This window comes from Centroberyx gerrardi, chromosome 7 (assembly GCF_048128805.1).
Source record: "Centroberyx gerrardi isolate f3 chromosome 7, fCenGer3.hap1.cur.20231027, whole genome shotgun sequence".
Lineage (NCBI taxonomy): Eukaryota > Metazoa > Chordata > Actinopteri > Beryciformes > Berycidae > Centroberyx > Centroberyx gerrardi.
In genome coordinates, this window is record NC_136003.1 from 33,127,857 (window position 1) to 33,272,035 (window position 144,179).

A 144,179-nucleotide genomic window follows, 5' to 3' on the forward strand; every position below is an offset into this window, starting at 1 on the left:
AATGGGGCTTTATTGGCATGGGAAACATACGTTTACATTGCCAAAGCAAAAGTAACATTGCAACATTGCAATCAAATATATAAATAGGAGAAGGTAAAATTAACTTAAAAATACAAACAGAAAAATTGTGCGTTTGCTGTTAAAAAAAAATATTATTGGGACCCACTCAATTTCCCTGGGACCCACTCAAATTACCACCTGTGGGTCCCGGGGACTCACTACATTGAAAACCTATTTACATCACTGCCTGTTTTACCAATTGAGTAAGCACAATAATTTTGACAAATGCTCTTAGCAGTAACAGTAAAACTAAATTTCGTAGTTCACTATTTCTTATCAAAAATACTGCTTGACAAATCACTTGATCATCTCTAGCAACATGAGAAGTAAATGATTAAGAATGCCACATTAGAAGAAATTCCCGTTTTTTCTATTTTAGTAACATGGTGAATATTACTATGAAACTTACACTTTAAGCATCAAATACGTTTCCTTTTAGATACTTGATATTCACAAACCACAGTAAAATGCTAGAATGGGCTTTACATGGAAATAACTTCCTTGCTAACACACAACAAACCTAGCAAAATGGAACTGAGAAGCTAGCTTACCGAGGCACGTGAAGTGCAACTAATTAAGATGAAACCGGCACTTCTGGCGGTCTCGTGGCTTCTGCAGGGAAACCGTTTCACTATCATCTGATAACTGCTCGACTTCAATAACCGTTTTGCCTTAGTTCTTACTGTTTGTCAACTTTTGTGAAGCTGAACGTTGTTACACGGAGCAACTACTTCTAGCTCAACATGGCGACTCGAAGGAACTGTAGCTATGTCCCATTTCCGGGGCCGGCTGGACCTGCGCCAACTGCCCAAAATGGGACGGTCTACAGAGGATTCCCTTCTACGTCACAGCGAGTTCCCGCCCCTACGCTCCAGACGATAACCAGCAGTAAATACCGGTTGCTCGCTACGCTACAGAAGCACGGAAAAATGGAGTTGAGCGATCTCACGATTGTTTTGGTTACTTATTTAATTTACCTCACAGTGGAGGAAATGGAGAGACTGGCCGAGAACCGCCAGGCTCGCCGTCGCGTGGTTTACCTGAGGATGAGCTCTGCAGGAGACCGTGGTCAGGTAAGGAGGCTCGATAAATCAAGTGTTATTTAAAGCTTTATGCATAACAGCTAACTTTTAGCTAGCTGCTGTGTGGCAGTTTCCACTAAACCTAGGCAACAATGTAATGTTACACTAGAAAATGTTTTAGTTTAGTTCTAGTCATGGTTTAGTAACATTCAAGTAATAATTGTAGTCATTAATCAAATACAGTAGTAGGCCTAATAGCACAGTAGCCCAAATACTGGTTGTCGCAATCAGAAAATCACTGAGGTAGTCTTTTATATCTGTCACCACATCAAATATGTGTCTATACATATACTGTATATTTGATTTGATGACACAGACATAAAAGATGAATTTAATATTGTGTATATACATACATACATCCTCCAGTGACCTCATGATCCCCTTTTAAATCACTAAGCTTCCTGAAAACACTATCTCAGAGTGTGATGTATGATTATCTCCACCCATCACAATCCCAGTCACAATGAGGTCTAGGTGTCCAACAGGGGAATCAGGGTGGGGATGCACAGCTATGTCTTATCTAAATTAGCAGAACTCAGTTGTTATTCCTACTTTGCCCTGTACACCAATGATTTACTTACAAAGCCTTGTAGTAATTGTATTCTACCAATTGAGTAGTAACTGTATTTTGCCAATTGGGACAGACATCCCTGCCCTGATTCCCCTGTTTAACACCTAGACCTCATTTTGACTACAATATGATTGGTGGAGATAATCATATCACTTTCTGAGATGCAGTATTTTAAGGAAGCTTGGTAATTTAGGGAGGGTCATGAGGTCACTGTTTGTTTGTTTGTGTATTTGAAGGACTATAAAGCTGAACAGCAGCACAATATATGGCATATTCTTACATGGCAGTTGAGGTTGTATTTTGTATAGCACTAAGTGTCTCCTCTTATTCTTGTCCCTTTCAGAAACATCTTGGAGACATGGCAGCCGTCGATTGCAGCATGCCAGCCCTGCAGACCCATCTCACTCCTTGGACGATGCGGTGGACAGCCCAGAGGCATCCCAAACTCTTCTGGAGACCACCCCAAATGATGTCCCGCTGACAGAGGGAGAAACACCAGGGTAACTGTTGTGGCAGCCCATCCATGTCGCCGCTGACGGTTATTAGTCAAGCAGCACCAGCAGGCTCCCTGCTCAGCTGACCACTGAAAAATTTTGTGTTGTTCGTTTTTTGAAACATTTCTAAAATCAGTTCTTTCCAGGCCATTTTGTTGCCAGTTTGTTAATTGTTCAGCGTTTTTATTACACATTTTTATTAGTTCACTGTTCCTATTTACCAATCTATACACATGGCCTTAGTTCAGCGTTCATTATTCCTATTTACCAATCTATACATATGGCCTTAGTTTGATGTTCACTGTGCCTTTTGACATTCCAATTTGCATCAATTGCATGCTGTGCTGTGTAAATAAAATAAACAATTTAAATAAAATATTTATTTAACAACAGAATTCATACTTTTTTGTTCATTGTTTTTCAATTAATTTTTCCCAAATTGAAAACAAGCGATCTGCTCTCGCCCTACTCTCCTCTGCACGCTTTTCCTCCGCCTCCCTCTGGAACTTCATATCCTCCCTAATGAGTTCCAGCAACTCGTCGTCTGCCCTCCTAGCTCGCTTTGGTGGCCCTGGCTCAGATGCTCCTGCCTCAGATGTCCCTGCCTCTCCTTCCTCCTCCTGCTCCTCCACTGCTGCACTTGGCCCTGGTTTGTCCTCTTGGATAGAGGCAACGGCCTAGTAGTAGAGTTGTGAAAAAAGTGTCTCTGAAAGGATGGCGGACAATACAATGTGGTGGTTGGACTCAGCACCTTCAAAAGAATCTACAGACACAAGACTTCTCAGTCTACGACACACGGTTCAGAAGTTATTGGCCAAAACGTAAAATTGCTTGTTATAGAGCCATCATCTGGCCAATAAGTGTGGGCTATCGTGCCTGAGTAGTGGGGGGCCATAAGACCCCACCTGCCAAATATGGTTGCTTCTGAGCTGCAGATACTTTTAGGGGAGAAAAAGAAAGAAAGAAAGAATTCCAGCAAAAACAATAGGGTTCCAGCATACATGCTTGGACCCCTAATTAAGCAATATCACACGAGAGGGAGTGCTGTTGTAATCCCTCTCATGAGATTATCTTCTATGACCGAATCACAGCCGTGCTGATATACATGTAGCCTGGCGAAATTAAACCAGCGCAGAACACAAAAATCTCTTCAGGATTCTTAATTCTGAACCAATGATTGATTCTGCAAATTAGTAGTTAAAATTGGAAACAAGGGTGATTCAGTTCTGCTTTTTAAAATAAAATCAGTCTCCAAAAAGATTGAAAACAAAAGACAAAATCTTCAATGCACAGTCATTGTATATAAAACACAACCTAAGGCGCTTGAGAGGACTCCTCAACCTAAACTAATATAGTCTTCACACCGCCTTATACACTAAATGCACTGTAACTGCACTAAGTGCACTATGAATGGTTCATAAGTACAGTAAATAACTAACATCCTGCAGTTAAACATACATTGCATAAGAAATTACAATCAGGAGTACATAAATAACTGTAGTGGTTCTTTCCTGAGAAAATGAGTGATTGTGCACACTCTCAAGCACTGCCTCTTTCAAACACGCTGGTAAAAGGAGTGCAGTCAAGGACGAGACAGAGAGACAGACAGCAAGTCAATTCAGGTTTAATTAAACAGGAACACATGTATGGGTCTGCACAGAGGAAGACAGTTTGCAATGGTTCTGCCTTCCATAGTAGTTATTCTGATGAATGCTAACTACCTCAGAACATAATGATGACACAGGTGAACAGTTTGAAGTTTGTACGGCCTGTTGTTCACTAAATCAGAATGCAGATATGAATGAGTAGCTGACTGACTCATCTGCTGACATGATTATGACCGATCAGTACAGCATGTCTGTACAGTGGTGAAAGTAGTAAAAATAGCTGACAAAAGTGTGTGACCTATTCATGTGAGACAATAGTGACACAAATTAATACTAAACAAGATGAATGTTCAGTCCCTTCAGTGCCTCCTGCATATATGTAAAGAGTTGTGGGATGCATCGTATCTGGTGGCTGGTTGGCTGGATTTAAATTAAAGCCCTTAATGTTCCCCTCTCTCTCTCTCTCTCTCTCTCTCTCTCTCTCTCTCTCTCTCTCTCTCTCTCTCTCTCTCTCTCTCTCTCTCTCTCTCTCTCTCTCTCTCTCTCTCTCTCTCTCTCTCTCTCAGTGGATGTCAGTGATGTTCGAGAGACTTCAGAGAACAGAGAAGCTTCATCCATTCAACCACAGTCTGCTCCTCTTCCTCACCTTCCCACCGACAGCAGTCAGACTGAAGGTAAACCTATTCTCTGGCTTGCCCTTACTGCCATGTTGGTTGTCTTGTCACTGCCCATTTTGTGTAGCTCTTAAAATGATTAAGAATTTATTTAATCCTCTTCTTTTACTTGCTTGGAAAAGTGAATCAGTAATTCTCTCCTCTTCCTTTAACAACTGTTGTCAAGATACCCTTGAGTGAAACTCTTAAGCCCCAACTGCTCCAGTGGAGCTGCTCTGTGGCCACCACAAGAGGACTGTGGTTGTCCCAGGTGTAAATGTGTGATTGCGAAACTGGGGCGCATCAAAGAGCATGTGTGCTCATTAAAACCTTTCCCTGGAAAACAGAGTTATAAATGTTGTGAATGAAACACCCCACAGTTAAATACCTGCTACACTTGCAATTAAATATCTGAATCTGAATACTATAATCCACAGCCTGCTCTGCCCATTATTGCAACCTGCTTGCTCCACTAAGGCTGCACATCCACAGGGAGCCTCTATTCGCAACTACCTTTTTCCCATGGCACAGCCGAGGGCATCATGCGGCAAATTCAGGTCAGTCAGTCAGTCAGTCAGTCAGTCAGTCAGTCAGTCAGTCAGTCAGTCAGGTAATGCTTAGTGAGATGTCGCCTACCTTAACGGTAGGTCAGGTTATTACCTGTGGTATGTGACGGTGGTGGAATAGATCATTTAACCGATAAACGTTTTCAACCCAATGTGAGTGATAAAACAATGTGTGAATTTAGTGAATTTAACTTGTTTCTATGAAGTAGCACCATTATGAGCGAAGCTAGGCTACTGTATTTCTGCCTCTCCCACCATGTTGACATTACAAAACAGCCCAATGGACAGAAATCTATTTGTCAATAATTTTGTCCGTTTTCCAATGGATCAGTGTGGCCGCAGCTAGTGGAATTCAACACACGCGCCGTGGGCCTGAACAGAATCTGTACTTGTTTGTTATTGCAAGGGAAAGGATGTAATGATGTTGACAGTGAAAACATGTTTGTGATTCTCAGAGCACCTACTTTTAGCAAAAACTGCACTGAATTTCAAATGGGTTTTCATTTATCTCACAAGCATCTGTTTAGTGCCAGCTAGAAAAGATGGGTCTACTGGACACACAACCTAATACTAGTTGCTTTTACAGATTCTACTGATTTGCTGGTGCAAACACCAAAGCCTCCACGACTCATCATATGGTACCAACACACACTCCAGTCGAACCTCCAGGACAGGTTTATGTGTGCACAAGAAGGATGGTCAGAGAGGAAGGATAAGAAACCTCTGGATGGTATCTACACAAAGCTCTACATTACAGACGGAGGTGACATACACATCAACAGGCAGCATGAGGTCAGGCAGATTGAGATGGCATCAAGAAATCCAGCGGACACAGAGGAATCAATCAAACCCAGCGACATCTTCAAACACCCTTCTGGAAAATACACATCCATAAGAACGGTACTGACCAATGGGATTGCAGGAATTGGCAAAACGTTCCTTGTGCACAAGTTCATCCTGGACTGGACTAAAGAGAGAGCCAATCAAGATGTTCATCTCATATTCCCCTTTACCTTCCGCCAGCTGAATTCACTGAAGGGAGAAAGGTTTCGTTTTGCAGAACTAATTCACAAATGTATCTGGGAAACCAAAGACATCAAGGAGGAGGCTCTTAATGAAATCTTCACAGAACTACAGAAGTCAGGAAACAAAAACTATGACAAGAGTAATTTCAAACTTCTGTTTGTGTTGGACGGACTGGATGAGAGCCGCCTTCAACTAGACTTCACTGCCAATGAAAAGTGCTCTATTGATGTGACAGAGTCAACCAGAGTAGAAGTACTGCTGACAAACCTCATCAAGGGGAAACTGCTTCCCTCTGCTCGCCTCTGGATAACCACACGACCTGCAGCAGCCAATCAGATCCCTGGAGACTTTGTTGACATGGTGACAGAGGTGAGAGGCTTCACTGACCCACAGAAGGAGGAGTACTTCAGGAAGAGATTCAGAGATGAGGAGCAGGCCAGAAGAATCATCTCCCACATCAAGACTTCACGAAGCCTCCACATCATGTGCCACATCCCAGTCTTCTGCTGGGTCACTGCTACAGTTCTGGAGGATCTGTTGAAAACCAGTGAGAGAGGAGAAGACCTGCCCAAGACCCTGACTGAGATGTACACAGAATTCCTGGTGTTTCAGATCGATCAGACGAAAAAGAAGTATGGCACAGAAAACAGCATTCAGTACATTCAGTCACTTGCAAAACTGGCTTTTCACCAGCTGGAGAAAGGCAATCTGATCTTCTATGAGAAGGACCTAAAAAAGAGTGGCATTAACTTCACTGAAGCCTCAGTGTACTCAGGAGTGTTCACACAGATCTTTAAAGAAGAGCGTGGGCGAAAGAAGGACAAGGACAAGAACAAGATGTTCAGCTTTGTCCATCTGAGCATTCAGGAGTTTCTGGCTGCTGTTCATGTGGTCCTGTCACTCATCAACAGCAACAAGAATGTAATGCCCAAGCCACAAGTGACTTTCCATGGTCTGTGGATGCTTTTCAGCAAAACATCTGCAAGAGAGGTCTACAGGATTGCTATTGACAAGGCCTTACAAAGTCCAAATGGACACCTGGACTTGTTCTTACGCTTCCTCCTGGGCCTTTCACTGCAGACCAATCAGGATCTCCTAGAAGACCTGCTGAAACAGACAGGAAGTACCTCACAGATCAATCAGGAAACAGTCCAGTACATCAAGGAGAAGATCAGGGAGAATCCTTCTCCAGAGAGAAGCATCAATCTGTTCCACTGTCTGAATGAGCTGAATGACCGTTCTCTAGTGGAGGAGATCCAACAGTACCTGAGTTCAGGAACTCTCTCCACAGAGAAACTCTCCCCTGCTCAGTGGTCGGCTCTGGTCTTCATCTTACTGTCATCAGAAGAGAAGCTGGACGTGTTTGACCTGAAGAAATACTCTGCTTCACAGAAGTGTCTTCTGTGGCTGCTGCCAGTGCTCGAAACCTCCAACATTGCTCTGTAGGTGCATTGATAACTGTATATTAACTATATTAATATGTTTTTACCGAGGAGAAAATAGAAACATTTTCAAAGTTGTTGTTCCTCTTCATCACTAATTCTTCTTCAGGCTGAGTGGCTGTAAGCTGTCAGAGGGAAGCTGTGAAGCTCTGGCCTCAGTTCTCAGCTCCCAGTCCTCTAGTCTGAGAGAGCTGGACCTGAGTAACAACGACCTGCAGGATTCAGGAGTGAAGCTGCTCTCTGCTGGACTGGAGAGTCCACACTGTAGACTGGACACTCTCAGGTCAGAACTGTTCCGGTCTGGTCTCAAACTAAACGGCAGACTGCGCTCACAAGCTTTCAGTTGAAATCTTCAGGTTAGATAGTGAAAGCTAAACTTACAGTTAACAATAATGTTCCTACCCGTTTCTTTGATCAGTTCAAAGTAATGAGAATAAAGTTCTGCAGTTTATTATTGTGTTCATTCTGAAAGCGAGTCACAACCTACAAGCTTCCACCGCACCGCAGCCTGCTGCACGTCTGCTTGTAATAACATATGTAACATATAATACCTTATTTTAAAAAAAAATTTGCACTAACTAAACATTTAACCATTTGAAAGAAAAATAAAAGTAGCGAAATGTAACTTTGAGAAAGTAACTAATAACTGATTACATAAATTGGAAAACTAACATGTTAAGTTACTCTGTAACTGTAACTTACCCCCAACATTGGTCCCAGGGCATTAATCAGGTAATAAAATTAAATCCATAGATTGTAGCTACAACATATTTGGTGAGTCAAGAAATGACCAAAAAGTTAAAATAGGTTATATCACTAGTATAATGTGTTAGCTGGATAAGAAATGAATGACATTAAAATATAAGGGACAAACATTTTCATATCTCTGTATCTCCATTGATGACATATATTAAAGTCATGTTTTTACAGGGGAGAAAATAGACACATTTTTAAAGTTGTTGTTTGTCTTCATCACTTATTCTTCAGGCTGAGTGTCTGTCAGCTGTCAGAGAGAAGCTGTGAAGCTCTGGCCTCAGTTCTCAGCTCCCAGTCCTCTAGTCTGAGAGAGCTGGACCTGAGTAACAACGACCTGCAGGATTCAGGAGTGAAGCTGCTCTCTGCTGGACTGGAGAGTCCACACTGTAGACTGGAGACTCTCAGGTCAGGATTCCTCAACCTGGTCAACACATGGCCATTTAAATCCTGCTTTACTTAAGTCCAGTTGTGTTAATTGGACTTTCACACTATTTTAAGATAAGATAAGATAGCACTTATCTCCTATGAATTGCATTCTGGTTTCAATCAGTATATTTAATTATTTCCCCTCCTTGCTGTTGTTGAGACCTAAAATACCAAAAAGGCTTTCTAAGATTCTGCAGCAGACTGGTCCAAGAACTGCCAAACTGACCAAATGAAAGCACAAAGCAGATCATTGGAGCAAAAGTTTACAATGGTGACTGCTGCAGTTTTTACTAAAAGTAGCCAAAAGTAATCCTCAGTAATAAACAATGAATAAACTATACTAACTGTGTGTGTGTGTGTGTGTGTGTGTGCAGGCTGTCAGGCTGTCTGCTCACAGAGGAAGGCTGTGCTTCTCTGGCCTCAGCTCTGAGCTCCAACCCCTCCCATCTGAGAGAGCTGGACCTGAGCTACAATCATCCAGGAGCCTCAGGAATGAAGCTGCTCTCTGCTGGACTGGAGGATCCACACTGGAGACTGGACTCTCTCAGGTCTGGAGAGGCAACGTCTGCTAGAAGGCTGAGAGTCACACACATTTTCTCTGTCACACTGAATCATTCATAGGGAAGGTTATTAAATGTCCATATTTCCATCGTCAAAGAGAATCTGCTGGTCTGACTTTGTTTATTCCCCCAGTGTGGACCATGGTGGAGTGCAGAGGTTGAAACCAGGTCTGAGGAAGTGTAAGTGTGTATTTAGTTTGATTCATGAAAACAAAACAGCTCACATTCAACTATCCTACTACAAAATGAGGAAAACTCTGTCTGTCTGTCTGCATCCATTTTGCTCCTCAATGGGTTGGCCAATCAATCTGAAACTGCACATGGGCATTGAGCATTGGCATAGGCAGGGAGTGACGAAGCTGATTTTTCCATTTTCCCAAATTTACGCTGTCAGTCAGTGCTTAGTAACACCTCCTTTGGCAGAAATCTCAGCCTCCAAATGGCTAACAGTCTTTCTATTCTTGCTTTAGGAATTGTTTCCCACCGTTCCTTGCAGAAAACTTCAAGTTCAAATATGTTCATGCACTGATAGAAGGGGGGAGCTCGTTCCACCATTGTAATGTCAGGGATGAGAAAAGTCGTGACTGGGACGAGCGACTTCTGAGGCCGCGTAGCGATGGAGGGGCGAGGGTGGAGGAGCGGAGAGAGCGAGCAGGAGTTTGGAACCTGACCAGTGATTATAGATAGGGAGGGCCAGTTCGATGTAGGCGAGTACCAGTGTCTAAATTTGATGCGAGCAGAGATGGAAAGCCAGTGAAGTGACCGGAAGAGGGGAGTGATGTGAGAAATTTTGTTGGTTGAACACCAGACGGGCTGCAGCATTCTGAATGCGCTGTAAAGGTCTGATGGCAGAGGGTCGCCCAGCCAAAAGAGCGTTGCAGTTGTCTAGGCGGGAGATGACAAGACCCTGGACCAGGAGTTTTGCCGCTTCCCTCGTAAGTAACGCATATTGCGGATGTTGTAGAGGGAAAACCTACAGGAGCGGGTCGTCGTGGCAATGTAGGCAGAGAAGGACAGCTGGTTGTCCAGGATCACCCCGAGGTTCTTGGCAGTCTGAGAGGGCAACACAGAGGTGTTCTCAATGGTGATGGAAGTCTATCTTGTCAAGACTGAGCTTGAGGTGGTGCACAGACATCCGAGCACTAATGTCTTTAAGAAATGCAGAGATTGGCTCATCAACTTGTGTTTCTGGGGGGGGGGAGGTAGAGCTGAGTGTCATCAGCATAGCAGTGATAGGAGACGCAATGAGAGGAGATCACATGGCCAAAGGATTTAGTGTACAGAGAGAACAGCAGGGGCCCCAGGACTGAGCCTTGAGGGACACCAGTGTTAGGAGTACAAGGTCTAGACAGACATCCTCTCCATGAGACCTGGTATGAGCGGTTAGCTAAGTAGGATGTGAATCAGGAGTGTGCAGATCCTGTAATGCCAAGTTCAGAGAGGCTAGAGAGAAGGATTTGGTGGTCAACTGTATCAAAAGCAGCAGACAAGTCCACAGAGGAGAGGAATGACTGGATCCAGGGGGTCGTTCTGAGAGAGATAGAGAGTTGATTGGAAACTGCTTGCTCAAGGGTTTTGGTTAGGAGAGAAGAGATACAGGTCTGTAGTTATGGATATCAGCAGGGTTTTCAGCATACTGGATCCACCCCCATGCTTAACGGTTGGCAAGGTGTTCTTTTCTTCAAATGCTTCTCCTTTTTTTCTCCAAACGTACCTTTGGTGATTGTGGCCAACAAATTACATTTTTGTTTCATCAGTCCACAGCCCTTTGTTCCAAAAAGCCTCTAGCATATCTAAGTGTTGTGTTGTATACTGAAGATGTTGTCTTTAGTGATGAGATCGCAGGTAAGGTTTCCTGCTGATGACTCTTCCATGCAGCTCATGTATGTGCAAGTAACAATGCACAGTGGACCGGTGCACCACTACTCCAGTGCCTGCTAAACCTTCCTGCAGGTTCTTTGCAGTGATATGGGGGTTTTACTTTGCATACCTGACCATTCTACAAGCAGTTCTATCAGAGATTTCTCTTGGTCTTCTTGACTTCAACAGTTCCCCTTAACTTACATTTCTTAATGACGTTTCAGACAGTGGAAATTGCAAGCTGGTAGCGTTTAGATATATTTGTAGCCTTCCCCTGTTTTGTAAGAGTCAATTATGTTTATTTTCAGATCCTCAGTCAGCTGCTTAGAGGACTTCATGGTTGTTGATTCTAAGTACAAGAGGTTAGAAGGGTCAGAGAATTTATTAAGCTCTGGAACTGTCTTCACCTGGCTTGAATTAAGGCCTAACGAGTCAATTACCATAGGTTCTGAGAGTAGACCTTGAAAAAAACCACTAATGGATCAAATAGAAGGGTGCCTAAACCTTTGCACATGCCACATTTAGGCCCACTGTTTTATTTTTTTCAATCTGTTTTTGCATACCACTGTATATATGTGTATGTATGTGTGTAGGGATGGGGACTTGAGTTTGCGACTCGCACTCGAGTTACACTTAGGTGAGGTGTGAGCATCTAGGTATAACAATAATAATAATAATAATAATAATTTATTTACTTTTCACCTATTTGTGTTATTATTAGTCTCTTTTGATTATATTTTCCTAATTGTTACACCTTATTTAAGCCCCATTAGAGGTTGGTTGCCTTTTCCTGTAATTTGAATCAATAACTAAATAAATAATTGTTTACAAAAATGAAACTGTTAATTTAACAGTCAAGTTGGTAGTAAATCAATAAATAACAAACACAGCAGGTCTATCAGATAATAATCTGCTGCTGTATTGTGTCTTCTTCTCTCCATCAGATGCCTGTGAACTCACACTGGACCCAAACACAGCAAACAGAAACCTCTTCCTGTCTGAAGACAACAGAAAGGTGACAGAGGTGACAGACGAGAAGCAGCCATATCCTGATCACCCAGAGAGATTTGAAGACTGTTATCAAGTGCTGTGTAGAAACGGTCTGACTGGTCGCTGTTACTGGGAGGTCGAGTGGAAAGGATGGGTTTATATAGGAGTGACTTACAGAGGAATCAGAAGGAGAGGAGAGGGAGATGACTGCTGGCTTGGAAGGAATGAAAAGTCCTGGAGTCTGGACTGCACTCGTTTGTCTGCCTGGCACAATAACAGAGAAACAGCCATGCCTTCCTCTCTCTCCTCTGGCTCTGGCAGAGTCGCAGTGTATCTGGACTGGTCTGCTGGCTCTCTGTCCTTCTACAGAGTTTCCTCTGACTCACTGATCCACATCCACACCTTCCACTCCACATTCACTGAACCCCTCTATCCTGCATTTAGGTTCGGGTTTAAGTTTGACTCCTCAGTGTCTCTGTGTCAGATAGAGGAGGGAGAGTCGCCTCCTGTGTAGAGAAACACTCACACTGCTGACCAAAGACAGCAGCTGAAATGATAGTTGACTCTGTAGAGGATCACACACACACACAAACAGAAGCACACACTTGTATCTTAATGTGAGAATATTAACATTTGTATTTTCATATAGATAATGAGTCATTTCACTGTAAAAAAAAAAAAATACATGAATCACTGTCAACAAACTGTATTCTATAAGCAGGGAAACTGAACAGGGTTTTAACACGACAAATTATTAGCGAAATTTGTTAAATCCGAGGTCGTAGTGATTGGTGATATGAATTGGGACTGGCTAAAAGATCAATGTGAGGCATTTAACTTAACACAGTTAATTGAGTCTCCAACTAGACCAAACCCTAAAATCCCAGAAATTCACTACCACTGGGATCTTCCCTAACAACGCGAGCGATCATTATGTTATGGCTTGTGTTAGGGACACCGAGATTCCTAAACCCCTTTCACGCTTCGTGATGATTGTGGTGATTTCAGTGAAGGATGTGAATGGGTGATTGGAAAGTGGAGGGGAGACGGGTTCCGAATCAGAGACGGTGGAGGCGGAGGCCAGTTGGCTGTGGATTGTGTCAATTTTAGTTTGAAGGAATGATAGAAATTAGTCACATTTACTGATGGTGAAGGAGTCGTTAATGATGTGACAAACGCCTTGGACAGTAAACAGCACTGTGCTTGTCTCCTTGTTGACCTGTCCAAGGCTTTTGACACCGTTGACCATCAGACTCTCCTCAATAGACTGTACGATGTTGGGCTGAGTTCCAGTGTGGTTGGCTGGTTTAAACAATATCTTTCTAACAGGAAGCAGTATGTCTCCGTCGATGGTCTGAAATCTCGGGCCAGGATCGGGCTCGATCCTGGCTCCCATCCTCTTCAGTATTTACATAAACAATGTTGATGAGGCATTGCGGACACAAAAGCTAATTTTTATGCAGATGACAATGATGTTCTTTATTCTATTGCCCCCTCTTTAGACAGCGCTCTATCTAAACTCCGGTCTGCTTTTAACACCCTGCAGGAAAATTTTATTCAACTCCGACTTGTGCTGAATTCTGACAAAACCAAACTTATAAAATCTTCCCGCACTAAATTTAAATGTTCTGCAAACTTAACATGTTACAAGCTCCAAGTACCTGGGAGTCTGGCTGGATAAGGATCTTAATTTCAAAGAGGACATCAGCAAATTGACAGAAAATCTCAAAGTTTTTCAATACGCCAGGCAAAGACTAGTTTCCTCTACCTTCATACCAGTTTTAGATTACTGTGATATTATTTATATGCAGCCCCACTCTCCGCACTTAAGACTCTTGATTCCCTCGACCACTCAGCTTTACGCTGCATCGCTAACCTCGGACCATTAACTCATCACTGTGTCCTGTATCAGAAATTACACTGGAACTCACTAGCCACCAGACGAGTGATAAACTGGTACATTTTTATTTATAAAGCCATTATCTGTAATCTGCCCTCTTATTTGACCACACTCCAATTTGCCAGCAAAGCCTACAGTCTAATATTACAGTCCTGCATTCTTCTTAAAGTTCCCAGAATCAGAACTGTTTTGGTGAAAAGGCATTTGATTATTTTCCCCCCTGGTCCTGGAACAATCTCCAGTCAAAGCTCCAGCTCCACCCTTTTATTCCCCTAAATCAGTTCAAACAAATGATCCACAGTCTTATGCAAGATGTGTACTATCTAAATTGTGACTTTTTTTTTATTGTACATATTTTAGTATTTTTCTTTTTCTGTACTGTTTTTGTATGTTTTATTGTGTAACCCCTGCTGCCATTTCTTGGCCAGGTCTCTCTTGAGAGAGATTTTGAATCTCAATGGGACTTCCTGGTAAAATAAAGGCTAAATAAAAAAATAAAAAAAATATAATAAAAGCAGCATCATGACAAACATACAACAATGTAAGAAAGCACGTCTTCACACATGGACCGTGCAGAGCAGCACTCAAAGTTTATCTGGATTTGACTTTGATTGTCCAACAATGATGGACGAGCGTCTCATAACCCCGGTTATAGGATTTCCTGAATTATATGAACGAAGAGATGTGTATGGGCTTTATTTATCTAGTTTAATTGTGGACGGAAACAATTTCTGTAAACTTTTAATATTTTGGTATGGGTATTCAACAATAAATGTTATGTTTTGTATATGACTATTATCATGCAAAGTTAATTTATATTGAATATTTATTTAAATTCATCACTACTTTTACTGCCATTTTGACAACATCTGGTTTAGTTTACGTACCTATAACACAACAGTAGGATAAATCCAATGCATGCAACGCTCGGAGCGCAAAGCAATGCAAACCCAACGCAGTAACAGCAGTAATGGACTCTCCCATTTTGAATGAATGGATTTCCGGTGGAGGGCTACGGATTCGTTGCAATGTCACACGCAAACACAAACATATGGACACTACTGTCAATTTTCTCCCCAAAAATGTTGTTGCAGTGGAATTGTGTTGATAGAAGAGATCGTTCTAAATATTATTCAAGCTGAACATGCCGATACAGATTTAATTCAGCTTGTTGAGCCATGATGAGGCTGTAAAGACTTAGACTTTACTTCATTGCCAAATCAACTAGACAGTTCCTTGGAATTTGCTACAGTGTGCTTCATGAAAACATACATCTATAACACAATATCACACAACAAAACAACAACTTAACAAGCCAGCAAACAACAATAACAAACATCAGCAGAACAAGACAGACTAAAAGGTAATGGATAATAAGTAAGAGAGCAAACATTCTATACAAATACAATTTAAAAAGCAATTTAAAATTACAAGTTAAAATCCAGTACAATTCAGTAGCAGAGAGATGAGAGCTTAGCCAAAGTGCTTTAAGTCATTCAGAATACGGACAACAGTTGCATAGGTGCTATTTCTGAACCTAGAGGTGCGGGTCTGAAGTGAGGAGTTCAGACCGAGGGTTTGCTGGGTGAAAAGTGTCCGTCAGGATTTTCAGACCAACCCTCTGCATGCAGGTCGCATGTCTTTCTGAGAGAGAGGGCAGCTTAGTTCCAGTGATTCTCTCCAACTGCTTTTCCTCCTTAGCTGTGATACTGCTGAACCAGACAGTTGATCCTCCCTCGACACCCCAAACCTCCTGAGTTGCCTCAGAAAGAATAGTTTGTTTTTTATAATGGAGGCGGTGTTATCCTCCCACTTCAGAGAGGAGGAGATGGTGGTGCCAAGAAATTTAAAGCAGCACACTTGCTCTACTTCCTGGCCGTTGATGACAAGTGGAGGAAGCTCCCTCCTACCCCTCCTGAAGTCCACGACCATCTCTTTACTTTTTGTGATGTTCAGCTGTAGGTTGTTGACTTGACACCAGTTGACCATAAGGGAGACTTCATTACGGCAGGCAGTTTCATCATTAGAGGAAATGAGGCCCACCACTGTTGTGTCATCTGCAAACTTAAACATCCTAACAGAGTCATGATGAGAGATGCAGTCCAGTGTGTAGTGAGTAAAGGAGAGGGGACAACACACACCCTTGTGGTGCGCCCGTACTAATGCTTAAAGATTTTTTAATATCTATTATTGATTTTAACCACCTGAGATCTGTTCTGAAGGAAATCTAGTACCCAGAGGGCTAAAGATTGTGAAACTCAAACAATCTAGAAGGCAGAATACAGTTGAAAGCAGAGCTGTGATCAACAAACAGAAAACGGGCCTGAGTAGCAGGAGCCTCAAGGTGCTGTAAGATGTGATGTAAACAACACAGCATCAACAGACCTACAAGCTCTATATGCAAACTGGTAGGAGTCCAATACAACATCAGACAGATGGTTACATCTACGTGTTTCTACACTACAGCACCACCTGGTGGAGCCGGGCTGCACCTGCCCCTAATGCAGAATATTGACTGGCGATGGTGCTGTGTGTGTGTGTGTGTGTGTGTGTGTGTGTGTGTGTGTGTCCTGACATTGATTGACAGGAGTATGTTCATTATCTTCCAGCCTATTTTTGGGCTGTAAAAGGTTTCTGCAGTAAAATCAACCTGTATTTTGAGTGAGGATAGGTGGAGAAAGATAAAAACAAGGTAAAATGGGATTTAAAGTGGTGTGATCATATGAACATTATATGAAAATCATTTAAAACATCAGAAAACCTTTCTCCAGGATGGCTGCTCCTGGCGCTCTGTAGCTGTCGTTTAATCAAATGCTGCCCCCTGCTGGTTAACGGGGAACACACACATCACATTTCTACTGGGACAGTGTAGCAGGGAGGGCTAGAAGAAATAACTTTGGTGGAACATTATCAGCATTTAGTTCACAAACCTCTGTGCAACTTCACGAATGTTCAACAACACAATTGCACACTCTGACGACCCGTAGTGAGCACAAGTCACTTTCAGTTTGAACACATGCTGCGTTTCATTAGTCATTTAACAAGCTCTCCTTCACTTCCCCTCGGCACTTGGTAATACGTAGCACCATACGTAAGAGCAGGGGGGCAGGGTCCGAGGGGGGGCAGAATATATGAAATGGAACGCACTTGCCCTTGAAGGATAAGGCCGGTGTTTTTTAATGCATTTCTTACCGTCAACAAATCCTATGAAAATAACAAAATCAGCAATGAATTTGTTTTGCTGACAAGTCTCGTCCATGTAGCGGTGCCCAGTAAAGCCTCATGTCCCAGCAGCCATAGAACTGCATTGTATTAATAAAACTATTAAAAACACGTCAAAGGCCAGCCGACTTTTTCCTCAAACAACTTAATAAGCCGGCTGTAAACACTTTGCGATCTCAGGAAAGTAGTTCCGCAGCACAGAAAATAGTCCCCGGAGTAATGAAGAATTTGTTCCCATTTGAATTTGATTTGGTAATAACTACAACAGTCTGACTTTTCATGGTAACAGTTAGCGATTTTTAAAATGTAAACTATGTCTTTGTGAGCTGTATTTAAAGGTTTTTAGCTTACAATTGGAGCCAATGACTTCCAGGTTGACGGCTAAAAACGGAACGTGGGAAGTCAGAAAGTAACGGGAGGAGAGCAAACGCATTGTTTTTGTTATTTTCATAGGATTTGTTGACGGTAAGAAATGCATTAAAAAACACCGGCCTTATCCTTATGGCGTAATAATTAATAATAAGAATAAATAATAAAAATTGCACAGAACAATGAGTAATAAAATATTGCAGATGAGTTCATTTCATAAATATGTTTAAATCCTCTAAATATTGTTTGTTTACTTACATTTATATTTCTCACCTGTTCGTGCACTGGAATTGACGGACGATCACAATGCATCCTGGGAAATATGCGCTTGTGAAGTCTACATCGTTGTTGACTCGCTCCCTCGGCCCTCGAAGGGTCGATCTCAGAAAGTTCACTGGAGTTTTCAGAGTGATGTAACGGCACTTAAGATGGAGGAGGGGATTCCCCCGAGGGGAAGTGCAGAGGGGAAGTCGACGAGGGCCGGTTGAAACGACGCACCGCTAGTCTATAAATCATATTCTTTTAACCTGCCAGATGTCTGATAGGCAGAGTCAGGACAGAGCATGAATCTGCAGTCTCAGATAAAACATTTAAAAATCAACACTACAGACAATCTTTCTTTTAACTGTATTTAATGGCCTACAATCTAGGAAAACAAACAAAACAATTGTGATAGTTGATAGTTAAAGTGTAGGTTTCTTTTGTATTATTTGGTGAAAATTTCATAACACCCTGTCTATTTTTATTTCTGCTGAAGACAGTTGGAGTAAAAGTTTATAATTCTGTTATAACTGATCTGGGTATATCCAATCACCAATTTTTTTAAATTTTTTTTTTAGATATCCAATCACCAATTTTGGTTCATTTTAAACCAGTTTGCCAGCGGGGCGGTGTTTGGAACTGTTTGGGCCAATCGCAATGCTTAAAATGGGAAAACTCCACCCAGCCAGGTAGCTGCGTCACTTTAAACAAACACACAATCAAATGACAGGCGCAGACAGTTTGTGAGCTGCGGAGCGGCCAAGCTGAGGAAGAGAAACAGGAAACCAGACATCCGGTGTTATTTTCAACCCAATGTGAGTGATAAAACAATGTGTTCAAGTGGATTTAACTTGCAGACAGACAGATTTGTCATTGTCAATTTTATAATTTATAATAAATAATTGTATTTATTTGTAACTGAAATGAGTGACTAACATTAGTTTAAAGTTTGCTTGCATGTTAGTATGGCAAGGAGATTGCAGGAATATAGATAGGTTTACATCTCTACTCTTACTTAATATCACAAGAAGAATCTTTTTGAAGAGAAGTGCTGATTTATCTCTCATCACCTTTTACTTTGTTTATGATGCCATACTCCAAGAAATGAAGTGCTATACAAGTAGGCTATCATTTCAAATAAACGTATTTTTGCCATGGCAACGTGAATCTTTAATTTAGTAATAACTTAATCTTTGAAACACAATGTATAGTAGTAATCGTTACTGTCTCCTTTAGGTAACTGCCTTGCAACAATACACTGTGATTTGGCTTTAAGAAACAGAGTCAGTTAATTAGAATCAGTTCCTGAAAAGACATGATGCGACTGCAGGACACAGAGGCAGGTTAGACAGGGAAACAGGCTGCTGAATAGTAAAGTACAGGAACTAGAAATGACTCGAAACGTAGTGCGCTGACGGGTCTCTATGATCCGGCAGAGACTGGATGGTGAAGCAGGGCTTATGAAGACAGCTGATTAGGATGCAGAGCAGCTGTGGAGACCGGGAGCCTGACTCCAGCACACCTGAATACACTCACACACACACACACACACACACACACACACACACACACACACACACACACACACACACACACACACACTCACACACACAGGGGAAAACACTGGGAGACAGGTTAGACTGGGGCTGAAGCTGAGGTGGAGGGAGGCACCGTAACACATGTAGCTGTTTTAATTGAAAAATTTAAGATAAAGAAATAAAGTTACAGTTCGTATATTGTTACTGTCTCTTTAAGATGCTCCCTTGCCTGGCGCGTTTGTTGACTTTTAGACAGATGCGGTAATTTTGTGAAGGTTAGATTAATGTCTATATAATGTCTATATAATCTATATAATACTTCCATGCCAAAGGCTTTGATTAAACACTCGGGACAGGAGGAGAACCTGTGCTAGCGGAAACCTGGCTTTTAATTCCTGAAAATAAAAAAAATGACAAATACTGAGTTGGTTTTTTTTTGGATAAAAAATAATAGGAAGTGTGAGTGCGTGAGAGGAGCAAAATGTCTGAGTCTCATGCTCAGGTCGTGAGGGTTGGCAGCCCTGTATGTTATCTTTGAGTTTATATGAATATAGTAATTTAAAAAGTCTCCTAGACAGCCATCAGTCCTAGCGTTGCTCTATTCTAACAGCCAGATGGAGGCAGGGGGATCAGCCTCAGATGAGGGGAGACTGGCCAGCAGAGCTCAGGTGATTCGATGTTGTAGAAAGATAATAAGCTAAACTAATTGTTTTATACCATATAAGTCATGGTCATCTCCTAACTGGCACCCTTGTAAACAATATCATTCATAAGTAAGTCTCAATGTGGTGCATTAATTTAGAACAGTGATAAGGACTATATCAGAGCCATGTGGTTATCTGAATCAGAATCAAGTATTCATCCAGGCAATGTGCTTTTGAAAGCTTTAATAAATATTAATATCGATGCCTTTCGAGAGCTTTTGAGAGCTGACTGTTGTTGTCATGTTCCCTGTAGCAGGAGGAAGTTGTGCCAGTTTTGAGGAAGTGGCAGAAAACATTGTTGATACAAGGAAGAGTCACATTCAAACAGGGAAGTGCCAGTAAAATATGAAACAAGTGAATTACAGGAAGGACAGCAAGTGATCCAGTGAGACAGCAGAGAGTAGCACAGAGGCAGAAGCTGAGCCCACCTCACTGAAGCCACACTCTTGGCTTGACCCTGAACTCCTTGTACATGATTGATTCTGCTTCACATCACAAATGCATCATCTTTGACACTGTTTTTCAGTCAACTGCTGTACATCAGAAGCATATAGTACACTCTTGCATCTTTAATGACCATTCTGTGTCACATTTTCTTCTATTTTCTCTAATTTAGCCAAGTACTCTCCACACTTCCTAAATATTAATGACTCTGTAAATTGGTTTAATGATCTCTGTTCTTCAGCTGTTGATGCTACTGCTCCATATAAAACCAGAACAACTCAAGCTGTTAATCCACTATCCTTGCATTAATGACAGCAACTGATGCCAAAGAAGAGAATATAGAAAAACCAAAAAAAGAAAAATCAAAGATGCGAGATCCACCTATTTCTCTGGCTTAATCAGCAATAACAAACACAAGCGGAACGGCATAGAAGCCACTTTTCTATGTGAAGCACTTTGTAACATTGTGTTTTAAAAAGTGCTATATAAATAAAGCTTTACTTACTTACTTACATACATACACCAACCAAACCCCAAATCCATAGCGGTGCAGAGACTGTCAGTCAGGACACTCACTACCCATAGCTTCACTAGAGCCATTATTGTGATAATTGAATACATTCAGCTGTTAGTGGGAAGCGTGATGGAAATCTTCCATGAAATCACCATAATTAAAGCAGGAACACAATGATCCAATCAGTATTGGGGCAAGCATGGGGTTGTACATAAATGGTGATGTAGAAGAGTAAGTCATGCATACAGGGTCACAATAAACCTGCACCAACACTATATATAACACTACATGCATCAGTGTATGCGCTGCGTGCATCTAGGGGTTTTATGCAATGTGCAGTAAAAACATGCATGAGAAACAAAGGTGAAGTTGGGAAAAGGTGTCAATTGGGAAACCTTTGCAATTTAGCTCAAGAATTTTTCTGAAGAACATTTGGATATACATTTCATGAAGATAAGTTTTAAACTTTTCACTTTTTCTTAAAAAAAATAATTCAAACATAATACAGAGGTATGTTGTAAGATCTTTAGTTGAAGTTAACCATATATCACTGTATAGTGATGTATGCAGTGTTCCTGAGAAAATCTATCTTTGGGGGGAATAAGTTCAACAGTCAAATTATCACAATACTATATACTATATAAAAAGTTACCACAGTATTTGTCATATGGCCTAATTTGTTTTTGAGGGTGAATAATGATAAAAACACCATCAGAAAATGAAGGCAGTAAAATTCAGTGAATCCCTAATAAGATCTTCAGAACTAGAGGTGCCACAAGTAATGCCAAATAATGTAAAAATAGTGAGCAAAAAAACTTCTGAGGAAATACTCCCCGTCCCCTCCGACCTTAAATGTCCCAACCACTAGTAAAATGAAATAGACGACTGCTTTCTTATTCCACTTTGCCAGAAAAAAGAACTTTGTGAAACTTTTAAACTACAAATCCCAAATTAATGTCTTTTTAATGGCTTATTTACAGCTACTGTATATAACAACAAGAACATGTGATGATCAGATCATGTGGCTCATTCCAGTTATTTCCAGCACGGTGCTGGAAACAGTTACAGCTAGGCAATAAATTAAAAAGATAATAACCAGTTCACAGAAATAAAGGGACATGGAAAGAGAAAAAAGGGAATCACCCTGTGATTTGACCTTGCTGAACAAATGCATACACATACAAGTAATATGTGTTTGTAACGAAGGAATAGATATGATTAGGCAATAGAACAAATATTACCAATTTCATTACTTGTGTGGCCTGGCTGATAAAGTAATGTTACAAGACCCACATGTCAAAAACATTGATATTAGTGAGATGTGATGAGATGAAATCTTTCATCATCCCAGTGGAGAAATTGCATAATTGTTCTGCGAGTTGTAAATATCCTCTGATTTTACCATATTTTACCAGGGAGCAACAATGCCGACGGTTAAAGAGCTGCTCTTGGAAACACTGGAGGATTTGGGAGATGAAGAGCTCAAGATCTTCCAGTGGTTCCTGCAGCAGGATGACATCCTGGAAGGTTTCCCAGCCATCAAAAAGAGCAAAGTGGAGAAGACAGACAGGCAGGACACAGTGGATCAGATGGTGCAGACCTACAACCAACACTCTCTGGAGGTGACCAAGAGGGTTTTGAGGAAGATCAACAGGAATGATCTAGAGCAGAGTTTGACAAACAGCAGCTCAGGACCCGAAGGTAAGTTGTGGGACGACAAAAAATATAAACGTGTGAAAAACATAACTGACAGAATACACTTTGTACCAACAATTCATATAAGAGTGTGAATATGTATGAAGAGAGTCAAGCTGCCTTTTGAGTGTTTGTGTTTATTGTAAGTGTTAATGCAGATGTCAGGAAAATAGAAAAACAGGCATGTTGACACAGAACTCTTGATTAGATTTCAAGAAATCTAGCTGATATAACAATATAACCTCACAGATTTTTAGATTTTCAACTTTGATATCAGATCAACTTTGGTTGATTTTAGCATGTTAGCTGACATATTGTTTACTATTAGCATGGTTTCCCTGACTGATAGAAAGTATATCAGCTGGGGTACAAAGTGGCTGTTATTGAGATCAACAGTAAATTAAAAAAACTAGTGAGTTATTGGGAACTAGTAATTAGGAACTACAAGCCTAAGTGTAGGTACAGCCTAATGTCGGTGACTTTACCTGTACTGATGTTGACCTTGGGAAGTTTTCATCCTTTGAGTATCTCGCCCTTAACCTGAAGGCTGAAGAGGCAGTGCTCATTTTAACGCTATGCAGGCCGCCCGGACACCTATCTATATTTCTTCCAGAATTCTCAGAAGTAGCCTCACTTATTACAAGATATGACAGAATAATCTTAAACGGAGACTTCAATATTCATATTAATAACAAAACTAACTCCAAAGCTATGGAGTTCCTGAACCTACTGGATAGCCTAGACCTGACACAACATGTAAGCTAGAAAGATGGCACTCAGTAGAGTGCATACCTCCGCCAACACCAGCATTTATGAAGATATGTAATTTCCACATCGGATAGTTGACCAAATTAAACTTTTGTTAGTTCGTAGTATTACAGGGGTTAAGCATTGATACTATTTCTGTACTTAGCAGCCGAAAGAAAATGGAGGAAAGCTAGACTTGAAGTACACCTTAGCATTTACAAGGATTCCATAGTCTCTTATAACAATGCTGTATGGAGGACTAATTTCTCAAAGATTATTGCAGAGAACAGTAACAACTCTAGAATATTGTTTTCTATTAACCTACTGCTAAATGATTTTCTCAGCCAAGCCTCAGGTAATAAGATGACGAAGACAGCATTCTTGCATCTCAGAAGTATTGCCAGAGTACGGTCATTCCTAACCCAACAAGATGCTGAAAAACCATGCCTATCCATGCCTTTATATCAAGCAGACTAGATTATTGCAATGCCCTTTTTACTGGGCTTCCTAAAAAGTCAATTGACTACAGCTAATCCAGAACTCTGCTGCTAGGCTCTAAAACAAAGAAGAGATAGCTCATCACTGTAGTTACACTACACTGGCTCCCTGTGGCTTTTAGGATCAATTTTAAAGTCCTTTTTACTCGTTTACAAAGCCCTTAACAGCTTAGACCCGGCCTATATTGCAGATTCTTTACTACCTTACGTCTCTGCACGAGCCCTCAGGTCAAATGTTGGCTTGTTGACCTCTCACGATTGCAGTTGTATAAAGAATGGGGATGCAGCTTTCTTCAGTTATGCCCCCAAATTGTGGAACACTCTACCAACAGTTTTCAAACAGGTGAGTTCAGTGAGCACACAAACGCCAGCTCAATACCTATCTTTTTAACTTAGCTTTTTCATTGCCATTTAACCTTTACAGTGTTTCTTTATTGTTTGTTTGTCATTTTATAAGTTGATCATTTTATAATTGCTGTTGTTTGTGTTTGTGGCTACGGTTTAGACAAAAGTACGTACTGAAAGGCTCTGTACAACATCACCACGCACTGTGACGATACTCTGAGCTCAACTCAAGGAAGAACTCACAATGTTGATGGTTGGTGGACATATTTACAGAGGTGTCGTTCCTGTAAATATAACCCATTAGGGTACATAGCGTTCCCATGTTCCAAGAGAGCGATTGACAAGCTGTATTGGCATAGAGGGTCATTCCTATTCTGGACTATTTTTGATTTTGCTTGAAATATAAATTTTGCTTGTAATTGTTTGAATCCATTTACTGTTTTTAATACATTTATTGTTTTAATCAATCTATTTTATGTAAAAAAATTTGAGTTGCATTCTATGCATGAATCGTGCTATAAAGGTTTTGTATCATCATTATTATTATCATTATCGTTTGTATCATCTTAAAATCATGCAGGGTAAGTTTTGGACTTTGAAATACATTACTGTGATTCTGGTCCCGTTTATCGAGTGCTGTAGAGGCAGAGAAAAGGGTTTGGAGCTCCATCAGACCCTCAAGGCCTCAGGTGGCAGTCAACCCAGGACCAGGACCAGCAGACCTCAGTCAAGGACGAGACAGATAGACAGACAGCAGGTCAATTTAGGTTTAATTAAACAGGAACACATGTATGGGTCTGCACAGAGGAAGACAGTTTGCAATGGTTCTGCCTTCCATAGTAGTTGTTCTTACGAATGCTAACTACCTAAGAATAGCAGGATGACACGGGTGAACAATTTTAAGTTTGTACAGCCTGTTTACTAAATCAGAATGCAGGTATGACTATGAGCAGCTGATTGACTCATCTGCTGACATGAGAGAGTAGTAAGATGTTGTTGCTCTCTGGATAAAATCACATATTACCGAACACTACAGTGTGTTTGTACAGTGGTGAAAGTAGTAAAAGTAACTGACGACAGTGTGTCACCTATTCATGTGAGAGACACATTGTATGTTCAGTCCCTTCAGTGCCTTCAGCATATATGGACTATATATGGACTATTGGCATATTAAGACTTGTGGGATGCATAGTAGCTGTTGGTTGGTTGGCTTGTGTTAAAGTCAAGTCCTTGTAACGTTCCTTCTCTCTCTCTCTCTCTCTCTCTCTCTCTCTCTCTCTCTCTCTCTCTCTCTCCCTCTCTCAGTGGATGTCAGTGATGTCGGGGAGACTTCAGAGAACAGAGGAGCTTCCTCCAGTCAACCACAGGCTGCCCCTCTTCCTCACCTTCCCACCGACCGCAGTCAGACTGAAGGTAAAGCTATTCTCTGGCTCGTCCTGGCTGCCATGTTGGTTGCCTTGTCACTGCCCATTTAGTGTGGCTGTTAAATTGATTAAGGATTTGGTTAATCCTCTTCTTTTACTTGATGTCACAGCTCCTGGAAGCGCCGATTTATTTGAATAAAAGATTCAGAATTGGGCTTGTGACTTGAGAGTTGCCAGTTCAAATCCCTGTACTGGCTGGAAAATCTTGCATGGGAAAGTGAATCAGTAATGCTCTCCTCTTCCTTTAACAACTGTTGTCAAGATACCCTTGAGCAAGGCACTGAACCCCCAACTGCTCCAGTGGAGCTGCTCAGTGGCCACCAGTAGAAGACTGTGGTTGTACTGGGCAGCTCTGGGCAGCTCTGTGTAAATGTGTGATTGTGAAGCTTGGGTGCATCAAAGAGCATGTGTGCTCATCAAAACCTTTCCCTGGAAAAGAGTCATAAATGTTGTGAATGTAAGTAACCCACAGTTAAATAACCTGCTACACTTGCAATGAAATATCTGAATAATAGAATATTATCCACAGCCTGCTCTGCCTGATATTGCAACTGGCCTGCTCCACTAAGGCTGCACATCCACAGGGAGCCTCTTTTCACAAGTAAAGGATGTAATGATGGTGACAGTGAAAACATGTTTGTTATTCTCAGAGCACCTACTTTTAGCAAAAAATGCACTAGCATCTGTTTGGTGTTGCTAGCTAGAAAAGAAGTGTTTGCTGGACACTTTTCTGCTTTTAGTTGTTTTTTACAGATTTTACTTTGTTCTACACAGATTTGATGGTGCAATCACCAAAGCCTCCACGACTCATCATATGGTACCAACAAAAGCTCCAATCTAACATCCAGGACAGGTTTATGTGTGCACAAGAAGGATGGTTAGAGATGAAAGATAAGAAACCTCTGGATAATATCTACACAGAGCTCTACATCACAGATGGAGGTGACATACACATCAACATGCAGCATGAGGTCAGGCAGATTGAGATGGCATCAAGAAAGCCAGCGGAAACAGAGAAACCAATCAAACCCTGCGACATCTTCAAACCTTCTGGAAAATACACATCCATAAGAACAGTACTGACCAATGGGATTGCAGGAATCGGCAAAACGTTCCTTGTGCACAAGCTCATCCTGGACTGGACTGAAGGAAGAGCCAATCAAGATGTTCATCTCATATTCCCCTTCACCTTCCGCCAGCTGAATTTACTGAAGGGAGAAAGGTTTCGTTTTGCAGAACTAATTCACAGATGTATCTGGGAAACCAAAGACATCAAGGAGGAGGCTCTTAATGAAATCTTCACAAGATTACAGACATCAGGAAACAAAAACTATGACAAGAGTAATTTCAAACTCCTGTTTGTGTTGGACGGACTGGATGAGAGCCGCCTTCAACTAGACTTCACTGCCAATGAAAAGTGCTCTATTGATGTGACAGAGTCAACCAGAGTAGAAGTACTGCTGACAAACCTCATCGAGGGGAAACTGCTTCCCTCTGCTCGCCTCTGGATAACCACACGACCTGCAGCAGCCAATCAGATCCCTGGAGACTTTGTTGACATGGTGACAGAGGTGAGAGGTTTCACTGACCCACAGAAGGAAGAGTACTTCAGGAAGAGATTCAGAGATGAGGAGCAGGCCAGCAGAATCATCTCCCACATCAAAACTTCACGAAGCCTCCACATCATGTGCCACATCCCAGTCTTCTGCTGGGTCACTGCTACAGTTCTGGAGGATCTGTTGGAAACCAGTGAGAGAGAAAACCTTCCCAAGACCCTGACTGAGATGTACACAGAATTCCTGGTGTTTCAGATCGATCAGACGAAAAAGAAGTATGGCACAGAAAACAGCATTCAGTACATTCAGTCACTTGCAAAACTGGCTTTTCACCAGCTGGAGAAAGGCAACCTGATCTTCTATGAGAAGGACCTAAAAAAGAGTGGCATTAACTTCACTGAAGCCTCAGTGTACTCAGGAGTGTTCACAGAGATCTTTAAAGAGGAGCGTGGGCGGAAGAAGGACAAGGACAAGAACAAGATGTTCAGCTTTGTCCATCTGAGCATTCAGGAGTTTCTGGCTGCTGTTCATGTGGTCCTGTCACTCATCAACAGCAACAAGAATGTAATGCCCATGCCACGACTGACTTTCCGAAATCTGTGGATGTTTTTCACTAAAACATCTACAACGAAGGTCCACAGGATTGCAACTGACAAGGCCTTACAGAGTCCAAATGGACACCTGGACTTGTTCCTCCGCTTCCTCCTGGGCCTTTCACTGCAGACCAATCAGGATCTCATACAAGACCTGTTGAAACAGACAGGAAGTACTTCACAGATCAATCAGAAAACAGTCCAGTACATCAAGAAGAAGATCATGGAGAATCCCTCTCCAGAGAGAAGCATCAATCTGTTCCACTGTCTGAATGAACTGAATGACCGTTCTCTAGTGGAGGAGATCCAACAGTACCTGAGATCAGGAACTCTCTCCACAGTCAAACTCTCCCCTGCTCAGTGGTCGGCTCTGGTCTTCATCTTACTGTCATCAGAAGAGAAACTGGACGTGTTTGACCTGAAGAAATACTCTGCTTCAGAGGAGGCTCTTCTGAGGCTGCTGCCAGTCGCTGAAGCCGCCATTAAATCTTTGTAGGTGCATCGATAACTGGATATATTAACCATATCAAATGTGTTTTTTTTACAGAAGAGAAAATAGAAACATTTTCAAAGTTGTTATTCCTGTTCATCACTAATCCTTCTTCAGGCTGAGTGGCTGTCAGCTGTCAGAGAGAAGCTGTGAAGCTCTGGCCTCAGTTCTCAGCTCCCAGTCCTCTAGTCTGAGAGAGCTGGACCTGAGTAACAACGACCTGCAAGATTCAGGAGTAAAGCTGCTCTCTGCTGGATTGGGGAGTCCACACTGTAGACTGGAAACTCTCAGGTCAGCTCACTTTATTTATTGATGGTTTTTACAACAATTTGTCTTAACAATCCACTTTCATATTGTTTTTTATGTCTTTGTTATGCATTTTTCTCTGGAAATGCGAAGTCAAGCTTTAATTAATGTATTTGTAAGGCGGGCACACTAATACTGTTATTCATACTTATTGATTTTGTCACTGTATCCTCTACAGTTTTTACACTACATAGACATGTAGTGTAGCATATCTTGCCTTAGGTGGGCAAAGGTGTGCTATCTAGGTTTGAGTAGTAGTTATGATTATGGGTCATACTATAGTATTTAGCATTGATTAGGATTATCAATCATCAATTTCTTACGTAAACAGATCAGTTGGGCCACCACCCAGTTAGCCTGTTAAACTATTACTTGAAATCAAGTTGATTTCAAATAATCTCAAATGATAGCATTTCTGAAGATATTCCTAAGGTACTTGGGTTATTGTTGAGCTTGAGACATGTCTACACAGAAGAGCCAAAGGAGTAATTCACACATTTATTGATTACACAAAAGACAAACAAACAACAGAACAACTCAATAAATTGATAAAATGGCCAAGTGTGGAGAGCCATGGACGGTGGCAAACAAGTAGGATTGTCGGATTGTAGGATTGACTGGGGGTCAATCCTATATGATGGTTCAACTATTCCCATGTCCTTCATTTTCTCCAGTTGAGCATTCATTTTGGGGGCACGTTGTGCTGGGATGCAGTAGCTGGGGACTGATTAGATCTGGCTCTTTCAGCATTATGTAGTGCTGTGCTAGGTGTGTTCTGCTGGGAACCACTGAAAACAGCCCCTCAGGAATACAGGACTCAATGTCCTCTTGGTGTGCTGCTGTCAGGTAGGACATGTCCACCCTGGCACCAGTCTCTTGTGTCGTGGGGCAATACTGGTCCCTGCCACTTTGCAAAGAGACTGCTCTCTACTGTGGGGAGGAGAAGTAACACCTGCTGTCCTGGGGTCTTTTGATACCTATACATACAACTTTTTCTTAGTGGTTTGTGCAGCCTTCATGTTACGCTGCACCTCCTCCTTCTCTATCCCGTTCCTCATTTTCAGCACATAGGACAAGACACTGATCTTCTGCTCAGGTTGCTCACTTTCCCATGCCTCCGTCAGCATATCCAGTGGACCCCTCACCTGTCTTCTGTAGAGCAACTCAAAAGGTGAGAAGCCAGTAGAGGCCTGTGACACTTCACGGTAGGCAAACAGCAGGTATGGGACCCACTCATCCCAGTCCGCCCCTGTGATAGAGACAAACTTGTGCAGCATGGACTTCAAGGTTTGGCTGAACCTTACCTCACATCCATGGCAATTTGACAGAATGGAACATCAATTATGGGCATGGACATGAAGGGAACTCTGTTAGATTTCTTGTCAGGGGCTGTGAGCTGACACTGAGGGCATGTCGTGCAAAATTGTACCGACTCTGCACAGATGTTGGGCCAATAAAACCTGTTGCCCACCATCTGCATGACTTAGTCTGACCTAAGTGACCTGCCCATGGACTAGAATGTTCCAACTCTAAGACCTTTGACTTGAGAGGACAAGGGACCACTAGCTGGTCTCCCTTCTCCCTGTGGCGATATAGTATCCCCCTCCTCAGCTTGAACCTCTGCCCTGTTGCATCCCCATTGGCATATTCTTCTATGTCTGTGTACAGGGAGCAAGGGTGACATCCTCATGCTGTAATTGCCTGATGTTACTTGGGATTTTGAACTCATTGCTTGGCTCTTGGGTGGGGTTAGGGACTGCCGCTTGAACTGGGTTCCCTCAAAACTTCTCTCTCCTCCTCGTGATTCTTGTTTTCTCACTTTATCATGTGGAACAGAGAAAGGTAGCTCGTCCCATGTGCTATATCTTGATGATCCTGCACCTTAGACTGAGCCTGAGTGACAACCATAGAACATGCTTTCTTGGGTGCTAGCAGCTAGAGAAGACCTGGGATATATTTTCCTAGCACTATGTGATAAGGTAGGTTCTTCACAAACCCAACATTAAGAAGGTACTACTCCTTCCGCCCTCAATCTTGAGGTACATATCTGTTGTAGGGTACGGTTTTTCATCACAGTGAACACACATAGTACTGACTGTGCAGTCTGGCATTACTGCACATGCTGGGACCAAATGGGGTTTGACAAGGGTCTGGTTACGCCCTGTTTCTATTATAGCCTGAACCCTCTTGCCCCTAATTCCCACCCACTCTCCCCCATCTGCATTGCAACTTCACATATCTGGGACACCTTAAGTTGTCTGAGGTGACACTTTGGCTTTATATGCCCTGACTGGCCACAGTGGTAACACACTACAGTGTCCTTGCTTGGCTCATGTGATACAGTAGATGTAACTGGGTAATTAGGTTGACTGAATGGCTGACCACCAGTCCAACCCTCAGTCTTACCAGGAGCAGAAGCACCAACTTCTCTCTCGCGTCCAAGCTTGTAATTCTTCATGCCACGGCATGCAGCAATGAAGCTTCCTTGGTAGTGCTGGGGTTGTGTTCACGAATCCAAAATCTCCATTGACCATCCTCAGGAACTGTTGAAGCACCAAGATCTCCCTGAATTCTTCCTTTGAGCGGGTTTTGAGACAGACCCACTTTTCATACAGTTCCTTGAATCTAGTATACAGTTCTTTTGGGGACTCTCCTTGTAGAACCGTTGTGGCTCTAAACCTCTGTCTGTACGTTTCAGAATCAATCTTGTACTTTTCAAGCAGATTTGACCTTATCATAGTCACTAGTGTCCTCAATGTCCATATCAATGTAGGCTGCATGTGCTTTGCCCATAGGGGGACCAAGTACAGTGCCCACTTTACTTTAGGGCAATAGGTCAAAGTAGTAATACGATCAAATGTTCTCATGCTGAAAGCTGTGCCTGGTGCATCCCTGGTGGACCTGAAGTCATCACTATTGAAGAAGGGGCCACCCCCAGCGCATAGAGCTGTGGCTGCTGGTCTTGGATGGCTTGTTCGAACATGCTCTCTGGCCGTAAACAGTAGTCTCTATAGTCACTGGATCCCACCACTGCCACCAAATGTCACAGAGTACCTGGGTCCACCGCCACTGCTGCGGATCCACCACCTCTGCTGCAATATTAAATAGATTTTTATAGTGGAGAAAATGGAAATATTTTTAAAGATCTGTTTTTCTTTATCACTAATTCTTCTTCAGGCTGAGTGTCTGTAAGCTGTCAGAGAGAAGCTGTGAAGCTCTGGCCTCAGTTCTCAGCTCCCAGTCCTCTAGTCTGAGAGAGCTGGACCTGAGTAACAACGACCTGCAGGATTCAGGAGTGAAGCTGCTCTCTGCTGGACTGGGGAGTCCACACTGTAGACTGGAGACTCTCAGGTCATCTCATTTTATTTGATGATGGTTTTTGCAACAATATGTCATTACAATCCACTGATTGTTTTTATATGTCTGTGTTCTGCTTATATGTCTGTGTTCTGCTTAATCTCTGTTGTGGCCATGGAAATTCAAGCTTTAAACAATACCATTTTTGAATGGTATACATTACTATGTTGTATTTTGATTCTATCCATTTAGTGTAAGGGTGGGAACTAAGAAGTGGTTCTGTTAAGGAACAGGTTCCAGAGTTTCCAGAATCGACTGGATCAAAATACAATTGCCTTATTACCATAGCTCCTGCATCACATCGCTAGCTTGTCTGGAAAGCTAAGCAGGTCTGGCTGTGGTTAGTCCTTGGATGGCAGACCACCTGGTGTTGGAGGACTAGTAGGAGGTGCTCTTCCCTCTGGTCTCATGAATAATATCCCCAATGCCCCAGGACAGAGACATCGACTCTGTCCTGTGAGTGAGCACTGTCCTTCGGATGAGACGTTAAACCGAGGTCCTGACTCTGTGGTCGATAAAGATCCCATCGGCACTCATCGCAAGAGTAGGGGTGTAACCCCGGTGCCCTGGCAAAATTCCCAAAACAGGCCTTCCTTCCATCATGGCCACCTAATCATCCCTCGTTACCTAATTGGCTCTTTCAGTCCTCTCCTCTCCACTGAGATAGCTGATGTGTGGTGAGCCTTCGGGTGCAAACTGGCTGCCGTGCATCACCCAGGTGGTGGATGAGTTGAGTCCCCCCCCCCCCCCCCCCCCCCCGATATGTGAAGCGCTTTGAGTACTTAGAAAAGCGCTATATAAATGTAATCAATTATTATTGTGTTATTGATTACCATTTTTCTCCTGCTTTTTAGAAATAAAACTAAGTGCAATTTTAGTTTACTGTTGAATTATCTGTACGTTGCCTCACTGTCCATTCCTCATTTGTCTGTTGTGTGTGTGACTGTGTGTTGTAGTGAGGCTCAGACAGCAGTGTTCAGTTCAGTTTCCTTGTAGATGAAGCTCATAGCAACATAGTAAGCAAACGTTAGAGAAATGGAAAGTGTGGCTTCACTTCCATAAAGAGTCTAGTTTGTCCTCTTTGTTGCTCTGCTGCTATAAGGAAACTGATTCCATGCTGTGGAGAACTGGACTGAACACTCTGCTCCCGTTCTGCAGAGTCACTCATACACACAGTTCAGTTGTGTGGTGTGTGCGTGTGTTCAATTGTTTGATGTGTGTACAGGTTTGGAGTTAAGCTTATTGATAGTAAAACTAATAAAATATTTAAAGTTCACAAATTCTTCTTCAGGCTGAGTGTCTGTCAGCTGTCAGAGAGAAGCTGTGAAGCTCTGGCCTCAGTTCTCAGCTCCCAGTCCTCTAGTCTGAGAGAGCTGGACCTGAGTAACAACGACCTGCAGGATTCAGGACTGAAGCTGCTCTCTGCTAGACTGGGGAGTCCACACTGTAGACTGGAAACTCTCAGGTCAGGATTCCTCAACCTGGTCAACACATGGCCATTTAAATCCTGCTTTACTTACAGAGTAACATCAGTGAATAGATTCCTAACCTGTGGAGGATTTTCTCTGCTCTTATGATTCTGGTAACAACCTTTCACTCTACTTTCTGTCCCCTATGAACTGTTTTCTGCTTTCCATCAGGATATTTCATTATTTCCCTCCTTTCTGTCTCTGTTGTTGAGACCTAAAATACCAAAAAGGATTTCTAAGTGATCCAAGATTTCAAAGATTTCAAACTGATCCAAGAACTGCCAAACTGACCAAATGAAAGCACAAAGCAGATCATTGGAGCAACAGTTTGGAATGATGACCAGTGCAGTTTTTACTAAAATTCACATTATCATATCTAACATCATAGCAGATAGTGACTATCTAACAGTTTACACTGGGAGCTTAGCTCACTTTGTGTGTGTGTGTGTGTGTGTGTGTGTGTGTGTGTGTGTGTGTGTGTGTGTGTGTGTGTGTGTGTGCAGGCTGTCAGGCTGTCTGCTCACAGAGGAAGGCTGTGCTTCTCTGGCCTCAGCTCTGAGCTCCAACCCCTCCCATCTGAGAGAGCTGGACCTGAGCTACAATCATCCAGGAGCCTCAGGAGTGAAGCTGCTCTCTGCTGGACTGGAGGATCCACACTGGAGACTGGACTCTCTCAGGTCTGGAGAGGCAACGTCTGCTAGAAGGCTGAGAGTCACACACATTTTCCCTGTCACACTGAGAAGATGAGGAATATTGATTAATGTTTAATGGAGGATATGAGTGGAAATTCTTCATATTGAAGGTTATTAAATGTCCATGTTTCCATCATCAAAGAGAATCTGCTGGTCTGACTTTGTTTATTCCCCCAGTGTGGACCATGGTGGAGTGCAGAGGTTGAAACCAGGTCTGAGGAAATGTAAGTGTGTATTTAGTTTGATTCATGAAAACAAAGCAACACATAATCAACTATTTAGATAGAAAAGTCCCGTTATATAGCAATATGTGACATCCATTCATTTAAATCCTACTGTGGATGAAGACGATGGCTGACATCATGTGTTATAATGAAACTGTTGAATAAGTTGTGAAATATTTATCTATTTATTCATGTGTATATATGTAGCTATGTATCTATTTTATCATTATTGTCATTATTATGTGTTTATTTTTAACCTATTTTTGTTATCATTAATCCCTTTTCATATTTTCCTAATTGCTATACCTTATCTTGCCTTTTCTTGTAATTTAAATCAAGAAATAAACATATAATTGTTCACAAAAAAACTGTTAAATAATTAATGGCCAACTTGTTAATAAATCAACAAATAATAAACACAACAGGTCTATTAGATAATAATCTGTTCCTGTATTGAGTCTTGTTCTCTCCATCAGATGCCTGTGAACTCACTCTGGACCCAAACACAGCAAACAGAAACCTCTTCCTGTCTGAAGACAACAGAAAGGTGACAGTAAGAGAGCAGCAGCCATATCCTGATCACCCAGAGAGATTTGACCTCTGTTATCAGCTGCTGTGTAGAAATGGTCTGACTGGTCGCTGTTACTGGGAGGTCGAGAGGAAAGGAGAGGTTCATATAGGAGTGACTTACAGAGGAATCAACAGGAGAGGAGAGGGTGATGACTGCAGGCTTGGATGGAATGAAAAGTCCTGGAGTCTGGTCTGCTCTCGTTATCGTTACTCTGTCTGTCACAATAACAGAGTAACAGATTCCCTCCTCTTCTCCTCTGACTCTAACAGAGTAGCAGTGTATCTGGACTGGTCTGCTGGCTCTCTGTCCTTCTACAGAGTTTCCTCTGACTCACTGATCCACATCCACACCTTCCACTCCACATTCACTGAACCCCTCTATCCTGGGTTTGGGGTTGGGTTTGGGTTCATGTTTGGTTCCTCAGTGTCTCTGTGTCAGATAGAGGAGTAGAGTCGCATCCTGTGTAGAGAAACTCTCACACTGCTGACCAAAGACAGCTGCTGAAATTATAGTTCACTCTGTATGAGAATACAGATGAATGAGGTACTAAACCAGACAAAATCAAGTTAGTTGCTCATCTGAGAATCTGTTGTTTATGATTGGCAAGTTAAAATATTTGGTATTTTATTAATCTCACCATTCCAATCTAAATATTTGTATGTTTTCTACTATTGTTTCCCATAATTGAAGGTTGATGAATTCATTAATATTTTTTTTATCTACTTCTCAAATGAGTTTTGATATAAGTGAACAGAAGGAGAAGAGGAGCGCTGCTTGGGTGTCTCTGGTACCTTCCACCGGTGCTCTTTGGTGACGAGGATCGGAGTCTTCAATAGTAAAAAAGGTCCAAGGCAGTCAAGTGGACTTGGTCATTTTCAGAGTCTTTATTAAGTTGGACTAAAACATTGCAGTGGCTGGTGACCTACGTGTTCTATTTAGTGTTAATATAAACATTTTGTTTTATACTTTAATGTAGCTATTAATATCCTAAAATAAACCAATATATTACTCTGTTGTTTTCATGTTGTGAGTCATGACTTCTCGTAATAAAAAAAACCAAAACATAATCTATGTCTTCGCTGATTTACTGAACGAAATTGGTTGAACCAAAATGTCAGAGACACTCAACTTCACATATTTATGCTAAGCATGTAGAATTTTTAAGAAAAAAAAACAAAAACATCTATAGATTTTTAATTTAGGGGCGGGAACATGATGGTCTTTAAAATGTATTCTCTCTTTTTAGAAGAACAATCAGTAATATGGACTCTTTTGTAACATCTAATGGCAGCCATAGGAACTACAACAACATCGGCTATAGTGTTTTCTATAGTGTTTTCTATAGTGTTGTACGCAATGTATCTACAAAGCTGATTTCTTACTTGTATCTCATTGCTGCTTAAGCTAAAGGAGGTTATTGTTTGTGAAGACAGTCTTGATTGATGCTTAAACAACCGCTACGATGCCTCTTAAAAACATCCATTTTGACTGATAACCATGGGGGGAGTGGGGAAACAATGTTTGTTTTTACCTGCACAGTGTATTCTGGAAATTAGCTCATATCTCCCTCATAAATATCCCTCATAAATGTAAGGAAATCTGCTTATATATCTCCATATCCCCATTAGAAAATTCTATTGTTCTGAATATTACCATGGAAACAGACCTTACACTGACAGTAAAAACAGCTATTGTATTCATGTTTCTAAAAATCAGGATATACTTTCATCCTGGCTATTCTAAAAGGAATATGACATTTACAATAGGCCAACTCTTTAATGAAATAATACATAATAATAGGCCTACTGGAATATTAATGGCATGTAAACACACTCGGTCAGACAGTTGTCTACATATTAATTTCACTAAAACCTTCATCACGGTGCTTCTGCTGCTAAATGGAAGGACAAACAAACCACTAGTTCAAGGTCAAAGTTCAATTTTGTTTATATATACAGTATAGCCCTTTATCACAAGCATGTCTCAAAGGACTTTACAGAGAATGAGCCAAACTAGACATAACAGCTTACCTATTCAATACCCGGCACCACAAGCCTTAGACCCTCAGTGCATACAAGGAAAAACTCCCATGAAAAAACCTTGTTAGGACATAAATGGAAGAAACCTTGGGCAGGCCGAGGCACAGAGGGATTCCCGACTAGGACGGCTGAGCGTACAATACATGCCAGGAACACAATGACAAGAACATGGGCAATGACAATGACAAGAGAAAAACAGAGAGACAGATGAGGCAGAACAGGCAACGTTCGGCTGAGAAATTGGCCCACTAATGTCCACAGAAGCAAGGGCAGAAGTCGCGGTTCACAGCCAGGTAGAAACCGCAGCAGAGACGACGACTGATGACCGTAAGAGCTAGAGCAGCAGGTAGAAACACTCCCCCGGGGTCTGAGGAGGAGGAAAGCCAAACAGGCAGACACACACACCGCTGGCCGAGCACAACACATAATTAGATATGTTCAGCCGATAAACACTCATAGTGACCATACAGTAACCAGGAGGCAGCCCTGTGCTGGGTTCCCAACGGCAGATTCCTATTATAATAAGCTAGGGTAGGAGGAGAGACTGTGTCGAAGCTAGACACAGGTAGGTCGTATGATTGCGAGAAGAAATTTGAGTTTAGATTTGAAGATTTCTACAGATCGTAAGAGGTAGCTGATTCCAGACATAGGGAGCTTGGTAAGAGAACGCTCTACTGCCTGCTGATTTTGATTCTAGAGACAGTAAGGCTTGAATTGGGAGCCAATGAAGGGAGGGCAGGATGGGAGTAATGTAATAAAATTTCTAGTTCTGGTTAATATTCTGGTGGCAAGTTGAAGGTTTTTAAAATTGTGGTTAGGCCAGAAAATAAGACGTTAGAATAATCTAGTCTTGAAGAAACAAAAGCATGGATTAAGTTTTCGGCATCAGCTATATTTAGCAGGGGACAATTTTTTGAGATGTTACGAAGGTGGAAAAATGCTATTTTTGCGATATTCTTAATGTGAGAGTCGAATGAGACAGCTGGGTCGAATGTAACGCCAAGATTTTTAACTGGGGAACTCTGGATAATTAAGCAAACCCCAAAATTTAAAGTGATGTCCTCAACAAGAGGTCGTTGTGTTTTTGGGCCAACAACTAGCATCTCAGTTTTGTTGGCATTTAGTCGCAGGAAGTTACATGTCTTCCATTTTTTGACAGCGAACAGGAATAAATCTACAGTAGGTTTAGGTTAGGGTTAGAGTAGGTTCAATGAGTAGATAAATTTGGGTACTGTACGCGTAACAGATAAATTTAATTTTGCCAAGAGGTAGCATATAAATAGAGAAAGGCAAAGGTCCTAGCACAGAGCCTTGTGGTACACCAAAGTTAACTTTAGAGCGTTCTGCGACAATGTTGTATGAAACACAATGCGTTCTTTCAGATAAGTAGGAATTAAGCCAAGAAAGCGCGGGGCCGCAGATGCCAACATAGTTCGCTAGGCGGTTTAGAAGTATATTGTGATCGACTGTATCGAATGCCGCGCTCAAATCAAGTAAGATAAGAACAGAGGAAGAGTCGTAATCTGAGGCGAGGAGTGAATCATTTACCACCTGAGTGACAGCGGTCTCAGTGCTATGGAGGGACCTGAAGCCAGATTGAGACGGTTCAAAAAGATTATTGCAGCAGAGGTAGTCAGTTAATTGGACAGATACTATTCTTTCCAAGACTTTAAAGAGAAAGGGAAGACTAGAAATTGGTCTATAATTATTAAGAACATCAGGATCTAGGTTAGGTTTTTTAAGCAGAGGTTTAATCACGGCTGCTTTGAAGGCCCCTGAGTACAGGGTACAGAGCACAGGGGAGGGTTTTCGGCTAATTTTTGTTAATTTTTGCTCCCGTGTTGAATAGGAATTTAACATTATCTTTGTTAGTATTAATTACCTCAGAGAAATAGGAGGCCCTAGCAGCGGAGAGCTGCTAGGGCTGCTAGCCGAAAGACCTCAAGTTTGGATGAGCGCCATTTGCGTTCTGGCTTTCTACATGCCTGTTTTTGTGCATGAGTACACTCAGTAAACCAAGCCGTTCTTTAGATGGCAAGTCTTTGTGATTAGAGGCGCGACAGAGTCCAACGAATCAAGTAAAATGGATTAAAATCATCTGTGAAATAATCAAGGGAACCGATTTGTTCTGGGAGTGAGGCAAGAGTATTAGGCAAAAGATCTGCGAGTTTAGTGATTGTGGGAGCATCAATATGGCAAGTGCCAGGTGTTGGTATCAACCATATTTAGTTTAGTGTGCTGACGGGGCAGTTCAATTTGGAATTTAATGAGGTAGTGGTCTGATAATGCTGGTGGATACACCAAAACTGCCAAATCAGAAACGTTAATACCACGAGAGAGGACGAGAAAGCCTTACTAAGTGGATCAGTTGTTTTATTTAGATGGATATTGAAGTCACCAGTAATTAAAATGTTGTCTGTACGACTAACAAGATATGAGAGGAAATTGTAAAATTCTTCTAAGAAATACGAATAGGGCCCGGGACGGCGATAGATGATAATTAGGTATAAGGGCATTGACAGGATACCACTGTGATTATGGTTACAGCTAGCTGGTGGAGAAGGGCACATAATGAGCACCTCACAAGATGCGAGTTTAATGTTAGGATTTTGTGTAACGTTTGGACTAGAGTTGAAGATTAGACCGACACCTCCACCTTTCTTAGATGTCCAAGCAACAACAACACTGGTAACGTTAGGGAGAGATGCTTCATTTAGAGGAAGAATTTAACCAGGTTTCACATAACCCCATCATATCAATACTATGTTCTTTAATCAAGTTGTAGATCAGCAATGCTTTGTTTGAAAGCGATCTAATGTTAATGAACCTGAGCTGTACGTGCTCAGTGTCACTAACAGTATTGGGACGGCCAGTAACAGTGCGAGTAGGTTCAATAAGATTCAATAAGAATGAATAAGATTATTTTGAGTATGTTAAATTAAGTTAAGTTAAGTTTATTTTATTTGACATGGACATCACAGTAGCATAAGAATTGTAACATACATTTATGCACAAGGACCAGATGCACTGTGTTTAGTGTTTGTAGCGAAACGCTAATTTACAACACCTGTCCACAGGAGGCTTTTTTTTTTTTTTTAAAGTTAAAATAGAAAAAAGAAAAGAAAAAAAAAGATAAGAAACGGAAGAAAAAAAAAAAAAGGACATAAAATACACCCACAAATACATACACAAAAATACATACACAAATACACAAAATACAAAATACAGGTGTGTCTACAGGAGTATTAGGTGTGAGAACAATGTTGTTTCTCTTTTAGCCATGATTTAATACCTCTGTTAAAAACATTAAGATTGTGTTGCATTTTCAACTAGGCAATGGCGGCGAGGGATGGATACAGTCTCAATCTGATATGCTAAGCTACCTGAGCTAACAGACTCCAAACCCTCACTAAGTGTATGCCCAGCAGACTCTCTAACAGCCTGTGACCCAGCATGCTTTAAGGATGTGTGTCATGCCTGTCTCAAGCAGCCGTCAATGCCCCCTAGACCACTATTTTTGTTTTGTGGTTATAATAAGCTTGTATTTAAAACAAACTATTTAGCTGTGTAGATTTATTCATTTGTATTAACATTATCAAAGTTTATTTCATGGCAGCATTCTGTGAAACACGTGGCAAGCATTTTGTGGACAAAACAAAGTTTTCAGTGGCTTCAATGCAGATTTCAACCAGCAGATGGCGCACAGGTGCTGTGGAGAGCTTGGCACACCCTGGAAGTGTTTGACACATTTTACACTGTTTTGCATGCTAAAGTTATTGCCTAAGTGGTATATGTATTATTAGCACTAAAGTCATTGAATACTTAACTAAACCTGAACTTGAAGGTAAAGTTTTGGAACCATGAAACTTTCTCCAGCATGCAACAAAACAACGCTCTCACATACGGTTGCATAACCTACCATTCATAAAAGTGATTAATTGTTTTATAGGGAATAGCAATTTCAGTGTTTTTTAAAGTAGATCTATATAGAAAAATGATTGCAAAAGCTTCCACAGGAATGTAATTAACAGTTAATTCATGATGAATTTGAGTTATGTGGATGAAATTCTCCCTCTAGTGGACACACAGTAAAACCACACCTCCTGATCTGTGATTTCTTTCCTGATCTGTGAACACAGACTTGGTTTCTGGCCAAAGGTCTGATGTCATGCTGACGTTTTGTACAGTTTGATAGTGAAGTTATGAGGATGTGACAGCAGCCTCAGATCAAAAGAACACAGACACCAGGACTGAAGTCTGTCAGTGTTTCCTCTACAGATGAAGGCAGAAAGTCTGTTTGACTTGATCTGGATGTGAGTTCACCAGGTAAGGATCCTACCAGGAAACATTAGATATGTTTGACGAATAAACTGTGTGGAATTGTATTGTGACTGTATTGTATATTTTCATATGATGTATATGAAGTCTTACAAAATGTGTATTTGATGCTTGGAGATCTGAATATGTATTACTTAATTGTGGAATTGATTGAGTTGACTTTTCACCAGGTTTTTTCTTCATTGACTTCCATAGTAAAGTTAGAGAGGAGAAAGCACACTAAAGGTCTTGCGTTTTCACATGTAATGCTGAAGAAGGAAAATTTATTTTTTTTCCAGGCAGAATGAAATCATTGTTTGTGAGTTAACATCAAAGTCATGAAGACATTTATTTTCTTTCACTTTCAACATGTTTTAATGAGGCCAGAGTGGCTGGAGTCCACTGTAGATTATGTGGTTAAATTACACCATTTGATAGACGCATAATAAAACCATATCTAACAATACTTGTTTTCTGGCCAAAGATTAGACTGGTTAAAGTTTTACCAATGTTTCTACAGTTTGATAGTGAAGTTATGAGGATGTGACAGCAGCCTCAGATCAGATGGAGACAGACGCCAGGACTGGTGAAATAGAATAAGCAGCATCCGTCAGTGTTTCCAGGTAAGGTTACTACCTAATAATTATTTCTTTGACTCAAATATTATCCATAAGTGACACTGATATCCCTCCTTAAAATCCTCTTAAGATGTACTGAAGGGTCCTTATATGAAACTTCTTAGCAAGATGGGTAAAATTAGAGCATATATGGAAAAATCTATTTAAAGTAATATAATAACCTATAACCTGAAGATGAAGCATGAATAAAATATGTGAGACATTGTAGCCCAAGCGAGTAATAGGATTACTTCATTATTAGTAGTTTTACAAACTACATATTACATAATGCATATCAATTTCCAGATTTTCTATTCCATTTTGATAGAAAAGAGTACTTTTGAACCACAAATCCCAAATAAATGTATTTTGAAAAAAAATTGTACGACAATACAATGTGCAACATGTCAAGGGGAATGAAAACATTTTATAGCCACTGCATAAAGCAACATGTGATGAAAAATAATAACAAAATAAAATAAATCAGGGAGGCCCATAGGAAATGTTCAGTTATAGGATTAATTCATTTTAATTTTAGTGCATTATCATCTATAATGTCTACACTTCTCCTTCTTGCTCTTCTTTCTTTTTTGACTGAGAGGAAAAGTGAATGTGAATGTTGAAATAGACAAGATAAAAACATGGACTTTCAGGTGTTTTTATTGTTTATTCCAGTTATGAGTAGCAGGAGGCTGGAAAGAGTGACAGTCAAATGAAAAAAAGAAAAATACATTCACCAGTTCACAGAAATAAAGGAAATGAAAACAGGGAACCACCCTGCACTGACCCCGCTGAAGACATGCAATATTACCAGTTACATTACCAAGTCCTCAGTGGGATTTTGGCTTATGTGGTCCTGGTTGATTGCCTAACAGACAGACTTGTAGTTCTGTCAGCAACAATATAACTACAACTCCCAGAAAAGACACAAAATAACTTTGGCTTTACTTCATTTCAAAATCAGAATCCTGAACTGTACATCAAAAGTATTATATTAGTTTTATCAGTCAGCAGGCTGAATGGTTCAAGTCCCTGTGTTGACGAGTGTCTTCCCTGCTGAAGTGTCCTTGAGCAAGACACTGAATCCCTCAGTAATGTCATGTAATTTGGTTTCACACAGAAAACAATGTGTTATGATTTTTGTTAGGATTTGTTGTGGATGAGGTTTTTGTGTGGAGTGAGGGCGCCCTCTTGTGAGATTTACTGGCTAAAGCATGATGCAGTTTGGCTGGTTTACTACATCTGGCTGGCTTACTACAAGAGAATGTTGCTAAACTTTTAAAACACAAAAAATCACAAATGATTGTATTTTTAACTAATTTTGTACCCCAAGACAATGTGAAAAAATTGCATTATTGTTCTCTGAGTTGAAGATTTTTGTCTGATTTTACCAGGGAGCAATGATGACGATGCCTGTAGAGCTGCTTTTGGGAACTTTGGAGCATTTGGGAGATGAAGAGTTTAAGAAGTTCAAGTGGTTCCTGCAGCAGGCTGACATGCTGGAAGGCTTCCCAGCCATCCCAAAGAGCCGGCTGGAGAATGCAGACAGGCAGGACACAGTGGATCAGATGGTGCAGACCTACAACCAACACTCTCTGGAGGTGACCAAGAAGGTTTTGCAGAAGATCAACAGGAATGATCTAGTGCAGAGTTTATCAAACACCAGCTCAGGACCCGAAGGTGAGTCATGGGAAGATTATACCTTTTAGGTATTGCAGATAGGCCTAGTAAGGATTTGGTATGCTAATATCCATTGTCTGTTTACACTGAATAGGCATATCCTCCAAATATTGCAACATATTTAGGCACTTAACCTTCAGGCCATGTAAACACAATCAGGTGCTGCAACACACCCAGGACAGCGCCACATTTAAACATAATCACCAATATGTGCACTGACTCTTTATAAGCTCGTGAAGAGGGCATGTATTATATATCGAGAGCACGATATCACTATTTCGAGGGCACGTTATGGCAATTTGTGCGCACGAAAAAATAAAATGAGAGCTTGAATTGCATATCGTGCGCACGTTACAGTAAATCGTGGCCACGACATAAATAATTTTTCTCCCGATGGGCACTCCCGGGCTCCGTAGCATCCAGACAGTAGATGCATTAAGAGAGACAGGCTGGCTTTTAAGTGTTTGTGTTTATATTAAGTTTTATGTTACACAAATGTCAGAAAAAAGACAGACATGTTTTCTCAACACTCATACAACTTTGTGATTTTAATATACTTTATTGATTTCCCAAGTGCTAAATTCTTACTTTGCCCTGTAGTTGGGGTGCAGGGTCAGCCAGCTAGTGCCGCACCCCTGGAGCAGGTAGGGGTTAAGTTTCTTGCTCAAGGACACCTCAGTAGGTCTGGCCACACGGGGGCCAACTGGACACCAAATATTACACAAACTCAGACAATTTTTACCAGACAAATTAATGTCTTAGCCACCACAGTACCTTTCAGAATAGGATGGATTGGTTGACCTGATAAAGAACACTGTAGTTTACTAGCCGCAGCTAAGATTAATCAGTATTTCATTGCGGTTAGGAGATGTAACCAAGAAGGGGTCAAACAGCAGGACCATGGCGGACATTTTAGGTTGTAAAAAAAATGTATGGGACGCGTGGATTTAAATTTGAGGGATCAAGTGTCACTGTGGTTGAAATTGGTTTAGATTTAGAGAATTGTGATTCTGGTCCCATTTATCGAGTGCTGTAGAGGCAGAGAAAAGGGTTTGGAGCTCCATCAGACCCTCAAGGCCTCAGGTGGCAGTCAACCCAGGACCAGGACCAGCAGACCTCAGTCAAGGACGAGACAGAGAGACAGACAGCAGGTCAATTTAGGTTTAATTAAACAGGAACACATGTATGGGTCTGCACAGAGGAAGACAGTTTGCAATGGTTCTGCCTTCCATAGTAGTTGTTCTTACGAATGCTAACTACCTAAGAATAGCAGGATGACACGGGTGAACAATTTTAAGTTTGTACAGCCTGTTTACTAAATCAGAATGCAGGTATGACTATGAGCAGCTGATTGACTCATCTGCTGACATGAGAGAGTAGTAAGATGTTGTTGCTCTCTGGATAAAATCACATATTACCGAACCATACAGTGTGTTTGTACAGTGGTGAAAGTAGTAAAAGTAACTGACGACAGTGTGTCACCTATTCATGTGAGAGACACATTGTATGTTCAGTCCCTTCAGTGCCTTCAGCATATATGGACTATATATGGACTATTGGCATATTAAGACTTGTGGGATGCATAGTAGCTGTTGGTTGGTTGGCTTGTGTTAAAGTCAAGTCCTTGTAACGTTCCTTTCTCTCTCTCTCTCTCTCTCTCTCTCTCTCTCTCTCTCTGTCTCAGTCTCAGTGGATGTCAGTGATGTCGGGGAGACTTCAGAGAACAGAGGAGCTTCCGCCAGTCAACCACAGGCTGCCCCTCTTCCTCACCTTCCCACCGACCGCAGTCAGACTGAAGGTAAAGCTATTCTCTGGCTCGTCCTGGCTGCCATGTTGGTTGCCTTGTCACTGCCCATTTAGTGTGGCTGTTAAATTGATTAAGGATTTGATTAATCCTCTTCTTTTACTTGATGTCACAGCTCCTGGAAGCGCCGATTTATTTGAATAAAAGATTCAGAATTGGGCTTGTGACTTGAGAGTTGCCAGTTCAAATCCCTGTACTGGCTGGAAAATCTTGCATGGGAAAGTGAATCAGTAATGTTCTCCTCTTCCTTTAACAACTGTTGTCAAGATACCCTTGAGCAAGGCACTGAACCCCCAACTGCTCCAGTGGAGCTGCTCAGTGGCCACCAGTAGAAGACTGTGGTTGTACTGGGCAGCTCTGGGCAGCTCTGTGTAAATGTGTGATTGTGAAGCTTGGGTGCATCAAAGAGCATGTGTGCTCATCAAAACCTTTCCCTGGAAAAGAGTCATAAATGTTGTGAATGTAAGCAACCCACAGTTAAATAACCTGCTACACTTGCAATGAAATATCTGAATAATAGAATATTATCCACAGCCTGCTCTGCCTGATATTGCAACTTGCCTGCTCCACTAAGGCTGCACATCCACAGGGAGCCTCTTTTCACAAGTAAAGGATGTAATGATGGTGACAGTGAAAACATGTTTGTTATTCTCAGAGCACCTACTTTTAGCAAAAAATGCACTAGCATCTGTTTGGTGTTGCTAGCTAGAAAAGAAGTGTCTGCTGGACACTTTTCTGCTTTTAGTTGTTTTTTACAGATTTTACTTTGTTCTACACAGATTTGATGGTGCAATCACCAAAGCCTCCACGACTCATCATATGGTACCAACAAAAGCTCCAATCTAACATCCAGGATAGATTTATGTGTGCACAAGAAGGATGGTTAGAGATGAAGGATAAGAAACCTCTGGATGATATCTACACAGAGCTCTACATCACAGATGGAGGTGACATACACATCAACATGCAGCATGAGGTCAGGCAGATTGAGATGGCATCAAGAAAGCCAGCGGAAACAGAGAAACCAATCAAACCCTGCGACATCTTCAAACCTTCTGGAAAATACACATCCATAAGAACAGTACTGACCAATGGGATTGCAGGAATCGGCAAAACGTTCCTTGTGCACAAGCTCATCCTGGACTGGACTGAAGGAAGAGCCAATCAAGATGTTCATCTCATATTCCCCTTCACCTTCCGCCAGCTGAATTTACTGAAGGGAGAAAGGTTTCGTTTTGCAGAACTAATTCACAGATGTATCTGGGAAACCAAAGACATCAAGGAGGAGGCTCTTAATGAAATCTTCACAAGATTACAGACATCAGGAAACAAAAACTATGACAAGAGTAATTTCAAACTCCTGTTTGTGTTGGACGGACTGGATGAGAGCCGCCTTCAACTAGACTTCACTGCCAATGAAAAGTGCTCTATTGATGTGACAGAGTCAACCAGAGTAGAAGTACTGCTGACAAACCTCATCGAGGGGAAACTGCTTCCCTCTGCTCGCCTCTGGATAACCACACGACCTGCAGCAGCCAATCAGATCCCTGGAGAGTTTGTTGACATGGTGACAGAGGTGAGAGGTTTCACTGACCCACAGAAGGAGGAGTACTTCAGGAAGAGATTCAGAGATGAGGAGCTGGCCAGAAGAATCATCTCCCACATCAAGACTTCACGAAGCCTCCACATCATGTGCCACATCCCAGTCTTCTGCTGGGTCACTGCTACAGTTCTGGAGGATCTGTTGGAAACCAGTGAGAGAGAAAACCTTCCCAAGACCCTGACTGAGATGTACACAGAATTCCTGGTGTTTCAGATCGATCAGACGAAAAAGAAGTATGGCACAGAAAACAGCATTCAGTACATTCAGTCACTTGCAAAACTGGCTTTTCAACAGCTGGAGAAAGGCAACCTGATCTTCTATGAGAAGGACCTAAAAAAGAGTGGCATTAACTTCACTGAAGCCTCAGTGTACTCAGGAGTGTTCACAGAGATCTTTAAAGAGGAACGTGGGCGGAAGAAGGAAAAGGACAAGAACAAGATGTTCAGCTTTGTCCATCTGAGCATTCAGGAGTTTCTGGCTGCTGTTCATGTGGTCCTGTCACTCATCAACAGCAACAAGAATGTAATGCCCATGCCACGACTGACTTTCCGAAATCTGTGGATGTTTTTCACTAAAACATCTACAACAAAGGTCCACAGGATTGCAACTGACAAGGCCTTACAGAGTCCAAATGGACACCTGGACTTGTTCCTCCGCTTCCTCCTGGGCCTTTCACTGCAGACCAATCAGGATCTCATACAAGACCTGTTGAAACAGACAGGAAGTACTTCACAGATCAATCAGAAAACAGTCCAGTACATCAAGAAGAAGATCAGGGAGAATCCCTCTCCAGAGAGAAGCATCAATCTGTTCCACTGTCTGAATGAACTGAATGACCGTTCTCTAGTGGAGGAGATCCAACAGTACCTGAGTTCAGGAAGTCTCTCCACAGTCAAACTCTCCCCTGCTCAGTGGTCGGCTCTGGTCTTCATCTTACTGTCATCAGAAGAGAAACTGGACGTGTTTGACCTGAAGAAATACTCTGCTTCAGAGGAGGGTCTTCTGAGGCTGCTGCCAGTTGCTGAAGCCGCCATTAAATCTTTGTAGGTGCATCGATAACTGGATATATTAACCATATCAAATGTGTTTTTTTTACAGAAGAGAAAATAGAAACATTTTCAAAGTTGTTATTTGTCTTCATCACTAATTCTCCTTCAGGCTGAGTGGCTGTCAGCTGTCAGAGAGAAGCTGTGAAGCTCTGGCCTCAGTTCTCAGCTCCCAGTCCTCTAGTCTGAGAGAGCTGGACCTGAGTAACAACGACCTGCAGGATTCAGGACTGAAGCTGCTCTCTGCTGGATTGGGGAGTCCACACTGTAGACTGGAAACTCTCAGGTCAGCTCACTTTATTTATTGATGGTTTTTACAACAATTTGTCTTAGCAATCCACTTTCATATTGTTTTTTATGTCTTTGTTATGCATTTTTCTCTGGAAATGCGAAGTCAAGCTTTAATTAATGTATTTGTAAGGCGGGCACACTAATACTGTTATTCATACTTATTGATTTTGTCACTGTATCCTCTACAGTTTTTACACTACATAGACATGTAGTGTAGCATATCTTGCCTTAGGTGGGCAAAGGTGTGCTATCTAGGTTTGAGTAGTAGTTATGATTATGGGTCATACTATAGTATTTAGCATTGATTAGGATTTCTGAAGATATTCCTAAGGTACTTGGGTTATTGTTGAGCTTGAGACATGTCTACACAGAAGAGCCAAAGGAGTAATTCACACATTTATTGATTACACAAAAGACAAACAAACAACAGAACAACTCAATAAATTGATAAAATGGCCAAGTGTGGAGAGCCATGGACGGTGGCAAACAAGTAGGATTGTCGGATTGTAGAATTGACTGGGGGTCAATCCTATATGATGGTTCAACTATTCCCATGTCCTTCATTTTCTCCAGTTGAGCATTCATTTTGGGGGCACGTTGTGCTGGGATGCAGTAGCTGGGGACTGATTAGATCTGGCTCTTTCAGCATTATGTAGTGCTGTGCTAGGTGTGTTCTGCTGGGAACCACTGAAAACAGCCCCTCAGGAATACAGGACTCAGTGTCCTCTTGGTGTGCTGCTGTCAGGTAGGACATGTCCACCCTGGCACCAGTCTCTTGTGTCGTGGGGCAATACTGGTCCCTGCCACTTTGCAAAGAGACTGCTCTCTACTGTGGGGAGGAGAAGTAACACCTGCTGTCCTGGGGTCTTTTGATACCTATACATACAACTTTTTCTTAGTGGTCTGTGCAGCCTTCATGTTACGCTGCACCTCCTCCTTCTCTATCCCGTTCCTCATTTTCAGCACATAGGACAAGACATTCATCTTCTGCTCAGGTTGCTCACTTTCCCATGCCTCCGTCAGCATATCCAGTGGACCCCTCACCTGTCTTCTGTAGAGCAACTCAAAAGGTGAGAAGCCAGTAGAGGCCTGTGACACTTCACGGTAGGCAAACAGCAGGTATGGGACCCACTCATCCCAGTCCGCCCCTGTGATAGAGACAAACTTGTGCAGCATGGACTTCAAGGTTTGGCTGAACCTTACCTCACATCCATGGCAATTTGACAGAATGGAACATCAATTATGGGCATGGACACGAAGGGAACTCTGTTAGATTTCTTGTCAGGGGCTGTGAGCTGACACTGAGGGCATGTCGTGCAAAATTGTACCGACTCTGCACAGATGTTGGGCCAATAAAACCTGTTGCCCACCATCTGCATGACTTAGTCTGGCCTAAGTGACCTGCCCATGGACTAGAATGTTCCAACTCTAAGACCTTTGACTTGAGAGGACAAGGGACCACTAGCTGGTCTCCCTTCTCCCTGTGGCGATATAGTATCCCCCTCCTCAGCTTGAACCTCTGCCCTGTTGCATCCCCATTGGCATATTCTTCTATGTCTGTGTACAGGGGAGCAAGGGTGACATCCTCATGCTGTAATTGCCTGATGTTACTTGGGATTTTGAACTCATTGCTTGGCTCTTGGGTGGGGTTAGGGAGTGCCGCTTGAACTGGGTTCCCTCAAAACTTCTCTCTCCTCCTCGTGATTCTTGTTTTCTCACTTTATCATGTGGAACAGAGAAAGGTAGCTCGTCCCATGTGCTATATCTTGATGATCCTGCACCTTAGACTGAGCCCGAGTGACAACCATAGAACATGCTTTCTTTCTTGCTTTCTTTCTTTCTCAATCTTGAGGTACATATCTGTTGTAGGGTACGGTTTTTCATCACAGTGAACACACATAGTACTGACTGTGCAGTCTGGCATTACTGCACATGCTGGGACCAAATGGGGTTTGACAAGGGTCTGGTTACGCCCTGTTTCTATTATAGCCTGAACCCTCTTGCCCCTAATTCCCACCCACTCTCCCCCATCTGCATTGCAACTTCACATATCTGGGACACCTTAAGTTGTCTGAGGTGACACTTTGGCTTTATATGCCCTGACTGGCCATAGTGGTAACACACTACAGTGTCCTTGCTTGGCTCATGTGATACAGTAGATGTAACTGGGTAATTAGGTTGACTGAATGGCTGACCACCAGTCCAACCCTCAGTCTTACCAGGAGCAGAAGCACCAACTTCTCTCTCGCGTCCAAGCTTGTAATTCTTCATGCCACGGCATGCAGCAATGAAGCTTCCTTGGTAGTGCTGGGGTTGTGTTCACGAATCCAAAATCTCCATTGACCATCCTCAGGAACTGTTGAAGCACCAAGATCTCCCTGAATTCTTCCTTTGAGTGGGTTTTGAGACAGACCCACTTTTCATACAGTTCCTTGAATCTAGTATACAGTTCTTTTGGGGACTCTCCTTGTAGAACCGTTGTGGCTCTAAACCTCTGTCTGTACGTTTCAGAATCAATCTTGTACTTTTCAAGCAGATTTGACCTTATCATAGTCACTAGTGTCCTCAATGTCCATATCAATGTAGGCTGCATGTGCTTTGCCCATAGGGGGACCAAGTACAGTGCCCACTTTACTTTAGGGCAATAGGTCAAAGTAGTAATACGATCAAATGTTCTCATGCTGAAAGTTGTGCCTGGCGCATCCCTGGTGGACCTGAAGTCATCACTATTGAAGAAGGGGCCACCCCCAGCACATAGAGCTGTGGCTGCTGGTCTTGGATGGCTTGTTCGAACATGCTCTCTGGTCGTAAACAGTAGTCTCTATAGTCACTGGATCCCACCACTGCCACCAAATGTCACAGAGTACCTGGGTCCACCGCCACTGCTGCGGATCCACCACCTCTGCTGCAATATTAAATAGATTTTTATAGTGGAGAAAATGGAAATATTTTTAAAGATCTGTTTTTCTTTATCACTAATTCTTCTTCAGGCTGAGTGTCTGTAAGCTGTCAGAGAGAAGCTGTGAAGCTCTGGCCTCAGTTCTCAGCTCCCAGTCCTCTAGTCTGAGAGAGCTGGACCTGAGTAACAACGACCTGCAGGATTCAGGACTGAAGCTGCTCTCTGCTGGACTGGGGAGTCCACACTGTAGACTGGAGACTCTCAGGTCATCTCACTTTATTTGATGATGGTTTTTGCAACAATATGTCATTACAATCCACTGGTTGTTTTTATATGTCTGTGTTCTGCTTATATGTCTGTGTTCTGCTTAATCTCTGTTGTGGCCATGGAAATTCAAGCTTTAAACAATACCATTTTTGAATGGTATACATTACTATGTTGTATTTTGATTCTATCCATTTAGTGTAAGGGTGGGAACTAAGAAGTGGTTCTGTTAAGGAACAGGTTCCAGAGTTTCCAGAATCGACTGGATCAAAATACAATTGCCTTATTAATTTGTCAAGCCAGCACCATAGCTCCTGCATCACATCGCTAGCTTGTCTGGAAAGCTAAGCAGGTCTGGCTGTGGTTAGTCCTTGGATGGCAGACCACCTGGTGTTGGAGGACTAGTAGGAGGTGCTCTTCCCTCTGGTCTCATGAATAATATCCCCAATGCCCCAGGACAGAGACATCGACTCTGTCCTGTGAGTGAGCACTGTCCTTCGGATGAGACGTTAAACCGAGGTCCTGACTCTGTGGTCGATAAAGATCCCATCGGCACTCATCGCAAGAGTAGGGGTGTAACCCCGGTGCCCTGGCAAAATTCCCAAAAAACAGGCCTTCCTTCCATCATGGCCACCTAATCATCCCTCGTTACCTAATTGGCTCTTTCAGTCCTCTCCTCTCCACTGAGATAGCTGATGTGTGGTGAGCGTTCGGGTGCAAACTGGCTGCCGTGCATCACCCAGGTGGTGGATGAGTTGAGTCCCCCCCCCCCCCGATATGTGAAGCGCTTTGAGTACTTAGAAAAGCGCTATATAAATGTAATCAATTATTATTGTGTTATTGATTACCATTTTTCTCCTGCTTTTTAGAAATAAAACTAAGTGCAGTTTTAGTTTACTGTTGAATTATCTGTACGTTGCCTCACTGTCCATTCCTCATTTGTCTGTTGTGTGTGTGACTGTGTGTTGTAGTGAGGCTCAGACAGCAGTGTTCAGTTCAGTTTCCTTGTAGATGAAGCTCATAGCAACATAGTAAGCAAGCGTTAGAGAAATGGAAAGTGTGGCTTCACTTCCATAAAGAGTCTAGTTTGTCCTCTTTGTTGAAACTGATTCCATGCTGTGGAGAACTGGACTGAACACTCTGCTCCCGTTCTGCAGAGTCACTCATACACACAGTTCAGTTGTGTGGTGTGTGCGTGTGTTCAATTGTTTGATGTGTGTACAGGTTTGGAGTTAAGCTTATTGATAGTAAAACTAATAAAATATTTAAAGTTCACTAATTCTTCTTCAGGCTAAGTGTCTGTCAGCTGTCAGAGAGAAGCTGTGAAGCTCTGGCCTCAGTTCTCAGCTCCCAGTCCTCTAGTCTGAGAGAGCTGGACCTGAGTAACAACGACCTGCAGGATTCAGGACTGAAGCTGCTCTCTGCTGGACTGGAGAGTCCACACTGTAGACTGGAGACTCTCAGGTCAGGATTCCTCAACCTGGTCAACACATGACCATTTAAATCCTGCTTTACTTACAGAGTAACATCAGTGAATAGATTCCTAACCTGTGGAGGATTTTCTCTGCTCTTATGATTGTGGTAACAACCTTTCACTCTACTTTCTGTCCCCTATGAACTGTTTTCTGCTTTCCATCAGGATATTTCATTATTTCCCTCCTTGCTGTCTCTGTTGTTGAGACCTTAAATACCAAAAAGGATTTCTAAGTGATCCAAGATTTCAAAGATTTCAAACTGATCCAAGAACTGCCAAACTGACCAAATGAAAGCACAAAGCAGATCATTGGAGCAACAGTTTGGAATGATGACCAGTGCAGTTTTTACTAAAATTATATCACATTATCATATCTAACATCATAGCAGATAGTGATTATCTAACAGTTTACACTGGGAGCTTAGCTCACTTTGTGTGTGTGTGTGTGTGTGTGTGTGTGTGTGTGTGTGTGTGTGTGTGTGTGTGCAGGCTGTCAGGCTGTCTGCTCACAGAGGAAGGCTGTGCTTCTCTGGCCTCAGCTCTGAGCTCCAACCCCTCCCATCTGAGAGAGCTGGACCTGAGCTACAATCATCCAGGAGCCTCAGGAGTGAAGCTGCTCTCTGCTGGACTGGAGGATCCACACTGGAGACTGGACTCTCTCAGGTCTGGAGAGGCAACGTCTGCTCGAAGGCTGAGAGTCACACACATTTTCTCTGTCACACTGAGAAGATGAGGAGTATTGATTAATGTCTAACAGCAGTTATGACTGATGCTGTATGGAAACTCATTCATATTGAAGGTTATTAAATGTCCATGTTTCCATCATCAAAGAGAATCTGCTGGTCTGACTTTGTTTATTCCCCCAGTGTGGACCATGGTGGAGAGCAGAGGTTGAAACCAGGTCTGAGGAAATGTAAGTGTGTATTTAGTTTGATTCATGAAAACAAAGCAACACATAATCAACTAAGGAAACCCCATTTACACAGCAGTATGTGACATTTATTTAAATCTTACTGTGAATGAAGATGATGGTTGACATCATGTGTTATAAAGAAACTGTTAAGAATTCACAGTCAAGCTGTTAATAAACCATCAATAAATATAGAGCAGGTCTATTATATCAGAATCTGCTGCTGTATTGAGTCTTGTTCTCTCATCAGATGCCTGTGAACTCACTCTGGACCCAAACACAGCACACAGAAACCTCTTCCTGTCTGAAGACAACAGAAAGGTGACAGCAGTGAGAGAGGAGCAGCCACATCCTGATCACCCAGAGAGATTTGACTACTGGAAACAGCTGCTGTGTAGAAATGGTCTGACTGGTCGCTGTTACTGGGAGGTCGAGAGGAAAGGAGGGGTTCATATAGGAGTGACTTACAGAGGAATCAGAAGGAGAGGAGAGGGTGATGACTGCTGGATGGGAGGGAATGAAAAGTCCTGGAGTCTGGACTGCACTCGTTATAGTTACTCTGTCTGGCACAATAACAGAAGAACAGACATACCTTCCCTCTCCTCCTCTGGCTCTAACAGAGTAGCAGTGTATCTGGACTGGCCTGCTGGCTCTCTGTCCTTCTACAGAGTTTCCTCTGACTCACTGATCCACATCCACACCTTCCACTCCACATTCACTGAACCACTCTACCCTGGGTTTAGGTTTAGGGTTGGCTCCACAGTGTCTCTGTGTCAGATTTAAGAGATTCACACTGTACAGGATCTCTCTCTCTCTCACACACACACACACACACACACACACACACACACACAAAACATGAAATATGTACAAGAACATGGACATTTTGTTTGGAAAAGGAAATGAAGTAATATTTAACCAGGCAAGCTATTGTTGTTCATATGACAGTTTGTTGTTGATGATGGACAGGTTAAAATATCTTTCCCTCTGACCATTTTTTTTATTTGGGGGTGGGGCGTTGTGTCTGCACCATTATATATACCATTATAGTGAGTTTGTGTATGTAGGGCTGCCACCAGGACAACTTCAAAGTTAGTGTGTAAGAACAAAGCTCAAAGGTAATATTCCCTTAAATTATAGAAAATTACATATCCCCAATATACAATTATTTGCAGCAAACCAATTTCTGTATGGACTGGTATAACAACAAAGGGAAGCCACAGCTACCCTCTCAGTTGGCCAAACACAAGAAGTAGGTTGTTATTGTTATTATTAATATTATTATTAATACAGTGTATTAACTTATAGAGGGGCAGCACAGATCTTTTCCCGGTTTAGTGATTGATTTGTGAGCAAGCAAACATAGGACAAGTTACCTTTAGTCTCACACACATTTATTTCTACCATTACTAAATCTACAACTACAACTAAACAGCCACTATGCAGGAAACAAAACACAAAAGGGAAACACAACACAATCTATACGGGAGGACTAGAGAAAATGTGGATAAAAACAGCATGTAGCCTTTTGTTATTGCATTGTAAGGTGCATCTTGGTCTTTTTACGTTTTGGGGCAATCTCGGCACGGTGGAAAATGCAGGGGTGCATCGTGTGAAATAAATTGGTAAATATTGCAACACCTCACTGTTAGAAGAGGAAGTACAGAGACAGCAGTTATCCGGTTCTGAAACACCATAAGCAGTGCTATGTAGCCATTGAAACACTGGAATTGGTGTTTGGGGGGAGCTCGAGTTGAAACACTAATATCAGTGTTTGGGAGCAATTTAAACACAATATTTTGGTTTTGAAACACAAAACATGGTAAACCTATACTAAAGTGAGGGTTTCGGAGCTATACCCAGTTTTAAGTGTTTCAATACACATGTATGAATCTGCAGACACACAAAGAGTGTTTTGAAAGTTTGAAAGTCAGTTTATACGAGAACTTCTTCAAATAGCACCATTTTATTTTACATAAGATAGGTTTAACCACTGATCCAAATATTTTATGTTTCAATTACCAATGAAATTTCCAGTCTGGATTTTTTTGGCCATATAAATTTGGGAAATTTTCGCTTACATTCTTGAAGAGTTTAATTTGTAGATGGAGAACAAGGCCTTCTAACCCATTGTGTATCACATGGGCCTGTTTTACTGTATTGTTTTCAAATATTACTAATGTCAACAAAACTGTTATAGACATAAAATACAGCAAATGCAATTAAAAACATGCACTTGCCTGCCAAATCAATGTGTCAATAGCTGTCAGTCAATTAAAGAGGGAGAAGTATACACCCATTCCTATTTTTTCATTTTTGGCGCTGGGGCTACCAATTTGTGGATTTAAGTTGGTATTGAGGTATCTATTGTACATTTAACTATAGATAACTCAACCATTGTAAATAGTTTCCTTTTTCAACTAAGGATTTACTGTTTGTTGCTGGTCTGTGTGCCTAGTGGCCAATCATGTTTTATTTTTAACTGTTGAATGAAAGCAGTTGTATAGCTTTTCTGTTGTCTTTCAGAGTATCACCAATGGACATTGCAGCTCTGACACTCATTTGTCTTCTTTTAAGAGTACGTTTTTGTAATTTTTGCCTTTATTGGACAGATCAAAGTAGAGAGAGACAGGAAAGACTGTGAGGACATGCAACAAAGGTACTGGACCAGATTCAAACCCAGGACATCGCATTTACACGGCACACTTTAGACCACTGAGCCACCAGGACACGCCTCATTCGTCTTCTTTGTCTGTGTGAATAGAGAGCCTAAGCTCCTCCCCTTCCGCTGTCCCCCATGGGACCTTATTTCGGAAAAAATATGTACTGTAGTCAACAGCGAGAGACAAATAATTGTTTGATCCCGTTTGAATTGTGCCATGAATTACACATATGATGTTTTGTCAATTTAAAAGATAATTTTGCAAGTCAAGAAAGTCGCAGAAAAATCCTGGTGGGACTGGTTATGGCAAGGTTCCGGTCCTCAACATCCCCATGGTCATACCCAGCTTCACCACCCTGCAGGAGGGCGTTCTCAGCCAGGGGAAAGCCAAGTGGAGTTCCAGGAACTGCTGCTGGGTGCTACACTGACCCAGGCCTACTATCCGTTTACCAGGTGTGTGCACTGCGCAGTAGCCTTGACCACTCTGTTGCACTCTGTTTCACATAGTTCCTACACAAGCATGGAAAGTAATTTGAACAATTTTCAGGTCCAGAGAATACTTTACACCTCTAAGTCTTACCGGGAATCTACACAGGCAGCGTTTTTGATGTGTTTTTATAATGCGCATGAGACGCGTGTGTAGGGTTCTAGACTAACTTTTCCACTAGTGGCACTGGCATGACCAACTTTCTCAGTAGGTGGCACCACTACAAGATTTGGTCGCACTTTTTTTTTTTTTTTGCTGCGCAGTAGCCTATTCAGGACCTTAATTGCATGCTATTTCTTTCTTTTATGTTCTTTATTTTCTGCAACGAGCAGTGGCTGACATTATAAGTGAACTAATTTAGAAAAATAAATATACTGATAGATAAATAATATAGGGGAGTTCCTCTTTCCATGTTGAACTGGATGACCATTTCATTCTCCTCCATTGAGCGATTATTTTCATGTAAGTACTGAAAAGCAGTCGGTAGGGGCTCAGTGTTTTGGGTCACACATCTGTCACTACAGGTTTTGTATTTGTGACGTCATGCTGCTTCAAATTTTTGGTTAGAGTTGCCTACAATGGACTGTTGCTATCTATATAGCTGGTCCCTGTAGGATGACATTTGAATGGGAGTCCCGCGGTTCAGGGCCATGGTTTGCGTTGCATACGCGTTCATTTAGACATATGGACGGGATAGGAGTCATTTATTTCATTTTAACCGGGATCGGGACAAGGCAAGAGCCAGAATTAGTCACAGGATAGGAACAAGACAGGAGAATGACTCAACGAGTTGGGAGGGGACGAGACAGACCAGCCTGCTCTCTTTACATCATCCGCACCCTTCAGTGGCTCCGCGTCTCTGCCTCATCATTCTCTTCTCTCCTTATTTTGCTTTTTAAAATAATCAGCTGTAGACAGCTTAGTTTTGGCACTTGATTGCTTGAATAAGTTAAGTAGGCAATAGTCTTCACAACGAAGGAGTTGTTTCAGCTCTGATCCGCGCGTTCTGTTCTGAGGATAACTTTCGCGGAACGTTATCATAGGCTGTAGTTAGACATGCCTGGCATGCTCAACTAATAGAAAGATAAGCAATACCAGTGCAATATGTCAAAATATAATCTTAAAATAAAATAGATTACATAACTGCATCTTTGTTTTAATGAATCATTCGATTTCCCTGCCACTCGCACTAGTGCCACCAAGTCAAATATGAACTTGCACTTCCCAAAAAAAAGGTCGCATATGCGACCATTTTACTCGCAGTCTAGATCCCTGCGCGCGGGTGCCGGGACAGAGACGGTCTAATTTTATTCAATGCTGCAATCCACCAGGCGCGTATTAGGGCTGTCACTTTTCAATCGAAGTTCGAACTTTCATTCGAACCTGGTGAAATATTAAAAGTTCAAACTATAATGATGTGATCGAATTCAAAATTGGAGCACTGCAGATAACGCTTGCCCCACTAACAATTTAGTAATCTGCTTTCCAGAGTCCCAGATTCACGTAGTGTGCCTGGTATTCCAACAGATGGCGTTCTTACGCTGTGCCTGCCTGGCTGCTAAACCCTCATTATGTAGGTCAGTGGCTAAACCGCACTGTCACGTTGGAACTACTGCATGCCATAGGGCTAGGTAGAGAGAGCGCGATGAAAAATGGAGGATATATATATATATACATATTTTCTATTTTTGTATTCTCAGGACAAGGCTTGGTGAGACTCATCGCAGAGGATCATAGCCATCGTTGGAATTCTGAAAGGAAGTGGGTGACTTTCAATCTGCCATATGAACTTGAAGCTTTTTTTAGCATGCAGATTCACATCTGTATGTTAATACTGATTATGTATGAGCTTATTTGTTTGTTACTGGAAGGAATTTAGCTCCTATTGTTTTTGAATTTAGCCCCTGTTTCCGTGGCCAAGGAAAGTTCAATCAATATTTGTCAGAGGTGGGGGACTCGAGTCGCATGACTTGACTCGAGTTGGAAATTTGAGGACTTGCTTGACTAACATTGATAAAAAACTCGACTTTGACTTGGTATTCATGACTTGACTTTGACTTGAGGCAGATGACTCGAAAGGACTTGACAGTTTTATTAAGCTGAATAGCCTATTTGCATTTTTCTAGATATTGAGCATGAACAGTTACCGTTTTGAAACATGATTGGGTGACTTTTAGTGCAGTGCGCGCAACCCAGGCTTAAAAGACCGTGTCTAGCAGGACCTAGAAAACAATGCAAGACAGGATGGAGCTGAAAGCGTGTTGAAAGGATTCTCCCATACCTGCGCTGATTTTCTCTCGAGCCTTACATTACCAGACCGTTTCTGATTCAGACAAGACAGCTTATGAATTGACAGCTTTTCAAGACAGAGCTTCATCATTCTGTTCAAAAGAGTATTGATAAGTATTGGTATCGATAAGCAGTATCAATAGTGGTATTGGTATTAATAAAATCCTAACCATACCCATCCCTAGTTGTAGAGAATAACTAACTAACAGTTTTCTCATGACATGGCTCGCCATTGTACCCCTTTCTCTCTTGTTTTAAGCACTTCTTTCATGGTGACTTGACTTGAGTCTAAACACAGTGACTTGGGACTTGCTTGAGACTTGAAGGTTAAGACTTGGGACTTGCTTGTGACTTGCACATGTGCAGTGGTGGGTAGAGTACTGAAAATCTATGCTCAAGTAAAACTCCCATAAAAAATGACTGAAGTAAAAGTGAAAATTACCATTTGAGAAACCTACTCAAGTAAAAGTAAAAAAGTACCTGGTTAATAAATTACTCAAAGTACAAGTTACTTTCCATTTTAATATTTTTTAGGGTGTGCGGGCCAGTGCAAAATAATGAAAAAACAGCACTTATGTATATAAGAATACAAGTCTGTTTAACTCTAGTATTTACAGACATTATCAAAGTAACCAAACCTATTACAGCCCCAAAATGCAGTAGATACTGAATACAATACAATTAATTAAAACTCAGATTTTCTGTTCTGTAGTATTACTCCCTGTACCAAGACCTCAGTCAATCAACTAGAGAATGAAAACTTCTCTCCATTCACATTTTTCATTTGGGGATTCCCATTTGTTGGAAGCTGCCTCTTGTTCTGGGTTTTGCTCCGTCATCATCGCATCGTGGTCAGAAGACAGGTGGAGCTTATTTTTCTTCCAGGCAGCTGGCAGCTTGGATCTGCAGTAGAGATGCTCCTCGCTCCCCCCGACACTCAATCCCCACATTTACAGCAGACTAGTTGTAACAAAGGTATAAATGGCAAATGTAGTGAAGTAAAAAGTAGATTACTGGCTCAAAAATATACTTGAGTAAAGAGTAGAAGTACAGTTTAAAAAAAGGAACTAAAAGTACTCGTTCCTTAAAAAAAAACTACTTTTTTACTTGTGCGTTACTTGCACATGTGTGACTTACTCCCACCTCTGGTATTTGTGAACATGAGCTACTCTCTCCCAAAGCCACAAACACAGAGAAGTAAGACTCAAACTTGTGATGTCATCAGGTGTAACGTCTGGAGCTGCTTCATAGACAATGAATGTGAAACTAATTTTGTAGAATTATTTTTTTTTTTAAGACCCAAATGAGCTTTATTCTATAGTAGTGTTTCATTCCTGAGAAGAAAATGTACCTGTATACTCGGAACATCCCCCTGGGTGTTCTCAGTGTCATCTATAACATCTTTCTCAACTCATTGTTTTTGGAAAAGCTCCAGACATTATATCAGATGACATCACAAATTTGAGTTTTAGCACTTTAGTTTTTGGATTTGGGAGAGAGTTGTTCATGTTCGCTAACATTTTTGAACCATCTTAGACCATAGGAATAACATGTATGAATTCCTAAATTGGCCGTAGTTCCTTTTGCTATAATGCAACATGCAAGACACTGTCTGTACCGATGCAATGTACAAAACTGTTTTTGCTTCCATTTGATGTCTGTTGAAGTAATGTGAATGAGAAAAAAATAAAGACATTCTAGCAAAGTATTCTGTTTGAGCTCTTATTGGGTTGATCAGCTTCAGACCCGCATTATAATAATTCGATATGGCTGCTTATTGGTTTATTAATTCTGTAAACTTGAAAAAATAGTGAATGACTTTGTAAAGCAAGCAGTAAAAGGTAATTTTATGATACATTCTGGTTATTATACATCTTGAAATCTCATACATCTCAAATGGGGATCTGCAGTGAATGGATTGGACAATACTGTAAAATGTCAGCAGAAAAATGTATATATTTATTCAGTGTAAAAGTAGTTGATGCAAAGGTACTTTTACATAGACCTTCTGGTTTTTGTACATTCAAAACCCCATGGGAAAAGTCTAGATATATTGGATAGTTGCTTGTAATTACTGTCAAATAATGTTTGTATAAAGTAATGACTTAAAATTATGTTTCTGTAAGCTATTATCAAATTATCTTATTTTTTTGTACAGTATAAAACCAATATTTAACAGGAATTTACTGTAAATAGATTGGATAATCACAAAAAATAAAAGCCTAAAGCTGTCAAGATACTGTTAATGCGCTTTCAAAGAGGGTAATTTGAATGTAATTTTACATAATTTTTATGTGTTTTACATCCAGAAATCTGTACTTTGATGGGGAGTTCTTGTGGATGGATTGGATAATCCTATGAATTTACCAAAGAATACTGTATGAAAACAACAGTCTTCATTTAAATTAGGTCATTTTAAGGTATTTCTGCAATATTTTTCATTTTTTGTGCAGATTTATACATTTGTTTAACATTCTAGAGATGTTTTATAATGAGATTTTTTTTTATTCTAAAAAAACGCAGAGGATGTCTACAGTAAATATCTGTATATAAAAAAAAATTCTCTCTAGAATAACTAAAGGTTTTTTGCTGTCATTTGAGGATAAGTGTTTGCCAGAGGTTTTACCGTTTTTTTTACTTTATTCGTTTTACTTTAAAAAAATTTCCAGTGTAGACTGAATCTCTTAAGAGTTTTTACCGTTTTATGTTTTTTTTAACTTTATTCGTTTTACTTTAAAAACATTTCCAGTGTAGACTGAATCTCTTAAGAGTTTTTACCGTTTTACCGTTTTTTTTACTTTATTCGTTTTACTTTTAATTTTTTTCCAGTGTAGACTGAATCTCTTAAGAGTTTTTACCGTTTTATGTTTTTTTTTACTTTATTCGTTTTACTTTAAAAACATTTCCAGTGTAGACTGAATCTCTTAAGAGTTTTTACCGTTTTTTTTACTTTATTCGTTTTACTTTAAAAAAATTTCCAGTGTAGACTGAATCTCTTAAGAGTTTTTACCGTTTTTTTTACTTTATTCGTTTTACTTTTAATTTTTTTCCCAGTGTAGACTGAATCTCTTAAATCTGACACAGAGACAGAGGAGCCAGACTCAAACCCAAACCCAGGATAGAGTGGTTCAGTGAATGTGGAGTGGAAGGTGTGGATGTGGATCAGTGAGTCAGAGGAAACTCTGTAGAAGGACAGAGAGCCAGCAGGCCAGTCCAGATACACTGCTACTCTGTTAGAGCCAGAGGAGGAGAGGGAAGGTATGTCTGTTCTTCTGTTATTGTGCCAGACAGAGTAACTATAACGAGTGCAGTCCAGACTCCAGGACTTTTCATTCCCTCCAATCCAGCAGTCATCACCCTCTCCTCTCCTTCTGATTCCTCTGTAAGTCACTCCTATATGAACCCCTCCTTTCCTCTCGACCTCCCAGTAACAGCGACCAGTCAGACCATTTCTACACAGCAGCTGTTTCCAGTAGTCAAATCTCTCTGGGTGATCAGGATGTGGCTGCTCCTCTCTCACTGCTGTCACCTTTCTGTTGTCTTCAGACAGGAAGAGGTTTCTGTGTGCTGTGTTTGGGTCCAGAGTGAGTTCACAGGCATCTGATGAGAGAACAAGACTCAATACAGCAGCAGATTCTGATATAATAGACCTGCTCTATATTTATTCAAAAAAATTCTCTCTAGAATAACTAAAGGTTTTTTGCTGTCATTTGAGGATAAGTGTTTGCCAGAGTTTTTACCGTTTTTTTTACTTTATTCGTTTTACTTTAAAAAAATTTCCAGTGTAGACTGAATCTCTTAAGAGTTTTTACCGTTTTACCGTTTTTTTTACTTTATTCGTTTTACTTTTAATTTTTTTCCAGTGTAGACTGAATCTCTTAAGAGTTTTTACCGTTTTATGTTTTTTTTTACTTTATTCGTTTTACTTTAAAAACATTTCCAGTGTAGACTGAATCTCTTAAGAGTTTTTACCGTTTTACCGTTTTTTTTACTTTATTCGTTTTACTTTTAATTTTTTTCCAGTGTAGACTGAATCTCTTAAGAGTTTTTACCGTTTTATGTTTTTTTTTACTTTATTCGTTTTACTTTAAAAACATTTCCAGTGTAGACTGAATCTCTTAAGAGTTTTTACCGTTTTTTTTACTTTATTCGTTTTACTTTAAAAAAATTTCCAGTGTAGACTGAATCTCTTAAGAGTTTTTACCGTTTTTTTTACTTTATTCGTTTTACTTTTAATTTTTTTCCCAGTGTAGACTGAATCTCTTAAATCTGACACAGAGACAGAGGAGCCAGACTCAAACCCAAACCCAGGATAGAGTGGTTCAGTGAATGTGGAGTGGAAGGTGTGGATGTGGATCAGTGAGTCAGAGGAAACTCTGTAGAAGGACAGAGAGCCAGCAGACCAGTCCAGATACACTGCTACTCTGTTAGAGCCAGAGGAGGAGAGGGAAGATATGTCTGTTCTTCTGTTATTGTGCCAGACAGAGTAATTATCACGAGAGCAGCTCAGACTCCAGGACTTTTCATTCCCTCCAATCCAGCAGTCATCACCCACTCCTCTCCTCCTGATTCCTCTGTAAGTCACTCCTATAGAAACATTTCCTTTCCTCTCGACCTCCCAGTAACAGCGACCAGTCAGACCATTTCTACACAGCAGCTGAGGCCAGAAGTCAAATCTCTCTGGGTGATCAGGATATGGCTGCTTCTCTTCCACTGCTGTCACCTTTCTGTTGTCTTCAGACAGGAAGAGGTTTCTGTGTGCTGTGTTTGGGTCCAGAGTGAGTTCACAGGCATCTGAAGAGAGAACAAGACTCAATACAGCAGCAGATTATCATCTAATACACCTGTTGTGTTTATTTATTGTTTATTAACAGCTTGACTGTTATTTTCTAAAGTTTAATTATACCATGATGTAAGCTATCATCTTCATTCACAGTAGGATTTAAATTAATGGATGTCACATACTGCTGTGTAAATGGGCTTTCTATCTAAACATTTTTAATATCTGTTGCTTCACTTAAACTAAATACACACTTACATTTCCTCAGACCTGGTTTCAACCTCTGCTCTCCACCATGGTCCACACTGGGGGAATAAACAAAGTCAGACCAGCAGATTCTCTTTGATGATGGAAACATGGACATTTAATAACCTTCAATATGAAGAATTTCCACTCATATCCTCCATTAAACATTAATCAGTATTCCTCATCTTCTCAGTGTGACAGAGAAAATGTGTGTGACTCTCAGCCTTCTAGCAGACGTTGCCTCTCCAGACCTGAGAGAGTCCAGTCTCCAGTGTGGATCCTCCAGTCCAGCAGAGAGCAGCTTCACTCCTGAGGCTCCTGGATGATTGTAGCTCAGGTCCAGCTCTCTCAGATGGGAGGGGTTGGAGCTCAGAGCTGAGGCCAGAGAAGCACAGCCTTCCTCTGTGAGCAGACAGCCTGCCAGCCTGCACACACACACACACACACACACACACACACACACACACACACACACACACACACACACACACACACACACACACACACATTGAGTTTTCTTCCACTGACGTATAGTTTGTTTTTTCTTTATTGCTATTTCTGGGGATTACTTTTGTCTTTTTGGGGTGACTTTGGGGGTTTTCTGGAAAAGAGAGCTGACCTCCAGTTTAAAACAAGATCCAAACTGCACCTGTCACCTTCATGCTAAAATTGCACCTAAAATGCAATTGTATTGCACTGATGATGTGTAGTTTGTTATTTATTGTTATTTCTGGGGATTTGGGATGACTTTGGGGGTTTTCTGATAAAGAGAGCCTAACTGCAAGATCCATGTTAAATAATGGCATAATGCAAAAACTACACCCGTCACCTTTCTAAACAGTTTCCCCAATGATCTGCTATATGTTATATTTGGTCCAGTTTGAGGTGTCACCAACAGAAGCAGCAGGGATGGGAAATAATGAAATACAGTTTTTATAATGGTCATGTGTTGACCAGGTTGAGGAATCCTGACCTGAGAGTCTCCAGTCTACAGTGTGGACTCTCCAGTCCAGCAGAGAGCAGCTTCAGTCCTGAATCCTGCAGCTCGTTGTTACTCAGGTCCAGCTCTCTCAGACTAGAGGACTGGGAGCTGAGAACTGAGGCCAGAGCTTCACAGCTTCTCTCTGACAGCTGACAGTCACTCAGCCTGAAGGAGAATTAGTGATGAAGACAAATAACAACTTTGAAAATGTTTCTATTTTCTCATCTGTAAAAAAAATGAAAGTTAATATATGCAATTCCACCTACAGAGCTTTATTGGAGGCTTTGACCACTGGCAGCAGCCTCAGAAGAGCCTCCTCTGAAGCAGAGTATTTCTTCAGGTCAAACACGTCCAGTTTCTCTTCTGATGACAGTAAGATGAAGACCAGAGCCGACCACTGAGCAGGGGAGAGTCTGGTTGTGGAGAGACTTCCTGATCTCAGGTACTGTTGGATCTCCTCCACTAGAGAACGGTCATTCATCTCATTCAGACAGTGGAACAGATTGATGCTTCTCTCTGGAGACGGATTCTCCCTGATCTTCTTCTTGATGTACTGGACTGTTTTCTGATTGGTCTGTGAGCTACTTCCTGTCTGTGTCAGCAGGCCTCGTAGGAGAGTCTGATTGGTCTGCAGTGAAAGACCCAGGAGGAAGCGGAGGAACAAGTCCAGGTGTCCATTTGGACTCTGTAAGGCCTTGTCCACAGCACTCTGGTGGAGGTGTTTTACTGCTGATTTGTTCTTGAATAGCATAGACCACCAGGAGGATGATTGTGCTTCTGACAGCAGATTGACACCAGTGTTTATGAATGTCATAATTACATAAACAGCAGCCAGAAACTCCTGAATGCTCAGATGGACAAAGCAGAACACCTTGTCCTTGTACAGCTCACACTCCTCTTTAAAGATCTGTGTGAACACTCCTGAGTACACTGAGGCTGCTCTGATATCAATGTCACACTCTGTCAGGTCGGCTTCATAGAAGATCAGGTTGCCTTTCTCCAGCTGCTCAAAAGCCAGTTTTCCCAGAGAGAGAATCATCTTCCTGCTCTCTGTAGTCCAGTGTGGATCTGTCTCATCTCTCCCATGATACTTGACGTTCCTCAGTTTAGACTGAACCACCAGGAAGTGGATGTACATCACAGTCAGGGTCTTGGGCAGGTCTCCTCTCTCACTGGTTTTCAACACATGCTCCAGAACTATAGCAGTGATCCAGCAGAAGACTGGGATGTGGCACATGATGTGGAGGCTTCGTGAAGTCTTGATGTGGGAGATGATTCTGCTGGCCTGCTCCTCATCTCTGAATCTCTTCCTGAAGTACTCCTCCTTCTGTGGGTCAGTGAAGCCTCTCACCTCTGTCACCATGTCAACAAAGTCTCCAGGGATCTGATTGGCTGCTGCAGGTCGTGTGGTTATCCAGAGGCGAGCAGAGGGAAGCAGTTTCCCCTTGATGAGGTTTGTCAGCAGCACGTCCACTGAGGTTGACTCTGTAACATCAGTCAGGATCTCGTTGTTCTGGAAGTCTAGAGGAAGTCGACACTCATCCAGACCGTCAAAGATGAACACAACCTGGAACTTGTCAAACCTGCAGATTCCTGCTTCTTTGGTCTCAGTAAAGAAGTGATGAAGAAGTTTCACCAAGCTGTACTTTTTCCCTTTCAGCAGATTCAGCTCTCGGAAAGTGAATGGAAATGTGAACTGTATATCCTGGTTGGCTTTGTCTTCAGCCCAGTCCAGAGTGAACTTCTGTGTTAAGACTGTTTTCCCAATACCAGCCACTCCCTTTGTCATCACTGTTCTGATTGATTCATCTTGTCCAGGTACGGGTTTAAAGATGTCTTCACTTTTGATTGTGTTTTCTGGTTTCACTTGTGTCCTGGATGCTGTTTCAATCTGTCTGACTTCATGTTCATTGTTGACCTCTCCAGCCTCTTCCTCTGTGATGTAGAGCTCTGTGTAGATCTGATTCAGAAGAATCGACTTTCCTGATTTTGTGATTCCTTCAAACAAAAGCTGGAACTCCTTCTTCATGTTGGATTTGAGTCTATGCTGGCATTCAGCAAAAGTCTCTGAATGAATAAACAACAGATGACATCAGGAAGAGGATGTTATAGTAAATATGAGTAATGCAAACACTTTGTGGTAAATGTCCACATTCCCAACTCCATGGAATCTATTTAGCTCATTACTAGTAGGTGGACAAGCAGATCCTGACTGGGTATAAGGTATAAGGTATAAGGTTGCTGTTGTAGAGTCGGTTATTATTACTCAACAGGGAGTTAGGGTTAGGGTCATGCAACCAGTCTGATTCCTTAAAGACACCTTCACACTGTGCTGATAATTCCCACAAAGCTCTGCTAGCTGTGTTAACCAAGCAACTAGCTGCACTAATTCTCACTTTCTGCTTTTTGTTGTGGTAAACGACTCTGGAGAAAACTTTTCAGACGATACACATGCATTAGTAAAGATTGGTAATGACCCTGATACCCTCGATGACCTTCTTTACTGGGATTATGGATAAAGTGGTGATGTAACATGTACAAGGCTGTGTCGTATTTTCAGGTATTATTGTTATATCGTGCACAACTGTGATCAGCCTTTGAGCAAGATACTCAACCCCAACCTGCTGCAGGGGCACTGATTTCCCCACTGGGGGATCAATAAAGCATATTAAAATCCCCAAAAATTAGATAATTGCAAACATGCCAGTTGTTTTCCAGACACCTGCATAACATAAAACTAACAAAAAACACAGACACTCAAAAGGCAGCCAGTCTCTTTACACATCTATTGTCTGGATGTAGACTAACAAAAATACACTTAAAAATGACACATCTCATACTCTATATTAAATGTTGGTATAAAGTGTAAGTATAATAAGTAATTTTGTGTGATGCATGTTCACATATGCTATTTCTATCTTGTTCATGTGTCCCTTTTTTTTTATATCTTCCCATGACTTACCTTCGGGTCCTGAGCTGGTGTTTGACAAACTCTGCACTAGATCATTCTTGTTGATCTTCATTAAAACCTTCTTGGTCACCTCCAGAGTGTTTTCGCTGTAGGTCTGCACCATCTGATCCACTGTGTCCTGCCTGTCTGCCTTCTCCAGTCGGCTCTTTGGGATGGCTGGGAAGCCTTCCAGGATGTCAGTCTGCTGCAGGAACCACTTGAAGCTCTTGAACTCATCGTCTCCCAAATCCTCCAAAGTTCCAAAAAGCCGCTCTACAGGCGTCGCCATCACTGCTCCCTGGTAAAATCAGAGGAAATCTTAAATTCGAAGAACAAACATAGCTGTAGCGTCTATTTTAGGGGTCCAAACACACTTTGAAAAGACAGACAGAGAGACAAAACATTACAGAAGACAGACAAGATCAAGGGCGTAGGTTTGATTTTGACATTGGTAGGGACACAAATGGGGGAGGTCCGGAGGGGATGTAACCCCCACTGGAAGCTGGGGCATTTTACATTTATGATAGACTTCTGACCGCCATTTCATGTCATCTAGATCAGTGATTCTCAACCTTTTTCATATCGAGGACCCCTAGTTTAGTCCACATTAGAGCCATGGACCCCCATTTGATGAGATTTTGTCTCTCGGACCCAAATCTGAGAATACTTTTATTGTTAGATATGATTTTGATCCAGAATCCCATGACTGTCTGTATTGTAGGTAGAGAGATAACAGTGAAACTAAGATCAAAACAGTCATTCTTCTACATTCTGTAATTGTGTTAACTATTTGTAAATTAAATAATGCTGAAGTTTAACAATTCATCAATTTGCTGGGGACCCCCTGGAACCCCCTCAAGGACCGCTGGTGGTCCCCGGACCCCACGTTGAGAACCACTGATCTAGATAGTTATGGTAGCCAATACACTCATTAACAGACACACAGACACAGGGGTGTAGCACATTAATGAATCCTTTACTCAAATTTGCCAGCTGAATGGGACTTTGAAGAGCACATTTTGTTTTAAGGCAGGTACTGTAGTACTGTTGCCTATTCAAACCAACGATCTATATTTACATTTAACATAATAATAATAATAATAATAATAATAATAATAAGATATTGTAAACTATATCCAAACCCTAGATACAAACAGCTGAGTCAAACACATGCCTACGCCTGTCATTAACAGAGATGAACTGTTATATTTGTTTTACATCAGTGTTGTCCAGTGTGGCAACAGCAGCTTGTTCAGTCTCACTTGTGACATGTAGGCTACTTACGGTCGTCACCCGTCACAGACGCACGCGACACAGTACTTAAATAATCTAACTTTAATGGCTAAACACAACTGTTACTAATATAAAATAGGATGGAGTCTTCACTCGCATGCTCGCCGGTAGGCGGAGCTTTGGCTCTTCTTGCCCACAGCATTTCATACGTTAGCAAGAAATGGCAAAGCCAATCAGCGATTTTTTGGGGGGTTAGGGGGGCGGTGTCACGCCAATTTTTATCCGGGTGACGCAATAACATTCTAAAACAGCTGTTATACTAAAGTTTCGTTACAGCGTCCGTTGCTATGCCGACACGGGACACCGATGCACTACACCAATGCAGCGGGACTCGTAGTAGAGAACGCGATCTGTTAACATTGACTAGACACTGACGGACAAAACAACGTTTATTGTCAATCAAAATAATTGCTAGGGACATTTCAGAGTCGCTTGATATTGGTAGGGACACGTCCCTACCGTCCCTACCGTCCCTACCGTCCCTACCCAATTCTACGCCCTTGGACAAGATAGATGAACAAACACAAATTAAAATTTCGCATTTAGCATTTAACTGCAGCCATATTGTTTATCACACACAGTTCAAGTTATTCACAATGGCTAAACTTTGTACTGGAAACCATGCCTCTTTTTGACAGATGCTCTACCTACTGAGCCAAAAACCTCTGATAGTTTTGTGATATTGTGATACTGCAGCCTATCATTGAAAAGTTTTAGAGATCTAATAGAGCTCCTTATTAGCTGTAAGTAGAGGGGGGCGACTTCAGGATCTGGGATAGATACGAGTGTACAAAATATTTATCTCACTTCATTTGACATCCTGAAACCTGCAGCTCTCTAGGCCAAAGTTTTAAAGCTACACTAAGCGATTTTCCGATCACTAGAGGGTGACAGAAACCGCAACACATTTGTAAATAAACCCACAGCAAAGCTGCTGGACTACGGAAGCCCCAAAAGACAAACCTAGTGAAGGTCCGTGCATAAAGGCGAATGGCTAAGCTAATCGTACCTACAGAGAATTGTCACCGGTTACCAGTCTCGCTTTGCCAAATTTTCCTCCCGCTGAAGGTTACATGTCCCACAATGAACATGAAGAAGCAGGTAGCAAGTTTACTACTTGAACAAGTTTACTCGCTCACTTCATCGATTCCGCCATTACCAACATTTTTTCAGGATGGGAGGGGGAGAGCGCCGCTTTCAAACAGCGAGGGAGGAGACAAGCTATTTAAAAAAAAATAAAAAGCTACTGAATGGGTCGGGAGGAGCTTTGATTACGTCCGACTTTGACAACAAGCTTTAGAAAAGAGGTGAAAACAGCAACACAGCTGCTGCTGTGTGGATATTTGTTTATATCATTACATCTCAAAAAAATCTCCACGTAGCACACGTTAGCTTCAGGATTGGTTATAGGGTCTGAAATCACTTATTACAGGTTTAAGATTTTATACCCATTTTATCAATTTTTGCATTTTGGATTTTGGAAGGCAATTATAGCACCAACTTTTGACCAATCACAGACATGTCCAAAAAAAAAAAAAAATCCACTGGACTTAAAATGAAGTGTTGAAGACGTTTTGCAGTGGGGAATTCCCCAGCATTTAACCTCTGTGGGTGATTCACACCATGAAGTCACATGGGAGTAGTTGAGGTCAAATGAATTTTGGGTAAACTATACTTCTGAACCCACAGAGGCTGCCACCGTAGCTTACGTGCACCTCTCCAAAATGATGGTGATGAAGTCTTTGAAGATGCTTTTGATGCTTACAGATGTGAATCTTGACTAGTTAATTGAATTCAGATTTCCAACATTTGTGCAACCTAGTGCCAATAACTGGAATGAGCCACTGAAAATACTTTAAAATGTTTTCTTTTCCGTTTCAGTGGAATAGATAATTCAAATTTGTATGAAAATATGAAACAGAAAATTGTGGTTTGTAAAGATATTCACGGCCTTCACTTGGGGTAAAATGTCTCACTGGTAAATTATATCACAGCATATATTATTCATACTTTAGCTCATAGTTAGACATTTTGAATATAATTTTTTTTTCCAAATATGATGAAATTGTAGGCCTACCTGCCTTGCTGGTAAGTCTGATACAAGGGTCCTTCACAACATCTTAACAGGATCTTAGGGTGGAAGACTTCTGGATGACATTTGATTCCTCCTGAGGTTTCAAAGGAAAAATAAATGATCCTTCATCACTACATGTGAAAACACAGAGGGAACACTTTTAATGCACTTTTTCTTCTCAAACTTAACCTGGTGAAAAGTGAATCCTATGTACAGTAGTTTTTAAATGCAGTAACATACACACTGAATGAAGAAAATACAGGTCCAGGTCCATCCAGGAAGAGAGATCTTAAGCCATGGAAACAAATGGAGTTTGTAAAATGAGGTTGTGTGACATGGAGAGTATCTCAGTGTTGGTGAAGTGTTTTTGTTCTGTACAGTCAGTGTATTAACAGGGGATCAAATTTCAGTCAAACTCATCTAAGCTGTCAGACCAGTTCTGGGACTTCCTCATATCTCACAATGGAATAAGGTGTGGCAACAGTCTAACTTATGAACTGGTGTTGATTTTATCTGGCAACACTAAAAGCAATACATGTAAAAACTTATTAGAGAAGTTTCATTTTGGCCCCAAAGTCAGACACGAATGTTGGAAACTAATAAATATTCACATCTGTAAGCATCAAAAAGACTTCATCACCATCATTACATACAAGTATAGTATAGTCATATTGTTCTAAATATACAGTGCAATTCCATGTAGTTCATTTCAAAAACATGTGTAATGTTTCCTGGTAGGATCCTTACCTGGTGAACTCACATCCAGATCAAATCCAAGAGACTTTATATTTTCACCTGCCGCCTCACTTTCCCTTTACACGAAGGTAACACAGCCCTCCCCCCTCCCCCCACCCCCCACCCCCCACCCCCCACCCCCCACGCCCCCACGCCCCCACGCCCCCACGCCCCACGCCCCCACGCCCCCGGGTGCACTGCGCTTGCGTGGAGAGGGGAGTGTTGCCTTCATATAAAACCTCCCAGAACAGGGGCCTATACTACGAAGCAAGTTCAACAAAGTCAGGGTATGTTTGAGTTAGCCGGCTTCACTAAACCTAACATTGGCGATCCAGATAACCGGTCTCACGTAGCTGGTTATCAACTGGCTCTGTCAACCCAGGATTTACCTATCCAGCTATGAGCGCGTTCACATGAAAGAGGCGGGGTTTGTAACAAATAGCCAATCACATGCAACATGGACAGATCCAGATCAGACAATTCGGATAAGATAAGATGAAACTACTGATCCCCGTGGGGAAATAAGATAGTTGTGCAGCAAAAGTAATATGATTCAGTGGGGAAAAGGACATAGAATATAAGCGCAAAACTATAAAAATAAGTAATAGCCTAAAAATAGGCGAAAATAATAAAATAGGCTAATCAAACAATAAAAGCCATAAACAATAGACCTAATTATAGGATGATATAAGCCCTAATATTTCCTGCTGACATTTTCAACGCATGGGTATCGGAAAGAAATGGATAGCTACTAACATTGGGTTCTTCTCTCAAGAAGAACAAATTCTTATAATGAATAACTGTCAGCATTACAAAACATAACCGCGAAAAGTAAAAGTTGTTTCTTCTTCCAAGGCTAGAGAGGATTACTGGAGGAACTGCCCCGTCATTAGGACACAGTGGGCATATTTCTCATTAATAAAATAGTTTGTGGACACATTGAGGCTGTAAAAAGATTTTCTATTCATAAAGTCGGTCTCTTGTTCTTCAGGGCTGCGGTAATGGAATATGAATAGCCGACACTGAACCAAACATTGTCGGGAATCCAATTAAATATAGTCAGCGCAATTAATATATGCAACAGTAACTTTAATCCATTAATAATATCGTCAGTTAAGTAGCCTACCTGCTATATCTCCGATATAATACGTTATCATGGAAAACAACGTGATTCTACTGGTCTGTAAACACGTCGCCCTGCGAACAGCACTTCTTACTGTCTGTTCATTCAAAAATAACAGGTTTCAGGTTTTTATTGGGATTTTCATTTGTATATTTGTCCATATCGGGATCCTGTAGGAATGGTGACTCCCTGTTTCCAGAGAGCTGATTGGTCAGAAGGCCTTTCATACGTTTTGATCCGATACCCTGAACATAACCTGCTCCGGAGCAGGTTAGCCGTGCAGCATCAGTTACCATGGTGATCTACCCCGGTTAAAAGTGAACCACCTTCGTGAGACCGAAAAGCCAGGGTTAAACCTGAAGTTACCTCGCTAACCCCAAATCCTGCTTCGTAGTATAGGCCCCAGGCTGAATGAAACCTGTTAAACAACAACAACAAAAAATAACAACAACAAAACAGCGTATTAGTGTCTTCTCACGCACTCCCGCCGGTAGCGCGCCCACGAACGAGCCCAGCAGGTTGGGGCTGAGTCCCAAAAGACTCACCTGAGCCACGTGGGGGCTGGTGCTGCCAGCTATGAGGTCACCGAGGTCCGGACCTCGGTAATTATTTCCTAAGACAAGGCTAGGTCAAAACCTAGTATATGGCTGGACCGTGTATGAAACGCTAGAGGGCTTTTAATTTGAAACGACGGATACAGGAAGTGGCGACACGTTGCGACACCCGGGCCGAGGTGAGTGTCTCTCCTCTATCTGTGCATCGACCAGGCAGCCTACTCTGTGTTATAAGCATGGGCGGAAATTACGGGGGGGACGGGGGGGACAGGGTGGTCCGGACCCCCCCTTCCTGGGACTAACAGAGAGTTGTCCCCCTCAATATATCATTGTAAACATAACTATATAATTTTAAATAATATAATAATATGCATTGAAAGCACTTGTGCTAATTATAGACACAAAACAATGCGTTCTTAAGTTTCGAAAGATTGTGCCCCCCCCCCCATATGCCTCACAGTGGTTTGGTCCACTGCCTACCTGCCTCCCCGAACCCCCACACACACACATTAGCCCTCGGTACGAGTGTGTGTGGAGGATCTCTGGAAGTGTGTCAGTGGTGGCAGACCTCCAGTAAGTAGCTGAGGTTAACTTAAAACAAAGGATGTGTCAGACATTTTTCTTTACTTCTACCACTCAATAGAATAAAACACATTCACAGTTGTAATCAGACTACATTTTGTTCCGTTACCTCGCGGTTGAATCTCGTGCGTCAGCGTGTTGGCACGGAGCCGCGTCTCCTAATGCATGTGTGTGTATGGAGGCAGGAGGTCTGTCCACAATTAAAATCATCATAACTCAGTGAACTTTCGACCGATTTTCAAGCGGTTTGGTTTGTTACAAATGCCAGACATGTATTTATGATACAGGATACTTGGTTAAATTAAAATGCGGGTTTTCATACCAAAATTATCTTTTGTAGATGGTAACAGTAATATTTCTATAATATAATAGGCTATTTAAGATTAACGTACCCTACGTAATTAGGTTCTAAGTATATTATTTTTTTCTTACTGCATGTAAAATGGCTGCCACTATGTTATTGTGTTTATAATTTTGGAAATAAATGAAGACTTAATTCTTAAAAAAGACCCTGAAGTAAGTTTCTGGCAGGCTTCATAGCGTTCTGGACTTTTACACATTGAGCAAAACATTAGAGATCTGCTTTTTCGGGAAAACTAAATCTAATTAGGCATATATTAGCTTTAGTTCAGTTAATGGGTGTTGCATCTCACCTACTACTGTAAATAACCTGCATGCTGTGTGTGTGTGTGTGTGTGTGTGTGTGTGTGTGTGTATTTGTCAGCCAGCCAGGTCAGTTAAAATGGCAGAGAAAAGAAAAACAGACATCCGATCATTTTTCAGTGCACCGAAACGCCAAGTAGAAAGACCCCAGTAATATCAAAGGCAATTTGATAAAATCTTCATAAGAAAGGAATGAAGTGCTTATGGAAATGTTTCATAATGGACCTCTATATACATTTAATACAACAGTACTTTTGGCGGCACCTTTGGTGTCCCCTTCAGGAATTGCTCGTGAGAAATTTTTCTGTTTATTGTCCCCCCCAACAGTGAAATGAAATATCCGCCCTTGGCTGTAAGTAAAAGGTTAAGTAAAAGATAAGTTATTGCTAAGAAAAAAACTAAAAACCCTCTAAGTACTCTAATCTTAGTGTACCAATATGTCCCTGTTGCATTTGCACTAACTGATCATAACTTATGTGTGTCTGTATCTGTCTTTCTTATTTTATGTAATTTCAGTGAGCCAAGAAGTGAAGCAGTGAAGGGAAAGACCATGATGTACGCAGGAAATCAACACAAGGGAGGCTAGTGAACGGCCTGTAGTTAGTGTGTTCTTCAACCAAACATCACACACACACACACACACACAGAAGAAGAGTGAGAGTAAATTGTGACAAATTGTGCAGCTTTAATAAAAGTATTTTTGCCAACAGGTCCCTCTGTATGTATTTAATTATAGATAATGAGTTTGTGTGTAGTGTATAACTTGGGTTGTGTTTGTAGGTGTCATTTTGGTATGAATTTTGCTCGTTCAGAAATGCAGTAAATAAGCTCTGTTCAAAGAAAAAATTCTGGACCTCACTAATTTGTAAACCCCGGCTTCGGCCCTGGGCGCTGGTGTCTGCACAGCCAGAGCTAGTAGCCGACTGCCAGCCAATCAGAGCTGAGGCTCTTTCACAAGGGAAACTTTGTCCCCTGAGTGTTGACTATTTTCCCCACTTTATGATTTGTGTTGAGGATATCATATCAACATTATAGACAAGCTAAATTTGACTGTTGAATGTGAATGTGAATGTAATTATCTGCTTGGCCACACTTTCGTCTGGAGAAATTCTCATCATAAAACGTGGGGTTTTATGATGAGAATAGACCTCTCTGAGCCAAAGCCTGCAGTGATTGATGGGCTCTCATTTCCTATAATCATTTCTATACAAAGCTACTTCTAAAAATCACTGAAATATTCACTAAATAATGACTTTTACAAATGGTACAGCTGTGCACCTCTATGTGAGAGCGCTTTTGTTTTGTTGCATGGAGAAAGTTTGTCTCGTTTCATGGTTCCAAGCCTTGCTTTCAAGTTCAGGTTTAATTGAGTTTTAAATGATGTCAGTGTTGATAATACTTATAGGACTTAGGTTATAACATTACACTGCAAAACAATGTAAAATGTGGCAAACACTTCCAGAGTGTGCCAAGCTCTCCGCAGCACCTGGGCGCCATCTGCTGGTTGAAATCTGCACTGAGACCAGTGAAAACTTGTGTTACCTTCATTTCATCCACAAACTGGTTGCCACGTTTCACGAAATGATGCCACACTAAAAAAACAACTTTGGTAATGTTAATCCAAATGAATATATCTATGTAAATAAATCAATAGTAATAATAATAATAATAATAATACATTGTTTGTATAGAGCTTTTCTAAATACTCAGAGAGATACACAAAACACATAACAGACAATATCAATGAATAAGAGAATAGAACATTTCAAATAGGGAGAAAGAAAAGAAAGTTAAAATTAAAAGACCAGGAGGCCGAAAGAGAGTTAGAGATTAAAAGCGGTTTTAAACAGATGTGTTTTAAGGTGTGTTTTTTGAAATCCCATCATTTATTTTATATATAAGCTTATTTTGTCCACAAAATAAAAAAATAGTGTCTTCATTTTCATCCAGGACATCAGAAGTCACAAACTCAGTGATTGTTGTTTCTGCACAAGGTAACGTGTGGCGCCCCACAGAAAAATATAAACAGAAATGTATGAAATAAGTGTTCAGTATGCACCTGTTGGATCCTGACTGACTGCACTGATATGAAGCTATGGAAGTCAGTAGACGAACAGAAGTGAACTGTTCATGTGTTTCTATGTTTTAGTGAAGAGTCTGAGACAGTAGATGGATTTCACACGCTGTGACTACTGGTGCGTTTGTCCTTCTGTTTAGCAGCAGAAGCACAATGATGAAGGTTTTATTGAACTTAATATGTAGACAACTGTCTGACCGAGTGTTTAAATTCCATTAATATTCCAATACTATTCTGGATTATTTCATTTAAGAGTTGGCCTGTGTTAATATCATATTCCTTTTAGTATCTGAGGCATGTAAACATCCTGTTTACTGTTGGTTTTTACTGTCAGTGTAAGTCTGTTTCCATGGTAATACTCAGAGTATTCTGTTAATTCATGTATATATGGATTTTCTTATGGCGATATGATGATATACAAGCATGTTTTCCTAAATTTATGAGGGATATGAGCTAACATCCAGAACAAACTGTGCTGGTAAACACACACATTGTTTTTTAACAGTTTTTCCTTAGCCGTCCAGAAGGGGGAGCTACTGATTTTGACAATTAATGTTTCTTGATAATGCCTTTACCTTTTTTCCCTGGCTGATATCAACATAAACAGAATTAAAGTAGTGAATACTGTCGGATATAATACATAGTACCTTCACACCTACTACACATACAGTATAATATATGTATTGTATTGGCAGAAATAACTTTCAAAACTACAGTAAACCAGTCAACCTGCATCATGCTGTAGCCAATAAACATCCTCAACAGATATTCATTTTTACATTTATTTTAAGGCTGTAAAAGGTTTGTTTTCTGGAGTAAAACCAACTTATATTTCAAGTTAAAATAGGTTAGGAAACAAAAATCGTATTTTCCAGCAACAGCAACATTATACAACAATACAATATCAGTGTGACATTTAGAACTGTGTTAAGACCTATATAATATTGTCAATATTATTATTTTTTGTATTCTGACACTGAAATAAATTTCTTTCTGTCATCATTTTAGCTTCATATTTTCTGTTATACAAAAATTGTGATGTAGATTTTGATTATGTTTTAAATAAAATAACTTTATAGATAAATATATCAAATATATATCGTAAACAAAACAACATCTGATTTCATGTCATGTTCAACCAATTCAGGAAGTGGATATATTTCAAGCTTCAAATATGAACAAACCCACTGGCATGAGAAGGTTGTCCTGTCTAACCTATAGAGAACTGATCCCAGTCCAAAGAAAATAGCACATAACATAACATTTAGGCTTGCACCAAATGATAAAATAAAACAAAACTATTTACATCTAAGTTTAAACCATACAACATACTTTTGACAAGTCAGAATTCAGTTGCCGGTATCTGATACTGACATTTTGACACTGTAATGTTGTGCTCACTAGTGGCAGGGGAGCTGCAGATAGTGATTTTGTCTTGATTTTAAAGGAATAGTTTGGTATTTTTAACCCTGGGCCCAAATAACATGTTTTCCATCATGATCCCTATTCACAGTATAATCATACCGGTGTCAGTATGTTATCTTGAAAAAAAATGGTAAAAATCGAGTTTTCTGTCAGCAGTTGTCAAAGACGCACTACCTCCTAAAGCCCGAATTAGACTTCTCCGTCAGCTGCCGCTGGAGGTCCAAGCATTTATGGTTCTCCGTCGGTGATTGTGCAGTACTCCACCGAAACACTAGACGGCAGTAGCGTGCTTTGTTGACACTAAAGTAATAACAAAAGAAGTGGTGTTTACATTCTCTGAAACTTGTGTTCTGGGATATTTCTCACCATGAATTCAGTGACATCTGGTAATCTTTATCATTTGGGGATGAAGTGTCCTACAGATCAATATATCTGCAGCTCTCCTCAGCTTGTCCCTCTTCTATCTGCTCCGTTGTCTTCACTATCAGCGGACAGCAGCCGGATACAGGTAGGAGGAAATATGAAAAATCACCGTTCTTGTGGCCGTGCGTCGTCCCACGTGTAGTTACATTTTTTGGGGAGGTGCACATAAGCCAGAAGAATCCAAAAATAACTGCTGACAGAAAGCTCGATTTTTTTCCACATAACATAATGACACCAGTATGATTATACTGTGAGCGTTGTGTTTTGCAAAACATTTATCATAGTTTTCAAAGACCGTGGCGTATGTGGTTTCTATTGCAGTAGAGTAGGAGGGGGTTTCCTGCTGTTACCGGACGGGCGGAGCAGGGAGCTTCTGGTTTCTACTAATAGGGATCATGACCAAATTTGTCATTTGGGCCCAGGGTTCAAAATACAGAACTATCCCTTTAATTCATAATTCGGTAGTGTATCATTATCGTCACATTACATTTTGATTAAAGTCAAATTTTGATGACCGCTGACCTCGACTGATTAAATGTTCAAATGGCTTCTCTTTGTTCTAGTTTTCTATCCAAAGTGAACACATTTCAGGTGGTTTTTGTAGAAGTGCAGCTTCAGTTTGAGCTCCTGGTCGCCCCCTCCTGGGTGTCTGAAGGCGTTGTAGCGAGCCTGGTCCTTGTTTTGGCTTCCTGTGGCTTTGGGCTGGTGGCCGATGGACACGTGGCTACAGGAGGCGACCAGCAAGGAGCCCAGCCCGTCCATGAAGAACTCTACAGAGAGAGACGGACATTTGGTCTCAAAGAAAAGAAATACTTGTAACATGGCTGTTCAGTGAAAACTGCAAGGACCAAACTCTGTCTATGTATGGCTCTGGACCCACCCGAGTATCCAAACTCTGTCTATTGGCTCTGGACCCACCTGAGTGTCCAAACTCTGTCTCTGTATGGCTCTGGACCCACCTGAGTGTCCAAACTCTGTCTATTGGCTCTGGACCCACCTGAGTGTCTAAACTCTGTCTCTGTATGGCTCTGGACCCACCTGAGTGTCCATACTCTGTCTATGTATGGCTCTGGACCCACCGGAGTGTCCAAACTCTGTCTATGTATGGCTCTGGACCCACCTGAGTGTCTAAACTCTGTCTCTGTATGGCTCTGGACCCACCTGAGTGTCTAAACTCTGTCTCTGTATGGCTCTGGACCCACCTGAGTGTCCAAACTCTGTCTCCGTATGGCTCTGGACCCACCTGAGTGTCCAAACTCTGTCTATGTATGGCTCTGGACCCACCTGAGTGCGCCACTCTCTGCAGCTTGGGGTCGAATCCCACCCTCCGCGCCGCGTCCGTACGAGCCAGGAAGAAGTTGACCACCCCACTGGCCAGAGAGCATTGTGGGAAATCAGGAAGTGGGTGGAACTTCCCGTTGGACTTCCTGTTCAGGCAGCCTCCATCTTCCTCCTCGCCTTCCTCATAGAGAAGAGAGAAAACAAACTGGTTCCCAGTTACTGACCCCCCGACCTGAGAGAGAGAGAGAGAGAGAGAGAGAGAGAGAGAGAGAGAACTTGTGTCTTATATGTATTATAGGAAACAATGAATAATCAATCATTAATAACTGATACATAACAATAATTTCAATCTTTTCTTCTTCTAAACTTTATGCAACTTTCAAAAAAATAATTACAAAGTGATATGATGTCAATAAAACAACTGTAAGAAAACATCAAGAACATAAATGTAAAAAAAAAGAAAAAGGCAGGCGTTAATTGAAAACTGTGGTACAGAAGAATAAAGCAGGCAAATTCAGTCAGAAAAAAATCTTTAAAGATATGAGAGTCTGTCTGTAGACTTAGGCCCTAGCCAAAATTCAGGAAAAACGCCTAAAATGACATACCCAAAATTAATCAGGAATAGCTCCTCAACCATAAGGCCTATATGCATAGTTCTGGTCTCCTTTGATAGGTAAGAAGCTAAGGAATATAAATCCACTGTAAGTAAACCTATATCCATTACCATTCCAGAGTAAATGGAGATGCAATAAAGGAAAAATTAAGATTTTCATCCTCGCCTAGTATATAATCTAAATTTCAAAGGCAATATCACCATTATAACCAAGATCCCATGGATAATGATGCAACTGAATGTGTTCTCCTACTCCTTGACTACAACTGTAACAATAAAATACAACATTTATGATACAATTTATAAAGATATACTCTCGGTCTCCATGCTTTGACCAATTGGGTACCCAAAGTGTCCATCTGTGCTTTTTGTGTTTTCTGACTGTTTACTGGGAATTTTACTTCAAAATACTATTTATTTCCATATAGCCATGTTACAAATAACAGAAATCTCCAAAAAACATACAAATAGTAATAAACACAATGAATATTGATCAAGTTTGTGCGTCCTGTGCCTTCCTGCGTAATGACATTGAATCAGGGCCACAGAGCTCGCGAGTAACTAAAATCTGCCATTTTTGGTGAAAATAACGTAAGCCTTGGTGAAATATTATGGCAAGAACATAGATTTTTGTCAGTGTGACTGTAAAACGTGAAATTTGACTGCTACGTTTCCCCGGAAATGGCGGAAGTTGTGTTGCTCGGGTGGTGATGCATTTAGTGTCATTGGAAAGCTGGGAATTTCTAGTTTCCAGCGATACCAAGCATGTTATTATCCCAGCGCATTTGAACACAACTGGCTCTTATATTTACAAATATTTGTACGACATTATTATTAAAATACTTCGTAATCAGACATAGTTTGGACAACATACAATTGGTTTACGGATTCTGAAAGCTCAAGACCGCATGTTTTCAAAACAGTATAACACTCATGTCATATAGAAAAATAATTCAACTTTTCACAGCGACTTTTCCTCACTATGCCATTGGGGTACCGGGACCTTCGGGTAGAACTGTTAAGACGTAATTTAAAAGAGAAAGCTGATTATGCCAGTCTTACTAGTATTTCTGTTTATAAGAACTTTATAAGATTGTAATAGAGAGTAAATCTTCCACCTGCTCTCTTGACCCTGTCACCACTACATTTTTTAAGAGGGTTTTCAATAGTGTTTCAAACTCTGCTCTGAAAAATAAAATTTAAATAAAATTTAAAATGCGTTTTCCAAAATATATAAGTGATGTCATTCTCACCACATCCAGGTCAGGCACCGCCTCCATCACCTCCACCAGCTTCTCTATCTTTGTTTCCTTTGTAAACAGGAAGTCGTCATCCACCCACAGGAAGTACTTGGTGGTTACCTGGGAGACGGCCAGGTTCCTGCCAGCGAACCAGCCCTGTGGGAGGAAACACGTTTCACACTGGAAATCTTTTACAGCCGAGTGTTTGGAGCGCCCTCTAGTGGCCAGAGAGACCAGCAGCACTGCATGGAAGTCAATGAGACTAATGAGCGCTCATTGGCTGAAAGGGTTCATGAATATTAAGTATCTGAATGAATTATTCATTAGGTATTGCACAAAAACTCTTCTTTTTTTTATCAAAAACAAAACATATGATCAAGCTTTACATCCAGAGGAAATACTACCTGTGTCGAATAATACATGTCAGTGAATTCAGTCCGTTATTGGAGGTTTCAGTCATTCACAAGACTTTAGTTTAGTTTAGTTTAGTTTAGTTGAGTTTAGTTTATTCAACAAAGATCAGGAGCAGGATTACCTTACAACTTGTTCGTCAAGGATAACACAATAAAGTCACAGACTTATTTCCATCGTGGTCCTTGATATCAATAGCAAAGATATCTGTTTTTAGTTGTAGCTCTGTTTTCTATATCTCTGTATCTCTAGTATTACTTTTTATTTCTAGTTTTTATTTATGTATTTGTTTTATTCAACTTTATTTAAATTTTACCTCATTATTACCTCATTCATTGTATGTAAAGTCCTTTGTAAACATTTAGAAAAGCGCTATGCAAATAAGGTTCTAAAGTATTATTATTAGTAGTAGTAGTAATAATATTATACATTAGTCATAACTACTTAACAAATCTTTATTCAATGATCTCAGCCATGTGTGTGTGTGCACCTGTGCTGGGGGCATGATGTAGTGTTGGATGTATTCTCCGGTGATGCTCTGTGGTTCGAAGCTGTCGTCGGCGATGATGACATTTATGTTGTCATAGAAACGCCGGATGCTGCTCAGCAACACGTTCAACTCTCTGTAGCGCAGGAAGGTCTTAGTGACGACGGAGACCTGGGAGCTGATGTCTGACAGAGAGACGACGAGGCAAGGATTTGTTTTAAGAAAAATAAGATGTGAAGACGCAGTACGAGACCAGGTGACTTGTTACATTCAATTTTTTTGCTGTAAAAGGGGAAGCGCAATGCCTGAGGAGGCTGAACCAGTGTGAATGGGAAGCACACTGCAAAAAATATCCATCTTAACAAGTTATTAAATCCAGTATCTAGTCTTACAACAAGAGAGAAATGTACTGATGGGATGAGATAATTTAACTTGTTTTCACTGCATCTGAATAAAGTGACAATTTCTTGATGCTAATGGAACGCTAAACTTTATTCTGCCTTGTTTCAAGATACTGACACTTTCTGAAACAAGTAAAAACCGCAAAATACGATTTTGAGACACATTATTACACTAAATGACTTGCAGTGCAGCTACAGAGGGGTTTTCAGGTGACATGACACATTCTCCAGCGTTCCTCCATGGTAACTGGAGTCCTACCTTTGCCCATTTCATAGAGGATCGGCAGGCGAGGCTGCTGGATGACGATGGGGAAGACAGCCTCATGGTTCTCATACCGGAAGTGAGCTGAGGACAGAAGAGACTTTTAACAAGTTAGTCGAAGTACACTTCCTGTTTCTTAATCCCTAATTAGTTAATTAAGACATTTTGGGGGTGGGGTGGGGGATCTTGACTGTGGCATAGATCTATTCCCATTGCCAGTGAATCTACATCTCTCAACAATCGCCTGATGAACCAAACTGCACCAAGACGTCCGTCAGTAAGGCCCGTTACAGACTCGACGTCAGCAACGCACGCAACAACGCAAAGGGCAACGCAAGCAGCGTTTCTCACATTCTTGTGTAGCAAAACGTTTAGTCCAAAATTTGCAACGCGACGCTAACGCCTGCTGCAGTATCACACGGTTCAGGTAGGGACGCTAAATGAAAATTACTGCTAAACGAGCAGCTAGAATGAAGAAGTAATTTCCTGTGTAAACAACTGAAAATGACAGTGACTCAGTCAGAAGAGACACCGACTGAACTGATGCACGCACGTCTTCTTTAAACTTTTTCTTTTGGCGGCGATGGATTTCTCTCGACATTTCTCTACAGTAGCCATATGCTCATATGTCAATGTTCCAGATAATATAGTACTGCCATGCTCCAGACTAGTGGCTTTGCTCCCCCTTGTGGATAAATGCAGTATCACCTCAGACAGAGATCTATGAAGCTGTGTAAGCAGACAGCTTGCGTAGGTCAAGAACTTGCCGTGCGGGAAGTCTGTAACGGGCCTAACTCAATACACTAATTCTTGTTGAACACTCACACATGCATTTTCTAACACACACACACGCATGTACACACATACACGGGCACTGACAACCGCACTTCCCCTTTGACTTAACTTCCTCCATCAGGACTATTTCAGTTTAGCTACTTCCCCTTGCTTGTTATTTTATGCATCTTGTTGCTGAGCATTTAGATTTAGATTCTGTTTTCCAGTTCAGTTGCACTGTATAAGGCACATACCGAGGTCTCCAGTGTGTACATGGTAGACAGTGCTGCTATAGGAGACTTTAGCCAGCAGGTCGTTGAGCTCAGCCAGGCTGCTGGACTCCACAGTCAGCGCACTCTCACCATCACCTGTTGTTTAGAACCATGGATTTACATCACAGAAAAATGAGAGAAACGGTCTTCAATCATTTCCCCCCAGTTTACAGTTTTAAACCACCAGCCACCTCCACACCCAGCTGGTCCAAGGGGCGTCGCTGATCCAACTTACCACAACGGAACATGAACACCTTAAATTCAAGTTAAAACATGAGAAATCTCTGGAATGAGGATAGGTGATGGCAGTCAGTTACAGAAATGGGGTGGCAGGGCGGCCTAGAGCCCGACCCCGACCCCATGATGGCAAACCTCCGCCCTGCTGAAGTGTCCCGGAGCAACACGCTGAAGCCCTACCAGCTCCAGACCCTGACCTCTGACCTCTGACCTACCTACGGAGGGGGGCGAGGGAAAAGAAAGATTCATGAAGTAATTTCATCTCATATTATGTCTTAAAATGTTTTACTTTTATTAAGATAAGTGAAAAAATATATACCATAGCGGTGAGTGTTAGTAAGTAATAAGTAAGGGATAATGCACTGCAAGCTGTTCATTATTGCAAAATAATGCTGACTGGCTCGCTGGACATTATCCAGTTTATTACACGACTACTTATCAAAGACATTAATTATTGACATGAAAAATAATTTTATTGCAAGCTTAAGTAATTTACAAGCTTCTGTCAAAAACTAGCAGCACTGTCTGCAGTAACGTCTTTTTGCCACAAGGTGTCGCCAGTTCATTTGATATGAAATCAACAAGAACGACTGGGCTTCCTCTGCAGAAGTTCAAGTTTGCCAGTTAGCTAACTGGCATTCCAAAAAACTGTGGTTCTTTGGCTCCGCCCATTGGCGTTTAACTCAACCAATATTGATTATTATTTCTGCCTCCAGAGCAGCTCCATTTGTAGAACAGAAACTACAGTCTAGGATGGAGTAATGCTGCATTCAATTCAAAATTAGAAGCTGGAAATTCTGACTTTCTTGACATGCTACATCCTTACTTTAGCATGTTCATAATCTTTGTCAGTATTATATGGCCTTAAATCTATCAAAACCTCCATGTGTAAATGGTTAAACGTGAATTTTAAATGTAAAGTTGAATTTACAGTTGCTACCATGCTATTCTAACTAGCCAGCTAATGTTGCCAGATATAATTGACACAGCATTAGCTGTTGCCTGGGGAACAGGATTCTACATTTGGCAAATTTAAATCAAGAGGGCATCCATGTTAGTTTCTCTGAGCTGGACCACTGGAATGCACAGAGGTCGGAGGTCAGAGGGAACTTTCATCTGGGAACTTCCGACCTCAGATTCTGAGTGGAACACAACATTAGTCCTGATATTGGAATCTCACCTTTGACCTTTACCCTTTCACCTGGACTCTCTGTGGCCAAGACGCCTCTGGACACAGTCAGCGACACCTACAGGAAAGACACATGAAGTAACAGTCTTTGTGAGTGTGTGTATGTGTGTGTGAACCTAGTGAGGACCAGAACCCATTTCTTTGATGTTCTCATCTGACATCATATCCCAGAATTCACCCAACATAACTCAACAGTACGAACATCATTATTAGCATCATTAGCATTCCTAATTAAAACCAATGAGCTAGCCTGCGGCTACATCTTACAACTTCTGCATCCAGAGCGACTTGCAAAGACTAGTGCTTCTCTAAATCTGCTCTTATCTCAGAATGTGTCACATAGTACTTGACTCTATACATGATATATATAATTGAAAATGGGTAGGGTGACATACAGTAGTTCTATGAAAAATGTATATTTATAATTTTGGCGGGTAAGGATGACCAGAACCAAAAAGAGAACCAACAATTTATTTTCGGACACTGGACTCATAAAACACTGGGATTCAGACGGTTCAGATATAATGTTAGGTATAAAAATAGCTCAGTTATTCCCTGAGGAAAGAAAACACTGAGTGAAAAGGAGAATTCCCTCTTCCACACCAAGGTTTGGTGACACTCTACAATAAAGGCATCTGGTTCAGAGTAGAAGAAAGGCACGCACATCCTGACTGAAGTGCAGCTACATGGAATGAATGCAATGCTTCCTTTAGCAGAATTCGTTACCGGGCCCATTATCTATTGATTTATTACCGAGCCATCACGCTCTAATAAATTCTGCAAAAGGAGGCATCGCAGTGTGCGGACTGTTTGTCATTCCAAGGTTTAGGAAACATGACAGTAAAGAACTTTGGAAGTTTGAGACTTGCCTTTCCTTCAGTGTCGATGGAGGCTTTCATTCAAAAACGCTGAACAGTTTGGGGGAAAAAAATGGTGGCAGAAATTGTTATTTAGTATTTCAAAGACACAGATAATTTCATTCCCACATAGGAAACCATTTAGTAGGCAAAAGTCTTGATGCCTCATGACCTTGATAGTAACCCAAAATGTCTTTTACTTTGCCCGCAACCATTTTATTATAGTAGGATTTTAATTTTTTTTTAGGGTAAAGATCTCATTTTGGAATGGATTTGTTCAATTCAAATTCAAATTCTGCTTTAAAAGTTGATTTTTCATCTTGAGAAACGCATTTTATGATGTAAAGTTTCATTATGTCTCATCCAATCACAACCTTTCTGTTAGCATGCATCCTTAATGAAGAGTGTAACCATGGAAACCAAGCGGAGACCTGGGCTGTGGCCGGAATGGATCACTATTCCCTCACTTGTATTTCCCTATATAGTGCTGCTCTATTAGTGCACTAATTAGCGGTAAATCACACATGATTAATGAGTGAATTCGGACACTTAATTCATCATCATTCATCATCAACCTGCGTCTGCATTCACCAGTCACATAAACAAATGTTTCAACTAACATTTGACAAGTTGCCAATATTCCTTCAAAGCCAACCACATGTGTCAACCGTATAAATCCAGGTGTGCGGTTTCCTTCACGTTTTGGACTTCTCACTAGCTGACATTAACAAAACACATGTTACAATAAGCTGTGTACCGTATAACTTGCAGCTAGAGATAAATACCTTCCTGAACAACAGACCTTAATGTTAATGTTAGCGTTAACGAGCTCAAATTAGCGTAACAAAACGTGCACTTATAATTAGTTATGAATTGGCAGTTAAAAGAAAACATCTTTAGAATAGCTTGACATCTTTTTGGTACCAAAAAAGTTTATTTACTTGCATTTGTAAACGAGGTTTAGTGAAGAAGAGGATGCCATCATTATAAAACCACGGAAGGGTTACAACTTCGTTGCTTGGTAACGGCCAGGTGACGACAGACTCGCAATGCATTGTGGTATACTTTCACCGTTTTAGTGACCAGGCTTGTTCACTAGATATTACAGTGCATTGTGGGAAATATGTAGTGCCCTCAAAATCATTCCACAATATCATTTTGCGATTCGGACACTAACAAAAAATGTCTGACGTACGTATTAGTGCCCTAAAACGCAAATAGTGATCCATTCCGGCCACAGCCCTGCACTCCAAACCCACAGCCACAGAATCAGAACAGATAGAAAGGTTCCTGCTGTCTAATGATAAATCTGCACAGACAGAAGGGGCAGAGAGGTCGGTGTGGGGTGTGAGCTCTTCCTCCAGGGAGCATAGAGGTGAACAGGCAGACCGCCGCCTCCTCAGCTGCTTACACGTCGACATTTTGTGCTGATATTTGTTACCGTTACATTTTGACCATTTCATGGCAAGAAAAATCCAACTATTCAATTTCAGGTTTGTTTATTTGTATAGCGCTTTATCACAAGCATGTCTCAAAGGACTTTACAGAGAATGAGCCTAACTAGATCTCACTACTCAACAATCAACCATAGAACAGAATGATATAGGACAAACATCAGTTAGAGCAAGACACATAAAAGCATATTTTAGCACCAGCAGCCTTAGACCCTCAATGCATACAAGGAAAACATTGTTAGGAAAAAAAAGATCCCTTGGGCGGGCCGAGGCACAGAGGGATGCCCGAGCGGGACAGCTGAGCGTGCAGTAGGTGCCGGGACAAACAGTGACAGGATCATGGGCAGTGACATGGGGAAAACAGAGAGACAGAGAGAGGCAAAATGCAGCAGAAAGATGGCCCACGATCAGCGCTAATATCCACAGAAACAAGGGCAGCACTTGCGATTCATTTCCAGGTAGAAACAACACCAGAGATGGGATGGGACTTTGGCAGCACTGACGACCGTAAGAGCTAGGGCAGCACCCAGCCTGCCAGGGGGAAACACTGCACCGGAGTCTGAGAAAGGGGAAAGGCAGACAGACCGCCACACACCCACACACACACACACACACAGCACAACACGCATACTCTGCCACGTACACACTCATACAGACAGTATCCAGTGTTTCCCCCAGACTTTTATTCTTGTCAGGGTGGAAACGCCTCATCAAAACTCAAATTCTGAGCCCCCACTCTCTCTGGGGTATATTTCTGCCTTTAAATTAAGAATTAGTTGGCAACAAGCATAGTTGACGATTTAAATGGATAATTAATGTGCAAAGAACATGAAATGTCATGTCAGGTTTTCCAGACTGGAGACAGACAGGAGGAACCTCCATTATATCACAGGTGATTATATCTGATATCTAATAAAAGGACGATATCTGCTCCATTGATCAGTGGAACCCTTCTACTTAGCTTGACAGGCCATCAGTCCAGGTAATGGAGTGGGTGGTAACTTGTTGTGTGGCTCCCTAACTGACGTGTCATGTATTTTCTTAACGTGTTGTTTGATGGCTGCATCCATTTGGGACTTGTTATGTTTTGAGATTACATTTTGGATATTTGTAAAACCAGTTCTGCTAGTGAAGAAGTGAAACAGGAGATCGGTGTGGAAGGTTTTAGGTTGGCTCGTTTTGCATTTCACCTTTTATTTTACTCATTCAGCTGAGGCTCTTATCCAGATCGACTAACAAAGAGTGAGCAGGTAGACATTTGGGTCACACCGATATATCGGTGCTGATATGTTATTAAATATCAGATGTCGTCCACGTCTGATATGATATATCCCTGTGTTCAGGGAGGTTCCTCCCTTAATTTGTCTGGGTGTCAATGGAGAGATTTAGTGTCCCATGATGGTCTAAATTCTGTTTCCATCCTGACAAGAATAAAAATCTGAGGGAAACACTGGATACCTGGTCAAAAAAATGGTAAAGATACCGAATATCAGCGCAAAATATCTACTGATTTGAATACAATACAATCAGCATTTTTGGCATGAAAATGGAAAAAAATCATATATTTAATATCGTCTACTGGCACCTTCAATCCAAAAATATCAGAATTGGCTCTGAGAAACAAACCCATATCGGTCGAACCCTGGTAGCGGTTCAGAGCCTGAACTCACACCTCGCCGCAACGCTTCTGTCCCTTCCTGCTTTTATCTCCAAGGGTAACACCAAGATGGCCGCCGTAGCATGTTTGATAACATTGGCACGGAAACGTACCCGCCTTCAAAACAACACCAAGCAGATTCTGATTTCTGTGGGAGCCCTGCCTTCAATATTTTGTATTCGTTGTATTATATTAGATATGTTCTGTTTGTTGTTTTCGTATCTATATCCAGTAGATCATTAAAAGACTGAAGTTTCATTTTATCTCATCCTTGCTTGTTAACAAAGATTCGGCAGCCATCTTGTGTGGACCAGCCAGGCGGCCACTATATGATGCTGGGTTGATTAGCTCTGGGATCACACCAACCTTATAGCTGCTTCTCTTTCCTGTGTGCAGCGCTAAACCTGAAACCAAAACGACTTCTGGTGTCACACATTCACACTGTCTTGTTTAGTAACTCAGGTTTAATGGAGATTAGACAACAGATAATCTGATAATCCCCATCAAACTGGGCTAGTTGTGTTGTTTTGGCTGCTATGTTGCTCTTGTGGTAACCTGAGAGCTGAGGTGAGGCCAGCTGAGGGGAGGAGGCTGATTCGTTCAGGACCATTTAGTCGACTATGTAAACATGACAGTTTGTGAGTTTGTTGACCTGTTTTTCATGGTAAATGCGGTAGCAGCGCGGTGCTCTATTGTCCATTTTTGCCGGTTGTCAGCTGTCACTTGGCTCGATTAGACTTACTTCCCTGGTAACCAACTAACATAGCAACCATTAATCAATCATAGCCTCTGAACTGACTGCAGCGTTTGCAGAGGCCTCCGCAGAGTTTCATTTTTTGTCCGCACCGCGAACCACCGTGTATGAAATAGGTGGCTCAAAGTGGCCACTGGCCAATAAAGCGAGCGGCCCACTGGGAATTGTCCCGGTCCTCCCGATGGCCAGTCCACCACTGGTATTGTGTGGTGTAAGAGTGGTAGTGAGGGTGTACCACAGCAATAATCCTATAAAGGACATGCTTTACTTGATTATGGGTACAACAGGTACTTTTTTACTTTTACAGCGGTTTGGTCCACAAAAGTACTTTAAAAATAAACTTTACTTGACTTGACAAGGTACAAAACACGACTGACAAAAGTAGTGAAACACAGGAATAAAAACAGGAGAAAACAAGACAGATCAAGAACTCGCTGCCTGGTTACCACAAGAGTTACCATAGTATGGAATCCATTTTGATAAAGCACAGCTACAGATTTATGAGAATTATCAGCACCGTTTGAACAAGTCTTTGACCAATCAGGTTGCTTTGACTGAAACTTGACTACGTCTTTAACCAATCAGATTGCTGATCAGTGTTGTAGTGTACCTGGTATGAGAGTGGGGGTCAAAGGTCGCACTGTGAAACCCTGGATGGGATACTGCAGAGGAGTGTTAGACGGAGCAAACAGCAGACTGGATAGTACAGACCTGGTCCTGTAGAGAATGTGGAGAATCCCTTGGAATGTGGTAATATTGGTAAAAATTACTCATAATGTAAATCTGCATATTATGACTACTTATTTCCCCTTGCTAATTCACTCTTATAACCTTCATCAGTCACTGACAAATTTGCAAAGGTGAAATCTAGAAAAGATTATTTGTATGGTTTGTGCAAAATAGCAGATTTGGAAAAAAATGTTGATGATGTTGCTGTGAAATTAAGGCTCTTACATGACTTAATATGAACTGGTAAATAAATATGCCAAATTTCAGCTAAGCACTCATGTTGTTTTGGCAGCTCACTGCTGCATTTTCTGTAGCATCATAGTTGTGAATTTTAACTGTAATTTTCAGTTTTAGATCTATAACATGGTTGGATAGGGTTAGGTTTAGGTTTAAGGTTTATTTTCCAAAAACCTATCATATACATTTTTTGGGGGGGAAATAAATCATTACCTGAAGTTTATCATTCAATATGTGTAAAATCTGTTAAAGTGTCAACCAAGGACTGAAGTTCCCTTCTGTCCTTTAAGAATTACCATCATTTGGTTTAATGTTATGCTGTCAAAATAGTAAAATAGTAATTCCATGAAAGCAATCAATCAATCAATCAATCAATCAGTCAGTGAATCAGTGAGTGAGTGAATCAGTGAGTGAGTCAGTCAGTCAGTCAGACAGTCAGTCAGTCAGTCAGTCAGTCAGTCAGTCAGTCAGACAGTCAGACAGTCAGTCAGTCAGTCAGTCAGTCAGTCAGACAGTCAGTCAGTCAGTCAGTCAGTCAGTCAGACAGTCAGTCAGTCAGTCAGTCAGTCAGACAGACAGTCAGACAGTCAGACAGACAGTCAGTCAGTCAGACAGACAGTCAGACAGTCAGACAGTCAGACAGACAGTCAGACAGTCAGACAGACAGTCAGTCAGTCAGACAGACAGTCAGACAGTCAGACAGTCAGACAGTCAGTCAGTCAGTCAGTCAGACAGTCAGTCAGTCAGACAGTCAGACAGACAGTCAGACAGTCAGACAGACAGTCAGTCAGTCAGACAGACAGTCAGTCAGTCAGACAGTCAGACAGTCAGACAGTCAGTCAGACAGTCAGTCAGTCAGACAGACAGTCAGTCAGTCAGACAGACAGTCAGTCAGTCAGACAGACAGTCAGACAGTCAGTCAGTCAGACAGACAGTCAGACAGTCAGACAGTCAGACAGACAGTCAGACAGTCAGACAGACAGTCAGTCAGTCTACCTGGCCTTGTGTTTGTTGAGCTCCTCTGCTCGGCGTTGCTGCAGCTCCTCATACTGCTCCTTAGGGAGAAGTTCTCTGAAGATCATCGAGCCTTCAGGGCAGCTGCAGGGAGCGGGGGGGCGGGGAGCGCTGGAGGGCACCGTCCTGGAGGGGAAGGGGGGGGGGGGGTCAAAACACAGCTGACATTGCCTGCCGGTCGGCGCAGAGTTTACACCGAGGGGCGTCAAAGCACCACCTTCAGTGTCTGGAGTCCAACAGCAGCGCACTCTCACAGTATGGACGCATTTCTACTGCAAACACACTGACTACACTTGTGTCATGTTACCAATCAGAATAATCAAGCTGAGGATATCAAATGTTTGTAGATTTCGCTATAATCCATGATCAATAAAACTGTGAGGGTTGCCATTGATCCTTGGCCATTTAGCCATCTAGCTAGCTGGCTAGAGTAAAGCAGATTTTCAAGATTACATTTTCCCGACATATGATTATTGATTACCTTTGGGCAAAATGAAATAAAGAAAATGCCAAAATTCAAATTAGTTCTACACGATCAAATAATGTTAAAGGATAAAGTCGATGGTTTTTAATGCGTTTCTTACCGTCAACAAATCCTATGAAAATAACAAAATCAACAATGCGTTTGCTCTACTCCCGTTACTTTCTGACTTCCCACGTTCCGTTTTTATCCGTCAACCCGGAAGTCATTGGCTCCAATTGTAAGCTAAAAACCTTTAAATACAGCTCACAAAGACATAGTTTACATTTTAAAAATCGCTAACTGTTACCATGAAAAGTCAGACTGTTGTAGTTATTACCAAATCAAATTCAAATGGGAACAAATTCTTCATTACGCCGGGGACTATTTTCTGTGCTACGGAACTACTTTCCTGAGATGGAAAACGTGTTTACGGTCGGCTTATTAAGCTGTTTGAGGAAAAAGTCGGCCGGCCCGGTGCATCGTGATGATGAAATATGCTGCAGAGCAGCAGCATGGCTCTGTGACGTGTTTTTAATCCTTTTTTTAATACAATGCAGTTCTATGGCTGCTGGGACGTGAGGCTGCACTGGGCACCGGCTACATGGACGAGACTTGTTAGCAAAACAAAATCATTGCTGATTTTGTTATTTTCATAGGATTTGTTGACGGTAAGCAGTGCATTAAAAAACACCGGCCTGATCCTTTAAACTAACAGAAAACAATCAGTGAAAGGCTTGGTCTGCATGTACAGTTACTGATTGCATCTGTAAATGAAACTTCTTCCTGTCATATCTCTCAGTATGCAAATATAATTTTGCATACTGAGAGAGCTGAACTAGCCTGATATTCAGACTGAATGGCCATTTTGTTCCCACTCGATTATTCAGTCTGACATTGACATCACCTGACATCACATGACATCACCTGATATCTGACAGGTGAAGGCAGTTTTACTGGTTAATACGGCTAAGGAAGAGAGGCGAATTCCGACCATAGGGGTCCTTAGGGGTAGTATACACACACACAGACAGACAGACACACACACGCACACGCACACGCACACGCACACACACACACACACACGCACACGCACACACACACACACACACTGGGCTTTACCGTAGCTGCTGTGTGGCCTCAGTCGGGTCCTCTAGAGGACAGTAGTGGAATAGCAGGAAGGAGAGCAGCAGCAGGATTAACACACACACAGAGGCCACCTGAAATCCTGCTCTGCTAAACACAGCCATCTGTAGACACACACACACACACACACATACACACACACACACACACACACACACAATTAAAAAGGTTGAACATCACTTCTCTAGTCCCCCAAATGCCAAATTTACACTAAATATATTTTGGTCTGGTTTGCATTTAAGCTGTATGACAAAATTTCCTTCAAATTGGATAATGTAATTCCGATAAAAATCTGATAAAATAACTTAAATGAAACTTAAATGAAGTGTTGTTTTTGAAATTACATTAAATGAACTATCATCACTATGAAACTGGCTCATAGAGGTAAAATTGAAGGAATTCAAATACATGTAATTTGTCCTCATAATGCCAATGCATTTGAAATGTTTGTTTTATAATCATGTAAATAATATATTTGTATCAAACTGAAATAATTATGCTATATGTTCTGTGGTTACATAGATCCAATATAAGTGAGACATTTCAAACAATTTTTTTCAGTCCACTCAATAAAGCAAACACATTTTTGTTGCTTTTATTTTATTTCTTTATATTTTCTTGAAACTGTATTTACCTGTATAAAATCAAGTTTATCTTGTCCTTAAAACCTACATTGCCAGTGTGGTTAGAGAGAGCGTCCTGTAATGGAAAGCATCAACAGGTTTGATGTTGTAGGACAAATATCATCCATCTTGATTTTATCACATCAGGAAACAGGAGGCTTTGTTCTCCTTTGTTTCGGCGTATGAAAAAACAAAGATAAATATCTGTTCACTGAAACTCTCCAAAGGCCAAAAGATGATAATAATGCTGTCAGCGCTCCAAATATGCAGAATAACCAGGACACTGGAAAAAAACTGTGAAGTATAGTCTGTCTTAGTTAGTAGAAAGGACCGGAGAGAGAGAGAGAGAGAGAGAGAGAGAGAGAGAGAGAGAGAGAGAGAGAGAGAGAGAGACAGAGAGAGAGAGAGAGAGAGAGAGAGAGAGAGACAGAGAGAGACAGAGAGAGACAGAGAGAGAGAGAGAGACAGAGACAGAGAGAGAGAGAGAGAGAGAGAGAGACAGAGAGAGACAGAGAGAGACAGAGAGAGAGAGAGAGACAGAGAGAGACAGAGAGAGAGAGAGAGAGAGAGAGACAGAGAGAGAGAGAGAGAGAGAGAGAGACAGAGAGAGAGAGAGAGAGAGAGAGAGAGAGAGAGAGAGAGAGAGAGAGAGAGAGAGGGTATCCACTCATACTGGGTAATTCTCAAGTACCAGGCTAATCTCGCTCTCCAATGTTGCTAGAAACTCACGACTGAAACAGTGCTGGAATATTACTAATATAGTTATTATTAATTAATATTATTAATATTATTCGTCTCACCTTCCCGGCTGCCCAGTGCGCTGAGCAGACCTCTCTCCCTTCACCCAGCTCAGTGTAGGTGAGCCTGCGGACGCCTCACCTCAGATGGGTGTGGTGCCACCCTGGCGCTGGGTTAAAGGGGCAGTAAAGATCCAGTGCAGTGACTTTAATTCAGTCAGACAGAGCTCGATACCATGAGGAATACTAATCTGTATTGGGGAAAACTTATTAAATTACTTTATGATAAACCCTCTCTCTCTCTCTCTCTCTCTCTCTCTCTCTCTCTCTCTCTCTCTCTCTCTCTCTCTCTCTCTCTCTCTGTGTCTCTGCCTCTCTCTCTCACTCTCTCTCTCTCTCTCTCTCTCACTCTCTGAGTGAGACTGACTGAATGATGGAATAATGACTGAATGACTGAATGATGAAATAATGACTGAATGACTAAATTACCGATTGACTGAATAATGACTGAATGACTGAATGATGAAATGACTGAATGAATGAATGATGGAATAATGACTAATGACTAAATAACGACTGAATGATGGAATAATGACTGCATGACTGAATGACTGAATGATGTAATAATGACTGAATGACTGAATAATGACTGAATGACGGAATAATGACTGAATGACTGAATGACTGAACGATGGAATGATGACTGAATGACTAAATGACTGAATGACTGAATAATGACTAAATGACTGAATGACTGAATGATGGAATAATGACTGAATGACTAATGACTGAATGAATGAATGATGACTGAATGACTGAATAATGACTGAATGACTGAATGATGGAATAATGACTGAATGACTGAATGACTGAATGACTAATGACTGAATGAATGAATGATGGAATAATGACTAATGACTAAATAACGACTGAATGATGGAATAATGACTGAATGACTAAATGACTGAATGACTGAATAATGACTGAATGACGGAATGATGACTGAATGACTAAATGACTGAATGACTGAATAATGACTGAATGACTGAATGACTGAATGACGGAATGATGACTAAATGACTAAATGACGGAATAATGACTGAATGACTGTATAATGACTGAATGACGGAATAATGACTGAATGACTGAATGACGGAATAATGACTGAATGACTAAATGACTGAATGACTGAATGACGGTATAATGACTGAATGACTGAATGACTAAATGACTGAATAATGTTTGACAGGATGGGAACCAGCAGATGAAGGAGAAACACAGAATACTTTCAATGAAGGATCTGAAGACTGAAGAATAAAACTGAAATAAAGACGATTTCTCCATCATCCGATTTAGTGTTCTCTTTAATGACACATGCATGGAGAGAAGTGCACAGCTGGTACAGTTCTCTGGAAGGAAGTCACTTCAGCAAAGCTTATAAGGACGAGGTCAAACATCTCTAGACAAAGCATTGTCCCATGATCACACCACTTGCCTACAGAGCAAACTCTCCTTTCTGTTATTAAGTTCACATATAATCACATGAGGATACATGATGGACACATGATAATCAATATTCTAAAGAAAGCAGATGTCCTAGCCTAAAACAAGACATACAATGTAACTTTTTCTCCACAAAGACGCTGAATGAATTCAGTTTCCTGAGGAAGTGTTGATGTTGGTGAGCTTTTATGATTTTGGATTCTGTGTTTTGCTCAACCTTCAGGGTGTTATCAAAGATGGTATCAAGATATCTGTACATTTCCACAACGTCCATCTCCTCACCATGGACGACCACTGCGTCTGTCCCGGGGGGCTTCCCAGAGGCAGATGTTATGGACAGGCAAGGCAGGCAACTGTTTGGGACCCCCAGCATGAGGGGGCCCCCGAGGGCTGACTCACTTCACTCCACAGCAACGTCTCTGATGACATATGCCATGTCCTCTTTCGCTGTTAATATAAATGTGTGAAAATAAAAATGTTTAGATGCTGTAAATGCTTTTTGATTGATATCTGATTATTTAATAGGTATTCTAGGGAACATAATAAAAGTTTAAAAGTCAGAAGCGCCCCATGGGATTTTTATGCCTGGGGCCCAATAAGACTCCAGCAGAGTGTTATCGCACCACTATGAAATCAGAAAGGGCGGGGCCATGTTCTTTCTCAGACCCTGAGAGGAGTGAGAGGAGGACGTGTCGTTGGCGAATTTGATGAGGTGGCGGTTGGGATGGGTGCTCTGACAGTCATTGGTGTAGAGAATGAACAGGAGGGGGGGGGCAGGACGCACCCTTGTGGCGAGCCTGTGCAGGTGTACAGTCTGTTAAGAAATCCACATTCCATAGGATAAGGCCTTGGTCTAGACTGAACTGAGTATGCCATCCGGTCCAGCAGCCTTGTTAGTTGGGGTGGCTTTGAGCAGGCGTAGCACATCCTGTTGTTGGACGGTGAGCGTGGTGGGAGGCGTGAGGCGGTGTCTGTAGTCCACCATGTCGGATGCCAGGTCAGGCCTCTCGAAGTGTAGAACCTTCAGCTCATTGGGTAGAGTGGAATCACTGACTGAATAACGACTGAATAAAACATTTATGCTTTAGAGATACTGTAGAAAGGTGGAAGGAGGGCAGTGGAGGCACAAACACAGACCTGAATAGACGCAACATGATCCTCAACCAAACGAGGAAATGGTTTTGTTTGTTTATGATCCAGTTCTCGCTTTGATTACACTTCGAAATGCCACCTGGGAAAATAATCTAAGAAGATCTTTCCAACAAACAAAAACCCTGACAGAATCAACCCACACAACAATAAGGTTTTTATAAACTAGATCCTCAAATATTGTGGGAAAGATAAAAAGAATAAAAAGAATCAAACATAATGCTGGTCGGCATTAAACTGGGTGTGGAAACTGTCCCATTTTCCAAATTCACATGAATATCATGTTGGTAAGACTGACTTCTTCAACCAAGCACACTTCACTCTGTGTGTGTGTGTGTGTGTGTGTGTGTCTATCCTATATAAAGCAGAACTAGACAAAGCTAGATGTTTCACATGAACAGCTTCACTATTCATCACGAGGAAAACTACCAAGGTAGGTTCACATTATAAATATTCATAAATGTTCCTTTGATCCAGAGACCTTCAGTCTGACAGTAAACAGGACCAGGACTTTTTTGTTTCACGTTTGTTCACATAAAAGCAAGAAAGAAGTGAGCCTGATTCTGAGGAGTGATTTAAAAGAAGACACTGAATTTGCTAACCTGGATGTACATTACAGAGATTTCCTGAGTCTGAAAAATCTTATCTCAGTTTAGGATGATATTTAGGATATTTGGTATTAAAGAATCACATTTCCTGACTGCATTTAGGAAAAAATCCTACCTTATCTTAAGATAACAATAATAATAATACAATATTACTGATTTATTTCTTTTATTTCATTTATGTTTTACCTCTTTTAAGTTTCTTTCTTTCTTTCTTTCTTTCTCTTTCTTTCTTATGTGTCATGTTTTTTTCTGTCTTATGTCAAGCAAATTGAATTTGCCTTGTGTATGAAATGTGCTATATAAATATAAACAGACAATAAACAGACGAGAAGTAAAATCTGAAATTTGGTCATGCTAGACTACCAAGTGACTTGGGTTTCTTTAAAAGCTGTTTACGTATTATCTTTTCTTTTTTTTTATTCCATATGAAATTTAAAATGAGGCTTTCAATCTTAGTAAAGAATGTGCTAGGAAGAAAAACAGGTACACACTGAACAAAAATATAAATGCAGCACTTTTGTTTTTGCTCCCATTTTTCATGAGTTGAAATAAAAGATCTAAGACTTTTTCTATGCACACAAAACGCTTATTTCTCTCAAATTCTGTTGACACATTTGTTTAAATCCGTGTTAGTGAGCACTTGGTTAGGGTTAGGGTTAGATGCTGATTAAACAGCATGATTATTGCACAGGTGTGCCTTGGGCTGGTCACAATAAAAGGCCGCTCTAAAATGTGCAGTTTTATCTTGAAAAAAGACATTTATTAGGCACTGAACTATGGATCTCACATGACTCGGGCTACAGATATGCATTTTTTGAAACCCAGTCAGTATCTGGTGTGAGCACCATTTGCCTCATGCAGTGCGACACATCTCCTTCACACAGAGTTGATCAGGTTATTGATTGTGGGCTGTGGAGTGTCGGTCCGCTCCTCTTCAATGGCTGTGAGAAGCTGCTGGATATCGGCAGGAAGTGGAACACGCTGTCGTACACGCCGATCCAGAGCGTCCCAAACATGCTCAGTGGTGACATGTCTGGTGAGTCTGCAGGCCGTGCAAGAACTGGGATGTTTTCAGCTTCCAGGAACTGTGTACAGATCCTTGCAACACGGGGCCGTGCAGCATCATGCTGCAACATGAGCTCTGCTGGACATTCCTGCAGTCAGCATGCCGACCGCACGCTCCCTCAAACCTTGCGACATCTGTGGCGTTGTGTTGTGTGATAAAACTGCACATTTTAGAGCGGCCTTTTATTGTGAGCAGCCCAAGGCACACCTGTGCAATAATCATGCTGTTTAATCAGCATCTTGATATGCCACACCTGTCAGGTGGATGGATTATCTTGGCAAAGGAGAAGTGCTCACTAACACGGATTTAAACAAATTTGTGAACAAAATTTGAGAGAAATAAGCCTTTTGTGTGCATAGAAAAAGTCTTAGATCTTTTATTTAAACTCACGAAAAATGGGAGCTAAAACAAAAGTGTTGCATTTATATTTTTGTTCAGTATACATATAAAAACCTTGGAAGGGTATTAATTTTAACTGAATTTATCTGTGCAAACCCGTCCTAATTGTGCTAGATGTGATTAATCCCCTGCTAATATTTCACACATTCTCTGGTTCTGCCCAATTACTGGAATTTTCAAAACACTTTCAGATGTAAGTGGCATACAAATTGAACCTAATGCCCTCATGGCATTATTTCCCAGGCATTTCATTTTATTTTAATGAAAATCTCCTTCGCCCCCCTCTCATGCTGTGTGGGTTAAAGACATTTTTAATCACATTAGAATATCAGGCACACACTAAAAGTCTTTTAAAAAAAAATCTAATGAAACCTGGGTTCCTTTTCTTGTTTTCATTAAAAAAAAAAAGTAATTTGGACACCATACCTGAATAAAACTTCCATTTACATTATCCTATGTTTGTATGGTGAGACTGAAGTAAATACAATGAGATTGTATATGCAGTACAGACTGACCTTATCGACATGTCATTTTTCATGATTTTTTTCCCCTTTTCCTATGTGTATGTCTTTTTTTGTTGTGGGATTTTATGCATTGATGCTTATATAATGACATACGTTCAATTATCTAATTACATTATTTATGTTGAAAACCTAATACAGTAACACATCTGATTAGCACACTAGCTAATGTATCTAGTAGCAGCTAGCCACACCACAACAAGCTGACTCAGCTGCTCTCTGCTTCTAGCTGATGATACAGATTTACACTTTATTAACTAACACACAGTTCTACAGATTTACACTTTATTAACTAACACACAGTTCTACAGATTTACACTTTATTAACTAACACACAGTTCTACAGATTTACACTTTATTAACTAACACACAGTTCTACAGATTTACACTTTATTAACTAACACACAGTTCTACATGTTCCTCCATGATGGAGACACACCTGGTTGGCCCCTGGTATTTACACTGTGTCTTGTTACAGTGTGCTGATGGCTCCTGTGGTTGTCTTGGTGATGATGCTGTCTCTGTTGAGCAGGGCGGCCATGTCAGCTCCAAGTCCAAACAACGATGTGAGTGAACCTTTCTGAACACATAACAAAAAAAAAGACATACTTTTTGGTTATCATGCTTGAATGTCCTCTAGTTGAAGGGAAATCCACCCTAAAATAATTTGGTGTATTCATGTTCTTCCCGTGGATAAGCGGCCAATCGTAGACGAGGTGATGTCACCTCCAGATGTTTCCAGCAGCTCCAGTGGAGTTTGAGATCAGAAAATGTTTCAGGATGTAAAACATCAGCGGTAAACGTCAGGTTTTGGTGTCAGTCCCTCAGAGCGAGGGCTTCTGCCATTTTACAGGAAATAGACCAGAATGCAATGCAGTCACCAGACAGGTTGGGTTTGGAGTAAGCATGACTCTTGGTTTTTCTCTTCTCTTGATCTTTCTTGAGTAGAAAAACTCCACCTACACATAAATTCAAGGTGAATGCTGAATAAGTTCAGTTCACCAAAAAAGTAAAAACAAACTGTCTTTTCAGGGTTCAAATGGAACGGACACACCTCAGTACCACTGGTCAGGTGAGTGTGTGTGTGTGTGTGTGTGTGTGTGTGTGTGTGTGTGTGTGTTATTCTTATGTCTACATTCTTTCCACCAGACAGGTAGAAAGGAAGACAAACACTACAGGAAGAGGCATCAGACTGAAAGATTTACTTGTCAGCAGTTGGGAGCTGCATCAGCATGTTTACAGATTCAGGTTTCAGCTCAGTACTGCTACTACTTGCATCTCATTTCGAAACATGATGGCTACCGCAAATCAAAACAATTGTTTCTAATTCTGTCTTCACGATTCCCACTGACAAATATGTGAGCCATTACGCCATCCTCTAAGATCCCGCCCACAAATTGAATAATCCAATCAAATTGCCAGAACCTCCCAGTGATCAGACTGCCCCCTTCGACGAGGAGGCGACTAGGCATACGAAGCACCACAAAATTCAACCAAAGTACATGCGGTTAACATGTGAAAACAAACAAACGATCACGTGGAAAAACAAACGTAAACAGGCGGGCTGAACCTGCCAGTTTCTGGCTGAATGCTGCATCAGTTTAAAGCGGGGGCTCTCAACCTTTTCTACTTCAAGGCCCACCTATTCATACTTGTAAAGGGCCAGGGCCCATTTAAAAAAAAAAAAAAGATCCCAAATTATTTTGGCTAATCTATTCTAATAATCTAATCTAATAATCTATTCTAAGTGTATGAATGAACTACAACAACAACACTCCCTGTTGTACAGGCGGGAGCCCTCGAATTAAATAAATACAATAAAAACAAACAGGTTCTTTAAAATTGTGTGGGTGTGCCAGAAACCAACATAAAACTATAAAAGCAGGGCATTCTCAGTCAAAAGGGATTTATTATACAAAAGTGGAGTCTGGCCTATTAACACAACAAGAACTAATGATTCAATAATTGTCACAGCAAACAAGGAAGTAACCTGTCTTTAGGCCTACTCTTAAGTTATTCAACCAAGCATAATTCAAAAGAGTCGGGACCCCCGACAACGGACGTCAGTGTTTCCCACAGGCTGAAAATGTTCTTTCTTTAGGGTTCATTTCTTTAAATTGTCTCTGCACTGCACTCATGTTAACTTTCTGAGTGTTGAGCAGCGTTAGAACTGTCCGATCGAAAAGTATCAAGTTCCTCTTTACCGTTTCAACACATGCGAGTTCGGAGAAATTGTGGAATTTTATATTTTTTTACGAATGTTTTCAGAACGGGAGACGGACTGTCAGGTTGAGTACAGAGCTGCTGCATCGCCAAATGACAGACATGACGTGATGCGCACATTAGACGCATTACAGAGCGATTTAGATCAATTTCTATACATTGATTAACTGTTTATGTTGTGCTTATGTATTGGGAACAACGACACGACAATCTACTGGTTTATTTAAGAATAAGAGCGTATCTACGTGGTCAGGGAGGAGTCCGGTGCAGCCTGGTGACAGTCAGTCCATCCACTGAAACACACGCAAATAGTGAGCTTCAACTTGAAAACATTTCGCGGCCCACTAGAGGGCGCTCACGGCCCACACATGGGCCGCGGCCCAGTGGTTGAGAAACACCTGTTTAAACCACCGATCACCACAGGGTCGGGGGGGTGAGACGTGTCGATCATATCAATCTTCTGGTGCTTGTGTGATCGAATGTACGAAAAAGAAGAGAAAATAATAATTAAAAAATCATTCACAAAAAACTTGTGCCTGTTCTCTCCTCTTCAGGCAACCATGACTACAAACCATCACGATCCTCCCAGGTACACTTCTTGGTTGCCCGGACGGGGAACATCAGCAACTACATCAACCCCGTCAAGTTCGACATGATCATCGCCAACACGGGCAACGACTACAATACTGAGACCGGCCACTTCACCGCGTCCTTTCTGGGAAACTACCGGTTCTCCCTCATTACTGTGCCCTGCCCGGGCACAGTAGGCAGCGTCTGGGCCATCCTGGTGAACGGGCAACAGAAACGGTGGTGTAATCAAAATGGTTCGGTTAGCAGCCTGTGCAGGAACACCAACAGGCTTAATACTGGGGACACGGTGTCGGTGGCGCAGCTGCAGGGATGTGCACTGGGCATGACATTTTATGGGAATGGGAGATCATTGCCCATGTATACCTGGGATGTCTGATGGTCCCCAGACCCCACTTTTGCAGCCACTGCTAGAAAACACTACCTTGTTTAGTTAAAGGCACAGGCACCATTTTTCTCACCTGGTTTTCCAAGACTTAATGAATTAGTGTGTAATCCTCTGTATGCTCACTGGCCTGCTCTAAGAATTCCTTTGGGCATTATGTAATATGAAACAATAAATTAAAATAAAAATAAAAATGAATTATTCTGCAACCAAAGAGTATTTTGCTATTATTTATTTGGTATTATTTTATTTTGGTACTTTCTAATGAGCGCATTTCAGTGCAGTTTCACTTCATTTTCAACTTCCACAAACAAAATGTGGTTTTGGCAACAAGGTCCTTTCTTTTCATTGTCACTAATGCATTGCTAACATGATCAAGTAACTAGTTAACATTACCAAGCTAGCTAGCATGAGATTCTTAAATTAGCCTCTCTATTTGATGAAACTAATTGTGAATTCACAGCTGCAGCAACTCTAGAAACCTGTATAGAAGTTCATTTTGGTCCAGGGTCTTGCCTTTCAAAATGTAACGCTTATTTTCCATGATCAATATTGCGATCTGGGGGAAAAGTCTGAATAACAGCGGTGACAGTGGATCATTAAGGCAGCTGATGCTGGAGGTCGACTGAACTGATAAGGAAGTGTGGACTGAACTGTGGAAATGTTCAAACAAAGTGACATTTACACTGAAAACTTGCACTGGAAAATTACACAATAATAAATTTGTATAGTAGACTTACATTTTTTCCTATCCCAAAAATCATCTTGTGACCCTCCAAAATGATCTTGCAACCCCATGAGGGTTCCGATCCCCAGTTTGAGAACCACTGCCCTACCTGACTAAAGTGCATTACTCACCAATTCATTAATTGTTTACTGTTTAACTATCATCATTCATTCTATGATAAAAAATGGAATAAGAGAAACTCTGGTCATGGGCAAAAGAGGTAAAGTAAGGAATCTGTTTGCCATTTATACAGTTACAAGATAAAACTGACAAAACAATCTCAATGGCCTTATTTTCTCTTTGGATAACCATAACCATGGCAACCTTGTTTCTTCCCTAGTAAAAATCCAATAAGGAAGAGTAAAAATAACATGAGTTACTCATAGCCTAACTATATTTTATATCTAGCCAAAAGGATCAATAACTCCTGACTCTCAACACATACTGACACAAGATATGTTGTTCTTAGTATGTTTGTTAACAAATGCGCTTCTGGCGCTTCAGGCTAAAGCAGCCACTCCACCGGCAGGAATACCAGCGGAGGTAAAGAGACACAGACGGGGAACGAGAGCCGGTGTGAGGGTGAGGGAGAGGAATAGATTCAAACCTTGCCTTGGTCATGGGGAACGTGAGATCGCTGGCCAACAAGACGGACAAACTCTCAGCCCTGGTGAGCGGTCAACGTCAGCACCGGGAGAGCGGTGTGTTGAATGGGAATATTCCGGACTGTTCGGTCAAACTAGACGGCTTCATGCTACTTCGGGCGGAAAGGGAGAAACAAAGCGATAAGAACCCCTATGTCATCAGTCAGGACAAATGGGATTACTTCAGAACCATTCAAACTTTATCGTGGGATGCCCATTGCCCCCACTAATCTTCATTTTAGCTGTAGAACTGTTGGCCTGTGCAGTTAGATCGAATGAATCAATTTCTGGTGTTGTACTTTATGGACATGAATTTAAGATCGCCCTTTAGCATCAGCTGACAGGTGATGTTGGCATTTTTACTGGTTAGTATGGCCAAGGAAGAGAGGAGAATTGTGACCCTTTTGGCTTTCCACAGCAGTAGTATACACACACACACACACACAAATTAAAGGTAAAACCTGAATAAATGAGTGGAGACACATAATGATGACAGATACTTCCATACAGGTGTACTGCATGATACAATTAAGCAATTAATATCCTATCATACTCTGTGGCATGTTTAAAAATGCTGAACAGGCCCAGTTGACCTCGATTTTGGATCAAGATGGCAAGAGGAAAAGAGTGACTTTGAAAGAGGGTTCACTATTGGGGCACGGGTGGCAGGAGCTTGCTCAACTGGCTAGTGTTTCAATAGGAACAGTGACTAAAGTGACATCTGCATTTACATCTATGGGAACGACATCAGTAAATAGGGTCAAAAGCGCACATTCGATGGCCGTGATGCTCGTGCATTAGTATGATATGTCAGGAAAAAGAGAAGAGTAACTCAGGTGACTGAAAATGTCAATGCAGGACGTGATCAGACTGTCAGTATGGTATGATATGGTCAGATGAGTCATCCTTCACCATATTCTCGACAAGTGGGCGAGTGCATGTGTGGCGTACACCAAGAGAATGGTACAGGCCTGAATGCTTGACCCCGACAGTGAGGGGGTCCGGTGGCTCTGTTATGCTGTGGGGGGCATTTTCCTGGCATGGTTTGGGTCCACTTGTCCCCTTAGAGGGAAGGCTCACTGCAAATCAATACAAAGTTATTTAGTGATCACCTTTATCCTATGATGAAACATTTCTATATTCTATCATTTCTATCAGGATGACAATGCCCCCATCAGCAGGGCACAAGGGGTCACTGGATGATTTGATGAGTATGAAAATGATGTGAATCATATGCAGTCACCAGATCTCAACCCAATTGAACATCTATGGGAGATTTTGGACCCCGACGTGTTGGACGGCGCTCTCCACCACCATCATCAAAACGCCAAATGAGGGAATACCTTTTGGAAGAATGGTGTGCCATCCCTCCAGTAGAGTTCCAGAGACTTGTAGAATCAATGCCAAGGAGCATTGAAGCTGTTCTGACGGCACATGGCCCAACACCTTACTAAGACACTTTATGTTGGTTTTTCCTTTAATTTGTCACGTATATATACATACACATAGATACACATATATATACATACACACATACAGTGTACATATACACATATGCACACACCTGTATATGCATGCAAACACGCAAATACATAGGAGCAAACCTATAAATGCTGTCGTATAGTAGTAACAACAGTATATTCCACATTATTCAATAAAGGCCGCAGCAAAAAGATGAGTTTTAAGAGTTTAGGGGCCACGACAGAAAATGCACAGTCACTTCTGAGGTCTTGCTGGTGTTAGTGAGATCAGCAGTTCACTGATATCACTAGGAGCCAAACCATGCAGAGCCTTGTAGGTAATGAATCTTAAAATCAATTCGATATTTAATGGGTAACCAATGAAGAGCAGTCATGCCCCTGACCACTTTACAATTTTTGTTTCCTCCTGCAGTAGACTGCCAGTTTTGCCTGTCCAAAAAAGAAATCAAACGGCCTTTTCTCTTCTTTGTTTTGCTGTATGAAAAACGAATAAAAAAAGAAAAGAAAAAGATAAATATCTGTTCACTGAAACTCTCAACCAAAAGATGACAACAGCGCTCTCAAAAATAAGGGCGATAATCTAGGACATTGTAAAAAAATCATTATGAAATATTGGCTAAAAACGGTCGGAAAGTAACGGGAGTAAACGTAGAGCAAACGCATTGTTGATTTTGTTATTTTCATAGGATTTGTTGACGGTAGGAAATGTATTTAAAAACATCAGCCGTATCCTTTAATTGATTTTAAGGGGATTTGCATTAATTAAGGGGTGAATTAATGTAAATTAATGAAAATGTAAGGTTATTTTAATGGGAATAGTGGTTCATAGAGTTGCCAGGTGCAACAACTGCATGCATCGTCGTAAAGTCGCGCCTTAAGCATTGCATTTTAATTGCAGTAGAAAAAGGCCTGTGGCTGCTACCAACATGATGTGTTGGAAGACAAGGAGACAGGAAACAAGTTATTGTTTTAGCAAAAGAAAAACCTCAGATTCCCACAATTATCTCTGGATAATCAAAATAAATACTTAGTCATGTAAATGGGATTGTTATGGGATGTTATGCAATCATGTAAACAGCGTAAACAGCTTTGTTATTATTGTGCGCAGGTAAAATTAGCCAAATATGACTAATTGAATGCAACTCTTTTAATCACTTAGGTGACAAACACACAAAATAATGTAAAGACATTTCCTACTGCAAAGTGAATTGTATCTGCATGTGTGGTTTTCGTGCGAATCATTGTCTTCCAAAATAAAAATAAAACGGATCGTATCATTATGCAGGAAAACCTGGTGACCGGGCTGTCAGTACCTCAGGAACAGGAATCTGCACTTGGTGACATATTTGGGGTGCTGTATATTCATATTTGGGGTGCTGTATATTCACATTTGGGATGCTGTATATTGATATTTGGGGTGCTGTATATTGATATTTGGGGTGCTGTATATTCACATTTGGGGTGCTGTATATTCATATTTGGGGTGCTGTATATCCATATTTGGGGTGCTGTATATCCACATTTGGGGTGCTGTATATTGATATTTGGGGTGCTGTATATTCACATTTGGGGTGCTGTATATTCATATTTGGGGTGCTGTATATTCATATTTGGGGTGCTGTATATTGATATTTGGGGTGCTGTATATTCACATTTGGGGTGCTGTATATTCATATTTGGGGTGCTGTATATCCACATTTGGGGTGCTGTATATTGATATTTGGGGTGCTGTATATTCACATTTGGGGTGCTGTATATTCATATTTGGGGTGCTGTATATCCACATTTGGGGTGCTGTATATTCATATTTGGGGTGCTGTATATTCATATTTGGGGTGCTGTATATTCATATTTGGGGTGCTGTATATTCACATTTGGGGTGAAGTATATCCACATTTGGGGTGCTGTATATTGATATTTGGGGTGCTGTATATTGATATTTGGGGTGCAGTATATCCACATTTGGGGTGCTGTATATTGATATTTGGGGTGCTGTATATTGATATTTGGGGTGCAGTATATCCACATTTGGGGTGCTGTATATTGATATTTGGGGTGCAGTATATCCACATTTGGGGTGCTGTATATTCATATTTGGGGTGCTGTATATCCATATTTGGGGTGCTGTATATTAATATTTGGGGTGCTGTATATTCATATTTCACGTTTCTTTTTGGGAGAAACCTTTGGGGTCCTTGCCGTCCCAAGGGCCAAACTGAAATCCAGAGGTGACTGTGCATTTCTGTCGTCTCTGAACAAGCTCCCCACTTCAGTAAGAAATGCTACCTCAGCTGAAAGTTTCAGACGTCTCAAAACTCATCTTTTTGCTGCGGCCTTTTATTGAATAATGTGGACTGTTGTGTGATTGTACTGCTGTTACTGCTATACAACAGCATTCATTGGTTTGCGCCTATGAATTTGCGTGTTTGCATGTACTGTATATACAGATGTGTATTTTTGTGTATAAATATGTGCATATGTGTATACACATGTACACTGTACATGTGTATGTGGGCATGTATGTGCATATGTACAGTATATGTGTGTGTATGTGTATGTACAGTATGTGTATACGTGTGTATGTGTACATATATACATATATATTTGTGTATGGGTATGTATGGATATGTTTATATACACGTATGTATGTATCTATGTATATACAATAGCTGTTATATTATCTGAGGCATGTAAACATCTTATCATGTTTACTGTTGGTTTTTACTGTCAGTGTAAGGTCTGTTTCCATGGTAATACTCAGAGTATTCTATTGATTCATGTATATATGGATTTTCTTATGGCGATATGAAGATATATGCAGATTTTCCTAAATTTATGAGGGATATGAGCTAACATCCAGAACAAACTGTGCTGGTAAACACACACATTGTTTTTTAACAGTTTTTCCTTAGCCGTCCAGAAGGGGGAGCTACTGATTTTGACAATTAATGTTTTTTGAAAATGCCTTTACCTTCTCCCTGGTTGAAATCTGCATATTAACAGAATTAAAGCAGTGAAAGCTGTCGGATCTAATACATAGATCTACACACCTTCTACACATACAGTATATATATATATATATATATATATATATATATACAGTATATATATAATATGTATTGTATTGGCAGAAAAAACTTTCAAAAGTATAGTAAACCAGTCAACCTGCATCATGCTGTAGCCAACACAAACCACTAGAGGGCGACGTCACTCCACATCCTAACTAATCCAATGATCCCAAATTAATTAACACAGAAATGAGCTGCTGTCCAGAAAACAAATAAACGTTTTAACTATCACACCTATACAGGCCGGTTTTAAATAACAGTTTATTGTATTGAAAATGTCTCTTTATTCTGAAATTCACCACCTGAGCTTTTGATCTTTTGATCAGTAAGTGACAGTTGAGTTTTACATTTATTTTAAGGCTCTAAAAGGTTTGTTTTCTGGAGTAAAACCAACTTTACTTAAGTTACTTAATAGGTTACGAAACTTTAAAAATCGTATTTTCCAGCAACAGTAATATTAAACAATTATACAATATCACTGTGACTTTTGGAACCTGGCTAAGACATATATGTAATATTGTCAGTATTTTTTTTAATTTTTTTTATTTTGACACTGTAAAATTAATTATTTTCCTTGTCATCATTTTACCTTGATGTTTTCTGTTATACAAAAATTGGGATTTTGAATATTTTTTAAATAAAATTACTTTATAGATTGTTTAATAAACAAAATAGCATCTGATTTAACATGTGTTCAACCAATTCAGGAAGTGGATATTCTTCAAGTTTCAAATATCGACAAATCCACTGGCATGAGCAGGTTGTTCTAACCTATAGAGAACTGATCCCAGTTCAAAGAAAATAGCATAACATAACATTTAGGCTTGCACTATGGTTTGATGTTCTCTTAAACTGCAATAAGTGATTTCAGACCCTGTAACCAATCCTGAAGCTAACATGTGCTACATGGAGATTTCTGTGAGACATAATGATGTAAACAAACAACAACACAGCAGCAGCTTGTTGTTGTTTTCACCTCTTTTCTAAAGCTTGTTGAGTAACGGTGAATCCATGAAGCGAGCGAGGAAATGTTTTCAACTAGTAAACTTGCTACCTGCCTCTTCACTTGTCATTGTGGGTCATGTGACCTTCAGCGGGAGAAAAATCTGGCAAAGTGAGACTGGTAACCGGTGACATTTCTCTGTGGTACGTTTGTTTTAGCCATTAGCCTTTATGCACGGTTTGTCCTTAAGGGCTTCTGTAGCACAGGTTTGCTGTGTGTTTACAAAATGTGTTGCGCTTTCTATCTCCCTCTAGTGGTCGGAAAAAATCGCTTGGTGTAGATTTAAAGCAAACAGCAAAATGATAAAATAAAACAAACTACTTACGTCTAATTTTAAACCATACATCAGAAATTTTAATAATCCCTAAAGTTACAATCCCTCAAACCTCAAAAAATCTTAGCTCAAATATACAGACTCTTAACATCAGAAGACAGATCTATATCAATTCCAATCGACAAATGGTCCATAGACATAAATAACCCATGAAATCAATTGGCAAAGTATATGCAATAACACATTTTCAATGACATGCAATTCCAAAACCCAACTAATACAGTATAAAGTCCTTCATAAAACCCACATTACTGCCCACAAACGTTTCCGCATGGGTTTCACCCAAAGTAACACATGTTCACACTGTCCAGCAGACCACTCAAACCTGGAGAAACTCACAACATCCTTTAAAAATAACATCAATTTTTTTTGAAGATACCTGGTCCCCCTTTCTACAACACCTCCAGCGCTGATTCCTCTTTCCACAACTGGCCCACAACACTAAACACTAACATACCCACGCAACAATAGTTAAACATGAATTAACCAAGAAATGTGCAGCCCATCACCACACCAGCCCGTATATTTAGTTCTGTTTGTCTTATTTCTTTTAAGTCCCGTCTGTCCTGTTAAATGTGTCCTGTTGTACCCCCTCTATATGTCATTATGATGTATTGATGTAGGGGAGAGCGGGGTAAGTTGTCACGTGGGTAAGTTGTCTCACTGGCTTTATTTCTGAAACTAAATATTTTAGATCCAAAAGTCCAATTACAAAAATGTTTACTTTCTTAATAACAGGTTACCTATGTTGATTTCAACAGTCTAAGTCAAAACATTCTAACATAAATACAAGTAAACACAAATAAAAGTTGTATACCTGAAAGTAAATAATGAAAATCTTAGTGCTTTTCATTTTTTTCTTATAAAGGAATCAAAATAATCATACACTGTGACAAGGGACCTTGTCAGAAAAGCCTGGGTGGGGCGTGTTGTCACATTGATTTCAGGGCATGTTGTCATAACTATCCAAATCCTTTTCTTCTTTTTTTTATTAGAAATAGCTTTACATTTATTATTTTCTGAATAAATAAGAGTTTGGTTCTTGCACCCACAAACCTTTGGCTTGTGTAGCAGCTGGCCTCTCTGCTGGACCAGACAGTCACTGAGGCAGATTACTATTATTACTGTTTTCTTTAAGTGAATAAGAAGCCATTTTACATAATAAAACATCAAATTAAATTTATATATTACATGTACATTAATAAATCATACGGTTAGTAATTGTTTCAGAATTTCTGTTTGTGCGTCCCAGGATAGGTGAGGGACGGTTGTTTTACCTGGTGTGAGGTGGCTGTTGATTTCTGAGATGAAGTATGTTGTTTTCAATACAAGAGTATGTTTTTCATGTTCATTATTTTTATATATACTTAAGAGGAAACAGAGGTGTATGCACACACACAGCACACTTTTCTATGTGACAACATGCCCTGACATGGGGTAAGTTGTCACAAGTTGTCAAGTGGTATTTTATCAGTAATAACTTTTTCTTCCAGTAAATTATTCAAAATGTAAAAATGCCATTTTTTGACAAGACCTTAATCTAGCTAGAAAAATATATGCTGTATCTCAGTAGCAAGGCACTACTGAGGAATACACCAATGAGTAAAACATGTGACAACATGCCCTGCTCTCCCATGTTGTTTTGTATGTTACTGTCTTGTTGTATTATTTGCAAAAACAAAATAAAATAAAATAAAATAATAATTTGAAACCATACAACATACGTTTGACATGTCGGTATCAGTTCCAGGTGTCATGACCTTTTCTCGACAGCTGAAAGCCTGTTAGTGGAGATCTGTGATGTCGTGCTCACTAGTGGCAGAGGAGCTGCAGATAACGATTTTGTCTTGATCTTAATTTATCATTCAGTGGTGGTATCATTATCGTCACATTACATTTTGATTAAAGTAGAATTTTGACAAATCAAAATGTAATTATGACCGGTGACCTCGACTGAAATGGCTTTCTCTTTGTTGTTCTGGTTGTTTTCTATCCAAAGTGAACACATTTCAGGTGGTTTTTGTAGAAGTGCAGCTTCAGTTTGAGCTCCTGGTCGCCCCCTCCTGGGTGTCTGAAGGTGTTGTAGCGAGCCTGGTCCTTGCTTTTGCCTCCTTTGGGCTGGTGGCCGATGGACACGTGGCTACAGGAGGCGACCAGCAAGGAGCCCAGCCCGTCCATGAAGAACTCTACAGAGAGAGACGGACATTTGGTCTCAAAGAAAAGAAATACTTGTAACACGGCTGTTCAGTGAAAACTGCAAGGACCAAACTCTGTCTCTGTATGGCTCTGGACCCACCCGAGTATCCAAACTCTGTCTATTGGGTCTGGACCCACCTGAGTGTCCAAACTCTGTCTCTGTATGGCTCTGGACCCACCTGAGTGTCCAAACTCTGTCTCTGTATGGCTCTGGACCCACCTGAGTGTCCAAACTCTGTCTATGTATGGCTCTGGACCCACCTGAGTGTCCAAACTCTGTCTATGTATGGCTCTGGACCCACCTGAGTGTCCAAACTCTGTCTATGTATGGCTCTGGACCCACCTGAGTGTCCAAACTCTGTCTCTGTATGGCTCTGGACCCACCTGAGTGTCCAAACTCTGTCTCTGTATGGCTCTGGACCCACCTGAGTGTCCAAACTCTGTCTATGTATGGCTCTGGACCCACCTGAGTGTCCAAACTCTGTCTATGTATGGCTCTGGACCCACCTGAGTGTCCAAACTCTGTCTATGTATGGCTCTGGACCCACCTGAGTGTCCAAACTCTGTCTATGTATGGCTCTGGACCCACCTGAGTGCGCCACTCTCTGCAGCTTGGGGTCGAATCCCACCCTCCGCGCGGCGTCCGTACGAGCCAGGAAGAAGTTGACCACCCCACTGGCCAGAGAGCATTGTGGGAAATCAGGAAGTGGGTGGAACTTCCCGTTGGACTTCCTGTTCAGGCAGCCTCCATCTTCCTCCTCGCCTTCCTCATAGAGAAGAGAGAAGACAAACTGGTTCCCAGTTACTGACCCCCCGACCTGAGAGAGAGAGAGAGAGAGAGAGAGAGAGAGAGAGAGAGAGAGAGAACTTGTGTCTTATATGTATTATAGGAAATAATGAATAATCAATCATTAATAACTGATACATAACAATAATTTCAACCTTTTCTTCTTCTAAACTTTATGCAACTTTCAAAAACATTTTTTACAATTTACAATGCAATTAACAATTGTAAGAAAACACGCAGAAGATAAATGTTTAAAAAAGAGACTAATAAAGCAGGCAAATTCAATCAGAATAATATAGGCAAACACAAATGATATGAGAGTCTGTCTGTTTTAAGACTGTTTTTATGCCAGTCTAAACTCCTCTGGCCGGGCCTGAGGATACAGATAACATATCTGGATATTTCTCATCTACTGCGGTACTCACAAGAAAATCTCATCGCTGCAATTTTGTTACTTTTCATGTTTTTTTTTTTAACATTTTTTATTTACTTGAATGGACCATTAACATGGTTCCCGGTCTGCTGAGTAAAGTTTCCTGTCTCTCGGGCCTGTAAGCCCATTCAGAACATGTTGTGTAATTGTTGTAACACGATAAAACTAAGAACGAAGGCTGTGATCCTCCCCAGTCGGTTTTCTTTGATCTGAACCAGAGTGGAAAAGTTGACATTGTTGTATTTGGTTCATTTAGTTTCACACTGACCAATCACAAGCCAACCAGGACTTGGAAATTAAAGTCAGATGTTAGAGATTTTGGCAGTGTAACTTTATCTAAGCATGATGGACTTGTGTGTCTCTTTTTCTGTGGTGTTCATGCCAGTTAAAGCTACACCAAGCGATTTTCCGACCACTAGAGGGAGACAGAAACCGCAACACATTTTGTAAACACACAGCAAACCTGCTGGGCTACAGAAGCCCTTAAGGACAAACCGTGCATAAAGGCTAATGGCTAAAACAAACGTACCTACGGAGAAATGTCGCCGGTTACCAGTCTCACTTTAACAGATTTTTCTCCCGCTGAAGGTCACATGACCCACAATGACAAGTGAAGAGGCAGGTAGCAAGTTTACTAGTTGAAAACGTTTCCTCGCTCGCTTCATCGATTCCAACATTACGAGACTTTTTTTCAGGGATGGGAGGGGGAGAGAGAGGAGAGGAGCTAGTTTAAAAAAAAAGGAAAAGCTACGACTCAGGCCGACTTTGACAACAAGCTTTAGGAAAGAGGTGAAAACAACACAGCTGGCCCGCGTGTGTGGCTACTGGTTTATATCATTACGTCTCACGGAAATCTCCACATAGCACACGTTAGTTTCAGGATTGGTTACAGGGGCTGAAATTGCTTATTGCAGGTTTAAGAACACATGAAGAAACAGCTGAATATGAGCATCAGTCCAGAGTTCATTTTGTTCTCCTAGGCTGTCCGTCTCCTTCTACCCATAATCCCTTGCGTTTTGGGGTGGTTTCCTGTAGTTAGAGCTGCAGTTCTGTTGTTAGAGGTCTATCTATCTATTCTCACATCCAGGAGACCATGTAAAATGTGTTTTCCAAAATATAAGTGGGGAATCAGTAATGTCATTCTCACCACGTCCAGGTCAGGCACCGCCTCCATCACCTCCACCAGCTTCTCTATCTTTGTTTTCTCTGTAAACAGGAAGTCGTCATCCACCCACAGGAAGTACTTGGTGGTTACCTGGGAGATGGCCAGGTTCCTGCCAGCGAACCAGCCCTGTGGGAGGAAACACGTTTCACACTGGAAATCTTTTACAGCCGAGTGTTTGGAGCGCCCTCTAGTGGCCAGAGAGACCAGCAGCACCGCATGGAAGTCAATGAGACTAATGAGCGCTCATTGGCTGAAAGGGTTCATGAATATTAAGTAGCTGGCTCCCATGTCCAAGCTGTTTGCAATACTTGCTGCCAGCAACCTTCAGCTGCCACTTCGCCTGCTGTAGTTTCATCTAACGAGCTACAGTTCATTAATAAAACAAGACAAACAGGATTTAGAGGGCAACTAAACCCCAAACCCAAATCTGTGTAAAGCCTGACATCTACTGGTGAAAAGTAGGGTACTGAACTGGCTATCTGCTATTGGCTGATCTTTGGTGCCAGGTGATGTCACCTTCTATAGAGTACAACAGGTGGTGACATCACCAAAGACCAGCCAATAGCAGATTGCCTAGATGTCAGGCTTCACCACAGATTTGGGTTTGGGGTTCAGTTACTCTTTAATAAAGTCATGTCGCTCTGAGTCTGTGAAAAACACCACTGCTGTAAGAACCTAATGGACAACATATGATCAAGCTTTACATCTAGAGGAAATACTACCTGGGTCATATTATACATGTCAGTAAACTCAATTCACAATTGGACGTTTCAGTCATTCACAAGACACAACTGAATGTAAATTCTCCATAGAGCCCCATTCTGTATGCTCTCTCTACCATTTCTGACCACTAGGGGGCAAAGGTGAGTTTTTGGAGTTGCATGTCCATGTGGTAGGAGTTGTGGTCTTGTTCAGAAGACACTTTGACAATAACGAACACGTTGGGGGGTCAAACTTGTGAACTTTCAGTTACAGGGGCAAGTTGCATAAAGTGTTTCAGTTGTCATCCCCTGTGGCGTGGAACGAGCTCCAGAAGCACCTGGGATTACAGGAGCTTGTCTCATTGAATGATTTTAAAACAATGGTTAAAGGTAGGGGGGGGGGTAGTGAAAATTGTAATTGTTTTTTCCCATAGTTTAAATTGCTTTTATATGAAATGTTGAATGTTTGTTGATCATGTATAATGCTGTAATGTGATGAGATGTTTGCTGTGGCGTCTGCAACTTTGTGCTGCTTTTCTTGGCCTGGTCCCTCTTGAAAAGGAGATTCTTAATCTCAGTGACGCTAATCTGGATAAATAAAAGTTAAATAAAATAAAAAATAAAATAAACTACAAGGGCACTCGGAGAGCGCAGACCTCCGCCAAGGTTCGTGCTATTATTGCTTGCTCGTGAGTCGGATCCGGATCCTCTCCAAAATGTAATGGGTTCTTCCTTGGCCCATGCTACACCCTTCCACAAAGTTTCATGAAAATTGGGCCAGTAGTTTTTCCGTAATCCTGCTAACAGACAAACAAACAAACGGCACCGAAAACATAACCTCCTTGGCGGACGTAATAAATAGACTTATATTTGAACTTAAGTCAAACTTGCTGTAGACACTTATATTTACCTGTTCCTACTACTTGGTGATTGTTGTAGATCTCTACTGGGTTGTTTCTGTCTCTAAAGACTGTCTCTCTTCTTCAGGTTCTTTCCAAAAGCCAAAGATTTGCCATCTTGTACGAAACAGCTTCAGTATTTAAACTTCCCTCCATTCCCAGATCTTCCACTCCTACTAATTATGCTCCATCTTTAAAGGTAGAGGAAACACGCCCCACGCCCTCTCTAGGCAACTGGGAAACCTGATAGGAGACCACAGTCAGTCAATTCCTGGCACAACACCTCAAATCCCACTCTTTGTATGTGTCTTTGACTGAAGTGAGTACTGGGAATCATATAGAGGCTAAACTACGTTGCCAGTTTGCTATGTTGAAGAAATATATGATTTAAGTTGTTAATCGTTATGTTTGATTGGCCTATTGATGCCGATTGTTCATGTTAATGTTTCCCCCTCTGTCATCGGAAGTGTGTGTGTGCATGTGTGTGTGTGTGTGTGTGCACCTGTGCTGGGGGCATGATGTAGTGTTGGATGTGTTCTCCGGTGATGCTCTGTGGTTCGAAGCTGTCGTCGGCGATGATGACGTTTATGTTGTCATAGAAACGCCGGATGCTGCTCAGCAACACGTTCAACTCTCTGTAGCGCAGGAAGGTCTTAGTGACGATGGAGACCTGGGAGCTGATGTCTGACAGAGAGACGACGAGGCAAGGATTTGTTTTAAGAAAAATAAGATGTGAAGACGCAGTACGAGACCAGGTGACTTGTTACATTCCATATTTTTGCTGTAAAAGGGCAAGCGCAATGCCTGAGGAGGCTGAACCAGTGTGAATGGGAAGCACACTGCAAAAAATATCCATCTTAACAAGTTATTAAATCCAGTACTGAGTCGTAAAATTTACTGATGTGATGAGATAATAGTTTCCACTGCAACTGAACTGTGCCAATGTGTTGATGCTAATGGAACGATCCACTATATTCTGCCTTGTTTCAAGATATCAACACTTTCTGAAGCAAGCAAAAACCGCAAAATACGATTTTGAGACACTATTTACACTAAATTACTTGTTAAGGTGGATATTTCTTGCAGTGCAGCTACAGAGGGGTTTTCAGGTGACATGACACATTCTCCAGCGTTCCTCCATGGTAACTGGAGTCCTACCTTTGCCCATCTCATAGAGGATCGGCAGGCGAGGCTGCTGGATGACGATGGGGAAGACAGCCTCATGGTTCTCATACCGGAAGTGAGCTGAGGACAGAAGAGACTTTCCTGTTTCTTAATTCCTAATTAAACATTTTGGGGTTGAGAGTGGCTCTTAACTGTGGAATAAGTCCATCCACATCAGAGGTGGGAAGTAACGAGGTAAAAAATACTTTGTTCAAGTATTTGTACTTTACTCGAGTTCTTTTACTTAAGACTTTATACTTTTACACACTACACTTCAAAAGTAAAATCTAGACTTTGTACTTTAAAAACACATCAACTGATCTTTTACAAATTTTCCACATCAGACAGCTTCCATCCAGGAAGCAGCTGATCCAGAGCCAAATGTGATTGGCTGCTTGTTCAGCAAAGCGACACCAGGAAGGAGAGAAAGAGGGAGAGAGAGAGAGAGAGGGAGAGAGAGAGAGAGAGAAGCAACAAGAGAGAGAGAATTAACATTTGTGATCTGAGCTGCAGACTCTCTCATCTGTTCAGAGGTCAGAACGTCACAAATGACTTTTTTAGATGACTTTTAACACCAAGTTTCCCTCAGTAACTCAATATACTAATTCTATTGACTACTCACACATGCAAGTGCCAACACGCGCACACACACACACACACACACACACACACACACACACACACACAAACACCACAAACACAATTAAAAAGGTTGAACACCACTTCTCTAGTCCCCCAAATGCCAAATTTACACTTGAAACATATTTTGGTCTGTTTTGCATTTAACGCATTTAGATTCTTCAGATTTAGATTCTGTTTTCCAGTTCAGTTGCACTGTATAAGACACATACCGAGGTCTCCAGTGTGTATATGGTAGACAGTGCTGCTATAGGAGATGTTAGCCAGCAGGTCGTTGAGCTCAGCCAGGCTGCTGGACTCCACAGTCAGCGTACTCTCACCATCACCTGTTGTTTAGAACCATGGATTTACATCACAGAAAAATGAGAGAAACAAATCTCAACAGTCTGCCAACATCTCTTGTTGGCAGGCTGTTGTTTGTCTGCCAACAGACAAGACAGACAGATGTACGGCGACTGTCGTTGAATGGGCATTTCTCCATACATTAACATATTGGTCATAGCATTAGTCATCGCTGCTGGGAAGCAAGATATATGGCCAGCAGTAGATTACATGACAGAATAATTATTACTTCTCCAATGGCAAGTAACTCTGGAAAGCTCTCTCCATTGTGATCTTGTCTCACCTGCACACATGCCAAACCTACTTATTGTTTAGAAGCCATTAATGGAAACGCACCTGATTCACATTTTAAGATTGTTGACTTTTCAAAAGTTCGCTTACAATCTGTTTAAAACCTGAACGGAAAAATATTTACTGAAGCCCTACCAGCTCCAGACCCTGACCTCTGACCTACCTACGAGAGAAAAGAAACATTCATGAAGTAACTTCATCTCATATTATGTCTTAAAACGTTTTACTTTTATTAAGATAAGTGGATAAAATATATACCATAGCGGTGAGTGTTAGTAAGTAATAAATAAGGGATAATGCACTGCAAGCTGTTCATTATTGCAAAATAATGCTGACTGGCTCGCTGGACATTATCCAGTTTATTACACAACTACTTATCAAAGATATTAATTATTGACATAAAATATTAATTTAAAATAATTTTATTGCAAGCTGAAGTAATTTACAAGCTTCTGTCAAAAACTAGCAGCACTGTCTGCAGTAACGTCTTTTTGCCACAAGGTGTCGCCAGTTCATTTGATATGAAATCAACAAGAACGACTGGGCTTCCTCTGCAGAAGTTCAAGTTTGCCAGTTAGCTAACTGGCATTCCAAAAAACTGTGGTTCTTTGGCTCCGCCCATTGGGGTTTAACTCAACCAATATTGATTATTATTTCTGCCTCCAGAGCAGCTCCATTTGTAGAACAGAAACTACAGTCTAGGATGGAGTAATGCTGCATTCAATTCAAAATCGGAGGCTGGAAATTCTGACTTTCTACCAGGAGAAATGCAGTGGAACGGCCTTCAAGTCAGAATTCCATGTAGGAAACACTGGAAAGATTTCTCAACCCGCTTTTTGAAATGCAGTTATCTGACGTCACGTCAATATGGCGGCATACACTGCAAATGCTACACATCCTTACTTTTAGCATGTTCATAATCTTTGTCAGTATTATGTGGCCTTAAATCTATCATAACAGTCGTGTTTAAATGGTTACACATGTGAATTTGAAAGCCAGCTAATAATTGCCAGATATAATTGACACAGCATTAGCTGTTGCCTGGGGAACAGGATTCTACATTTGGCAAATTTAAATCTAGAGGGCATCCATGTTTCTTCTCTAGTTTCTCCGAGCTGGACCACTGGAATGCACAGAGGTCGGAGGTCAGAGGGAACTTTCATCTGGGATCTTCCGACCTCAGATTCTGAATGGAACACAACATTAGTTCAATCGCCCCAAAATGTAGCAAACAGATTTAAAAAGAAAAGGTAGTGTGTTGAACGTCCTGTTGCAAAGCGTTTGTTACGGGTTGTTATTGGCTGAGACGGCGATTCTGTGCCTCCTTCTCAAAGAATTCTCTGCACCAATTGTGCATCTGCGTGACAGGCGTTTGTACGTAGCCAATGAAAATGCAGAATCACCCCAAACAGGATCAAATGAGCAAACCATAGGATCAAACGTACCTGAACAGTGTTGGGAGCAAACGCTTTGCACCGTAACAAAACGGTGCAAGGTTTGAACATGGCCCTGATATTGGAATCTCACCTTTGACCTTTACGCTTTCCCCCGGACTCTCTGTGGCCAAGACGCCTCTGGACACAGTCAGCGACACCTACAGGACAGACACATGAAGTAACAGTCTTTGTGTGTGTGTGTGTGTGAGTGTGTGTGAACCTAGTGATGCCCTCTGAAAGTGTTTCCACCCTCATTTTACCCCTGACATCATATCCATCATATCAACAGTACGAATATCATGATTAGCATCATTAGCATTCCTCATTAAAACCAACCTACTCTAAATCTACATGACATTCACATTAAGGAGAATTCCCTCTTCCATACCAAGGTTTGGTGACACTCTACAATAAAGGCATGTGTGGTTCAGAGTAGAAAGGCACGCACATCCTGACTGAAGTGCAGCTACATTGGAAGTTCGAGACTCGCCTTTCCTTCAGTGTCGATGGAGGCTTTCATTCAAAAACAGTTTTGGAAAATAATTGGTGCCGGAAATTATTTAGTATTTCAAAGACACAGATAATTTCATTCCCACATAGGAAACCATTTAGTAGGCAAAGGTCTTGATGCCTCATGACCTTGATAGTAACCCAAAATGTCTTTTACTTTTTACTTATTATTGTAGGATTTTTTTTTGTTATTATTTTTAAAGGGTGAAGATCTCATTTTGGAATGGATTTGTTAAATTCAAATTCTGCTTTAAAAGTTGATTTTTCATCTGCTTTACAAATATTTGAGAAACGCATTTTTATGATAAAGTTTCATTATGTCTCATCCAATCACAACCTTCCTGTTAGCATGCATCCTTAATGAAGAGTGTAACCATGGAAACTAAGCGGAGACCTGCACTCTAAACCCACAGCCACAGAATCAGAACAGATAGAAAGGTTCCTGCTGTCTAATGATAAATCTGCACAGACAGAAGGGGCAGAGAGGTCGTTGTGGGGTGTGAGCTCTTCCTCCAGGGAGCTCAGAGGTGAACAGGCAGACCGCCGCCTCCTCAGCTGCTTACACTGGAAGCGCTTTTGATTATATAGTGTTGAAGACAGTCGACATTTTGTGCTGATATTTGTTACCGTTACATTTTGACCATTTCATGGCAAGAAAAATCCAAAAATTGGTTTTGCTTTATGTAGCTCTTTATGGAGGATTTAAAACTCTGCCTCCTCTCCCTCTGGGATGTATTTCTGCCTTTAAAAGAAGAATTATATGGCTAAAAGCATAAACAAACATTTAAACGAATAAATAAAATGTGCAAAGAACATGAAATGTCATGTCAGGTTTTCCAGACTGGAGACAGACAGGAGGAACCTACAGGTGATTATATCTGATATCTAATAAAAGGACGATATCTGCTCCATTGATCAGTGGAACCCTTCTACTTAGCTTGACAGGCCATCAGTCCAGGTAATGGAGTGGGTGGTAACGTGTTGTGTGGCTCCCTAACTGACGTGTCATGTATTTTCTTCATGTGTTGTTTGATGGCTGCATCCATTTGGGACTTGTTATGTTTTGAGATTACATTTTGGGTATTTGTAAAACTAGAAGTGAACCAGGAGATCCGTCTGGAGGGTTTTAGGTTGGCTCGTTTTGCATTTCACCTTTTATTTTACTCATTCAGCTGAGGCTCTTATCCAGATCGACTAACAAAGAGTGAGCAGGTAGACATTTGGGTCACACCGATATATCGGTGCTGATATGTTATTAAATATCAGATGTCGTCCACGTCTGATATGATATATCCCTGTGTTCAGGGAGGTTCCTCCCTTAATTTGTCTGGGTGTCAATGGAGAGATTTAGTGTCCCATGATGGTCTAAATTCTGTTTCCATCCTGACAAGAATAAAAATCTGAGGGAAACACTGGATACCTGGTCAAAAAAATGGTAAAGATACCGAATATCAGTGCAAAATATCTACTGATTTGAATACAATACAATCAGCATTTTTGGCATGAAAATGGAAAAAAATCATATATTTAATATCGTCTACTGGCACCTTCAATCCAAAAATATCAGAATTGGCTCTGAGAAACAAACCCATATCGGTCGAACCCTGGTAGCGGTTCAGAGCCTGAACTCACACCTCGCCGCAACGCTTCTGTCCCTTCCTGCTTTTATCTCCAAGGGTAACACCAAGATGGCCGCCGTAGCATGTTTGATAACATTGGCACGGAAACGTACCCGCCTTCAAAACAACACCAAGCAGATTCTGATTTCTGTGGGAGCCCTGCCTTCAATATTTTGTATTCGTTGTATTATATTAGATATGTTCTGTTTGTTGTATTCGTATCTATATCCAGTAGATCATTAAAAGACTGAAGTTTCATCTTATCTCATCCTTGCTTGTTATCAAAGATTCGGCAGCCATCTTGTGTGGACCAGCCAGGCGGCCACTGTATGATGCTGGGTTGATTAGCTCTGGGATCACACCAACCTTATAGCTGCTTCTCTTTCCTGTGTGCAGCGCTAAACCTGAAACCAAAACGACTTCTGGTGTCACACATTCACACTGTCTTGTTTAGTAACTCAGGTTTAATGGAGATTAGACAACAGGTAATCTGATAATCCCCATCAAACTGGGCTAGTTGTGTTGTTTTGGCTGCTATGTTGCTCTTGTGGTAACCTGAGAGCTGAGGTGAGGCCAGCTGAGGGGAGGAGGCTGATTCGTTCAGGACCATTTAGTCGACTATGTAAACATGACAGTTTGTGAGTTTGTTGACACTGTGGTTGATTAAGCCTGTTAAGTCGATTCAGTTCACTTTAACAAACTGATCACTTTAACGTGAATCAACCCATCACTAGAGAGCTACAGGGGACAAAATAACTGAAACGCCTAACAGAATGAATATCAAGTTTCTAATAAGGAGTAGGGAGTCCTGTTGTGTTCAGAACAGCTTCAGTCCTGGTTGGAGTGTTGCCATACAGGTCCTGAACTGTGTGGTAACTGTCAGCCTGTCACAGAGATGTCGGTTCAATTCTCTGGTAATTTTTGAGCCTGTGGTTTTGTGTTTAAGAGTAACTAAACCCCACCCAAATCTGTGGTGAAGCCTGACACCTAACAGTGAAAAGTACTGCACTGGCCAAGACCACAACTCCTACCACATGGACATGCAACTCCAAAAACTCACCTTTGCCCCCTAGTGGTCAGAAATGGTAGAGAGCGCATACAGAATGGGGCTCTATGGAGAATTTACATTCAGTTGTGTCTTGTGAATGACTGAAATGTCCAATTGTGAATTGAGTTTACTGACATGTATAATATGACCCAGGTAGTATTTCCTCTAGATGTAAAGCTTGATCATATGTTGTCCATTAAGTTCTTACAGCAGTGGTGTTTTTCTGAGTGTGTATCACAGACTCAGAGCGACATGACTTTATTAAAGAGTAACTGAACCCCAAACCCAAATCTGTGGTGAAACCTGACATCTAGGCAATCTGCTATTGGCTGGTCTTTGGTGCCAGATGATGTCACCTTCCATAGAGTACAACAGGTGGTGACATCACCTGGCACAAAGACCAGCCAATAGCAGATGGTCAATGCAGTACCCTACTTTTCACCATTAGGTGTCAGGCTTCACCACAGATTTGGGTTTGGGGTTTAGTTACTCTTTAGCAGCAATCCTCTGAAGTGTCCGTGTATCCCTGAACTGAGTTAAAATCAACTGAGCTGAACTGATGTGATGACTAGAACTGACCTGCGCCAACTGAGCTGAAATGAAACGTGCAGCACAGCTCCTCTGAATTGGAAATAAGGAGAAAAAAGAAGCCAGCGCTGTAAAGAGGGCTTCCCAGTGGGCACACAGCCTAAAATTGCTGTTCTGAGTTCATCTTAGCTGCTTTATAGTTGTAGTATTGTGTGGTGTAAGGGTGGTAGTGAGGGTGTACCACAGCAATAATCCTATAAAGGACATGCTTTACTTGATTATGGGTACAACAGGTACTTTTTTACTTTTACAGCGGTTTGGTCCACAAAAGTACTTTAAAAATAAACTTTACTTGACTTGACAAGGTACAAAACACGACTGACAAAAGTAGTGAAACACAGGAATAAAAACAGGAGAAAACAAGACAGATCAAGAACTCGCTGCCTGGTTACCACAAGAGTTACCATAGTATGGAATCCATTTTGATAAAACACAGCTACAGATTTATGAGAATTATCAGCACCGTTTGAACAAGTCTTTGACCAATCAGGTTGCTTTGACTGAAACTTGACTACGTCTTTAACCAATCAGATTGCTGATCAGTGTTGTAGTGTACCTGGTATGAGAGTGGGGGTCAAAGGTCGCACTGTGAAACCCTGGATGGGATACTGCAGAGGAGTGTTAGACGGAGCAAACAGCAGACTGGATAGTACAGACCTGGTCCTGTAGAGAATGTGGAGAATCCCTTGGAATGTGGTAATATTGGTAAAAATTACTCATAATGTAAATCTGCATATTACGACTACTTATTTCCCCTTGCTAATTCACTCTTATAACCTTCATCAGTCACTGACAAATTTGCAAAGGTGAAATCTAAAAAAGATTATTTGTATGGTTTGTGCAAAATGGCAGATTTGGAAAATTGTTGATGTTGTTGCTGTGAAATTAAGGCTCTTACATGACTTAATATGAACTGGTAAATAAATATGCCAAATTTCGGCTAAGCACTCATGTTGTTTTGGCAGCTCACTGCTGCATTTTCTGTAGCATCATAGTTGTGAATTTTAACTGTAATTTCAGTTTGCTGATAAGTTATCTCTGCCGTTTTAGATCTATAACATGGTTGGATAGGGTTAGGTTTAGGTTTAGGGTTTATTTTCCAAAAACCTATCATATAAATTTTTTGGGGGGAAATAAATCATTACCTGAAGTTCATCATTCAATATGTGTAAAATCTGTTAAAGTGTCAACCAAGGACTGAAATTCCCTTCTGTCCTTTAAGAATTACCATCATTTGGTTTAATGTTGTGCTGTCAAAATAGTAAAATAGTAATTCCATGAAAGCAATTAATCAATCAATCAATCAATCAATCAATCAATCAATCAATCAATCAATCAGTGAATCAGTGAGTCAGTCAGTCAGACAGACAGTCAGTCAGTCAGTCAGACAGTCAGACAGTCAGTCAGACAGTCAGTCAGTCAGTCAGTCAATCAGTCAGTCAGACAGACAGACAGACAGTCAGTCAGACAGACAGTCAGTCAGTCAGTCAATCAGACAGTCAGACAGTCAGACAGTCAGACAGACAGTCAGTCAGTCAGTCAATCAGACAGTCAGACAGTCAGACAGACAGTCAGTCAGTCAGTCAGTCAATCAGACAGTCAGACAGTCAGTCAGACAGTCAGTCAGTCAGTCAGTCAGACAGTCAGACAGTCAGTCAGTCAGGCAGTCAGTCAGTCAGTCTACCTGGCCTTGTGTTTGTTGAGCTCCTCTGCTCGGCGTTGCTGCAGCTCCTCATACTGCTCCTTAGGGAGAAGTTCTCTGAAGATCATCGAGCCTTTAGGGCAGCTGCAGGGAGCGGGGGGGCGGGGAGCGCTGGAGGGCACCGTCCTGGGTGGGGGTGGGGGGGGGGGGTGGGGGGTGGGGGGGGGGGGGTTGTGTTTAATCAAACTAATGAAGCTGAGGATATCAAATGTTTTTAGATTTTGCTATTTTATATGAAATAATCCATGATCAATAAAACTGTGAGGGTTGCCATTGATCCTTGGCCATTTAGCCATCTAGCTAGCTGGCTAGAGTAAAGCAGATTTTCAAGATTACATTTTCCCGACATATGATTATTGATTACCTTTGGGCAAAATGAAATGAAGAAAATGATCAAATTCAAATTAGTTCTACACAATCAAATAATGTTAAACTAACTGAGAATGATAATGTTTGACCACAGAAAACAGTCAGTGAAACGCTTGGTCTGCATGTACAGTTACTGTTTGCATCTGTAAAGGAAACTTCTTCCTGTCATATCTCTCAGTATGCAAATTTAATTTTACATACTGAGAGAGCTGAACTAGCCTGATATTCAGACTGAATGGCCATTTTGTTCCCACCCATTATTCGTCACCTGACATCACCTGACATCACCCGACATTGTGACATCACATAAAATCCTAACATCAACAGACATCCTGATGTCACCTGACATCCTGACATCACCTGACATTCTGACATCACCCGACATTGTGACATCACCCGACATTCTGACATCACCCGACATTGTGACATCATCTGACATTCTGACATCATCCGACATTGTGACATCATGTAACACCTGACATGCTGACATCACCTGACATCACCTGACATCTTGACATCACCTGACATCACCTGACATCACCTGACATCCTGACATCACATGGCATCACCTGACATCACCTGACATCACATGGCATCACCTGACATCACCTGACATCCTGACATCACATGGCATCACCTGACATCACCTGACATCACATGGCATCACCTGACATCACCTGAAATCCTGACATCACCTGACATCTCCTGACATCACATGGCATCACCTGACATCACCTGAAATCCTGACATCACCTGACATCACCTGACATCACCTGACATCACCTGACATCACCTGACATCACATGGCATCACCTGACATCCTGGCATCACCTGACATCCTGACATCACCTGACATCACCTGACATCACCTGACATCACCTGACATCACCTGACATCACCTGACATCACATGGCATCACCTGACATCCTGACATCACCTGACATCACCTGACATCACATGGCATCACCTGACATCCTGACATCCTGACATCACCTGACATCACCTGACATCACATGGCATCACCTGACATCCTGACATCCTGACATCCTGAGATCACCTGACATCCTGACATCACCTGACATCCCGACATCACCTGACATCCTGACATCACCTGAGATCACCTGACATCCTGACATCACCTGACATCACCTGACATCCTGACATCACCTGACATCCTGACATCACCTGACATCACCTGACATCACCTGACATCCTGACATCCTGACATCACCTGACATCCTGACATCACCTGACATCCTGACATCAACTGACATCCTGACATCCTGACATCACCTGACATCACCTGACATCACCTGACATCCTGACATCACCTGACATCCTGACATCAACTGACATCCTGACATCCTGACATCACCTGACATCACCTGACATCACCTGACATCCTGACATCAACTGACATCCTGACATCACCTGACATCCTGACATCACCTGAGATCACCTGACATCCTGACATCACCTGACATCCCGACATCACCTGACATCCTGACATCACCTGAGATCACCTGACATCCTGACATCACCTGACATCACCTGACATCCTGACATCACCTGACATCACCTGACATCCTGACATCACCTGACATCCTGACATCACCTGACATCCTAACATTCTGACATCACCTGACATCACCTGACATCCTGACATCCTGACATCCTGACATCCTGACATCCTCACATCCTCACATCACCTGACATTCTGACATCACCTGACATCACCTGACATCACCTGACATCCTAACATTCTGACATCACCTGACATCACCTGACATCACCTGACATCACCTGACATCACCTGACATCACATGACATCCTGACATCACCTGATATCTGACAGGTGATGGTGGCATTTTTACTGGTTAATACGGCTAAGGAAGAGAGGAGAATTTTGATGCTTTTGGCTTTCCATAGGGGTAGTATACACACACACACACAGACACACACACACACACAGACACACACACACACACACACACACACACACACACACACACACACACTGGGCTTTACCGTAGCTGCTGTGTGGCCTCAATCGGGTCCTCTAGAGGACAGTAGTGGAACAGCAGGAAGTAGAGCAGCAGCAGGATTAACACACACACAGAGGCCACCTGAAATCCTGCTCTGCTAAACACAGCCATCTGTAGACACACACACACACACAATAAAAAAGGTTGAACATCACTTTTATTGTCCCCCAAATGTTACACCAAATGTTATTTCAGTCTGTTTTGTAAAGTTTATGTACGGAGCCCGTCTGGTGACATATCTTGTTAATAAAATACTGCATGGCCACAACTCATTAACGCGTGGGAACGAGATCATTAAGACCGTCCAAGACGATGAGAACCTAGAATGTGGCATCAGGGCTTCAGACAGGATACTGCAGACAGGAGAGGTTTGAATTGATTTCCTTTTATTTTCATCTTGGAATGAATTTTCACTGCATGACCATCAGCATGCGAAATCCAACTGCTACTCGGACAAGTTCTTCTTACTAAAGCTGACTCCAAGGGACACTGGCTGATTTTGGTAATCGGCATCTCGGACAAATATTTGATTCTATGTAATATTTATGGACATTGTGTTACTTCATCTAATTCCTTTCTTCTAAATGAGATAGAGGAGGTATTATTGCGGCTTATGGCCAAATATCCCTTAGGTAAACTCATTGTGGGGGTGACTTCAATTTGGTGTTAAATAATGATATTGATAGACTCCCCCCAAGATCTAATGCTGTTACAAATGCACTTCTTAACTTCTGTCAACATTTAGACATCATGGATAAACGGAGAGTCCGAAACCCCATGGAGAAACAGTTTACAAAGACCTAACCTCGCAATCGAGACTGGATTTCTGTCTTATATCCTCTGATCTTGAAACGCTTGTCTTATCCACCAGTATCTCCCCTTCAGTCATGACAGACCACAAAGCTTCAAATCAAGTTCAAATTGCTTGATGTACATAGTAAGTACAATCCCAAACGTTACTGGAAGCTAAACGATTCATTACTGACTTGTAACGAGTTAAAAAAATGTATTGAAACATGCTGGAATCTAGCACTTAGCACTGGGGATTGTGGAAAATGTTGGGAACTGTTAAAATGTAAACTCAGATTTACTTTGGTAAAGAACAAGTTAAAAAGAGAAGATCACACATCGTTCAGATTACAAATGAGATTACAGATATAACAGGAAAATCTGTCTGCAGTGTTGAAGATAAAATACAACTTGGTGAACTACAGAATGAATTAGATCAAATATATTAAAACAGAGCAAAGGGGGCATTTATACGATCGAGGAAACATTGGCTTGAGAAGGGAGAAAAAAACAAAGAGGTATAAATGGCGTCATCACCAAAGATTTGGATCAAATATCAGCCTTCATCAGTGATTTCCCCAAGGATTAATAAAGTGACATCTTATTTCTATAAAAATCTTTATTCTTTAGAGTTCAACTTTAATGACTCAGGGATAATGTAGTGAACTCCCATGCATTATTTTATTAACATGAGATATCACCACATGGGCTCTGTATTTATGCATTTAAGTTGTATGACAACATTTCCTTCAAACTGGATGAAGAAATTCCAATAAAATTACTTTAATGAAACTTAGATGAAGTGTTATTTTTTGAAATTGCATTAAATGAACTATTATCATTTATCAAACTGGCTGAAATAAAGCTCAAATTGAAGGAAATGTATTTGAAATATGTTCATTTCATCAGCATCTAAATTCTGTCAAACTGAACGTTATCTGGTTATAGATCCAATATCAGTGAGACACTTAAGTTCATTTGATCTTTTTCAGTCCACTTAATTTTTTGTTGCTTTTATTTCTTTATATTTTCTTGAAGGTGTTTACTGGTAAAGTGTCTAAGCTGTCCACTCATCCAAGCTGTCACACCAGTTCTGGGACTTCCTCGTGTCTCACAATGGAACAATGGAATCAGGTGTGCCAACAGTCTAACTTGTGACCTGGTGTCAATCTTATCTGGGAAAACTAAAAGCTAATGTTGGAAATCTGAATACAATTAACTAATGAATATTCACATCTAAGCATCAAAAGCATCTTCAAAGACTTCATCGCCATCATTACATAGTATAGTATAGTCACATAGTTCTAAAAATACAGTGCAATTCCATGTAGTTCATTTGAAAAACATGACTAATGTTTCCTGGTAGGATCCTTACCTGGTGAACTCACTTCCAGATCAAATCAAAGAGACTTTCTACCTTCATCTGTAGAAGAAACATTGAGAGAAAAGGTTTTGCTTATTCTCCTTCATCAGTCCTGGTGTCTGTGTGCACCTGATCTGAGGCTGCTGTCACACCCTCATAACTTCACTATCAAAGTCTAGAAACATTGGTTAAACATTAACCAGTCTAACCTGTGGCCAGAAACCATAAATCACAGGTCCAGGACAGTTTTATTATGCGTCTATCAAATGGTGTAATTTAACCACATCATCTGCAGTGAACTCTATTCACTCTGACCTCATTAAAACATTAAAGTGAAAGAAAATAAATGTCCTCATGACTTTAATGTTAACTCTGTTGATTCACTATCGTTGGACAGCCCAAAAAATCAAGTCAGTTAAAAGAATCAGCCTTCCACTAGCATCTACTCTATGGAGCAAATGGGGCCATGTTTGACCTCATATTTTTGTCACTGACAGCTTTGGCCATAATGAATACGAATATAATCGAATAAATAACACAAAGATTATTTTTAGTCATTGGGAAGTCATTGGAAATGTTTTGTTACTTAAATAATCATACAATAAATTTGTAACACCCCTGCTCCTAATATTAATTATGTGACCCATGTACTTGCAGCCTACCTTGTGCAGTATGGAGAGAGGTTGGACTCAATATTATTGACAGATGTGTCTATAATGATCCATAAATAAGAGACACATCACAAATGTGTTTTACTATCCACAAACAAATATCTCTACTTGTAAATTTTCATTTAAATAAGTGTGCAAGGATTTGTACAAATGGATACAATAGATGTCCAAATATCTCATACTTTGTAGGAAAACGAAATATGTTTCACATTTCCATATGTATTTTTTGCAGTAAGCAGTCTCAAATGTAAAATTGGCTTGTGAAGTGCAAGGCCTACAACGGTTTCCTGCTGTCAGAGCCTCGGTTTATGACCCTTTGTTCTCTCTCTCTTGCTCCCCCCCCTCCCCCCCCCCCCCACACACACACACCCCTCACACACACACACACACACCCCTCACACACACACACACACACCCTTCACACACACAAACATCGCTCCGATTGGAGACATATACTTGTTGCTGTGTTATTCTTAGAATTAGTGTTATAATAGTTACTGTGTATTTAAAATTCACGCTTGAGTTGTATTGGTTGGTGAACTACAGAATGAATTAGATATATATATAAAATATATTAAAACAGAGCAAAGGGGGCATTTATACGATCAAGGAAACATTGGCTTGAGAAGGGAGAAAAAAACAAAGAGGTATAAATGGCGTCATCACCAAAGATTTGGATCAAATATCAGCCTTCATCAGTGATTTCCCCAAGGGGATTAATAAAGTGACATCTTATTTCTATAAAAATCTTTATTCTTTAGAGTTCAACTTTAATGACTCAGGGATAATGTAGTGAACTCCCATGCATTATTTTATTAACATGAGATATCACCACATGGGCTCTGTATTTATGCATTTAAGTTGTATGACAACATTTCCTTCAAACTGGATGAAGAAATTCCAATAAAATTACTTTAATGAAACTTAGATGAAGTGTTATTTTTTGAAATTGCATTAAATGAACTATTATCATTTATCAAACTGGCTGAAATAAAGCTCAAATTGAAGAAAATGTATTTGAAATATGTTCATTTCATCAGCATCTAAATTCTGTCAAACTGAACGTTATCTGGTTATAGATCCAATATCAGTGAGACACTTAAGTTCATTTGATCTTTTTCAGTCCACTTACGTTTTTGTTGCTTTTATTTCTTTATATTTTCTTGAAGGTGTTTACTGGTAAAGTGTCCAAGCTGTCCACTCATCCAAGCTGTCACACCAGTTCTGGGACTTCCTCGTGTCTCACAATGGAACAATGGAATCAGGTGTGCCAACAGTCTAACTTGTGACCTGGTGTCAATCTTATCTGGGAAAACTAAAAGCTAATGTTGGAAATCTGAATACAATTAACTAATGAATATTCACATCTAAGCATCAAAAGCATCTTCAAAGACTTCATCGCCATCATTACATAGTATAGTATAGTCACATAGTTCTAAAAATACAGTGCAATTCCATGTAGTTCATTTGAAAAACATGACTAATGTTTCCTGGTAGGATCCTTACCTGGTGAACTCACTTCCAGATCAAATCAAAGAGACTTTATATTTTCACCTGTAGAGGAAAGACGGACCGACGCCGCTCCCTCACTTTCCTCAGTTCTGGAGGTTTTAGTATCTGGAGGATGAACGCTGGCCGCCCCTTCATTTGAATAAAAGCTGCACACCCACTTGGAGGTTTTTGTGTGAAACATAGAGCTGAGATGTGAAGACATGGGCATGGCCATTTTACAGCTCCTGAAGCAAAAAACCCATTCATTGTTTGTATAAATGGTCACGTGACACGTGAGTTGCAGTGTTGCAACATCTTTCCTAATAAAACTGCCTTCCCATGCATGGAAAGTCACCAAACTTGGCACATAGCTCCAGTCCCATGCCAAACGACACTCACTAAAGTATGGGGCAAATAGTCCAGATGGTGGCGCTACAGCAGCGGTCTAAAGTTTAAAACTTTATCAGCCCAAACAAGACACAACTGTCATACACTGCTACCTATTCTAAATTATGAAGTCCAACTCAAAGGTAGTTTGGAAAGATAGGGGCCCAAAAATGGGGCAGGGCTTCCTTGCATGTAAAAAGTCACTTTAATAGAAGTAACTGTCCACATGTCAAAAAATGATTAGAGGTGGCACATCTTCCAAAAGTCAAGAACAAAAAACCACAAAACATTCAGGCGTTTCAACCAAACAGGTCTTCTTCAGGCAAATTATGAAGTCCACCACTCTGTTTTTATTCAAAACTAATTAAACTAGTCCCACATAATTTGCACAAATTACATGAAAATCACTACAGAACATCATTAGACCTGCCCAAATAAAACTGTTGTGGGGTTTTTCATTTAAATCAAAAATTGAGCCCACAGCTCATCAAAAAACTGAATTTTTAAAAAAATATTTGAATTCTGCCTAGATAGAGCATCTTTAAACCTCAGTTGTTCACTTATGGAGCATTCAATACTTGCCCGAAATGTAATGAACATCAACAACAGCTGTTTTCTAAGGATTAAAATGTTTTAGGGTGGATAAACCTAACCCTAACCTTACTAAAATGTTTTAGGGTGGATCTTTCCTTTACCTGACATCAAGGCTGAATACTCTGTCCAGTGTTTTGCACAGATGAGGCTGGTGATGTGTGGGTCTATTTTTAACTTGTGAATACATATGAATTTCATAACTAGTGTAAAGGCCAGAACACATCATGAATAAGTTCATTTATCTGGGAGCTTTTTCCAGAGAAGTGTCAGGTGGTTCCTGAAGAGCAGGAGAAGAAACTGCAGGAAGTGTGCTGGACTCTGGAAACAGCAGTGTGGGTGGACTCCTGGTAAACTGTTCACTGTTCACTAGTCTTACTGCTTCCCTGGCTTATTTTATATCCGTCTTCACAACTTCTACAATCAGCCTATTACATCCAAGATAGGGACGTTTGTGAAATTTGAATAATACAACGTAAGCATCGATCAGTACAGTTGTACTACCAAAGATCGTGGATATTCACCGTCTTTGGTAGCAGACCGGTGCCGGTTGTCCTCTTCCCTTCTGCCGCTGCTCTGCTGCCTGATCCCCGCCCCCTTCTCTCTCTCTCTCTCTCTCTCTCTCTCTCTCTCTCTCTCTCTCTCTCTCTGGCCCGTGCGCAGTTAAAGCGCGCTCGTCCTCGCGGGCCGCGCGTGGCACTCGTCAGCGGGGAGCGGCTGCCACGCAGAGAGAGACACGCGCTGAGCAAGTGCCTTCGTATGCGTCTTTGACTATGTAAGATCCTGAACTATTTCTAAGTTACAAAGGATGACAATGTTACCTGATTATTAATCGCCTGGAGTCAGTGTAATGCCACGACACGGCTGTCTTTCTAATGGTAATGATAATGATAAAAGTCCCGTAATTAAGTTCACTTAAGTTTATTGTTTATTCTTAAACTTATTCTTGGGGTTCACTACAGTAATATTAATCTGTTAAACACACCTCAAGCGCTCTATTACTAATTATTGTTTATCTTTATGATTGATCCATTATTAAGTGGCTTTGATATTTCCCACACTACTTATTAAGCGAATAATTCCACTTGTATTCCGCCCATTACTTTGTGGCTTTCCCTCTCCTCTTCTTTGTCTTCCAGACATCATACTCCAAAGGAGGGCACCATCAAGCTACATATCACCATCATCTCACCATCTATATTCATGTGCATAATGTAATGCCTCGTGCTGTGTAACCCCCTGCAAAGAAATGATAAACACAAGCTGAACTGCGTCATCTGCCAGTACGGTGTGTCGCCAGCAGAGCGCTGTGAGGAGCCGCAGCAGATACAGGCTGCTATATTGTGCGTTTAGTGCATCATGATGAAGGGCTATATTTGAAAAGGCGATATATATTATATATTATATTATTAAAAATGGCAATATATATGTATATATATATATATATATATATATATATATATATATACATATATATTGCCATTTTTATCACTTTATTTGGTAACTTTAAACAATAAATATTTAAATTAACCAACACCAGGTAACAATAAATTATAATAAACTATAACGTTGCCTAATAACAATAAACTATAAACACTTGGAGTAAAGGGGGGCCATGTAGAGAGAGACTGAGGCCAGAGTCCTTCACCTCCCTTCAGGACGGGGGGAGCCTCTCTCTCAAGGGCGTAGAATTGGGTAGGGACGGTAGGGACGGTAGGGACGGTAGGGACGTGTCCCTACCAATATCAAGCGACTCTCAAATGTCCCTAGCAATTATTTTGATTGACAATAAACGTTGTTTTGTCCGTCAGTGTCTAGTCAATGTTAACAGATCGCGTTCTCTACTACGAGTCCCGCTGCATTGGTGTAGTGCATCGGTGTCCCGTGTCGGCATAGCAACGGACGCTGTAACGAAACTTTAGTATAACAGCTGTTTTAGAATGTCATTGCGTCACCCGGATAAAAATTGGCGTGACACCGCCTCCCTAACCCCCCCAAAAAATCGCTGATTGGCTTTGCCATTTCTTGCTAACGTATGAAATGCTGTGGGCAAGAAGAGCCAAAGCTCCGCCTACCGGTGAGCACGCGAGTGAAGACTCCATCCTATTTTATATTAGTAACAGTTGTGTTTAGCCATTAAAGTTAGTTTATTTAAGTACCGTGTCGCGTGCGTCTGTGACGAGTGACGACCGTAAGTAGCCTACATGTCACAAGTGAGATTGAACAATGCTGATGTTGCCACACTGGACAACACTGATGTAAAACACATATAACAGTTCATCTCTGTTAATGACAGGCGTAGGCATGTGTTTGACTCAGCTGTTTGTATCTAGGGTTTGGATATAGTTTACAATATCTTATTATTATTATTATTATTATTATTATTATTATTATTATTATTATTTTAAATGTAAACACAGATCGTTGGTTTGAATAGGCAACAGTACTACAGTACCTGCCTTAAAACAAAATGTGCTCTTCAAAGTCCCATTCAGCTGGCAAATTTGAGTAAAGGATTCATTAATGTGCTACACCCCTGTGTCTGTGTGTCTGTTAATGAGTGTATTGGCTACCATAACTATCTAGATCAGTGGTTCTCAACGTGGGGTCCGGGGACCACCAGCGGTCCTTGAGGGGGTTCCAGGGGGTCCCCAGCAAATTGCTGAATTGTTAAACTTCAGCATTATTTAATTTACAAATAGTTAACACAATTACAGAATGTAGAAGAATGACTGTTTTGATCTTAGTTTCACTGTTATCTCTCTACCTACAATACAGACAGTCATGGGATTCTGGATCAAAATCATATCTAACAATAAAAGTATTCTCAGATTTGGGTCCGAGAGACAAAATCTCATCAAATGGGGGTCCATGGCTCTAATGTGGACTAAACTAGGGGTCCTCGATATGAAAAAGGTTGAGAATCACTGATCTAGATGACATGAAATGGCGGTCAGAAGTCTATCATAAATGTAAAATGCCTCAGCTTCCAGTGGGGGTTACATCCCCTCCGGACCTCCCCCATTTGTGTCCCTACCAATGTCAAAATCAAACCTACGCCCTTGCTCTCTCTACACCTCTCTTCATCACTTCATCTCTTCATCACCGGCAGAGGAAATGCTGCTGGTGCTTAAAAGATCAGTCATTTTTGCGCATTTTGATGCCTTTATTTTTTTTTTATCCCTCAATTTCTCTGCCCCACCTTTTCGTTTTTTTTGGAAGGATTCCTTTCCATTTCGTTACGTTTTTCTCCAAAATAGTGGGGGCATCTCGCTCTCTCTCTCTCTCTCTCTCTCTCTCTCTCTCTCTCTCTCTCTCTCTCTCTCTTTCTGGCCAGTCTGCTAAGAAGAGCACTGCCACCTAGCGGTAGCTGGCTTGCTTGCACTGGGCGCACAGAGGAGCTCCACATTTGTTTTTATTTAATTTATAAAATAAAATAAGACTTTATTAATCCTCTTGGGGAAATTCAGGTGCCACAGCAACAACTGGCAGAACAGTACCAGGGAAAACAAGTACAATAAGCACAATAAGAGAATAAAAGAGAATAGGTAATAACATAAAACAATAGAGGTAATGTACATAATATAGAGACTATAGAGACAGTGCAAAAATGCAGATAATAATAATGATAATAACGCATATTCGTATACTATATATACATAATCAGGAGTTCAGTCAGGGGGGGGGGGGGGGGGGGCTCTGAGGGGCTAGGGTCCAGGTGAGTCACTGTGTGTGTGTGTGCGTGTGTGTGTGTGTGTGTGTGTGTGCACAAGTTGAAGGAAGAACAGCCTGCTTATTTACTTATTTGCAACAGTCAAACATTACAATTACAAAAAAAAAAATGCATTAGACATTTCCATTCATATTGAATACATGTTAATGGTTAAGACAAGATATATGCAAACAAAGTAAATACAGAAATAAATAGACAGAAATAAAATAATAATTAAAAAAAAATAATACAAAATGTTAGATCCATACCGCGTTACACTTTCACACGGGCACAATGTTGCAGCCAAACAAATACCTAATACATTTCAATGCTTTTTTGTTTTCAGACATTTTAATAATTAATTTTAAGACAATGTAAGCTTCCATATCTGAGAAAGACTCTGAAAACTGTTTTTTTGTTTAGATCTCATCTTGTGAATGAAAAACTTCCCCATTGTAATATAGAGATTAACAATGTATCGAAATGTATGATTGGAGAGTGAAGAATAAAATAAAATATCGACATTTTCTCTATATATGTTAAAATTTAATTTGTTGGACAGATAATCTTCCAAGTCCTTCCAGAATTTCTCAACATGTAGGGAACTGACAGATAGATAGCACCTGTGTGATTTTAAAGGAGAAGAGGTGTGGAGCGGTCCAGGCTTTGTTCCAGTCAGCTTCGTCCTGAGAAGCCCATTTATCTACAGCTGCTGTGGACTTTCTGTTTAGTATTTCTCTGTTGTTAAATTTATTATTCAAAAAGTTGATACCACAAATTATTAAGTCTTCATTAAAGGAGGGGTATCATTTGCTTTTTCAGCAATTTTATATTATTACCTGGTGTCTATAAAATACATCTGTGAAGTTTTTTTCAGTAAAAATCGTTTAGTTATAGCTTTAGCTCTTCACTTCCCAGTGTTTGTTTCCCACCTACAAGAAAACAGGTCGTTTTACATAAGCAGCTTCTTATGCTAATGAGCTACTGCTCTGATTGGCTGTCCATTCTGGAAGGCCCGCCATCCTCTTAGCGCTGATTGGTCGTCCAGTCCAGTGTCTACATAGAAACTGGAGCAGAATCTGACTGGCTTGTACAAGGGGGCGTGTTTTATAGTTGGTGGCTCTGGGGAAACGGCATAGTAACATGATTCAATTTTTTTACTGTGATTACTTCACACCTCCAAGTACCAAAATCACCAGAAATACTAAGAATTGCCACATCCTAGGATACCCCCCCTTTAAATGCAGCTTGCTGAACTGTGTTATGTGTCGTTCAATAACATTAGTGTACCTTCAGGAGTGGATTTAGTTATTAGGCTGGATTCTTTAAGTGAAATGCCAAATCTTTCTATAAATTCACTGTGTGAATAAAATGACTTATTGTCTCTCATCAGCTGATGACCTAAGATTAACCTATTATTATATATTTTTTTTAAATAATGTTTTGTGGTTATAAGTTATATTACCATTATTCCAAATGTAACATTTGTGTGGAGAAAAATTCTGTTTGTAGGAGCCATTTGAATTTGAGTATTATATGTGTTTGTATATAGCTCACTCTGACCACAAGGGTGCAGTATAGGTTCTGCTCACATGGTGACAGGCAGCGCAGCAACAGGTGTTTGAAATGAACAGGTTATCAGTATGAGCCTGCAGGTGATGGGGAGCACACGGTTCTTACCGTAATCCGTCTTTGTCTCAAACCCAGCATCAAGCAAGACTTCATTTATAAGTGGTAAAGTACTGTTTTTGTAAATATTCAATTGTTGCAATAAATGGGAACGTCACCCAAAGAAGAACAGTTGTTTTTTGACATTGTTTATTTCAAGTAGAGACGAGTGAAGAACATTCCTTAAGCCACCTATGTTAAGTGACTAATTAAGTTTGTTTTTTGGATAGTCACTACACTGTTTGTAAAGTAAATCCCAGCAGCAAGTTTAACAGGAAGTCTACCTACCTGGGGCACTGGAGTAAGAAATTGAGTCCACCTAGTTTTTGGAAGATAAAGTTCGGAAAAATATTCCATAGACTGAGAGGATTTTTAAGAAACCCTTTAACCCACTTAATTTTCAAAGAGAGATTGAATAAAGAAATCTCAAACACATTTAGTCCACCGTCACAAATTTTGTTAGAAATCATCTCGTTCTTAATTTTATGTGGTTTGCATCGCCAAATTAAGCTATATAATAATTTGTCCAAAACAATACAAGTAGATTTTGACGCATCCATTGACGAAAAGACATAAGAAGCCCTGGACAAACCTGGACCTGGACAAACCTGGACCTGAACAAACCTGGACCTGGACAAACCTGGACCTGAACAAACCTGGACCTGGACAAACCTGGACCTGAACAAACCTGGACCTGAACAAACCTGGACCTGAACAAACCTGGACCTGGACAAACCTGGACCTGAACAAACCTGGACCTGGACAAACCTGGACCTGAACAAACCTGGACCTGGACAAACCTGGACCTGAACAAACCTGGACCTGGACAAACCTGGACCTGAACAAACCTGGACCTGGACAAACCTGGACCTGAACAAACCTGGACCTGGACAAACCTGGACCTGGACAAACCTGGACCTGGACAGACCTGGACCTGGACAAACCTGCCTGCAGAAGGTGCAAAACCAACCATGAAGTGAATATGTTTCTGACAGATTCCACCATTGGATCCATATTCAAAGACTTATTTTTTTAACATTCTTTGTAAGCTTAATCCCCAAAAACGTTACAATGGATTTAACTGGAATACCACATAAACTAGAGCTGTTGGAGACTTCTAAAGAAAGTATCAAGATTTAAAACTATACCAGAGAGAACTGTTTAACCACAGAGATAGTTTCAGCAACCTGTTCTTCATTTTTTAAAAAGATTGTTGTATCGTCTGCAACTTGAGCTATTTTAAACTCTTTCATTGAGCATAATACCTTCAATACGACTTTTCAAAAGCAAAGAACTTAAGATCTGGGCTGGACAGATACAAAAACTGTCGGACACCTTTTTGATGTCAAATCTTGGAGATGTTCCATGTGAGTTAATGCTTAATGCAGCTATCACAACCACTGTAAAGAATTTTTACAGCTTTAAAGAAAGGGTGCCCAAACGTAAAATATTCTAAGGTATCAAAAATAAATTGATGACATATACTATCAAAAGCTTTTTGGAAATCTAAAAATAAGATCAATGAGTCATAATTGAGGAGCTCATTGTACTCTATTAGATCCAATACCAGCCTCATGTTGTTACTAACATCACGACCTTTCATAAACCCTGACTGGCATTCATCAATCAGATTATGTAAGCCATATTTCAAATGTTTTGCTAAAATTAGTGCAAAGATTTTATAATCATTGTTCAGTAATGTAATTGGCCGCCAGTTATCAATAGTCATGGTATCTTTGTGTTGTTTTGGGATAAGGGTTATGACACCTTGTTTCATCGGCAATTCACCCTTCTCAAGATTCTCTAAAACTGCCAAAGGAAAAGGTTTTAAAGCTTTATAAAACTCTGTTATACCGTCATTTATTAACCTTCAGCTGAGCCATCCCATATCTGATTTCTTCAACAGTCTTCTTCACAGCATACCGTATTATAATCCTCATCAACAGTGGGACCAACCAGGGGTTAACGGAAACAGTTCAGAGGAGTCATTAAAGTTGAACTCTAAAGAATAAAGATTTTGATAGAAATAAGATATCACTTTATTAATCCTTGGGGAAATCACTGATGAAGGCTGATATTTGATCCAAATCTTCCGTGATGACGCCATTTATACCTCTTTGTTTTTTTCTCCCTTCTCAAGCCAATGTTTCCTTGATCGTATAAATGCCCCCTTTGCTCTGTTTTAATATATTTGATCTAATTCATTCTGTAGTTCACCAAGTTGTATTTTATCTTCAACACTGCAGACAGATTTTCCTGTTATATCTGTAATGTAATTTGTAATCTGAACGATGTGTGATCTTCTCTTTTTAACTTGTTCTTTAAGTAAATCTGAGTTTAAATTTTAACAGTTCCCAACATTTTCCACAATCCCCAGTGCTAAGTGCTAGATTCCAGCATGTTTCAATACATTTTTTACTTATATTTTTTTAACTCGTTACAAGTCAGTAATGAGTTTACCTAATGAGATGAGTGACAATGAGTTTACCTAAGGGATATTTGGCCATAAGCCACAATAATACCTCCTCTATCTCATTTAGAAGAAAGGAATTAGATGAAGTAACACAATGTCCATAAATATTACATAGAATCAAATATTTGTCCGAGATGCCGATTACCAAAATCAGCCAGTGTCCCTTGGAGTCAGCTTTAGTAAGAAGAACTTTGCCTTTGAAATTGTTAGAGAGAATTGCCTCACCTGCTGAGTGGTTTGTTCCATGGGCTAGCCACACATCTCCTGCACCTGAGTCTTTGCAAAAAAGAAAAAAGGATTTCCTCTTCATCAAACTACGAAGTCCTCTGGCATTAATGGATGTCAGTTTTATTTCCATAGACGAAAATAAGAAAACTAAATGGAAAACAATAAACAAAAGTAAAAATAAAGATAAGTTACTCAAGTAGCCACATCTGTGTGTGGATTGCGCAGGAACAGCGTGAGGACAGTCTCAAAATCAGAAAGAAAGAAAGAGGGAAGAAACTCACGTCGCTGAATCTATGTGTCACTCGATCCACAAATGCAGATTCAACACTTCACAAGCCAATTTTACATTTGAGACTGCTTACTGCAAAAAATACATATGGAAATGTGAAACATATTTCGTTTTCCTATACAAAGTATGAGATATTTGGACATCTATTGTATCCATTTGTACAAATACTTGCACACTTATTTAAATGAAAATTTACAGAGAGAGATATTTGTTTGTGGATAGTAAAACACATTTGTGATGTGTCTCTTATTTATGGATCATTATAGACACATTTGTCAATAATATTGAGTCCAACCTCTCTCCATACTGCACAAGGTAGGCTGCAAGTACATGGGTCACATAATTAATATTAGGAGCAGGGGTGTTACAAATTTATTGTATGATTATTTAAGTAACAAAACATTTCCAATGACTTCCCAATTACTAAGAATAATCTTTGTGTTATTTATTCAATTATATTCGTATTCATTATGGCCAAAGCTGTCAGTGACAAAAATATGAGGTCAAACATGGCCCCATTTGCTCCATAGAGTAGATGCTAGTGGAAGGCTGATTCTTTTAACTGACTTGATTCTTTTGGGCTGTCCAACGATAGTGAATCAACAGAGTTAACATTAAAGTCATGAGGACATTTATTTTCTTTCACTTTCATGTTTTAATGAGGTCAGAGTGGATAGAGTTCACTGCAGATGATGTGGTTAAATTACACCATTTGATAGACGCATAATAAAACTGTGCTGGACCTGTG

At 40.9% G+C, this 144,179-nt stretch overlaps 7 protein-coding genes across 9 annotated transcripts in view; 3 read left to right on the top strand and 4 right to left on the bottom strand.

The window, feature by feature from the left end:
* The window catches only part of LOC144539498 (NACHT, LRR and PYD domains-containing protein 3-like), a 306,969-nt gene extending 294,136 nt beyond the window's left edge, over nucleotides 1-12,833 (top strand). Inside the window, exons 4-8 of the mRNA XM_078284789.1 lie at nucleotides 5,652-7,501; nucleotides 7,611-7,784; nucleotides 9,058-9,231; nucleotides 9,377-9,423; nucleotides 12,048-12,833. Coding sequence (XP_078140915.1) covers nucleotides 5,652-7,501; nucleotides 7,611-7,784; nucleotides 9,058-9,231; nucleotides 9,377-9,423; nucleotides 12,048-12,607 — 2,805 coding nt within the window. The 3' untranslated portion in view covers nucleotides 12,608-12,833. The remainder of the gene's footprint in view (nucleotides 1-5,651; nucleotides 7,502-7,610; nucleotides 7,785-9,057; nucleotides 9,232-9,376; nucleotides 9,424-12,047) is intronic.
* A 9,625-nt stretch (nucleotides 12,834-22,458) lies between these two features.
* LOC139913929 (NACHT, LRR and PYD domains-containing protein 3-like) lies at nucleotides 22,459-36,078 on the top strand. The gene is made up of 9 exons (XM_078284790.1): nucleotides 22,459-22,746; nucleotides 25,635-25,742; nucleotides 26,507-28,394; nucleotides 28,510-28,683; nucleotides 31,876-32,049; nucleotides 33,347-33,520; nucleotides 34,028-34,201; nucleotides 34,394-34,440; nucleotides 34,917-36,078. The coding sequence occupies exons 1-9, from the start codon at nucleotides 22,470-22,472 to the stop codon at nucleotides 35,459-35,461; spliced, it is 3,561 nt and encodes a 1,186-aa protein (XP_078140916.1). The 5' UTR covers nucleotides 22,459-22,469; the 3' UTR covers nucleotides 35,462-36,078.
* A 7,309-nt stretch (nucleotides 36,079-43,387) lies between these two features.
* Nucleotides 43,388-54,738, top strand: LOC139913928 (NACHT, LRR and PYD domains-containing protein 3-like). Its single transcript, XM_078284793.1, has 8 exons — nucleotides 43,388-43,664; nucleotides 45,355-45,462; nucleotides 46,227-48,114; nucleotides 48,230-48,403; nucleotides 52,862-53,035; nucleotides 53,535-53,708; nucleotides 53,912-53,958; nucleotides 54,206-54,738. Exons 1-8 carry the CDS (start codon nucleotides 43,388-43,390, stop codon nucleotides 54,736-54,738), a joined length of 3,375 nt encoding a protein of 1,124 aa, XP_078140919.1.
* Nucleotides 54,739-62,258: 7,520 nt separating this feature from the next.
* LOC144539471 (stonustoxin subunit beta-like) lies at nucleotides 62,259-63,330 on the bottom strand. Its single transcript, XM_078284549.1, has 2 exons — nucleotides 63,320-63,330; nucleotides 62,259-63,043 (listed from the first exon to the last, which is right to left on the bottom strand). Exons 1-2 carry the CDS (start codon nucleotides 63,328-63,330, stop codon nucleotides 62,359-62,361), a joined length of 696 nt encoding a protein of 231 aa, XP_078140675.1. The 3' UTR covers nucleotides 62,259-62,358.
* Nucleotides 63,331-63,452: 122 nt separating this feature from the next.
* LOC139913927 (protein NLRC3-like) lies at nucleotides 63,453-68,640 on the bottom strand. The gene is made up of 6 exons (XM_078284795.1): nucleotides 68,364-68,640; nucleotides 65,668-67,468; nucleotides 65,393-65,566; nucleotides 64,671-64,844; nucleotides 64,432-64,478; nucleotides 63,453-64,187 (listed from the first exon to the last, which is right to left on the bottom strand). The coding sequence occupies exons 1-6, from the start codon at nucleotides 68,638-68,640 to the stop codon at nucleotides 63,553-63,555; spliced, it is 3,108 nt and encodes a 1,035-aa protein (XP_078140921.1). The 3' UTR covers nucleotides 63,453-63,552.
* Nucleotides 68,641-79,836: 11,196 nt separating this feature from the next.
* Nucleotides 79,837-93,437, bottom strand: LOC139920204 (beta-1,4 N-acetylgalactosaminyltransferase 1-like). Its single transcript, XM_078284550.1, has 11 exons — nucleotides 93,409-93,437; nucleotides 93,153-93,296; nucleotides 91,801-91,907; nucleotides 90,803-90,840; nucleotides 86,460-86,526; nucleotides 85,025-85,138; nucleotides 83,994-84,080; nucleotides 83,337-83,518; nucleotides 82,448-82,591; nucleotides 80,585-80,813; nucleotides 79,837-80,070 (listed from the first exon to the last, which is right to left on the bottom strand). Exons 1-11 carry the CDS (start codon nucleotides 93,435-93,437, stop codon nucleotides 79,868-79,870), a joined length of 1,344 nt encoding a protein of 447 aa, XP_078140676.1. The 3' UTR covers nucleotides 79,837-79,867.
* An 18,390-nt stretch (nucleotides 93,438-111,827) lies between these two features.
* Nucleotides 111,828-134,170, bottom strand: LOC139920205 (beta-1,4 N-acetylgalactosaminyltransferase 1-like). 3 transcript variants are annotated; one of them, XM_078284781.1, is made up of 14 exons: nucleotides 134,099-134,170; nucleotides 133,725-133,833; nucleotides 131,934-131,981; nucleotides 129,753-129,880; nucleotides 127,338-127,481; nucleotides 126,210-126,316; nucleotides 124,384-124,421; nucleotides 121,980-122,046; nucleotides 120,032-120,145; nucleotides 119,175-119,261; nucleotides 118,519-118,700; nucleotides 116,399-116,542; nucleotides 114,621-114,849; nucleotides 111,828-114,021 (listed from the first exon to the last, which is right to left on the bottom strand). In XM_078284781.1, the coding sequence occupies exons 4-14, from the start codon at nucleotides 129,878-129,880 to the stop codon at nucleotides 113,825-113,827; spliced, it is 1,437 nt and encodes a 478-aa protein (XP_078140907.1). In that variant the 5' UTR covers nucleotides 131,934-131,981; nucleotides 133,725-133,833; nucleotides 134,099-134,170; the 3' UTR covers nucleotides 111,828-113,824. The 3 variants fall into 3 exon arrangements, with proteins under 3 accessions (XP_078140907.1, XP_078140908.1, XP_078140906.1); XM_078284782.1 differs by lacking the exon at nucleotides 131,934-131,981; XM_078284780.1 differs by lacking the exon at nucleotides 134,099-134,170 and having other exon boundaries at nucleotides 133,725-133,968.
* Between the last annotated feature and the right edge of the window lie 10,009 nt (nucleotides 134,171-144,179).

Coding starts and splice junctions, on each gene's coding strand:
- LOC139913929 (XM_078284790.1), top strand. CDS start 22,470: ATGCCGACGGTTAAAGAGCTGCTCTTGGAAACACTGGAGGATTTGGGA. Junction 28,395..28,509: donor GAAGCCGCCATTAAATCTTT/GTAGGTGCATCG, acceptor ATCCTTCTTCAG/GCTGAGTGGCTGTCAGCTGT. Junction 33,521..34,027: donor TGTAGACTGGAAACTCTCAG/GTCAGGATTCCT, acceptor GTGTGTGTGCAG/GCTGTCAGGCTGTCTGCTCA.
- LOC139913928 (XM_078284793.1), top strand. CDS start 43,388: ATGACGATGCCTGTAGAGCTGCTTTTGGGAACTTTGGAGCATTTGGGA. Junction 48,115..48,229: donor GAAGCCGCCATTAAATCTTT/GTAGGTGCATCG, acceptor ATTCTCCTTCAG/GCTGAGTGGCTGTCAGCTGT. Junction 48,404..52,861: donor TGTAGACTGGAAACTCTCAG/GTCAGCTCACTT, acceptor ATTCTTCTTCAG/GCTAAGTGTCTGTCAGCTGT.
- LOC139913927 (XM_078284795.1), bottom strand. CDS start 68,640: ATGGCGACGCCTGTAGAGCGGCTTTTTGGAACTTTGGAGGATTTGGGA. Junction 67,469..68,363: donor CACCAGCTCAGGACCCGAAG/GTAAGTCATGGG, acceptor TTATTCATTCAG/AGACTTTTGCTGAATGCCAG. Junction 64,188..64,431: donor GAAACCAGGTCTGAGGAAAT/GTAAGTGTGTAT, acceptor TTCTCTCTTCAG/ATGCCTGTGAACTCACTCTG.
- LOC139920204 (XM_078284550.1), bottom strand. CDS start 93,437: ATGCGTCCATACTGTGAGAGTGCGCTGCT. Junction 85,139..86,459: donor TGAAAGGGTAAAGGTCAAAG/GTGAGATTCCAA, acceptor TCTAAACAACAG/GTGATGGTGAGAGTGCGCTG. Junction 83,519..83,993: donor CCTCTATGAAATGGGCAAAG/GTAGGACTCCAG, acceptor TCTCTCTGTCAG/ACATCAGCTCCCAGGTCTCC.
- LOC139920205 (XM_078284782.1), bottom strand. CDS start 129,880: ATGGCTGTGTTTAGCAGAGCAGGATTTCAGGTGGCCTCTGTGTGTGTG. Junction 124,422..126,209: donor GACCCCCACTCTCATACCAG/GTACACTACAAC, acceptor TTTTGGTTTCAG/GTTTAGCGCTGCACACAGGA. Junction 114,022..114,620: donor GCAGAGAGTGGCGCACTCAG/GTGGGTCCAGAG, acceptor CTCTCTCTGTAG/AGTTCTTCATGGACGGGCTG.